The sequence below is a fragment of the Chiloscyllium punctatum genome, chromosome 5, assembly GCF_047496795.1.
Source record: "Chiloscyllium punctatum isolate Juve2018m chromosome 5, sChiPun1.3, whole genome shotgun sequence".
Lineage (NCBI taxonomy): Eukaryota > Metazoa > Chordata > Chondrichthyes > Orectolobiformes > Hemiscylliidae > Chiloscyllium > Chiloscyllium punctatum.
The window spans coordinates 18,036,242-18,177,103 of NC_092743.1; the positions used below are offsets into that span (position 1 = coordinate 18,036,242).

Sequence of the window (140,862 nt, forward strand, 5' to 3'; positions counted from 1 at the left end):
ATGCTGAAAACACTCAGCAGGTCTGGCAGCCTTTGTGAAGGGAGACTCAGGGTTAATGTTTCAGTTCGGGGAGACATTAGAGATGTGTGATAGGTTTTAATCGAGTGGAAGAGGGTTAAGGACGTTGCCGGGACTCAAGGGACTGAATTATAGGGAGAGGTTGGACAAACTGAGACTTTTCTCTTTAAAGTATAGGAGACTGAGGGGGGACCTTACAGAGTATCATCCAGTCACAGAGCTTCAGTCTTACCATCGATTTTAGCACAGACACAAAGCCAGGAAGCTTGTCTTGGTTGTCAGAAGATGAACATGTTGATGTACAGCACAGCACTGTGGTTATCTCAGCCCCAGCACCATGTGCCAGCAGTCTATGTAACAACAGCCTTTGTATATGCTTCAACCACACGGCCAGCTCACAAAAACAGAAAAGTGAGCAGTCCTCGATACCCTTCAGTTTGAGGCTGTCAGATAACCTGGATGTGAGGTACTGGAGAAATATTGGTGACAATTACCCTGACAGTGCCGGAAAGGTGATTGACCACCTTCCTATAGTGCTAGGCGTTCCTCCAGATGGCTGAGACCACACCAGGGTGGTAACCTCAGGCAAGCTCCTGTGCTGGTCCTGGGAAGATTGATAACCATCCTCTGGACCATCCAGGTCCCTCCCTGTAAAGTGGCGGGCCAGTTTTCCCTTCTCCACATGCCTAGGGAAAATATCAGGAACCGTGTCGGTAAGCTGTGGACTGGCAGTGATTGACCAGGTGCACAAAGACCTTTTAAAGATGGTGCCAGTGCCAAGGAGATGGCCCATCCCAGCTGTGCAAGTGGGAGAATCCAGCTGGATTCAGAGAGAGCCAGGCTGGTAGTCAATGAAGTGGGTGTGACGTGAGAAAACTCATCAGGCCTGACCTTTCCTGACAGCCTTTCTTTAGTAATGGCGCCACACTAACCAACCTCCAGTCTTCTGGCACCTCATCCATGGCTGTCATGGCAGAATGCAGGAATTGGCAAGTCATATTATCCCATCGTAGTCATATTACAGCTTTATAGAATTTTACTTGGGCTACGTTTGGCATTGTGTGTACAGTTCTGGTGATCACACTACCAGAAGGATGTGGAGGCTTTGGGGAGAGTACAGAAATGGTTTACCAAGATGTTTTCAGGTCTGGAAGGTATTAGGTATGAAGAGAGATTGAACAAACACGGTTTATTTTCACTTGAACGTCAGAGGCTGAGAGGCTACTCATTGGAAGTTTACAAAACAATGAGAGGCGTGGATAGAATGGATAGTCAGAGTCTTTATCCCAGGGTAGAAATGTCAATTACTTGGGGACATAGGTTTAAGGTAAAAGGGAAAAGGTTTAAAGGAGATATGAGAGCAAGTTTTTTTTTTACACAGAGGCTGGTAAGTGCCTGAAATGCACTGCCAACAGTGGTGGTGAAAGTGGATGCAATAACAACACTTAAGAAGCATCTTTAGTGGTGTATGAACAGGCAGGGAATAGAGAGATACAGACTGTGCAGAGGCAGAAGGCTTTTAGTTTCGCAAAGCATCATGAATCAGCATAGACTTGGTGGGCCGAAGGGCCTGTTCCTTTGCTGTACTGTTCTTTGCTTTTTATTATAAAATTATGAGAGGCATGGATTGGGTAAATAGTCATTTGATGGTGGAAATGTCAAATACAAGGGGAATAGGTCGAAAGGAAATGTGCGAGGCAAGCTTGTTTTGACGCAGAGGGTGGTAAGTGCTTGGGGTTGGTAGAAGCAGAAACAACAGCAAAGTTTGACAGACATTCACACAGACACACCAACAGGCAGAGACTAGAGGTTTGCAGACATGTTCCTATGCTGCTCCATTCTATCTTACAGAAACTTGTGCAAATCTAGGGAATTTTGGAAAATTAAAACATAAACATCAACTATCTCACTTTTTAAAGCCACTTTGTGAGGATCTGAGGATGAAATCCATTAGAACCTTGGATCTTGTCAGTCTACAGCGCCAATGATTTGTTCAGTATTAGTCTCAGACCCTGCCTCCCCCCCACCCCCTCACTCTAGCTGGATGTAAAGTCAATCATTTTATGATCACTGATACCTAGGGTACCTTTGCTATGTGGTCATTAATTAAACCTTTCTCACTGCATAATACCTGGTGATACTACTGCAAGGTAAGTAATCCAGAAGCGAAGGCTAGTGTTTTCTGGATCTGGGTTTGAATCCCACAATAGTAGATTGGAGTTCACTAGAAATCTGGAATAGAAAGATGTAATCCTTACCTAGTCTGGGCTCCATGTGACTTCAGGCCCACAGCAATATGGTTGACTCTTAACTATCGTCTGGGCAGTTAGTGATGGTCAATAAATGCTCGCCGAACCCATGATGCCCACATCCTATAAATCAATTTTAAGACAAGATCTAGTCTTTTTTCCAGAATGGACCCCCAGAAACTGTTCCAAAAACATTTGCTAAACTCTTTATTTGGACTCTCTTTGCCCTTCGTGTTTTTCCCAGGTAAGGAAGGCTGCACTTCCCAAATAAATGCAACAGAGACCAAAAATCTGAGGAATGAAATATAGTCCTTACAGGAAGCAGAATCTGAGGAGTGTCATCAAGGTACAAAGAACAAAGACCAAAGAAAATTTCCAGCCCAGGAACAGGCCCTCCAGCCCTCCAAGCCTGAGCCGATCCAAATCCATTGTCTAAACCTGTCACCCAATTCCTAAGCATCTGTATCCCTCTGCTCCTCACTTACTCATGCATCTGTCCAGACACACCTTAACTGAATCTACCGGGCCTGCCTCTACTACCTCTGTTGACAATGCAAACTAGGCACCTACCACCCTCTCTGTAAAGTACTTTCCATGTGTATCCCCCTTAAACTTTTCACCTCTCACCTTGAACGTGCAACCTCTTGTTACTGAATCCCTCACCCTGGGGAAAAGCTTATCTCTATCTACCCTGTCTTTACCCTTCATGATTTTGTAAACCTCAATCAGGTTCCCCCTCAATCTCCTTTTTTCTAATGAAAACAATCCTAACCTACTCAACTTCTCGTCATAGGTAGCAGACTTATGGCGAAGATTAATTGATTGCTTATACCTCATCCACCACCACCTCCCCCCTCAAACAAAAAGTGACAGAAAAGTCAAGGAATACGTTGGAAGAACTGGAGATACATTCTGTGAAGTCAAGAAGTTTGAAAGGAAAATCCATGATATTGTCCAGCTCACAGTGAGAGTGGGAAATGGCAGTAATACAGTCATCGAAGAGATGAGGGAGGAAACTTGGACCCTGTATCTTATATCTTTCCTTCAGGCTTTTGTTTAAATCAACCTGTGCAGAGATATTATTACACACCTCAGGAGCAGGTGGGAAGTGAAACTGGGCCTCCCAGTTCTGGGGTAAGGATACTACACTGCATCACAAGAAAGCCCTTCCTTGCATCTTATTCAAGGAAAGAATATCCAGGGCCTAGGCGCTACCCAATATGGCAATACCTTTTCTTTGGGAGAAGGCATATACTTTCCCCTCAGCTTTCTCAGTCTTTAGAACATAGAACATAGAACAATACAGCACAGAACAGGCCCTTCGGCCCACGATGTTGTGCCGAACTTCTAACCTAGATTAAGCACCCATCCATGTAACTATCCAAATGCCGCTTAAAGGTCGCCAATGATTCTGACTCTACCACTCCCACGGGCAGCGCATTCCATGCCCCCATCACTCTCTGGGTAAAGAACCCACCCCTGACATCTCCCCTATACCTTCCACCCTTCACCTTAAATTTATGTCCCCTTGTAACACTCTGTTGTACCCGGGGAAAAAGTTTCTGACTGTCTACTCTATCTATTCCTCTGATCATCTTATAAACCTCTATCAAGTCACCCCTCATCCTTCGCCGTTCCAACGAGAAAAGGCCGAGAACTCTCAACCTATCCTCGTACGACCTACTCTCCATTCCAGGCAACATCCTGGTAAATCTTCTCTGCACCCTCTCCAAAGCTTCCACATCTTTCCTAAAGTGAGGCGACCAGAACTGCACACAGTACTCCAAATGTGGCCTAACCAAAGTCCTGTACAGCTGCAACATCACTTCACGACTCTTGAATTCAATCCCTCTGCTAATGAAAATACACAAGCTGATATAGATTCCTTTGAGTTACCCTGAATGAATCTGACTTTGTAAGATCACAGCCTGCCTTCATGCTGAAGCGAAGGGAAAACAATCATGTGGTTGAAATGCTGCTAGGATAATGGAATTCCTTTTCTTTGGACTAAAAACAAAGCAAACAAATTCTGATTACTGTACGGAATGTACGTTTAGAATAAAGCAAAGTACAGATGATGAAGCCTAAGACTATTGTTAAAAATTACACAACATCAGCTTATAGTCCAACAGGTTTATTTGGAAGCACTAGCTTTTGTAGCGCTGCTCCTTCATCAGATGGTTCATCACAACTACCTGATGAAGGAGCAGCGCTCCGAAAGCTAGTGCTTCCAAATAAACCTGTTGGACTATAACCTGGTGTTGTGTGATTTTTAAACTGTGTACACCCCAATCCAAAACCAGCACCTCCAAATTAAGACTACTGTGGTCTTGGCCCTGTTAACACTGAGGACTGCTACCCTGGAATAAGTTTACAGAACTAAACAATGTTAACTTCATGTTTGGCATTTTATGATCAATTACCTTTACAAAGCAAAAGAAACAACATTGTTTTTCTTCTTGGAATATTGTTTGGAAGCATTGCATTGCCTAGTATCAGATCTTGTAGTGGGAGAGCATTTTGGAGATAGTGACCACAACTGCCTCACATTCTACATAGCTATGGAGAAGGAGAGGATTAGGCAAAATGGGAGGATATTTAATTGGGGAAGAGGAAAATATGATGCGATTAGACATGAGTTAGGAAGCACGGATTGGGAGCAATTGTTCCATGATAAAGGCACTATAGACATGTGGAGACTGTTTAAGGAACAGTTGTTGCAAGTGATGAATAAATATGTCCCTCTGAGACAGGCAAGAAGTGGTAAGATAAAGGAACCTTGGATGACGAGAGCGGTGGAGCATCTCGTCAAAAGGAAAAAGGTAGCTTACATAAGGTGGAGGAAGGTAGGGTCAAGCTCAGCTCTACAGGATTACAGCACCTTCATATCCTCCCCCACTCACCCATTGTACTCTATGCTACTTTCTCCCCACCCCCACCCTCCTCTAGCTTATCTCTCCACGCTTCAGGCTCACTGCCTTTATTCCTGATGAAGGGCTTTTGCCCGAAACGTCGATTTCGCTGCTCGTTGGATGCTGCCTGAACTGCTGTGCTCTTCCAGCACCACTAATCCAGTCTACAAGATTACAGGCAGGCGAGGAAGGAGTTCAAAAATGGTCTGAGGAGAGCCAGGAGGGGGCATGAGAAAGGCTTGGCAGAACGGATTAGGGAGAACACAAAGGCATTTTACACTTATGTGAGGAATAAGAGAATGGTCAAAGAAAGAGTAGGGCCGATCAGGGATAGCATAGGGAATTTGTGTGTGGAATCTGAGGAGGTAGGGGAAGCCCTAAATGAGTTTTTTGCTTCTGTCTTTACGAAAGAAACAAACTTTGTAGTGAATGAAACCTTTGAAGAGCAGGTGCGCATGCTGAAATGGATAGAGATAGAGGAAGCTGACGTGCTGAAAGTTTTATCAAACATTAAGATTGACAAGTCGCCAGGCCCGGACCAGATTTGTCCTTGGCTGCTTTGGGAAACGAGAAATGCAATTGCTTCGCCACTTGTGAAGATCTTTTCATCCTCGTTCTCCACTGGAGTCGTACCTGAGGACTGGAGAGAGGCAAATGTAATTCCTCTCTTCAAGAAAGGAAATAGGGAAATCCCCGGCAATTACAGACCAGTAAGTCTCACGTCTGTCATCTGCAAGGTGTTAGAAAGGATTCTGAGGGATCGGATTGATGACCATCTGGAAGAGCATGGCTTGATTAAATGCAGTCAACACGGCTTTGTGAGGGGCAGGTCATGCCTCACAAACCTTATTGAGTTCTTTGAGGATGTGACTAGAAAGGTTGATGAGGGTCGAGCTGTGGATGTGGTGTATATGGACTTCAGCAAGGCATTTGATAAAGTTCCCCATGGTAGGCTCATTCAGAAGGTCAGGAGGAATGGGATACAGGGCAACTTAGCTGTCTGGATCCAGAATTGGCTGGCCAACAGAAGACAGCGAGTGGTAGTAGAAGGAAAATATTCTGCCTGGAAGTCTGTGGTGAGTGGTGTTCCACAGGGCTCTGTCCTTGGGCCTCTACTGTTTGTAATTTTTATTAATGACTTGCATGAGGTCAGCAAGTTTGCAGACGACACAAAGGTTGGAGGTGTCGTTGACGGTACAGATGGATGTTGTAGGCTGCAGCGGGACATTGACAGGATGCAGAGATGGGCTGAGAGGTGGCAGATGGAGTTCAACCCGGATAAATGTGAGGCGATGCATTTTGGAAGGTCGAATTTGAAAGCTGAGTACAGGATTAAGGATAGGATTCTTGGCAGTGTGGAGGAACAGAGGGATCTTGGGGTGCAGGTACATAGATCCCTTAAAATGGCCACCCAAGTGGACAGGGTTGTTAAGAAAGCATATGGTGTTTTGGCTTTCATTAACAGGGGGATTGAGTTTAAGAGTCGTGAGATCTTGTTGCAGCTCTATAAAACTTTGGTTAGACCGCACTTGCAATACTGTGTCCAGTTCTGGTCGCCCTATTATAGAAAAGATGTGGATGCTTTGGAGAGGGTTCAGAGGAGGTTTACCAGGATGCTGCCCGGACTGGAGGGCTTATCTTATGAGGAGAGGTTGACTGAGCTCGGACTTTTTTCATTGGAGAAAAGGAGGAGGAGAGGGGACCTAATTGAGGTATACAAGATAATGAGAGGCATAGATCGAGTCGATAGCCAGAGACTATTTCCCAGGGCAGAAATGACTAACACGAAGGGTCATAGTTTTAAGCTGGTTGGAGGAAAATATAGAGGGGATGTCAGAGGTGGGTTCTTTACAGAGAAAGTTGAGAGAGCATGGAATGCGTTGCCAGCAGCAGTTGTAGAAGCAAGGTCATTGGGGACATTTAAGAGACTGCTGGACATGCATATGGTCACAGAAATTTGAGGGCGCATACATGAGGATCAGTGGTCAGCACAACATCGTGGGCTGAAGGGCCTATTCTGTGCTGTACTGTTCTATGTTCTAGTGGTTTGAAGAAAACTGGGACAGTGGAAAAGACATGATATTTTTTGTAAATATTTATATGTCCATGTAAACCGCCCCACCCCACACATACGGTGGATTGACCAATATATCATAGTTAAATTTCACCATCTGCACAAAGCAGGGGAGGTAACTTTGTGAGGTAGTGTAAAATAGGGGAAACAAATATACTCAACATCTGTCCTGATTTTTATTTCTGTTAACTATCATGCAAATAAAAGTTGGAAGCATATAGAGAGTCTAGCTGGTCACTATTGTCCATTTTTCACAAGCTCATCAGAGGAGCATCAAGCAGACAGGGGCTAACTGATCTGTGATGAGCAAATTCAATTCCGTCCCCACTTTGTGTCCATACAGGATATCTTTACATTTGTATTAATAGTCAGATTAATAAATCTGATAGAAACTGCCAATGTAATGGTCAGATCAGATCCTCCTGTGCAGTTCAGAAGACAAGGAACAATCCAATTAAAAAGAACGAACTTTTAATTATATAACACCTTTTATGACTGAGAAAATCTCAAAGCACTTTGAAGACAGTGAATTACTTTTGCAGTGCAGTCACTGTTATAGTAGAATTAGTAAGCAAATTGTAAGCAGCAAACTGCTCAGGTCAGATAATCTATGATGATATTGTTGGTGGAATCGTCAATATTGACCAAGAAACAAGGAGACCAAGACACTCTTGTTCCAAAATAATGCTACAGAACCTTTACATCCATCCAGGAGGGAAGGTGAAACTTTGGTTTTCAGTCGTAATTGACAGGCAGCACCTCTGTCAGTGCAATACTCCCCTCGAACTGCAGTGAGGTGATCAAGTACAGGAAGCGGGGCTTGACTCAGGTGAAAGTCTCACTTATTGAACAAAGACTGATAACTTAAACACAGCCTGAGAAGATTGACTTTAACAGTCTCCACTTCAAACAAGGTCACAGGAGTTTATCCTGGAAAAATGTAACAGGAGACGTACATAGAGCTAAGATTGATTAATTCAGTAATCACAATCACCTACAGCATGGATCAAGAGCAAATGCAGTCTCTAGGTTTCAGATGCCAGAGAACACTGAGACTAGACACAATCCAGCCCCTATTTTAAAGTCATTCATTTGCACTTACCTTTTCATTTTCATTGTAAATTCTTCTCGCGAAGATTTTTAATGGAAAAATGCCCATGAAAACATATTACACTATAATTATACTTGTCTAGCAGTTTAATTGCATCATTTAACTACATTTTAGAATTATTCGTTAGTGGTTTGAGGGGGACTAAGGAAAAGCATTGAGCAAAGGCAGTTACAAATGGGGAATAAATGAGCAGGATATCAAAGCAGGGTGGTGCTGTACACTTGCTGGTTTTCTGACAATTCCATGATGGATCAAACAGGTTAGTTGGGAAAACTCTAAGACAAGGTACGTTGGGATACAAAATCAGACTGAAAGTTCAAATAATCACATCTATTAAAAAATCATGACGCCCCCCAATTGCTTCCAATAAGAATTTCATTTCTGACAGAATGAGACAGGAATGAACAGGAATGATTTCAATTTTAACTAATTTCAAAATAAGTAACATTAGCCTTACAGCCTTTCATAATACAAGTCAAACAAATTACTTATTTTAAAAAGTTCTCTTGGGTATACATCATCAGTAGAGGGCACAGTGAGTCACATTATAAAGCTGTAGCAGTCAACCTAATAAAGTATAATGCAGTTAGGTAGAAATCCATGCATCACCAAGAAAAATTACAAACAAACTAACTTGCAATATGAAAATTCTTGACTTGCTATTTATTTTAAACTGGAACAATCCACTCTCAATATAAACCTGCTAAAGTACATTAGACTGAGAACCAGAGCCCACATGGGTAATAAAACTCTCCTGTAATTTATCTTGTGTAGTGAGCATCTGTTAAAAATGTTCACCCATCCCCAGGTTTCCCACTCTCCTGACTTGGTAATATATCACCGTACATTCATTATCACTGGATCAAACACCTGGAGCACTGTCCCTAATGTCATTGTGAGCTTACCCATAGCACAAGATCTGCAGAAGTTCAAGATGATTGCTCACCACCACTTTCACAAGAGGAACTCAGGATAGCCAATAAATGCTGGTCCAAGCAGGGGGGAGATTCCTTTTCCCATTTAAAAAATTCATTAGACACCACTGCTTAAACAGTCATAAATCTTAATCAATCGTCTTTCACACAAGATTTGTTTCCTTATTTGAGCTAATTTTGCAGCAAATCCACAATTAAAACAGTCACTGGAATGGCAACCACTGGTGATTCAGCCAGTGACACCCACCTCCCATGAGGGAATAAAAAAAGGTCAGAGGTCAATGATGCTCCTGGAACCCAATAACCAGCTGGAATGTAAATTAGAATCTAGACTTTGACCTATTAACTTCCCCCTGTCTACACACCAAAAAGGGAAAGGGCAGGGGTGATGGTGGTGTAGGGGTAATATCACTGAGTTAGTAATCCAGAAACCTAGCTTAATCTTCTGGGGAGTGAGGTTCAAGTCCCACCATGACAGCTACTGGAATGCAAATATAATTAATAAAATTGTGTATTAGGTTCATTACATTAAGTCTAACATCAGTTGCCATAAAGGGAAAACCTATGTGTTTCATTCAAGTCCTTTAGGGAAAGAAATCCAGTCTGGCCAGCAGGTGACTCCAGGTGCACAATAGTGATTAACTCTGAACTAACTTCTGAAATGACTTTAAAAGCCTTTCAGTTCAGGGGCAATTAGAGATGGGCAGAAAATGCTGGTTTTGCCAGGAAACTCATGTCCCGTGAAGGTTTAAGACAAAAATAACCTGGTTCTTTGAAAAGAATCTCATTCTTTTATTTTAAATATCCCCTTCCGCTGCCCTCCACCCCAAATCCTTCGGTTCCCTACCCTTCTCCTGATGTCCAAGGGCCCTTAAACTCGGTATCAGAATAAAGCTTAGCATGGGAGGTGGCAATTTGACATCCACTGCCCGTGGTAGCTCACTAATAGACCTATCCAATTAAACTCTGGTCCTTCCCCATCGCCCTGTTCTGTTAACAAACAAAACGGGTGTTGTCTTCTGAAAATATTTTTCAGGCCCTCTGACCCCTTCTACCTGAAGAGATCAAAATTCAACACAATATTCTCGACACTGTCAAAACAAAGCCTAACACGACAAGGAAATGTACTTTCAGTTTTACCTAAGCCTCCCGTTCCACACCCCATTCACTGCAGCGTCATGACAGCTGGTTAGGAAGTGCTAGTGGCTCATGAGCAAACACTTCAGCTCTTTTGGCCACTCAGAAGACTGATACCACACACTGTGGACATCTAGAATGGGTTCAACCCAGTTCCATGTTTTCTGTAAGGCTTCTTTTACTGAACTGGCTACAAGATGGCAGTCACCCAATCATAGAGTCATACAGCATGGAAACAGACCCTTCAGTCCAATTCATCTGTGTAAACCAGGTATCCTAAACTGATCTAGTCCCATTTGCTAACATTTAGCCCATATCCGTCTAAACCCTTCTTACTCATATACTCATTCAGATAGCTTTTTTAAATGTTATGATGTAGAGGTGCTGCTGTTGGAGTAGGGTGTACAGAGTTAAAAATCACACAACACACAGGTTATAGTCCAACAGGTTTATTTGGAAGCACTAGCTCTCGGATCGCTGTTCCTTCATCAGGTGGTTGATGAAGAATCACCTGATGAAGGAGCAGTGCTCCAAAAGCTAGTGCTTCCAAATAAACCTGTTGGACTATAACCTGGTGTTGTGAGATTTTAACTTTTAAATGTTGTAATTGTACCAGTCTCCATCACTTCCTCTGGTAGCTCATTCCATACACACACCACCATCTGTGTGATAAAATTGCCCCTCAGGTCCTTTTTAAACCTTTCCCCTCTCACCTTAAACCTATGCCCTCTAGTTTTGGACTCCCCCACCCCGAGAAAAAGATCTTGCCTATTTACCTTATTTATGCATCTCATGATTTTATAAAGCTCTGAAAAGGTCACCCCCTCAGCTTCTGATGCCCCGGGGAAGAAAAACTCCCAGTTTAATCTGACCTCCCTATACCTCAAACCTTCCAATCAAAGTAGACGGCACGTGTGCGGTGATGCTGCTCCTTTAACAAGGTTATGTTGTCCTTGCTTTTTTTTTTCAGGAGGCTGTAAAAACACAGGCTCCGTAAAGTCTTCGGTTTGATGGGTTTTACTTTGATTACTTTACTTACTTAGAGTGTGGAAACAGGCCCTTCGGCCCAACAAGTCCACACCGACCCTCCCAAGAGCAACCCACCCAGACCCATTCCCCTACATTTACCCCTTCACCTATTACTACAGGCAATTTAGCATGGCCAATTTACCTAACTTGCACATTTTTTTGGTCTGTGGGAGGAAACCAGAGCACCCAGAGGAAACCCATGCAGACACGGGGAGAATGTGCAGACTCCACACAGACAGTTGTCTGAGGTGGGAATTGAACCCAGGTCTCTGGCGCTGTGAGGCAGCAGTGCTAACCACTGTGCCACCCACTGTTTTAGAGCCAGTTGGATTATAGCTAACAAATGCTGCCTCAGACAATAGGCTTTCAAGTTTAAAAAAACGTGTTCAATGAAAGGAGAGAGGCGAGCTCCCCAGCTCAGCTTTTCTCTGGTTTGGTTTGTTTTTTGGCAATCTGGCTGTTCACTGAAAGCAGTCAGTCAGTTTTGAGGCTGCTAATCAAAGAAACAGCTACATGGAAGGGGATAGTCCATGCTGCCTTCTCTCGCCTGTAAAACCTTGTGTTTAAGTTTCCTTTTTTTGCCAAGGGGTGCTAATGGGGGGTTGTTGCAGGAATTTGGATCAGCGTCATTAGGTTGGGATAATCTGTTGGGTTTTCGGATAGTTTATTATTCGGTATTCTGTTCTCTTTTGTCCGTGTTTCATTCGTTAATCTTGTAAGTAAATTCTGTTTTGTTTGAAACTAAGTGGTTTGACCAGCTGCATCTCTCCTAGAATATCCACCATAATGCCTGCTTAAAACAACTAGCAAAATTAGGCTCTGGGCTACTTTATTGAAATGTTTTGAGGGGGTCTGGCTTGGTCCAAAACATGTGACTATGCCAAACCTCCAACAGGTTGCCATGGTTTCCCAGTCAGGAAATTAGTCACCTTTCTCAGCCACCAGTTAATTGGGAGGTGCTGAGTTAAGGCCCTCAAATGACCATTAATGGACCACTTGTCTTCCTGTTGACAAGTCCGCAATGTACCTATTCCCCCACTAGCACTTACTTGCTGGGCTGGTGAGGAGAACAGTTTTAGTCCCTCCATTATTTCCCCTTCTCACCATCTCCAGTGTAGGGTAAATCATGCCCACAAAGCAGTTCATTGTACACATTGTTTATACAGTGCCTCACCGGCAATTAACCAGTTTTCAATCTCACTGCTGAGCCACCCTCACAACAAACCATTGATTTGGAAAAACAATCAATAAGTAATTTAACCATGAATAATTAATAGTGTAACAATTTTTTTTTAGTTTTTATGGCATTAAGAATCAAAGTAAAATACAACTTCAAAAAATTTTAATTTGAACTTTAATTTTTCAGAATTTTATTTGATGTTTTCAGAGGTCAGTGCATACACTTGATTTCTCGTCTTCAGTGTTTTACTCTTAGTCATTCACTTCGAATCGTTTCAGGAATGTTAGGTAAATTACCACGTCGCATTTCAAGTTTTAGGAATCCATTATTTTATGTGTGTGTGTCTCTCTCTCTCTCCTCCTGCTGCCTCCCTCTACAATCAGCGATCCAGCTGAGGCAGAGCCTATTAGACTAATAGAAGATTGCAGCCACTTACATGTAAAAGTCCAAGTAGATACTGTCAAATAAATCCAGGCCTCTGAGCTATAGAGATCTGTAATTCTTATCTTAATTAAATCATTTTCATCATCTTCATGTCTGCTGTTAATAGTATTTCAAGCTTGGACTATGGGTTATTAAATGGCAATGGTTTAAAAAAAAAACAGAGCTGAATTCCTTGGTGATGAAGTCATGGTTCAGATGAGGAAAATTGCTGTAGTTATCAGCTAAGACAGCTGTAGAGCAGTGTCGGTAATCTGTAATGAATATAAAACTGACTCGGATGGTCGAGATTTGTTACTTTTGTGCAAATGGCTATTGGCGTTAGGTCAATTGATGGATTAATTTATTTTTGTCACATGTACCAAGATACAGTGAAAAATGTTGTTTTGCATGCTCTACAGTCAGATTGCACCATGCAAGGTGCGTCAGAATAACAGAACACAATACAGCATTACAGCTGCAGAGAAGATGCTGAGACAGAGACAAATGAGTTAGCATTTGAGAGGTCCATTCTAAAGTCTGATTACAGCAGGGATGAAGCAATTCTGGAATCTGTTCATATGCATATTCAAATTTTTATATCTTCTGTTCAACAGAAGAGAGCATAAGCAGGGTGGGAGGGGTCTTTGATTATGTTGGCTGTTTTCCCAAGGCAGTGGGAAGTATAGATGGAGTCAATGGATGGAAGGCTGGGTTGCGTTATGGACTGGGCTGTGTTCATGACTCTGTAGTTTCTTGCTGTCTTTGGTATAGCAGTAGCCATACCATGCTGTGATGCATCCCGATAGGATGTTTTCTATGGTACATCTGTAAAGGTTGGTAAGAGTCCTTATGGATGTGCTAAATTTCCTTAGCCTGCTACAGATGTAGAGCTGCAGAGTAAAGTTGTCCTTTCTTGACCATCGCATCGATCTGCGTGGACCATGACAGATTGTTGGTGATCATCACGCCCAGGAACTTGAGACTCTCGACCATCTCCAGCTCAGCCCAAGTGATGCAGACAGGGGCATGGCCTCCACTCCACTTCCTGAAGTCAATGACCAGCTCCTTCAATTTGCTGATGTCAAGAGAAAGATTGTTGTCTTTACACCATGCTGCTAAGTACACAATCTCTTTCCTGTATTCTGTCTCATTATTGAGATCTGCCCTACAGCGGCGGTGCCATCAGCAAACCTGTAACTGGAGTTGGGATGGAATTTGGCCACACATGTATGAGTGTATAAGGACTGTAGTGGGAGGCTGAGTACGCAGGCTTATGGGGCACCAGTGTTGAGAATTATGGTGACGGAGATACTGTTACTTATTCTTACTGAGTCTATGAGTCAGCATGTCAAGGGTCCAGTTACAGAGGGGGAGCTGAAACCTGGAGATGAGTTTAGTGATAAGTATTGAAGGCAGAATGTAGTCAATAACATGGAAGAACTGAAACCAACATTAGTCATTCTAAAAAACAAGAGACTTAACAAATAATCCAGGTCTTTTTCAATATATAAATTTCAGTCACATCAGACTGTAAACTTTTGCTATAAATTCTGTGTCTTACAATCTTATACTCCATAACCACCTGGAGGAGCAGCGCTCCAAAAGCTAATGCTTCCAAATAAACCTGTTGGACTATAACCTGCCGATGTGTGCTTTTTAACTTTGTAGTCAATAAGCAGGAGTCTGCCATGGTATCCTTATTATCCAGATATTCCAAGGATGAGTGTAATGCCAGAGAGATGGCATCTACTGTGGACCTGTTGCACCATTTGGCAAATTGCAAAGGATCAACACAATTTGGGAGACTGGAGTTAATGTGAGCCATGACTAACATCTCGAGTATACTTCCAAATAAACCTGTTGGACTATAATCTGGTATTGTGTGATTTTTAACTAACTTCTCGAAGGTCAAGGAACATAAGGTCAGAGTCACCAGTGGTAGTCACTGAAGCAGGGTACATGATTTTCTTTGGTACCAGGATGATGGTAGTTTTCTTCAGATCTTCGTAAGGAGAGGTTAAAGATGTGAGTGAATACTCCCACCCGCTGATCCACACAGGATCTGAGCGCACAGCTGGGGTCCCCATACGGGCTGGTCACTTTCTCAAGAAGCCAATCTGACACTGCAGCAGTGACCGTGAGTACAGGTGCAACCGAGGCTCTTGGGATAGGTGACATCATTTCACTGACCTTCTGCTCAAAGTGAGTGTAGAATACATTCAGCTCACTGGGTCAAGATGCACTGTTGCCCACGATTCATTTTGACTTAGCTTCGTAGCTCATTATATTGTGTAAGCCTTGCCACAAACAACAGGTGTCTGCATGGTTGGTCTGAGTCTCAAGCTTAGTTTGGTATTGCGTCTTAGCATCTCTGATGGCATTTTAAAGATCTTACCTGGATTTCCTGTATAGGTCAGGGTTAACTGACTTGTACGTCTCAGACCTAGACACCAGTAGGAAGTGGATCTCCCGCTTTATCCATGGGTAATTTTAATTGCTAATTTTAAGCCGGAGATTGCTGGATTTTTCTTAACCAAACAGGTGAAATAATAAGACCACAGATCAACATCTTCAGGAAAGTCTTGAGAGGCTAAATTGCATTAATTAATATACCCATTCTTTGCTGTCAATATTTTTAGATCAGCCAATACCCATTTTTTATCCCTCATGTCACCATTTCTTCAGATTTAGAAATGCTAATTTGTTAATTGCTTCAGCTAAATGAAGAACATTTGGAAGATTTTATCATTTTAACTGAGAGGGCCAAATCAATGTTTAGGAAAACTACAATACTGTGTTGTCATGCATAAACAATTGGGAAGTATTCATGAGAAGCAAGGAACTTATTAGTACATCAAAAGATAGCTCAGAAAAGACCAGAACCAGTAAGACAACCTTTCTACTCTTCATGTCACGTCACTTCAGTTCAGCTCTGACAAAGAGTCATTTAGACTCAAAACATTTGCTTGTTCTCTCTCCGTGGTTGCTGCCTGACCTACTGACATTTCCATCATTTGTTGTTTTCAGCAGAGATCCCAGCATTGGTCGTAATTGGCTCCTAAACCTTTGTACGCAGACAGTTTGTGCCATTTTGCTTCCCGTGACCACCCATTGGAATTTCTTTCTTGAATATAAAAGTATCAACTGAACAATATATTACTCAGGAATGTGCAATTCCTAACTACAAACATTTAGTCATTTAAGAAAAACAGATGATTAACTATTGAAAATTTCTCAAGTATGCCAAAGTATTTACTTTAATAAAAAAATGGCAAAACCAATCTCACTAGTTCACCAACAATGAATCAACACCATTTAATTTAGTCTTAAGCATATAATGTGCTGAGTTAAGCATATTTTTGGTGCAAAAGATTAGCTGTTTACAGTTTATAATTACACTCAATAATTTTAGACATGAAAGATAAATTATCTGTGTCAATCTTCTCAATAATTTACCATCACTGTAAACCAATGAGATAGGAAATAAAGCAAAGAACTGCAAATGCTAGAAATCTGGGCAAAAAAAAATCAGAAATTGTTAGAGAAACTCTAGGTCAGGTAGCATCTATGGAGAGAAAGCAGAGTTAACGTCAAGTTCAGAGATTCTTCATCAGATAGAAAAGATAGAAAGAGCATGTCACGCTGTTTCTGAACTGGCCACAAGATGGCACCTAAGAGCAAATCAGCTTGTGACTTTGGGACTTCCCTGTCTCTGAGCAGCACCTTCAGATATGTTTGAACCTCTAGCTTGTTGCAAGAACTAAAACTGCTGCAGTTTACTACGTACACATCAGCATCTCAAATTTGAAATCATGTCTTAGCTCAGAGCGAAAATTGCTGTTGTAAATCTTTTCATGCACTTAAGTAATCTCACAAGATCACCAAGGCTGAGTACAGGAAGGTAGTTATTCACTGGAACCATCAGTTGGATTTCCATTATGGCAATTGGCAAACCTAAATTCTTTGAACATATAAAAATTGCGACTAAAAAGCTTGTTTCCATACAAAAGAATCGGATTGTTCAGAAAACTCACTTTGTTCACAGAAGTCCTTTAGCTGCAGAAACCTACTGACCCGATTTTCCAGTCCGGCCTCGACTGTCCCTGAAATGACTTGAGTCTGTGGTGCTGGAAAAGCACAGCAAGTCAGGCAATACCCGAGGAGCAGGAGAATCGATGGTTCGGGCATAAGCTCTTCATCAGGAATGAAGCCCTGAAATAACCCAGTTCTATCAAGTTACAACCCTCCCGACAGGCAGTTGTTTGTGATCTTCGTTTACTCAGGAGCAATTAGGGATGGGTGATAAATACTAACTTTGACTGTACCTCCAACATCCTGAGAATGGCAGCAAAGATATGGGTTGGAGATTGTTGGAAGTGAGCATGATCCTAACAGGTACAATCAGAGCAGACTGGGTTGTCAATAGATTAATCTTGCAATATTATATACTTTCCCAAATTTAAACTGCTGCTCTCCAATTTGGATACAGAAGTTTGATACTGAGTAAATCTTCCTACCATCTGGAAAACAATTCAACAATTTTCTGGGAAGACCAAATGTCATCAGTAAATAGCTTGTGGATGCAGATGTTATTCAACTGTGTTGTTATAGGCAAAGTTGAAAAAGAAAACACAGAATAACAACTACCTGCAAATTGCAACTTAATTCATATCTACATTGCATTGCAAATAAATGTGGACTGAGGTCTTATTGGGGTATGTGGGTAATCTGGTTTGTTTATTCTATTTTGGACGCACATTTCAAAGAGTCTAATATCTAGATGCCTTGTCCAGGTCCTGCAAGATTTTGGTCTTTTTAGTCACCTTAACATTTTTAGACAAATTCTACAGGACTGAAGCAAGGAAACATAAGACAGTTATCTCAAACATACTAGTTATAAGTTCATATTTTTAATCCATCAAGAGCTTTCCCAAAGTATATAACATAGAACTTTGGCACCAATCAGGCCATTCAGCCTGATCAGCCACTCATGATAATCATGGCTGCTCTTCTTGTGCCTATCTTCTTTTCTACCTATCCACTCCACCACCCTATCCCCTCTGACCTATCACCTTCATCCCCTTCCCCACTCACCTATTGTACTTTCTTCCCGCCCCCACCCTCCTCTCATGTATCTCACCACCCTTCAGGCTTTCTGCCTGTATTCCTGATGAAGGGCTTTTGCCAGAAACGTCGATTTTACTGCTCCTTGGATGCTGCCTGAAGTGCTGTGCTTTTCCAGCACCACTCTAATCTAGACTCTGGTTTCCAGCATCTGCAGTCATTGTTTTCACCTAGCTCTCCTTGTGACCTCAAGTCCACTTTCCCGTCTTTCGCCATGGCTCTCGACTCACTTGTCAATCAAAAATCTAACTCAGCCTTGAACAGATACAAAGGCCCTGCCTCTATATAATTCCATATACTGAAAAACCACTCACAAAAGACAAATTCTGGAGACCTCTTGTTCAGAAACAGTGTCCCACCAGAGGAAACACCTTCCCAATGTCTGCCTGATCAAGTTCCCTCAGGATCCTTTAAATTTCAATAAAATCACTTCTCATTCTTCTCAGTTGAAACCCATATACCTACAATTTGTTCAACTTTGCTTCCAAAAATAAACCTTCGTAGATAGCACTGTGGCTCAGTGGTTAGCACTGCTGCCTCACAGTGCCAGGGACCTGGATTCAATTCCTGCCTCAGGCAACTGTGTGTGGAGTTTGCACATTCTCCCTGTGTCTGCGTGGGTTTCCTCCCACAACCCAAAGATGTGCAGGTCAGGTGAATTGGCCATGCTAAATTGTCCCATAGTGCTAGGTGCATTAGTCAGGGGTAAGTGTAGGTTAAGGGAATGGGTCTGGGTGGGTTACTCTTCGGAGGGTCAGTGTGGACCTGATGGGCCAAAGGGCCTGCTCACATACTGTAAGTAATCCCAGAAATGAATTGAGTGACCCTCACTCTGAACTGTTCCTAATTAGAATCAGAAACTGTTTTTGATCCCTGATGAAGGGTTCCTGCCCAAAATTAATGTGTTGTGGCAGTAACAATACTATTTTATTTACAACATAGTCAAGAATGGCAGCCTCAATTTCAGTTGAATGGCATCTCCTCACCTTCTAAAACATCCAGCTACCTCTAAATACAGCAAAATACTCCTGTACATATTTTGTCTATTCCTGGATTTTATTAAACCTATGCATTATATTCAGTCCAGAATTATGAGAATTTGATAAAAGCCATATAATGAAAAATAATAAATCACCTGTGTAATTGAGTAAAAAAATCAAAATTTCAAATCATATAAAGACCATGTCAATAATATGCAATCAGGCTACACTGAAGAGTAAAAGATTTGTAACATTTAATCTGCAAATAATCCAAAAATGCCACTGAAATGGCTCAAATAGGATTTGAATAGTTGTGAGGTTATTTTTGACTGGCACAGACTCAATGGGCCGAGTGGCCTTTTAAACACTCTATGACTATTGTCTTAAAAAAAAGACAAACATGCTCCATTCATTTGCTAAAATGTACATCATGGAATCCATCGTTATGACCCTCCCTAAAGTTGGCACATTTTATCCACATCTTACCACATCCTTGCTGAGGATGAGGGCAGTATCATGTCCAAATGCAGTGGCAAAGAGAAAAGTGATGCAAGCACTTTGACTAGTGACCAGTTGTGGAGGGTATGTGTCCAGGAGCTCAACAGTAGACCAACTGAAGAGATATTACCGGGACACTCCACTCCCTGAGGAAACTTAATCAAATAAGGTCCTTGCAGAATAAAAAAATCTTTCAATACGATGTGCATTTATATTTGAACTTACAATCTTTTTTAAGTTTGAGAAAACAAAATGTTTTTGCACTGTTCAGTAACTTGTTATACAGTAGACCCTGAGGTGAATGCTGCCAGGATTGTGGAACAATCAAGCTCCAATATTTCTGGCTACAACACTACAGCTTTGGTTCTCAATTTCTATGAACCAGATATCAATTACAGGAGCATCTGTTGCCTCGTTTACTGCAGCTATTTTTTCCACTCTTATTGGGCTCGAAGCCAAGATTTGCGCCTCTACACTGATAAGGTTTACACTGCATTAACAATGAAACACTGCAATGCTCTCTTTTAATCTAAAGAAGCATTCTATTAAGACTATTCAAAATTTATTGGTAATTTAAAACAAAAATGGTATTCAGTGCAATATTACAAATTGATGAGAATCAAATGCAAGGTATTTATATATTCCCTTAAAATTTGGACTTTCAGGCCACTTGATATGGTAACTTGACAGAGTAGACGATGAAAGGATATTTCCTCTTGGGAGAGAGACGCGAAATAGGATTTTTTTTTTAAAAAGGGGCCATTTAAGATGGAGATAGATATTTGTTCTCTCTCAGAAGGGTTGTGTGTTTGTGGAACTCTTCATCCAAGAGCAATGGAGGGGAAGTCATTGAATACTTTAAAAGTCCAAGGTAGATGGATTCTTAGTGAACAAGGGAGTCTAAGGTTATCAGGACGAGGTGGGAGTATGGAGTTGAGGCCACAATCAGATCAGCCATGATCCCATTGAATGGTGGTGCAAGCTCAAGCAGCTAAACTGCTGCTCCTGCTCTTAATTTGTACGTTCATGCTTAAGAACATGTGAAACAGCCAATAATAATTGTGTAAGTCTGCAAAAAGAGGTATCTTATAACTAGAACAATTATTTCAAAAACACATATAATGCAATTTTTGCTTTTCTTTTTTAAAAAAAGGAAACTCAGTCTCCACAACTACATATATTGCCTTCACTCCTGTGGTCACTGCATCTTTAAGAAACTTTGTGGATGAACATATAAATTAGCTCCTGAAGTCTGCTCCAACATTCAAATAAAATGATGGCTGATCAGATGGCTGCGCAGTCCCACTTATACCTTTAACCTCCTTGCTTCTCAAGCATCTATCTACAACCTGCTTAAAAATAGTCAAAAACCCTTCTCCAACAATCTTTGAAGACGTGACTTTTCTGATGCAATTAGATGTCTTTTCCTTTACAATTTACAAATCAGAATCAAAGAACAGCTAAAACACAGGAGGAAGCCATTCAGCTCATTGTATTCACAATTGTCCCTGGCTGGTCTGACGTGCACTCACTAACCCTTTCTTTGTAACTCTGCACCCATCTGATCCTTCCAATGTAAGTTGGTGATGAAGTGGCAAGGCTACGTACAGGAATTTGTCTGGGCCCATCCGCTCCCATCTACTTTCCTCCTTTGTTTTACTTTTGCTTCTACTCTTCCCTTTTGCTTCATTTTCTTTTCCTTTTGGGTCTTTTTTTTTTCTTCTTTTCTGTGGCGGGTTGGTTGGCAGCACAGGGGCAGCAGCAACAGCAGCCACATGCAGAGTGACCGATGTGGTTTCTCCCACTGATAGGAGGCCAGCAGCAGTGAGGTCACTCTCCCACCATTCAGGGCCATTAGCAGTGAGGTCATTCTCCCGGGTTAGGGTTAGAAACTGACTGGACTAGTCATAAATATTGTGGCTACAAAAGCAGGTTTAGAGGCTGGGAATTCTGTGGCAAGTAACTGACCTTCCATCTTTCCAAAACAGTCTTCATCTGCAAAGTCAGAGCTGTAATGGAATACTCCCCACTTGCCTGGATAGATGCAGCTCCAACTACACAAGCAGCTTGATACCATCCAAGGATGACACCATCCACAGCAATTTGGTTGACTCTTAACTGTTTTCTCAAAAGGACTAACAAATCATTGAATTCAAGGGCAGTTACGGGTGGAAAACATAGGACCATAAAGATACAGGAGCAGAACTAGGCCGTTCAGTCCATCACGTGTGTTCCACCATCCAATCATGGCTGATAGGTTTCTCAATCCCATTCTCCGGTCTCCTCCCTCCAGCCTTTTCCTCCCCCTACCAATCAAGAACTAACTACCTCTGTCTTCAATCCAGTCAACAACTTGTCCTCTGCAGATTTCTTTGGCAATGAATTCAATAGCTTTACCATCCTCTGACTAGCAATGCCCGCATTCCACAAAACAATTCTTTAAAAGAAGCCCAACAAGCCTACAACTTCCAAATGTGCTTTTTTAAAAAAAATATATATATATATATATTTGAGCAATTCCAAAGCAGGTGAAGAAACCTTGCTTCTTTAATATACCAAATCACAAAGTACAGAAGCCAAGAGGTGCTCTCCAGTTCGCCAGACTAATTGAAGACATTCATCAGAATGGATTTCCTATTGTAACCTCACTTGCCCCAGGTATCTTCCTGCTATACATAGGAAATGACCACAGAGATTATTTTGAGTAGTGTTCGAACTGCCTCAGGAACCAATTTATCTTTCAGCAGTGCTTCCCAACATATCTTTCAATACAACCCCAGTTTAAAACTTGAAAATTAATGCAAATCCATAGCAACAAAAACAAATAAAGCAACACGGTTGTGGGCGGCACGGTGGTTAGCACTGCTGCCTCACAGCGCCAGAGACCCGGGTTCAATTCCCGACTCAGGCAACTGACTGTGTGGAGTTTGCACATTCTCCCAGTGTCTGCGTGGGTTTCCTCCGGGTGCTCCGGTTTCCTTCCACAGTCCAAAGATGTGCAATTCAGGTGAATTGGCCATGCTAAATTGCCCGTAGTGTTAGGTAAGGGGTAAATGTAGGGGTATGGGTGGGTTGTGCGTCAGTGTGGACTTGTTGGGCTGAAGGGCCTGTTTCCACACTGTAAGTAATCTAACCTAATCTAATCTAACCCTGTAACATTTAGCATATAATTAGAATTTACATATTATGGATCAACATATACCTCAAATATGAAAATCCCAGGCTCCAAGAAAGCTTTGACACATTGACAAAGTTTCATTACATCAAAACACACCTGATCAGAGTCACCACAGCCAAAGTGTATAACAGTGGGATTCCTTGTCATTTGTCTCAGAGTACCCAGACCATGGCAATACTAGGGGGCAGGAGAGCAAAAGGATTTCATTTCTTGTTCAACCCACAGTTGGGAACAGCTCCCTTACAAATATCTGACACATGGCTGCAACAGATACTTTGCTACTACCTTTGTGGAACATTACAATCAGTAATTATTCTCCAATGATATCTACATATTCAAGTGCACATGAAAAAAGGAAACCCATCAGTTTAACCAAGAGACAGGTTAAAATCGAAGGTGATTGCATTCAGATGGTCATTCATCAGTAAGACACCTGGTCAGACCCGAACTGCACCTCCATGGTTCCTGTGGGTTAAAAATAATCATGAGAGTCCACACACATAAGACTACCTTCTGTTTGCATTGAGGATCAGCTGTCATCCTCTCTCTTTGCACGTCCCATTGTACCCATATAGTTTAAAATCACTCTCGATTATTGACTCAGTATTACTGTCCTTTCTTGGCCTAGATACGCAGTCAACTTTGTCCTTCAGCTAGCTGCTTTCATTTATGAAAATTTTCTATAATGAATAGTTTTGCTTAATATGGGCAAGGGGAAAGAAAGCTGAAGAAACGTCACAATTTATGCGTTCGTAACTGTAGGAGACATTCAGAAACAGGCATTCCCTTGACAAAAATTTAGTTTTACAAAGAATCAAATTTAAATGATTAAATTCACTCTTGCGTGAGATGTGAGCACTGCAATCCTAGATTGTCCTTTAACTGAGCACCTTGCTAGACCATTTCAGAGGGCAGTTAAAAGTCAAACTTACGACCGTGAATGTGGAGTCACACCGGCCAGACCAGGTAAGGATGGTAGATTTCCTGCACTAAATAGTGACTGAACAATTATTTTGTTTTAAAATGATAAGTGGAAATAGCTTCATAGCCGCGAGACAAGCTTTCAAATCCAGAATGTATTTCTTACTTGAAAAGAAGGAGACAGAGTGACAATGTCATAGGACTAGCTATCCAGTTGTCCAGGCTAATGCATTGGGACAATGGAAAGAACTGCGGATGCTGTAAATCAGAAACTAAAGCAGAGATTACCAGAAATGCTCAGCAGGTCTGGCAGCATCTGTGAACAGAAATCAAGAGTTAATGTTTCCGGTCCGGTGACCCCTCCTCAGAACTCAGAGGTGTTCTGAGAAAGGGTCACAGGACCCTAAACATTAACTTTGATTTCTCTTCATAGGTGCTGCCCGACTTGCTGATCTTTCCAACAATTTCTGTTTTTATTTCTAATACTCTGGGAACATGGGTTCAAATCCCTCCATAGCAAGTAGTGGAATTTGAATTAAAATCAATGAAACTGGAATATAAACCAGATTGTAAAGCACACTACTAATCTATAACTACGGCTTAGCAGTATTTTCTGTTACCAACATACAAATAAATGGACAGGTTTTGATTTAAATTAAAATTAATTTGATTGCAGTTGGCGATATGGTTAAAAAACACGAAATCCTACCTAATTTTATAAATTGTTCACTACAAACCTAATAAAACTCTAATGATACGTGGAGGTTATTTGGTTTTAAATCTTATCTCCACCTTCAATAGCTTGAGATTTTAAACTCAAAACTAGAGTGATATGATGTTATCAGCAAATGCAATATTAATTGCCCATTTCTCGACAGAAATTGTCATAATTTCACATCCGTGGCATAAATGCCACTTGTCAATTCAAACATGGATGCCATCTGGGTGCGAACAGCTATGCACTACTTACATGTCTCAGGAGATTCAAAGAGAACTGAACATTTTGCAATCACCACCAAAATCCCCATTCCGCACATTATTGTGGGGGGATAGTCATTGATGATGCAGCTGAAGATGGCAGGACAAGGGTACTGCCCTGAGAAAGGTTAGAGAGGAAAGATTTAAAAGGGACCTTACAGCAACTTTTTTCACAGAGGGTGGAGTGCATATGGAACAAGCTGCCAGAGGAAGTAGAAGAGGTCGGTACAATCACAGCATTTAAAAGACATTGACAAGAACATGGATAGGAAAGGTTTAGAGTATTATGGCTGAAAATGTGTTGCTGGAAAAGCGCAGGTCAGGGAGGGGCATTGGAAATGTGATAGGTGGAAGGAGGTTAAGGTTCTTATCACCCTCACCTTAACCTCCTTCCACCTATCACATTTCCAATGCCCCTCCCCAAGTCTCTCCTCCCTACCTTTTATCTTAGCTTGCTTGGCAACCTTCCTCATTCCTGAAGAAGGGCTCATGCCCAAAACGTCGATTCTCCTGCTCCTTGGATGCTGCCTGACTTGCTGCGCTTTTCCAGCACCACATTTTCAGCTCTGATCTCCAGCATCTGCAGTCCTCACTTTCTCCTTAGAATATTATGGGCCAAACGTAGAAAAATGGGATTAATTCAGTTTAGGAAACCTGGTCAGCATGGACAAGTTGGGCTGAAGGGTCTGTTTCTGTGCTGTATACCTGTACGAATTTAAATTCCTACATTTAGGCCCTAGGTCTGAGATGATGGACTTCCATCAACAAGCAATCATATTTATTCATTTAAAAATCACACACCACCAGGTTAGAGTCCAACAGGTTTAATTGGAAGCACACTAGTTTTCAGAGCGACGCTGATGAAGGAGCGTCGCTCCGAAAACTAGTGTGCTTCCAATTAAACCTGTTGGACTATAACCTGGTGTTGTGTGATTTTTAACTTTGTACACCCCAGTCCAACACTGGCATCCCCAAATCATATTTATTCATATTCTCTAACACTTCAACCAGGATTCCCCAGCTTCCAATGACTTCAGTCTTAAAAGGATTCTGGGATGCCACAATCTGCCAAGTGTTAATTTGATATCAAAAGCAATAATGACAGAGATGACCATAGCAAAACAAAAGTTATTTCAAAACTAGAAAGGGAATTTCTGCAAATAAAACAGGAGCCAGTGTTCAACTAAAGTTCAGTTGCAATGCCAGCTCTCTGCCACATGATATATGGCTACACCAAAAATTTTAAATAGCAAACACTCAGTGATAACATATACAGGGTAGTTAAACATACTGGAATGTCAAAAGGTTGTCATGAATGTGTAAAAAGCCTAGATACAATATAGCTCTGCTATTGGAAATTATGTCAACCAGCACATTTCACAGACTACCACAGGCAAGAGCTTTCCTTAAAAAAAATTTTTTAATAAGAACAGGAACAAAATTTTTCATGCTTCTGGTGGGCAAAGTTCTTTTAAAGCTCTGTACAAATGGATTGGTTTATAAAACTCTTCATGCAAACAACTGAATATTTTCTAGTGTTAAATAGGGTGGCAACATTCTGAAGAATTGGTTGTGTACAGATTCAAATATGGTCATTTTTGCTTAAATACAAGGGAAAACTGATATTAAAGTACCAAACTGAGAAAAATCTATCACGTAAATACACGTCAAGAAATTGTTTTGTGCACTTTTTGCGAGCATCTCCTCGAATACTGGTTTACACACATTGTAGCTTGAATATAGTAAATTTCTTCTGAACAAATTATGACACATTGAAATTTAAACCATTGCGCATAATCTAAATCCATGTTCAATAGTATTGAACAGAAGCTGTCAAAATATCTATCAGATTACAGGCAGTAATCAATATTTCCCATCTCGCACTGTATGGCATAAAACTGTATGCATGTATCACTCATGTATTAGCATGTCACCTAACACCAAATACTCGAATAAACTGCTTGCTTTCTGCAAATGGATACAATGTATAAACATTAGAAGGAAAAAAATGCTGAATTTGGGTCATGTTGACTTTTTATTGGTGTCTTTAAAGCCAAACTTAAACCACAAACCTTTTAAAATAATTAACTACTTTTGAATGTGTAGTACATTTAATTGCCTGCAACTGGACAGCAGTTGGTTACTGCTGGAGGTTACATAGTAATAACAAGAAACTAATACATAACAAGTTTACTATACTTACATGGGCAAAATTTAATGAAACACAAAACAACTACAATTTTGTGTCTTAAAATGTACAGAGGCTGAAACAGAATAAATCAAATTTATGGGACATTTTATAGTATATCACTCAAACACATCAATTATTGCACATGGAAATTGATTTAACAACACGAAAATCAAAGTTATTACTGTCTTACAAAGTAAAAACAGTACTACACAATATACTGTATGCATTGGAACTTAAAAATAGCATTTAGTTGGTTCCAAGCACATTATTTTGAATTATTCAGTAACTGAGTTTTACTTTAGAAGCTAGCAACACATTCAAGACGTGATTGATTACAGAATAGGAACGAGACTACCCAAAGTTGAAGTAGTTACTGTTAGATGATGTTATATTCCACATAATATATTATATATATATATATCGTAGTTTATGAAACATAGGACCTTCAACATCATGTTATCACCTACCATTTCTAGATCACTTTCTGGAATTAAGTCTAATCCAATGTCATTTCCTCTTAAAGTCAGCAAAACTGTGCAAAGGTCTGATCACTGGGGCTGAAGCACAGCTTTCAACTTTCTTTTCAAATAAGTTTTCACTTCTTCCATCGTTGATCTCCATGCAGTTGACTATAGTCTGACAATATCTGATCTTCACCAGTGTGAGCGCCCAAGTGTGTGGGGGGTGAGGTGGGGAAGGCCTTAAACTTCCAATTATTGAATATGTGAACTTGTAAAGCACTGCTCTAAAGATCACTACTATTCAAGAGAATGACTGTTCAGAGTCCTTATCCACAGCAAATCAAATTCAAATCATCACTCAAATTTCTTCACTTTAGATGGTCTCTGAAGTGACTGATTTAGGTAATCATCTTGATTGCCAGTTAGGAAGTCAATAACAACCACATCATTATGTTTTAGAAAAGTAATGCTCTCAAGAGGTTTTCATCTTTATTTTTAATAAGGTAATGAAGGGTTATGGAGAAGACAGGAAAATTGAGTTAATGATAATCATATCATCCATGATTTCATTGAATGGTAGAGCAGACTTGATGGGCTGAATGACCTACTTCTGCTTCTTAGCCTTACAGTCTTAATAACCCCTCCTGAACTTTTTCTAAGAATTACACTTATTCATATTTATTCAAAAACCATCATTAGAGAAAAAACATTAGAAAGGGACTATCTGACTCTGTCCTCATCTGATTCAACTCTTGATAACAGGTATATAAAGATAGCTAGAACCCTGTTTGACTTTTCAATCTGAAGGAGAGGTTTATCAGTCTCCTACTGTTGCCTTGCCCACCAGCTATATAGACAAAAGATCAAATGTCAAACAGCTTTTACGTGGATGATGCAAGCGGTAAGATGATAAACCGTTAGCCATTTAATGATGTATTGTGTCATACAAATTAAAAGTAAGTACAGTCCACTTCTGATGTGCATTGAGCTTGCTGAGCTGTAACTGCAATTGGTACAATTAGCCCCAATGTGAGTGTGATGGGGAAAAAGGGGAAAAGAGAGAAAACATTCGCCAAAATTTCTGCTCCCAATTAGTGTCCAGTAGTCTCTCTGTGGTAAAGTGTATGTGCAACCAAAGAACAAGACTGGACTCAACTGCGACGCCAGTTAAATACCATGCTGAGCCTATATTTGAACTCTCAAAATTGTTACTTGCTCCAGGTAGCAAAGGGATACTGGCAGCCAGAGTACCAAGGATGGAATTGGAAAGGAGAGAGAGAGAGAAATTTTGAACAAGAAAAGCAAACAGATTTATGGCAGCTCTACCAATAATCCATAAATTATCTCTGACTACACAGTTAGGATAGGTGCCTAGAGCAGACAGTGAATTCAATCGAAAGGGAGAGAAGAAACTCTTACTTCTGCACCCAAAATTAGTTGGACTACCAGTCACGTTGTCGGAGACAATTCAAGTAAATGAAACCAGAGAAACTCCCAAATGCTTATGTAGTCATACTAGTCACAACATGACAGAAATCCGATAATCATACAGGTCAGACTTCAGGCTTTTGAACCCACTGGGCCAATTGAACCCACCGTGCAATGCATGGATTTCCTCCAGGTGCTCTGGTTTACTCCTAAAGATGTACAGGTTATGTGAACTGGCTATGCTAAATTGCCTATAGTGTCCAGGGATTTGTAGGTTAGGTGCATTAGTCAGGGGTAGGGAGAAATAGGTGAGGATAGGTTACTCTTCTGAGGGCTGGTGTCTACTTGTTGGGCCAAAGGGCCTGTAGGGATTCTATAATTCAGTAGGGATTCTAAATTATAGCTAAACTTGAAGAATAAATGTGACTGTCATTTCAGAAAAGCAGCAGTAATAATGTACCTGAGCAGCTGGGATAATATAACTGGAATAGATACAACAAAATGCAAAAGTTTCAATATTAAATGGTTGCTAAAATTGCATAGCAAAAGGTTAAAAACTTGTCCAGAAATCACCAGAAACTGAGTTTGCAACCTTAATTTCTCAATGACATGTTTGTTAATTTTTACATTTGTGAATCTTGCAAGGCATGGCACAGTTTCTTCAATTTATGTTAGTTATCTCTAATTTTCGCTCAAAGTACAGAATTTTAAAAAATATGGTAAGAAAGAGAGCCAGATTAGAAGTAGATACCTGGCTATTAGATGTTTGCAAAAGATCTTGTGGCTCAGTATCATAAATAATATTTAACCAAGTGGTCTTGGGAGTATAACAGAACGAAAATATAACCTTCAGCAGTCCTGGGAGATTTCAGAGTTGAACGGGCAGGGAAGAAATATCACTATGGTCTCAGTGCTGAAACATGATTATGGAAGATCAGCACTAGGAAAATGTTCAGTAGTGCAGGAAGAGAGGGATACCGAAACAGAAATGAGGTGAAGACCTGGATTTGGTGTAACTGGCTAGTAGATTGGAGGATGTGAGACTGTTGCAAAGGGCAATGATTGCACACAGTATGTCAGCATGGGGAGTTTCCAAATCAACAGGATGGTGTCAAACAGCAGTGTGGGAGTCAGGCAGTAAATCATAATTCTTTTCGTTATCAGACACATATGCCAGCAATATCCCTTCACAATTCGCCACAGCTGTATTCTTAATACCCTTCCTTCATGTTGTTCAACATATTGTACCACAACTCTTGCTTGTTCAAGGGCAATAGGCACTTTATTGAGTGCATTCTGTTTGTTATATAGTAACTGTACATGAATAGGAGATGTACCACAATGGTTATCCAAATTTAACATGACAGATGATGATGAAAATATAAAACTTAATTCACAGACAAGTAGAATTATCAAATAATAATTCTACAATCTACATCATAAAACATAATTATTTCAAATAAAGAAAACCACTGTCTTATACATTATAAGTCAGTACCAGACTTTGTGAACACAAGGGTTTGAAAGGATGGCAATGGCCTTAATTTGGATTATGTCATGTGGTACAACACAGACTCTTCCCAATACAGTGGGACATAATTTCTCTGGGAGAGACAAAGAAATATAACTACAGGGCAAGTCAACTCATGCCACTTGGGCCAGCTGATCAAACAGCAGCACCAGTAGCAGGTCACCTTTTACTAGGAATAGTTTCCGGAATGAAGACTTGCCAGGGAGAGGAGAAAATGAGAGAGAGAGAGCAATAACAAAGCAATATTTTAACAAAGGTATTTAAATCCATAAATTCTACATACTCAATGACAAGAAACTGAGGTACACTTGCCGAAATAAGAGAGACAGAAAAAATGCACAATAGTTTAACATGTTAAAGATTTTATTTTTGTTAAATACCATGGGACAGGATTGGTAAGAATGGAGATCTTTCAAATCAACATTTGCCTCACATGGGGGATGTTTCTGTAGCTAGGGAGAAACTTCGCATTTTTAAACTCGTCAGCCTTCAGCAGCAAGGAATGGAGGGGGGAGGGGCATTGTAATTTACAAGGAGGCACCTTTTCTTCAGCACATCTTTCATCACTGGTAAACAAGTGGCATGAGCAACCTGACTATAAAATGAATTTCAAGAGGTAATCCAGCAACAGGTAACAAAATTTAAAAGGATTAAAATAACATTTACAAGACACTTAACATTTCATTCAACTCTTATTAAACCACAGAGAGAACAACTCATTATTTCCAAGGACCTTTATGTAAAACTTTGAGACAGCTGCTATTGATGTATTTGACAATGTACAACTCCAATTATCCAAGAACTGAAAGTAATTTGTGTTCTAACCGTGAGATCATTAAAGGCAAGGCCTGTAAGATGCTGTACACAAACATGGTCACTGTGAGCCATACTACCAATGATATGGCAGATCAACAGAACATTTCAGGCCTCAATAACTCGCATGCTTCCTCTACAAGACGAATTTTCCTAGAAAGAATCCAATGAAAATGGCTGCAATTACAACAAGGAGGGAAGGAAGAGCAGTGGAACCGTTGTCTCTGAGTGTAACACTAGATGTGGAAGACACTGGGTTGCCTGACTGAGCTGCCTTCCTCAGCCTCAGTCCATCATCCTAAAAAGAACAAAATAAGAGAATTACAATAGAAAAATCACAGCAATAATCAGCACTTCAAACTTTTATAATTAATGCAATTAGTGATAATTTAATTTTACCTTAATAGCCATTTAGATGTTAGCATTAAGTTGTGGCCCACTAATTTACAACTGCAACAGCACAGTAAATCTTACTTTCATTCTTTTAAAATAAGTGTTATACATTTCATTAAAGCCATCCTCCAAGCTGGTCAACTACAAACACTAATTGGAAGCTGTGTACTTCTCTATGCAAGAGGCTATCACTGGCCTGTCTGTGCACCAAGTAACCAGGTCTTGAGTATATTTGACATTAAAAAAAAAATCAGATGCGCTTTTGGCACATGATTTCAAAAGGCCAGACAGTAGAGATTAAGACTACAGTCCAAAAAAATTAAACACACGCATATTAGGACAAAGATTTGAATTGTCTAATTATAAAGGCTGATGAGTCATTTATTAGTCAAATCCTTTCCAATATTTTTGTTCCTTAAATTTGTGCAGCAGTAACCAAAGGCAATAAGGTGTATAAGTGTAAGCTCAGGGAAAGCACACTCCAATGATACGATTCAGTCCCCTTTTTATCATTAGTTCAAATGGAACACAAACTGAATATGTAGGGATCAGTTAATCTTTGAGGAGTTCCCAAGTTAAAGATTTCCCATAATGAAAAGGGAAAACTATCATATTTGAATATTCTAGTTAAAAAAACCTTTTTGACCATGCTATGCATCCAACAAATACAATACAATGCAACATGAACAGGTAAGGCTTAGCCTAAGTGCGAGCTACTTTGAATTCTTCGGTAGTAACTAAAAGATTCGATCGGGATTTTAAAAACAACTCATGGAATGACAAAATTTATTATTTAATTTAAACCTAGATGTGGAAACGGAAAACAATGATTCAAATTAGAAAATTCTGTGTTTCAGCTTAGAAGAGTTACAAATGGAAGAACAGATCTTAATATGAAGGAAACACCACCCTATTAGTTCATGCGAGGAATATTTATTTCACCCTAAGAGATCTGGATCCATCAGACAGACTTTAGTTGTTGATAAACAGAAGGTAACATTTGCTGAACTGAAAAGTAGGTAATGTTAACAAAAATTGTGAACTTGAACAGAAAAACCATTAGGCCACAACTACTCACCTCTTACAGTGACCAGTCAAGATGAAACCAAACTAAGCGTTAATTCAGGATATTTGAATAATTGAGCACTGAATGGAGATGCAATTGTAATGTACTATTTTTATATGCTAAACTGTATTTTATTTTCTGTATTTCAGAAAATTACAAAATTTACACAAAACACAGAAGAAGTGCAACTTTAACTAAATAGTCAAGCATGCAAATTTAAACAAAAAAATTTTGGTAAGAAACTTGGTCATTTGGAAGTCAAAATAAAGCCCAAATAACAAAAACATAGACTGTCTTGGTACCAAAGGACAGGAAAGAGAAAAGCATAAATCTAATCTTTAGAAGGGATGAGAACAATTATACCAGAACTCCACACAGTAAAAAATATATTGATCCATGTTTTCAGGGAAAAAAAACTAAAGTATTTTCGAGGTAAAATTTGTTGTTGCATCAATCTTACCTCACTTCGGATGCAAGTATCAAAATGGTTACTTGTACAGTAAAGGTTTGAAATGTGAGAGATATGGTTCTCAAGAGTATGGAGACAAGAACAAAACAGTATGGGAACCGGTATGAATACTGCAAATTTGGCTGACAACTATCAATGGTAGCAATTAAAAATTATTTGTATTAGAAACTGAGGTAACAGATAATTTTGATATTTTTAAAAGAATTACATAACATGGTGAAAATGGTAAACTATCACAATGGGAGGAGCTCACCGACACGTATACAACAATATTAAGTCTAACAGCCAGCTATTTCACACCAGGATACCACTTGGCGAATGAAAGTCTTGAAAGTTTAAAAAAAATACACAATATACCTGATTCAGCAGCAAGTCAGTTTTCAAATCAAGATTAATAGCTGTTGACTTCTTTTGTTTTGGCACAGGTTAGAGAAAATTCGTGACTAGATTTAAATTTGAATCACAATGCTCTACATCATGCCAACAAAACCCAAACAGGAATTCTAGACAACTTTCAGTAAAAAGAATACCATTGACATTGACATTTCAGGCATAAAAAAAGGACAAAGTTTTTGAATTTTCATGGTAAACAGCAGGGATGCAGATAAATCAAGCCATCCATTAATCCAGATTCCGTTGCTTCAGTAAGGTGTGTTTGAAATCAAAACTTGGAGACAGTGAGATCTGCAGATGCTGGAGATCAGAACTGAGACTGTGTTGCTGGAAAAGCACAGGTCAGGCAACATCAGAGGAGCAGGAAAATTGACATTTCAGGCCAGAGCCCCTCATCAAGAATCCTGATGAAAGGCTCTGGCCTGAAACGTTGATTTTCCTGCTCCTCGGATGCTGCCTGACCTGCTGTGCTTTTCCAGCAACACACACGACAATGAAATCAAAGCTTGTTGAGTGCGGTCTTGGACCTGATGGACATACGAACCCCAAAAGAAAATCGAAACTAGGAATTAGGAGATGGAAGGAAACATCTCAATTAGTTCCTAAGGGCACCAAAGAATACACTGCCACAGAAGACTATGAAAACTGGGTCACTGAATATACTCAAGTAAAAGATTGATAAATTGAGATATCATTTGTACCAAAGGGTATGGTGAGAAAGCCAGAATATGGCACTTGGAGAGGATCAGACTGAATGGCAGAGCAGACTCAAAGAGCCGAACAACCGATCCCTGCCTTGAGTTTCTGTATTTTTAACAAATATTTTGACATTCAGATTTAAGCAAAGAACTTGCTACTTATATGAAAAAAAAGATTGAATGCAAGATCATTAAGTCACAGTCTTCTGTACTTACTCTATAGTGCCTCCTCAACGTTTTTTGTAATGTTCGGTTGAAGGATAAAGAGTCGGTAGAAATCTTTTACAGGAATGCTAGAATAGGAGTAGGCCATTCAGCCCATCAACCTGCTCTGCCATTTAAAATGATCCTGGCTGATCAAATACTTCAATACCTTTTACCCATACAATTCTCCATGTTTTCTACCAATAATAATCAAAACTTTATCAACCTCTATTTTAAAACTACTCAAAAAATGAGCTGCTACAGCCCTCTGGGGTAGAGAATGCCAGAGATTTTTCATCTTCTGACTTGAAAAAAAATTCTAATCTCAGTCCTAAATGCCATCTCCTGTTGTTTTTCAATAGCTCCCCCTGGTTGTACACTTCCTAGCTAGAGAAAGATTTCAATGAGATCACCTCTCATTCTTTGAAACTGTAGAGAATGCAAACCCAGCTTTCCTACTCTGTCCTTAAAGGACAGTCCCACCTTCTCCAGGAACAGGTCTTCATTGCACACCGTCTCAGGAAATATCTTTCCTGAGGTAAGGAGACCATAACTATGTGCAGTACTTTAGATGTGGTCCAAACAAGCTTCTATGCAAAGGCTTCACTAACCTTGCACTCAGTTGTCCTTGCAATAAAGGCCAGCATTCCTGGAGCTTCCTAATAGCTCGCTGCACCTAAATGTTAGTCTTCTGTGACTTATTGACAAGGATGCCCAAGTCCCTTTGTACAACTACACTTGCCAACACTGGTATTTCAGAAATACTTTGCACATCTGTTCTTCCTACTAAGAGGATAACCTCATTATTTTCTAACTGTCACATTTTGCCCAGTCACTAAGTCTGTCCAAATTTTCCTGCAAGCATTTTACACCTCCTTCACTGTATACATTCTTGCTTAGCTTTTTATCATCTGCAATTTTGGAAGTATTGCATTTGAACAACTGGCCCCAAATACTGTTCCTTGTAATAGCCAACCAGTCAGGCTGTCAAATTATTCCTATACTGTTTCTGTTTGTTAGCCAGTCCTTAGACCATGCCAATATGTTACCTCCTATCCCATGTCCTTAAATTTTGCTAACCAACTTCACTTGGAGGACCTTATCAAAAGCCTTCTGAATATCTGTGGGTGGCACGGTGGCACAGTGGTTAGCACTGCAGCCTCACAGCGCCAGAGACCCGGGTGCTCCGGTTTCCTCCCACATTCCAAAAATGTGCAGGTTAGGTGAATTGGCCATGGTAAATTGCCCCTAGTGTTAGGTGAAGGGGTAAATGTGGGGGAATGGGTCTGGGTGGGTTGTGCTTCGGCAGGTCGGTGTGGACTTGTTGGGGCCCAAGGGCCTGTTTCCACACTGTAATCTAATCTAATCTAATCATTCCAAGTCAATAGCTATTAAAAGTTTAAGAACATAAAGTTTAAATTACAAAGTAAATTTCAATCATCCTGGCATTATGCAACATTGCTACTTAACAATTTGCATAGTACAAACATGCCACTCAGCCCAATATACATAACATGAATTAGGCGAAGTAGATCCTCCTACCCTTTCAGCCAGCTCTGCCATTCCAAATCATAGTTAAAAATCACACAACACCAGGTTGTTGTGGCTCTGTTCGCCGAGCTGGGAATTCGTGTTGCAGACTTGTGTTGTTGTCCCCTGTCTAGGTGACATCCTCAGTGCTTGGGAGCCTCCTGTGAAGCGCTTCTGAGATGTTTCCTCGGCATTTATAGTGATTCGTACCTGCCGTTTCCGGTTGTTGGTCCCAGCTGTCCGCTGCAGTGGCCAGTATATTGGGTCCAGGTCGATGTGCTTATTGATTGAATCTGTGGATGAGTGCCATGCTTCTAGGAATTCCCTGGCTGTTCTCTGTTTGGCTTGTCCTATAATAGTAGTGTTGTCCCAGTCGAATTCATGTTGCTTGTCATCTGAGTGTGTGGCTACTAAGGATAGCTGGTCATGTCGTTTCGTGGCTAGTTGGTGTTCATGGATACAGACCGTTAGCTGTCTTCCTGTTTGTCCTATGTAGCGTTTTGTGCAGTCCTTGCATGGGATTTTGTAGACTACATTAGTTTTGCTCCTGCTGGATATCGGGTCCTTCATCCTAGTGAGTTGTCGTCTGAGAGTGGCAGTTGGTTTGTGTGCTGTTATGAGTCCAAGTGGTCGCAGTAGTCTGGCTGTCAGTTCAGAAATGCTCTTGATGTATGGTGGTGTGGCTAGTCCTTTGGGTTGTGGCATGTCCTCATTCCATTGTCTTTCCCTTAGGCATCTGTTGATGAAATTGCTGGGGTATCCATTTTTGGCGAATACATTGTATAGGTGATCTTCTTCCTCTTTTTGCAGTTCTGGTGTACTGCAGTGTGTTGTGGCCCTTTTGAACAGTGTCTTGATGCAACTTCTTTGGTGTGTGTTGGGGTGGTTGCTTTCATAGTTTAGGACTTGGTTATAAACCAGGTTATAGTCCAACGGGTTTATTTGGAAGCACCAGCTTTCACAGCACTGCTCCAAATCATGGCTAACCTGTTTGTATTTTGAATTCCACATTCCCATCTATCCCAATAAACCTTGATCTCCTTGCTGTCAAGAATACATCTAGTACCATCTTAAAAAAAATTAAATGATCCCACTCCTACCATCATGAGGCAGAGTTCCAAAATTGCACAACTCTCAAACAAAAACTGTTATTGATCCTAAAGGGTGGTCTCTAATTTTTGAACAGTACCCCCAAGTTCCAACCAATCTCAAGAATATTTACACTCCGCTCAACATTTCTCACATTATTTCCCCACTTAACTCTAAGTGTGAACAATCTTCTGCCTTGTATGTTGGATAGCTCCTCTTCAATGAGTTTCTTACTCATTGCTTCAACCATCCCAGTGATGGGTTCCACATCATCACCACTTTTTGCGTAAAGAAAATCATTCTGAACTCCATATTAGATTTCTTACATTGACAGCCTTTTGTTATGCTCTTTTGCATGAGTGCAGCCCTGCATCTATTCAAGCAAAATCTTCTGTAATTTACCAAACTTTTATTTAGTCACCCCCTGCCTTTTTCAAAAGATTCTAGCCTCTCAAAGCGTTATCTATGTGCATGTTTACACATTTTTGGTACCATCCTTATAAATCTACTCTACACCCGCATGTGTACACTTTTTTCCCCAAAATATGACAATGAGAAACGAACCAAGGTTTTGTTAACTTGCCTACTTTTCAATTCTAATCCTCTAAGTAAAGCTAACTGCATAACCTTGCCAACCTCTGACATAACCTTTAGTGATCGATATATTTAAACTCAAACATTCTTTGTTCTCTATTCCACCTGGACTAGCACCGTCCAAGTAATAGACAATAGACAATAGATGCAGGAGTAGGCCATTCTGCCCTTCGAGCCTGCACCGCCATTCAATATGATCATGGCTGATCATTCCTAATCAGTATCCTGTTCCAGCCTTATCTCCATACCCCTTGACTCCACTATCTTTAAGAGCTCTATCCAATTCTTTCTTAAAAGAATCCAGAGACTGGGCCTCCACTGCCCTCTGGGGCAGAGCATTCCACACAGCCACCACTCTCTGGGTGAAGTAGTTTCTCCTCATCTCTGTCCTAAATGGTCTACCCCGTATTTTTAAGTTGTGTCCTCTGGTTCGGCACTCCCCCATCAACGGAAATATGTTCCCTCCTGCCAGAGTGTCTAGTCCTTTCATAATCCTATACAGACGACCTCCCTGTTCTTCCGACCAAAATGCACTAACAACACTTATCAATGCTGAGCTTCATTTCAATTACTTGACCTTTCTCCAAGTTTATTAATGAACTTCTGTCATTTGTTGTAGCCCTTGCTCAAAACTGGCAATGACCACCCATTTCCCAACCTCAATTTACAGTCAGATGCAAATTTAAACTTTGATGCTTTGTTTCCAAAATCATTTGAACAAGAAATCATCCCAGCACCGATCCTTAAGAATTACCACTTCCCATCCACCTATCACTCTGAATAACAATTTTTTTTATTCACATCTGCCACTCGGTCTTGAAGTCAGCTAGCAACATATTCTCAGAAGTTTAAACGAGATTCATACTGGATTCAAAACACGATCTCAGTTTTTCCTCTCTCCACAAATGTTACCAGGATCCATGGGGTTTCTCCAACATTTTATGTTTGTTTCAGATTTTCAGCATCTGTTGTAATTTGCTTTTATCATAGCACTATATTCTGTCACTATTTCTCTAACCTTATTCATCAATCTATTATGCTGTGCTGGAAAAGCACAGCAGGTCAGGCAGCATCCAAGGAGCAGGAGAATCGACATATCAGGCATAGGCCTGATGAAAGGTTCATGCCTGAACGTTGATTCTCCTGCTCTTCAGATGCTGCCTGACCTGCTGTGCTTTTCCAGCACCACACTCTTCGACTCTGATCTCCAGCATCTGCAGTCCTCACTTTCTCCTATTGTACTGTATCTATTTTAGATTATCAAAAACCTTTGCAAATCTGGACAAATCACATCTACTGCATCACAATAGTCTCCTTTCCCTGTTAACTCCAAAAAATTCAATAAGGCACTTTAAGCAAGATTTTAAAAGCAAGATGCAGAATAAAAGGAATCATAATTTGTCAGCTAAGGCTTGCAAACTGGTCAGTAGCATGTATCTCACAATTGTTAAATTCAGTGTCAAATAAATTTCAAAAAATATATTTCAGAAAACATCACAATGTCAGATCAATATAAAGTATTACTGCATCAAAGCAATATTCCACTAGGTTTACTTGCAAATGGTTTCACTCCAGATAGAGATTGAAGGTGCATTTCCTACTGTAAAATTGAGATAAAGGTCACGTGTAGAAATGGTACATTTTCAACCACATGTATTCTCATCTTCCTCACACTGAAAGCAATTTGATGGTGGAGTAGCAGATAGCAAATGGGGCTGAGAGAGAATATAGAAAAATTGGAAAGCTGGATGGAGAAATGGCAGATGGATTTCAATCCAGACAAATGCAAGGTGATGCATTTTGGAAGATCCAATTCAAGAGCGAACTATACAGTAAATGGAAAAGCCCTGGGGAAAATTGATGTACAAAGAGATCTGGGTGCTCAGGTCCATTGTTCCCTGAAGGTAGCCACACAGGTCAGTAAAGTGGTCAAGGAGGCAAAGGGCATGCTTTCCTTCAATGGACAGGGTATTGAGTACAAGAGTTGGCAGGTCACGTTACAGATGCATAACACCGGTTCAGCCACATTTGGAATAATGCGCACAGTTCTGGTTGCCACAAAAGAATGCTGTGGAGAGGATGCAGACGAGGTTCACTAGGATGGTGCCTGGTATGGAGGGTGCTAGCTATGAGGAGAGTTTCAGTAGATTTGGACTACTTTCATTGCAAAGACAGAGCTTTATTGGGGACCTGATTGAGGGCTACAAAATCATGATGGGTGTAGACAGGGTGGATAGCAAGAAACAACCCCTCCCCTTCCCCCAACCACCACAGAATGGAGGACTAAATTACTAGGAGTCACGAGTTCAAAGTAAGGGGGAAAAGTTTCGGGGATATATGCATAGAAAGTTCTTCACGCAGAGGCTGGTGGGTGCCTGGATCACGTTGCCAGCGGAGGTGGGAGGGGTGGGAACGATAGAGTCATTTAAGATTTATTTAGACAGATACATAAATGGGCAGGGAGCAAAGGGATACAGAACCTTAGAAAATAGGTGGCAGGTTTAGATAGAGGATCTGGACCGGTGCAGGCTTGGAGAGCCGAAGGGCCTGTTCCTGTGCTGGAATTTTCTTTGTTGTTTTCGAGCTTATTAAATCAGAGGGGCTTTACCTGTGCTTTGTTTTAAAATTGGACAGAATCCGATGTCACAGCTTAGCTTGGTATGAATATCAATGTCAATCTCTGCTGTAATGACATCAAATAGCTTCATTCACTTACTTTGTGAAAAAAATGGTTTGTTCCTTGATTTATAGCATTGCACTGCTTTGATTTGAATAAGTCTTTTACATTTTTTTTCACTGAATGGATTTCAAATGTTTGTTAAAATGTTCGTATTGATTAACACATGACTCCCTCCTTCTCTAGTGTCAACTATAAACATATGAATGAAATACTGCAAAAGAAAACTTGCAAAGAAAGCACATCAAAGTACTTGGTTTCACACAAATGAATTGACAGATCAATTTTTCTTCCCCAAATTGTAGTGCCTGATCCAACACAAATCTACATTTCTCACCCTGCTGCACTACAAAGGCGCTTTTAGATGGACAGATACAAGCACATTTCCAAGAAAACATGAGCAGTTAAATCTGCTATGTATATCTAAGGGGACCCAATTAATGCTGCAGTGAAAATCTTATCATTTATTGACTATCACAATGCTTCATGTAACCAGATTTATCTCTATGACCATTTTCCTACAACAGTATACACAGCTCAATGACTAACTTTCTGTATTGCAAGTCTAAATTAAGTCAATTATAGCAAGTGCATGCTGTTAATCCTATGCTTACAGGACATCAAAATAATCAGGTAAACTCTGCTAAACCAGATCATAAAAATGTAAAATATAGCAGTTGAATTTGTTGACCGACATTAGGTTGCAACAAAAATGTTAACCATTAACAGTGCAAATGAAAAGGAAACCGCAAGAATACCTGCTCCTGACATTACTCAATAACTTCTGAAAGTGCACGCGTGAACCTAAATTGACAAAAAAAATTTGAGCTCAGCTGAAAGGAATCCCATTCTAATAAACCTGCAGGCACTCAATCAAGGCTCGTGAATATTTGTTTCACTGAAGTGCTGGAGCATGACTATAAAGTCAAAGCCATGACAAGGAGAATGCACAGCATCTCAGAAAAAAAACCAAAGCTCATTATTAAGCAGAATTAGAATAGCCCTCTAATGTTAACCCAATTCTGTATTATAATGCATATTGTGTATAGTCTTCACGAAATAATATTTCTATACTTTGTCTGAGGGTATATTCATGATGAATCAACAAATTAACATGCTGGTGCAATGTGACAGTAGAAGACAAGCTCACACTTGTAAACGCGTGGCATACTACGTTGGTATGTCAACTTACTCAACCGGCTTTGTACACGTCCTAATAATATACCCAAGTTCCATAGTCACCCAGATCAGCCGATTACACAGATTCTTGGGGTAGGAGAGGAAAGTGCATTACAATCATGCACCCTTCAGCTAATGAATCTTGTGGAACAATGGAAGCAAGTGATCTATTTGTCAGACGAATATGCACCGCAAATGTAAAACACAACAGGAAACAAAAGCAAGTGACAAAACTGAATTTTTAAAGGGAACATTACTCCACAAAATGCTTGATGACATCAGTCCATTCTGTATATAGAGAAGAAGCCACTCTTTGATCAATTTGAAATGGGGTACATTAGCACAATGCAGAAGGAATCCTTTCCCTTTCAACCGCCAATCACCTCGCACACTGCACCAGTTTGAATGGTTCCAGTATTTGGTATTAACTGCTCAGATTAAGAGCAACATCCTTCTGCCAACATATCTTGACATACCTCCAGGAATGAATGTGTTATACCATGCAAAGCTTTTTGTATGGTTCATAAAAGCTTACTTTCAGTTGTCGATTCTCCTCTGTCATTTTTGCCAACTCAACTTGAAGCCTCTTGCATTCTTCAACTAGTTTCCGCACTTCAGTGTCATCCATTGAAATACTGGCAGATTTTGGCATTGCCGGTCCATCAGATTTAGGTGCATTCGTTACTGTAGCAGCTTTATTCACTTCAATATCATTCTGCAAACATTTTTAAAAGGGAGTATTATTTATACTTAAAAGTATTTTTAAAAACTTGTTTAGACATAAATGAAGTACAGTAGTGTAAAGCATAACAAATATCTTAAAACAATACTCCAGACATTTACAAAAAATAGAGAACATGGGCATAGGCTGATCGACCCTTTTAGCTGCTCTGCCATTCAATATGATCATAGCTGATCAGCCAACTCAATATCCTCTTCCCACTTTCTCCCCATAATCTTGGATATCTATTGCCCTATGCACCATATTTAACCTCTCATTGTAAACATTAAATGTTTCAGCCTCACTTGCTTTTGTACCATAGAATTCCACAGGTTCTCCTCATCTCAGTCCTAAGTGGCGTACTCCTTTATCCTTAAACTCTGACCCTGCTTTTTGGACTACCTGGTCATCAGGAACATCCTTCCTACATTCATCTTGTTTAGTCCTGTTACAATTTTATAGATTTCTAAGATATTCTACCCCTGACATCTTCTAAACTCTACTGTAAATAGCCCTAACCAATCTAGTCTCTCTTCATTTGCCAGTCCTCCTGTACCAAGAATCAGCCTGACCCCTTACATAAGGAAACCAAAACTGCACACAGTACTCAAGGTGCGGTCTCACCAAGGTCCTGTACAATTGCAACAAGACATATCTACATCTATACTCCAGTAATCTTGCTATAAAGGCCAACATATTATTGGTTTTGTTCAAGAAGCACTACACTCGCATGCTTACTTTCAATAACTAATGTACAAGGATACCCAGGAGAAAGTGAGGACTGCAGATGCTGGAGATCAGAGTCAAAGAGTGTGGCAGTGGAACAGCACAGCCAGTCAGGCAGCATCCGAGGAGCAGGACAGTTGACATTTTGAGCATAAGCTCTTCATACAACAATACCCAATCTCGTAGCACCTCTCCTTTTCCAATCTATCGTAATTTAGATAACCCATGTTCATGTTTTTACAAAAATGGATAACCTTACATTTATCCATATTACATTTCATTTGCCATGCATTTGCCCACTTGTCCAAATCACATCAAAGCATCTCTGCATCCTCCTCATAGTTCACCCTCCCACCCAGCTTTGTGTTGGCTGCAAACTGCCTCAGCTAAATCATTAACATATATTGCAAATATCAGGGTCTGGAACTGATCCCTGCAGTACCATACTAGCCACTGCTTCCCATTTGAAAATGACTACCTGCCGATCAGCTCTCTATCCATGTCAGTCGAGAAACCCCAGTCCCATGCACTTTAATTTCACATGTTAATCTATTTCAGACCTTACTGAAGGCCTTCAGAAAGTCCAAGTAAACCACATCCGCTGTCTCCCCCTTACCAACTCTACTACCAACACTTTTTTTAAAATTTGAGTAGATTTGTCAAATATGACTTCCCTTTCATAAACCTTTGTCGACTATCTGATCTTGTCACTGTTTTCTCAGTGCTCTATTACTAAACATTTTATCATGGACTGCAGCATTTTCCCCACAACCAATGTCAAGCTATCCAGTCTATAATTTCCTGTTTTCTCTACACCTTTTTATTTCCAGTAGTATCAGAGTCATACAGCATGGAATCAGACCCTTCGGTCCAGCCAGTCCATGCAGAATACAATCCCAAAGTAAACTAGTCCAACCTGCCTATTCTTGGCCCATCTCCCTCCAAACCCTTCCTATTCATGTATCTATCCAAAATGTCTTTTAAATATTGTAATCGTACCCGCATGCAGCACTTCCTGAGGAAGTTCATTCCACAAGCAAACCACCCTCTGTATAAAAAATTTGCCCTTTGTATCTTTTTTAAAATCCCTCTTCTCTGACTAAAAATATGCCTTTTAGTCTTGAAATCTTCCTTCCTAGAGTTAATGGTAGGTGTCTTTTCCCTTATCTATACCTCTCATTATTTTATGAACTTCTATAAGGTTGCCTCTAAAACTCCTATGCTCCACTGAAAAATGTCCTAGCTTATCCTGCCTTTCTTTCTAACTCAAACCTTCCATACCCAGCAACATCCTAGTAAATCTCTTCTGAACCCTCTCCAGCTTGATAATATGCAACCTAAAATTGGTTAACCAGAAGTGCACACAATATTCCAGAACAGGCCTCACCAATGTGCTTTACAACCTCAACCTGACTTCCCAACTCCTATGCTCTAAGGACTGAGCAATAAAGGCAAACATGTCATACACCCTTTTAACCACCCTGTCCATATGTGACACAAACTTCAAAGAATTATGTACATGCACCCCAAGTTCCCTCTGTTCTATCACACTATTGCTTTCTTTGTTGATAAATACTTTGCATTTATCCTTATTGAATGCCATCTGCCATTTTTCAGCCCATTGACCCATTTAATCAAGATCCCTTTGTAATCTTAGAAGACCTTCTCCACTGTGTACTATGCCACCAATATCCACAAACTTACTAACCATACCTTCTCTATTCTTATCCAAATCATTTATATAAATGACAAACAATAGAGAACCCAGAACCAAACACCACTAGTCACAGGTCTCTAGACCAAAAAGCAACCCTCCACCATTACTGTCTCAAGCCGTTAAGCCAATTATGCATCCAACAGCAAGCTCACCTTGAATTCCATGTGGCCTAACTTTACTAATTGGGTAAAAACAAGGACTGCAGATGCTGGAAACCAGAGTTTAGATTAGAGTGGTGCTGGAAAAGCACAGCAGGTCAGGCAGCATCTGAGAAGCAGGAAAATCGATGTTTTGGGCAAAAGCCCTTCATCAGGAATAAAGATTCCTGATGAAGGGCTTTTGCCTGAAACGTTGATTTTCCTGCTCCTCGGATGCTGCCTGACCTGCTGTGCTTTTCCAGCACCACTCTAACCCTAACTTTACGAATTGGTCCACCATATGGAACCTTGTCAAAGGCTCAAGATTAGATTGCCTACCCTCCAATTCACACAAACTGTTCTAGAGTCCAAATAATTTTAAAAGATAGCCATTGCATCCAACTATTTCTAGGGTCACTTCATTAACTACTCTAAGATGACTCAGGATTATGCATATTTAATTTAGTCCCATCAACCTCTCAATCACTATTTCCCCACTAATACTGGGATTCTTCTGTTTCTTCCTCTCATTAGACCCTGTATTTCTCATTAAAGATTGTTTCTATCCTCATTTGTGAAGACAGAACTAAAGTATGTACTTAATTTGTCTGCCATCTCTTTGCTCCCCATTGTTACTTACCCTGTTTCTGGTTGTAAGGAACATACAATTGTCTTCAGAAAACTTCTCTTCACATATGTACAGTAGCTTTTACAATCAATTTTTATGCTCCCCTCTAACCTGCTCAAGTACTCTATTTTCCTCCTCTTAGTCAATCCCTGCGTCTTCCTTTGCTGAAATCTAAAAACTGTTCCAATCCTCAGATTTTTTTTTGTAGCTAATATCCCTCGTTTGGATCTAACCCTCTCTCTAATTTCTCTTGTTGGTAATTCTAAGGCCAACTTTCCCATTTTATTTTGTGCCAGACATCAATGAACAATTGGTGCAGTTCCTCCACGCACTCTAAACGTTTACCATTGCCTATCTATCCATCATCCCTTTAAATATTCCTCAATCATAACCAACTCAACCCTCACACCATTTTGGTTTCCATTATTTAGATTCAGGACCTAGTCTAAGAAATAACACGGTCATCCTCCATCTTAGTGAAGAATTCATTACTTCATTGCACTGTTGCAAAATACTCTTCCTAGAACCTTTAGATCAACTATTTTAACGTGACTCCCAGTGTACAGAGTAGGCACTTTAAATATTTTGACTATTTTGGCTCACACATCACAACTTAAAGAAAAACCTATTCCCAAAAATCAATATTGTATTTATAGTTCATACACATGCCCTCCCATATCAAATTGACTTAGCTATAGTTATTTAATTAACTTTGAATTTTTTTCATCACTGCAATATTTAAATAGTGATTAAAATAAATTGACTGCTACATCTTTCTCAGCTAGCATACTATGAATTATTTTAGTTTTTTATTAAGAGGAATATAGCAATGTTTGGAAATACCAAATAATTATTAAATATTTGGATTATAAATATTCCCTTGTTATTACTTAAAACACTAAGAGTAGAATTGTCAAACAAGACATTGCACCTCTAAATGCTGTTTAACATTTTCTGCTGAACATTGTTCAACTGTAAATGTGCAGGTTCAAATGATAAAATAGAAATTTCACATTGAATATATATTATTTAATTTTATTTAACCCATTATTTATACATACCTATAGGCCTATGATTCAGAATTTGTAAAACCCTATCACCTTCTGCAAAAATGTCAAAAATATATGCAACCAGAAGAACAGTGGACTCCTCTTATTGTCTTTGCCAATTTTCAAAACTGTCAATTCAATGTTTGTCACACCAGTCAGATGAGTGCTCACTGCTCCCTTAAAATGGGAGAAGAAAATAATATGCCTTTTGTACTGCAGTAGCAGCCATCTGAGAAAAGGCCGTCTCATTTTAATTAGATTGCAGAATGATTAAACTCGAATTGTTTCCTCCAAAGAAACTACATACAGAGCGAGCATCATTTTATCCTCATTAGTCGCAAACGTGACAACAGGAATCCACTGTACGATTCTTGCTGCAATACTTGCATTAATCCTAAACTGAACTAGTTGCTAACTAGAACAGACCTGGACCTTTTGTACTCTGGTGTCACTGGCTGGGGCAGATACAAATCCCTGCAGGTCACTTCTATGGCTACCACTGATTGGAGTCTGACGAATGCCACCACGGATTGGAGTGTGAAACCTGAGACCATTTCCTGATGTGGGTACAGCACGTGGAGGCAGTCGGCCACTGTCATAATAGTGCACAAAGCTATGCAGATCCATCTTTGCTGCACCTAATGGGGTGTCTAAACCACTGTCTAATGGGTCGCATTCTACAATCTCGTTCTGCTATATAGAAAACAAAAACTTCAGGTAGATACATGCAATAATAACTAGCTTCTCTTATGACTCTTATAAGCAGAGCTTGCATTTCTTTCTTTGTGAGGCCTTTTAGTATTTTATTTTATCAGATGAATTGCACACTCCTCTGCTGGTCTTGATTCAAATAATCCAATAAGTTGACATAAGTTTTGTCCACTGTTACCAATGGCATATTTACAGAAGGGGAGGGAAAAGATTTTAAACAAATATAAACAATCACATTTGCCCAATATAATAAAATGCATGCCCTTCTTATAAGCCAAGCTATTCGTTAATCTTGAAAGCTTCATATCTGCACTCGTTGAATCAATTATATAAAAGTTTTCATTTTAGTAATGTCATCAGGATTTCAAATAAAGCACAATGGTGATCAAATGAAAGTTTAATATAGTGCCCATTTAAAGTGGTATAAAATCAAAAGGTACCACGGTTATCTTTTCGCTCTCCCACATTTGGGATTCCAACTTGCACTAAGATAAACCGAGAAACAATACTAGATTAATATCTAGTATATGAGGTAATAGACTCAATCTTCAATTTAGTATGCTTGCATGAGCTAGCAGCAATTCTGTTAAATAAATCATAGGAAATACCTGCTTTACCTCAAAGTAATCTGAAAAAACTAGTACTAGTACATAAGACATGAGTATATCAGCTAATTTAGGATAGCACAGGAAATAATGGAATTAATAATGATTGGAAAATGTGGCCCTTCGCTGTTTGAGATTTTTTTCTTTATCAACAAAAGTCTGGGGCAAAAATGTTGAAGTCTGCAAAATTTGTATTACTAATCGAATATTTTAAGGGTATATGATAACAACAGTAATTCAAAGCAATACACATCAAAAAGTGAACACTTTGAAAAACTGAATACCTCTTTAAAGTAGTTAACTGGACACATTAATAACTGGTAGAACAGTAGAAAATAACTCGAGAATGATTTTGATCACATTTGCACGTTTTATCAATTCAAAGGAATAAAGGAGTTGGAAGTCCTTTAAGGAGTTGAATAGTCACTTCAGCTTCAAGCCAGGCAATAGAAATGTGCAGGATACTCCCAACCAGACATTTTGGAACCAATGCTAATTTAATACAAAAAAAATAAGAACAGGAAATGCAACAGTTGAAAAATTAATTAGATTTTAAAATACACTATATGCACATGCAACTACTTTAAAGAAATATGCACATTCAATAATTAACCAATTTCTCAAAAACAACATTTTCAGATTATTCAGGGAGCAAAAGCAAAACATGATCTGGAGTTATTTACATCTGTGTTAAATAAAATACTAGAGGGCATAGGTTTAAATTGAAAGGGGGAAAGTTTAAAGGAGATGTGCAAGGCAACGTTGTTTTACACAGATGTTGTCAGGTGCCTGGAACAGGTTGCCAGGGAAGGTGGTAGAAACAAACACAATAGCAATGTCTAAGAGACTGTTAGATAGAAACATGAACAGGCAGGGAATGGAGGGATATGGACCATGTGTGGACACAAGGTTTTAGTTCAGTATAGTATAGACCACGGTGGACTGATGGAACTAGCTCCTGTGCAATACTGTTTGATGTTCTTTGTAAAGCAACGAGAACTCAACAGTCACATGTTTTGTGCTGTGTAATCAGATAGCAATAAATGTACAAAGAGAAAAGTTTACATCAATTCAACATGGAAAATAAATGAAAAGTAATCTTGCAAAATCAAGTGAAAATAGGTTTTGACTCTCAAATTTCTTCTTACCGATTTCTCATTCTCTGCAGGCAACTCAAAGACACATCTGAGTTTAGAATCCATAAGATCTTCAGGTTTTGCATCTTTCCACTAAAGAAAACAAATAAGTCTATGTAAATAATACTTGGGCACAGGCATCATAATGTGAAATGTATTACCACAGATTGTATAACTGAAAGTGAGGGTCTCTGACCAAACTATTTAACAGTGCACTCCTGTTGTATATCCTAATGGTGTTTCAATAGTGTATTTCATGAGCTTTTAATTAAAAAAAAGGGCAACTCTAAAGTTAAAGTGGAAATTTGCCAAAGATCTGAAGAATCTCATCCCAAAAGTACTACATTGAATGTAAAATGGAAGACTTACAGGTGAATTAAAAATTTTAAGTTTTTAATTAAAAAATAAAAGATGCCTATCAGTCACATTCTTTCCATTTCAACTTCAGAAGTAGGGCGTTTTGCTGATGACTGCCCAATATTCAGTACCATTCATGACTCCTTTCCTAATGAAGCAGTCCATTTCCAAATGCAGCAAAGCTTGAACATTCAGGATATACTGATGGTAAGTAACATGCACCTCAGACAAGCACGAGGAAGTGACCATCCCCAACAAGGGGTATGTTCTAACAGTAAAACCACAATAAAATGCCCAACCATCAACACCCTGGGGTTTACCACTGACCAGAAACAAATGCAGCCACAGGGGAAAGTCAGATGCTGAGAATACTGCAGGAAGCAACTCATTACCAGACTCATCAAAGTCTGACAATCACTAACATAGTACAAGTCAAGAGCATGACAGAGTACTTGTCAGGATGAGTGCAGCTCCAATAACACAAACAGCTCAACATCATCCAGGAGTAAAAGCACCCCATTCACCATCTGGCACAGTGGTTAGCACTGCTGCCTCACAGCGCCAGAGACCTGGGTTCAATTCCCGCCTCAAGCGACTGACTGTGTGGAGTTTGCACGTTCTCCCGGTGTCTGCGTGGGTTTCCTCCGGGTGCTCCGGTTTCCTCCCACAGTCCAAAGATGTGCAGGTCAGGTGAATGGGCCATGCTAAATTGTCCATAGTGTTAGGTAAGGGGTAAATGTAGGGGTACGGGTGGGTTGCGCTTCGGCGGGGCGGTGTGGACTTGTTGGGCCGAAGGGCCTGTTTCCACACTGTAAGTAATCTAATCTAATCTAATCTAATATTCACTCCTTCCATCCACTATAATAGTAATAAACAAAATGCACTGCAGTGATGTGCAAAGACTGCTTTGATAACAGTTTCCAAATCAGTGACCTCTACTGTCTGGAAAAACAAGGGCAGTTGGCACTGAAAGCACCACCACTTCGAAGTAACTCAAACGTTGATCATCCTGTTCTGGAAATGTATCAGTCCTTCACTGTTGCTCATGAAAATCCTTTACCACCTTATGTTGTGGAGTTGATTTTGGACACCAGGTTATAATCCAACAGTTTTACTTGAAAATCACAAGCTTTCAGAGTTGCACCTCTTCGTCAAGTGAAGAATTCAAAATCTCATGATTTTAAAGAAACCTGTTGGACAATAACCCTCCTTATCTAACAGTACAGTTGATGAGCCTAAACTGCAAAGATTACAGCAGGTCAAGGTGACTCACCAACACCTTCAAGGGCAATGAAGGAATGAACAATAAATGATGGTACAGGCCGTGCTCACATCTCATAAATGTGTCAACTAAGGCCTGCTGTGTTTTTATTCACTGTTACAGAGTCATAGAGACGCACAGCACTGAAACAGATCCTTTGTCCAACCCGTCCATGGCGACCAGTTATCCCAACCCAATCTGATCCCACCTGCCAGCACTTAGCCCATATCTCTCCAAACCCTTCATATTCACATACCCATCCAAACGCCTCTTAAATGTTGCAATTGTACCAGCCTCCACCACTTCCTCTGGCAGCTCATTCCATACACGTACCACCCTCTGCGTGAAAAGGTTGCCCCTTAGGCCCTTTTTACATCTTTCCCCTCTCACCCTAAACCTATGCCCTCTAGTTCTGGACTCCCCCCAACCCAGGGAAAAGACTTTGTCTATTTATCCTATTCATGCCCCTCATAATTTTGTAAACCTCTATAAGGTCACCCCTCAGCCTCCGATGCTGTAGGGAAAACAGTCCCAGCCTGTTCAGCCTCTCTCTATAACTCAAATCCTCCAACCGTGGCAACATCCTTGTAAATCTTTTCTGAATACTTTCAAGTTTCACAACATCTTTCTGATAGGAAGGAGACCAGAATTGCCCGCAATATTCCAACAGTGGCCTAACCAATGTCTTGTACAGCCAGAACATAACCTCCCAACTCCTGTACTCAATACTCTGACCAATAAAGGAAAGCATACCAAACGCCTTCTTCACTATCCCATCTACCTGCGACTCCACTTTCAAGGAGCTATGAACCTGCACTCCAAGGTCTCTTTGTTCAGCAACACTTCCTAGGACCTTACCATTAAGTGCACTGCTAAGATTTGCTTTCCCAAAATGCAGCACATCACATTTATCTGAATTAAACTCCATCTGCCACTTCTCAGCCCATTGACCCATCTGATAAAGATCCTGTTGTAGTCTGAGGTAATCTTCTTCGCTGTCCACTACACCTCCAATTTTGGTGTCATCTGCAAACTTACTAACGCTACCTCTTATGCTCACCTCCAAATCATTTATATAAATGAAGAAAAATAGAGGACCCAGCACCGAACCTTGTGGCAATCCACTGGTCACTGAAAAACAACCCTCCACCACCATCCTCGGTCTTCTACATTTGAGCTAGTTCTGTATCCAATTGGCTCGTTCTCCCTGTATTCCATGAGATCTAACCTTGCTAATCAGTCTCCCATGGGGGACCTTGTCAAATGCCTTACTGAAGTCCACATATGTCATATCTATCGCTCTGCCCTCTTTGTTACTTCTTCAAAAAATTCAATCAAGTTTGAGACACATAATTTCCCACAAAGCCAGGTTGACTATCCTTAATCGGTCCTTGCCTTTCCAAATACATGTACATCCTGTCCCTCAGGACTCCCTCCAACAACTTGCCCACCACTGACATCAGGCTCACTGGTCTATAGTTCCCTGGCTTGTCCTTACCACCCTTCTTAAACAGTGGTACCACGTTAGCCAACCTGCAGTATTCTAACACCTCATCTGTGACTATAGATGACACAAATATCTCAGCAAGAGACCCAGCAATCACTTCCCTAGCTTCCCACAGAGTTCGAGGGTACACTTGATCAGGTCCTGGGGATTTATCCACCATTATCTGTTTGAGACATCCAGCACTTCCTCCTCTGTAATATGGACATTTTTCAAGGTGTCACCATCTATTTCCTTACATTCTTTATCTTCCATATACTTTTCCACAGTAAATACTGAGCAAAATACTCGTTTAGTATCTCTCCCATTTTCTCTGGTTCCATACAAAGGCCACCTTGGTAATCTTTGAGGGGCCCGATTCTCTCCCTGGTTACCCTTTTGTCCTTAATATATTTGTAAAAACCCTTTGGATTCTCCTTAATTGTATCTGCCAAAGCTATCTCATGTCCCCTTTTTGCCCTCCTGATTTCCCTCGTAAGTATACTCCTACTGCCTTTATTATCTTCTCAGGATTCACTCGATCTATCCAGTCTTTACCTGACATATGTTTCCTTCTTTTTATTAAGCAAACCCTCAATTTCTTTAGTCATCCAGCATTCTCTATACCTACCAGCCTTTTCTTTCACACTAACAGGAATATACTTTCTCTGGATTCTCGTTATCTCATTTCTGAAGGCTTCCCATTTTCCAGCCTTCCCTTTACCTCCAAACATCTGCCCCCAATCAGCTTTTGAAAGTTCTTGCCTCATATCGTCAAAATTAGCCTTTCTCCAATTTAGATCTTCAACTTTTAGATCTGGTCGATCATTTTCCATCACTATTTTAAATCTAATAGAATTATGGTCACTGGCCCCAAAGTGCTCCCCCACTGACACCCCAGTCACCTGTCCTGCCTTATTTCCCAAGAGTAGGTCAAGTTTTGCACCTTCTCTAGTAGGTACATCTACATACTGAATCAGAAAATTTTCTTGTATACACTTAAATTCCTCTCCATCTAAACCCTTCACAATATGTCTGTCCCAGTCTATGTTTGAAAAGTTAAAATCCGCTCCCATAACCACCCTATTATTCTTACAGATAGCTGAGGTCTCCTTACAAATTTGTTTCTCAATTTCCCTCTGGCTATTCGAGGGCCTATTTTACAATCCCAGTAAAGTGATCATTCCTTTCTTATTTCTCAGTTCCACTCAAATAACTTCCCTGGATATATTTCCAGATATATCCTCCCTCAGTATAGCCGTAATGCTATCCCTTATCAAAAACCACACTCCCTCCTCTCTTGCCTCCCTTCTATCCTTCTAAACTTTTGTTTAGAAGAATGAGAAGAGACCTCATTGAAACATTTAAAAGTCTGACACAGCTGGGCAGACTGGATGCAGGGGTGATGTTTCCTCTGGTTAGGGTGCCCGGTACAAGTTACAGTTTCAGGATATTGAGTAGGCCATTTAGAACAAGACGAGCAGAAATTTCTTCACTCAAGGGTAATGAACCATTGAAATTTACTAGCACAAAAGGCTGAGGAAGTCAAATCACTGAACATGTTAAAGAAATTTCTCAAGGCTATTCATAAGGGGAAACAGTTGGAGTATGGAGTTGGGATAGATGATCAACCATGATCATGTTGAATAACAGTAGTTTAATGGGTGAAGTGACCGACTCCTGCTCCTATTTTCTATATTTCCATAACAAAAGCAGTATACACACAGAGAAGTGAATACTCTTGTCAAAATTGTTCCTGGGTACAGCATCTTATAAATCTCAGATGAGTATTAACTCTCTATCATTCTCAGGACAACTGCTACAACCCTAACCCTAACCGTCCAATGTCAAGGTGATATGTAGCGTATCCATGAAACAAAATTATATTTTTCACTTATTTCATAGCCTCACATGGCCATTTATGACTTTGGAAACAGTAAATACTTCGCTGAAACATGCTCAGACTTTAACACAACAGATGGATGAAATAGCAAATTGAAAACAGAAGCATAACAATCAAGATTTACAGACCATACTGGTTAACTATTCATCTTCAGGATTTCCTTACTTAACCTTATTTGTACAGTAAGGCTGGGCCTTTTTTCACAGCAGCAGAGAAGGTTGAGGGGTGGCCTTATAGAGCTTTGTAAAATCATGAGAAGCATAGACAAGGTGTGAAGCAAATGGTCTCTTCCCATGGATTTGGGGGAGGGCCCAAAAACTAAGAGAATTTGAGATGAGAAAGTTTTAATAAGGACATAATAATAAGGTGCAACCTTTTCACAGAGAGTAGTTCATACATGGAATGAACTGCCAGAGGTAGTAGTAGATGCAGATGCAGTTACAACATTCAAGACATTTGAATTGGTACATGAATAGGAAAGGTTTAGAGGGATATGGGTCAAACGCAGGCAAGACTAATTTAGTATGGAAAACCTGGTCAGCATGGATAAATTGGACTGAAGGGTCTGCTTCTGTGATATATGACTTGTTAGCATCGGGAAGTATTAGTAACAATTTCCATAACCACATGGCTTCACCAAAGTCCTGAGCAACTGTTCGTCTGGCTCTGACTGACTCCCTCCACAAATCTTGAGATCATTTGCACCAACTTCAATCAGAACAAACATCATTGCAATGTGCCAAAACCCACTTAAAATAGTCCCTGACAAAAACTGAAAGAACTGCAGATGCTGTAAATCAAACAAAAACAGAAATTACTGGAGAAGCTCAGCGGATCTGACAACATCTGTAGAGAGAAAGCAAAGTTAATGTTTTGGGTCAAGTACTGAGAAAGGGTCACTCAACCCCAAACATTAAATCTGATTCTATCCATAGATGCTGGCAGAGTTATTGAGCTTTTCTAAATATTTATTTTTGTTTAGAATAGTCTGTGTTACATTCTAAGTACATCCGTGATTGTGCATCATCCGTTTTCCCTCATGCTGAATTCTTGTCTGCACTTTCAATTGACCCACATTTGATTAACATTATCTCAGAATACAGAGGTCATATACACAACTGAAATTTGCCATTAATTCTACTGAGAGTACCCACAACCTATTAGATGGTTAAATTAGAATTATTTCACCAATGTCATTTAATGACAGAGTGTAGTTTTGCTATCAATTAGTTTCCTGAAAAGGACCAGAGCTAATCAGAAGTAAAAAAAAAGTCCAGTATTTTATGCTCACAGTCCCTCAACACCATCCACTGAAGTAGTGATTTGAGTGTAACAGACAAAACAAACCTTTCAGTCATAATCATGTTGATGCATTGGCAATGTATTGAAAATTACAAGGGGACAAACACACAAGGCCAGGAAAACATACAAAAGTGACTAATTAGAAGATTGGAGAGTAGGTATCATCAATAGAAATCTAAAACTCATCCTGGCTATGGAGATGATAGTAAACAAATGTGCATAGTAACATTTTTTCGAGACTAAGCAATTCTCTTAAAAACATTCTTTAAATCAGTTTTCATGTGAAGAAGTTACTAAAGCTGTTAGCATCTTCCTTTGGTTCAGGCATTTGTGACATTTACAAAATAGTAAGAACCTTAAAATTCAAATCTTTGTAGAGCACCTAAACAAAATTGAAGAAAACATAAATAACAAAGTTATGATTTATATTTTGCGGCCATAATATATTCCTATCCAAAGATAGGAATATTGTACTTGCCGTCCTTCACCTTAAAATGAGATGACCTCACATTTCAAATTGCTAAGTCCAAATATCCAATTTGCGAAAACATTTGCACTTTATCATATTTAGGAATGTTATCAAATAAAATTCAAAAAGAGACGATCTCAGTAAGAATATGAATCTATTCGAATTAGTCAAGCTACCTAAAATTAATTGATAATTATCAAGTTAATTGGATTGTCAGAAGCTTCTACAAAAATTTTACCACGGTCTCTTTTAAAAGAACTTAAGCCTGATGATAAATTAATTAGCTAGATTGAAAAGTAGCTGATCAATAGAAGCAAATAAAAGATCTTCTGAAAAATAACTATCGTAGCTATAAACAGCTCCAGCTTTCTCTCTAGAATTAATCTTCCCTCCACGTGAGCAAGTGCGAGGTCTTGCACTTTGGCAAAAAGAATATAGGAATGGACTACTTTCTAAATGGTGAGAAACTTAATAAAGCCAAAGCACAAAGGGATCTGGGAGTGCTAGTCGAGGATTCTCTAAAGGTAAACATGCAGGTTGAGTCTGTGATTAAGAAAGCGAATGCAATGTTCTCTCTTATCTCAAGAGGGTTGGAATATAAAAGCAGAGATGTACTACTAAGACTTTATAAAGCTCTGGTTAGGCCCCATTTGGAGTACTGTGTCCAGTTTTGGTCCCCACACCTCAGGAAGGACATACTGGCACTGGAACGTGTCCAGCGGAGATTCACACGGATGATCCCTGGAATGACAGGTCTAGCATATGAGGAACGGCTGAGGATACTGGGATTGTATTCGTTGGAGTTTAGAAGATTAAGGGGAGATCTAATAGAGACGTACAAAATAATACATGGCTTTGAAAAGGTGGATGCTAGAAAATTGTTTCTGTTAGGCGAGGAGACTAGGACCCGTGGACACAGCCTTAGAATTAGAGGGGGTCATTTCAGAACGGAAATGCGGAGACATTTCTTCAGCCAGAGAGTGGTGGGCCTGTGGAATTCATTGCCACGGAGTGCAGTGGAAGCCGGGACGCTAAATGTCTTCAAGGCCGAGATTGATAGGTTCTTGTTGTCTAGAGGAATTAAGGGCTACGGGGAGAACGCTGGCAAGTGGAGCTGAAATGCGCATCAGCCATGATTGAATGGCGGAGTGGACTCGATGGGCCGAATGGCCTTACTTCCACTCCTATGTCTTATGGTCTTATTAGGTTATTAGCATTCAAAGTGATATTGACCAATTAAATTAGATATGCTAATTAAATTAGGGATGACAAATTTGAATAAGAATACAAATATAAGATAATTATGCTGAAACACTTCATCTGGGAGGTTGGGAAAGGACATAGCCATCAGTTTTTTTAAAAATACTCTATCAAGTGAGCCAGCAGGAAGACAACAAAAACTTTGAGGACTATGATTTACATTTAGGAATTGGGAAGAATTTGTAAATTTAAAATAAATCAAAATGTCATTAAAACTTTATGAAGCACACAGAAATAGCTATTTTTAGATGAAACAACTTTTATAAATTACAGAATTACAAAGTACTGACTGTTAGTGATTACAGTCAATATTTGTCCCTTTTGAGTCTTTTCAATAAAATGTAATACTTACTACTGCTTCCATGTCTGTGATGCCAGGAGGAGCGTAGACTGTCTGTACCATGAATTTGTGCTTGCTTTTCTCATTGGGATCATAGTCAAATGGCTGTAACATTACTGGGGAGGGAAAACAGAAGTGTTAGTTTTGAGAAAGTGCAGGGTTGGTTCTTAAATTCAACATTTAAAAATCATAACTGCATGGAGTGCAGTCCTGCCCAGTTACTTTAAAATATTATTCAGGATAATTTCATGATAACTAAACTAGCTGCTGGTCCCGATGTTGCCAGGAAGTCACCAGTCCAGATTCTTGTATTGATTTCCTAAGTCTATTCAAAAATGTGCCTCCATTAGTGCTGAGTCCACAATTAGCAAGCAGTCGACATGAACTGAAGCTTTGTGGGCAACTATAACCACTCATAGTTTGAATTTTCATTTTTTTGACTTGCTTTAGATCATAGGGCCACAACATGTAAGTCATTCAGCCCATCAAGTTTGTTCCATTACTCAACAAGATCATGACAGATCTGACAATCCTCAGCTCCAAATCTTTGTCTTTATCCCCACTATCCTGGAGTCCCTGCCCAATTAAAAATCTAACTCAGCCTTCAACACACACTTCTCTGATTACCCTTTGAGAGAAGAAATTCCTCCTCATCTCAATGTTAAATGTGTAACCCCTAAGTTAATACCCTCTGGTCCTAGATTTTTCCCCCAATGGGAAACAATCGCTCCACATCTATCTTCTCCAGTCCCCTACAAATCTTACACATTTTAATAAGGTCACCTCTTACTCTTCTAAATTCCATTGAGATCAGGCCAACCTACTCAAGCTCTGCTCATAAAGCAGTTCCTCCATATCGGGTATCAGCCTTGTGAACCTTCAGTGCATTGCTTCCAACGCATCGTTCCATTAATAAGGGGCCCAAAATTGTTAACAGTGTTGCAGCTGTGGTCTGACTACAGCCTTATGTTGTTGTAGTAAAATCTCCTTATGTTTACACCCCATTCCTCTGAAATAAAGATCAACATTCTATTGGTCTTCCCCGTTACCTGAATTTGAACTTTGTTATTCATGCATGAATGAGAACTCCCAAATCTCTTTGCAGCAGCTTTCTCCAATTAAATAATATTCTACCCTTTGCTTCCTGCCAAAGTGCATAATCTCATATTTTCCAACATTTCCAACAATCAATTGGCCAAGTATTTGTCCATCTGCTTAAATTGTCTATATCTTTATGCAGACACTGTGTACTGTAATCAAGTAAACATTCCTGAAATTCAGTATTTGGGCTGGTTACACAGTGCCATCCAGTGGCAAGAATCAACTTTAAGACTAAAATATACAAGAAACTGTTTTCTCGATCAAAACAAATGGTAAATATCTTAAAACATATATAGATGAGAAGGTCAGGTGAAGGTTTGCATATATACACAAATGCAACTTGATTATTTGGGTGAGTAACTGAAAATGTTTGAACAGACATCAAATCTCTTAGCAACTCTAATTGAAAAAGGCACATTTATCCAGTTGTGCCTTTGGTAGTAGCAAATAGAAAATAATGAAATCTGCCATTTCTCCATAAAGCAGTGATTGATGCCATATATTCCAGCATTTTTCAGTTTCACTTAAGATCTCCACTTTCTTCCCATCAAGCTAGTAACTGCTATTTTCTCAATCACACATTTATTGCTAGGAAAGTTTAATTACAATTCTGCATTCAGAAAGAACAATTTTAGCTTCTGCCAGATGGAATACTTGATATTTACACAAAAATTAAAAGTGAACTAATACGAATATCCCAAGTATTGGAGAGGTGAGAGTTTAACTTAGCAAACCAAAAGATTGGCCACAAAATATGAGGGCTGTTCAGTATAAGTATCATATAGACAAAATTTCAACTTGAGTTAATACCAATGAGAGGATGGAGAAAGAGGGGAATTTGGGAAGTTCACGTGCTTTTATACAGATCTAAAGGAGATTATAAAATCACATGATCATAAACCACCAAATAACTATACTTGTCTTGCAATCATTGCTTTGAAGAGTGCTATCTAAAAGCCTTCAAATATCATAAAAGCTTCAGCACTGTCTATTGCTACTACCAATGTTTGTTATAATAATGATAGTTTAAAGTGTAAACCAACAGAGTTTGTGAGAATGGATCACAAGAATACTTGGATCATATTCAGAAAGCTAACAAGTGAGAAAATAATGCTTTTTGTATTGTGACATTGAGACATTGTTTATGTTAAATCACATTGATTCAATAACATTCACTGGAAAAAGTGGTCTTTGGCACAGAGCATAGGCCAAATATCTATGGAAAACAGTCTGTCTTATGAAAATAATTAAAGGCCATAATAATAATAAAACGATTTTACTGACGGTGGTCTGCTGTAATCTGCATGGATTGAGCTATGAAATAAGGAAGTTTTTATAAAATTATAAGCACTCAACAGACCAATAAAAACAGGGGTGTTTGGGGATGACATCTGTTCCTAATTTCGGGCAATACATAATGTTTAATCAGGGCTTTGACTATTACAAAATAGACTGAGATAACAAAGCTTTGTAGCCAACAAAAGAATGAAAGGTAAGGTACGTTTTAGAATAGCATCCAGGAAATTAAAGAAATATGAAAATACAAGAAAAGTTGTGAAATAATGTCTGCAAATCATTCTGCAAGTTCTCAATTTGAGCAACATTCAGCTGCTGTGTTCTTTGCCTAAGTATATAATCTCACATTTTCCCTCAATATACTCTATCTGCCAAATTTCTGTCTACTCCCTTAATCTGTCTATATCACTCTTAAGACTCGATATCATCGTCACCACTTGCCTTCCCACCTATTTTTGTTACCTGCAAATTTGGCAAAAATATATTCACTTTCTATATCCAAGTTCTTAATACATATTGTAATCAATTGTAGCCCCAGCACTCCACTAGTTACAGTTTGCCATCTTAAATTTACCTTTTATGCCAACTCACTCTGTCTTCTATTACTTAGTGAATCCTGCATCCATGCTAATATACTACCTCAAAACCATGGATTCAATTCGGTTCAATGGAGTCAAAGACACATGTGTTAACATTAAAATGCTAAATGTCTCCTAAATGATCACAAATTAACAGAAAGATCAACCCCTGGTGCCTTGCAGAACGCACCATCCTCTAGTCACCTCTCATGGCTTTTGAAGGTTAACCCAACATGAGACTGGTGAGAAAATTATTCGTTTCAAGTCAAGGAACTGCCCAAAATACAAATATACATCTTAAGTGTGATCACAATCTCTCTCATGGGAAAAAGAAAATGCCTCAAGGCCAAATAAAGAATGAGAGATTGAGGTTATTGATATTGATAGGAATGCTGCTACAGTAGGTTTGCTGTATTTGTACGTGCAAAAGACACTCAACAAAAAAGTTAAATTGTAAGATAAGAAACAATGCTGTGGGAGGCAGTATATCAGCACAGGTACAGAATTGGCTAATGAGCAGCAAACAGCAAGTGGGGCTTAGGGGTTGTTTTCGAGTTGGTGACCTGTGCCCAGTGGGGTCCCACAGGGTTCAGTGCTGGGTCTGCAACGGTTTTCAATATTTATTCATGCCTTGGAGAAAGGAAGCATATGTAGCCTAATTTGCAGACGACTCAATAATAGTTTACAAAAGGATACTGATAGATTAAGCAACTAGAAGAAAAGTTGACAAAAATGGAGCATAACGTGGAAAGATGTCAAGATGCTCATTTTGGAAGGGAGAATAAAAGAACAGAGTATTATTTAAATGGAGAAAAACTGAAGAAAGCTGCAACAGAAGGGACACGCTGGCACACAAGTCCAGCAGGTAATCAGGAATGCCACTGGAATATTGGCCCTTGTTTCAAGGCAGTTGAAGTATAAAAATATCAGTCTTACTGCAACTCTGATGAGACGTCTGGAGGACTATGAGCAGTCTGGCTCCCTTTATTTAAGGAAAGGTATCGTTTCATGGACGTAATTCAGAGAAGGTTCAATAGGTTCATCCTTGGTACATGCAAAAGTCAAACAAAGGTTACAAGCAATGCTTAAACATGTTAGAATTTAGAAGAATGAGAGAGAATCTCATTGAAACATACAGGATTCTTAAAGAGCTTGACAGCTTAATGGCTTAAAGGATGTTTCCGCTCAAGGGAGAGCCTAGGGTATAGTCTCAGAATGAAGAGAAGCTAATTTAAGAGTGAGAAGATGAATTTCTTCTCACAGTGTTAAGTGTCTTTGGAACTCCTTGCCACAGAGAGCTGTGGGGGCAGAATCCTTGTGCATATTTAAGCCTGAGATAGATATATTCTTGATTAGTAGGGGGAATCCAGGGTTACGAGGAAAGGACAGAAAAGTGAACATGAGGACTGCTGGATCAGCCATGGTCACATTGACTAGTGGAGCAGGAACAAACAGCCAAATGGCTCACTCCTATTTCTAGTTCCTATGGCCCTATGAGTTGGTACTAAGCACAGTACTAATAAATAGATGTGTTGCAGCTGTCGAGATTCCCAAGATAACTACATCCAAAAGTATACTCCAGATGCCCTAAACACAGCAACAATTTCCAATTCTTTTAGCCATCCACTCGATCCAAGAATTCTTATTTGACATCATAAGCTAGGGAAGTGATTGTTGGGCCTCTTGCTGAGATATTTGTATCATCGATAATCACAGGCGAGGTGCCTGAAGACTGGAGGTTGGCTAATGTGGTGCCAGTATTTAAGAAAGGTAGCAAGGGTATAGATCTCAACTCCCAGGAGGGGTGTCTCAGTTCCGCGATCTGTCAAATAATCAAAAGGAATGCGATCTGTTTCAGCAAGGTTCACCAGTTTATTTCGACGCCGGGCACAGATTTGTCCAGCAATACAGAGGTTAACAGTTTCTGTGTTCCTTGGAGAAACTGCACGATTTCACTTAAAACATAGGCAATTTTTAAAATAGGTTTCTTAAGAAACAGCCTTAATTACAGAATAAATTCAATAAAATGTAATGAATGATATAATGGACAGCAAGTTAACCCAATGATATTTTCTGAAAAATAAAAGTTGTTTACTACACATTTATCTGTTCCCACCTACATTTCAAGGTTAACTAAAATAGTTAGTAATGTCCTATCTAGCTTATTTAATCCATGCTGTGAAGGGTCCATTGTTCTACTTTATCTTTAATTCAGGCTCAGCAATGCAGGAATGCAACCTGAAGCCATTTTGTGATGTTACTTTGTACTAAGAAGCCATTTTGTGGTTAATAAAAACATGCATTAAGTGGTTGCTCCTGACAATAGCCTAAATCCAGGTTTTAGATCCTCAAGGAGAAGCCAGGGAACTATAGACCATTGAGCCTGACATCAGTGGTGGGCAAGTTTTGGAGGGAATCCTGAGGGACAGGATGTACATGTATTTGGAAAGGCAATAACTGATTAGGGATAGTCAACATGGCTTTGTCCATGGGAAATCATCTCTCACAAACTTGATTGAGTTTTTTGAAGTAGTAACAAAGAGGATTGATGAGGGCAGAGCGGTGACGTGATCTATATGAACTTCAGTAAGGCATTTGACAAGGTTCCCATGGGAAACTGGTTAGCAAGGTTAGACCTCACTGAATACAGGGAGAACTAGCCATTTGGATACAGAACTGGCTCAAAGGTAGAAGACAGAGGGTGGTGTTGGAGGGTTGTTTTTCAGCCTGGAGGCCTGTGACCAGTGGAGTGCCACAAGGATCGGTGCTGGGTCCACTACTTTTCGTCATTTATATAAATGACTTGGATGTGAACATAAGGGGTATAGTTAGTAAGTTTGCAGATGATACGGAAAATTGGAGGTGTAGTGGACAGCAAAAAGGTTACCTCAGATTACAACGGGGTCTTGATCAGATGGGCCAATGGGCTGAGGAATGGCAGATGGAATTTAATTTAGATAAATGTGAGGTGCTGCATTTTGGGAAAGCAAATCTTGGCAGGACTTATATACTTAATGGTAAAGTCCTAGGGAGTGTCACTGAACAAAGTAACCTTGGAGTGCAGGTTCATAGCTCCTTGAAAGTGGAGTCGCAGGTAGTGAAGGCGGCGTTTGGTATGCTTTCCTTTATTGGTCAGAGCATGGAGTACAGGAGTTGGGAGGTTATGTTGCAGCAGTACAAGACATTGGTTAGGCCACTGTTGGAATATTGCGTGCAATTCTGGTCTCCTTCCTATTGGAAAGATGTTGTGAAACTTGAAAGGGTTCAGAAAAGATTTAAAAGGATGTTGCCACGGTTGGAGGATTTGGGCTATAGGGAGAGATGGAATAGGCTAGGACTGTTTTCCCTGGAGTTTCACAGGTTGAGGGGTGACCTTGCAGAGGTTTATAAAATCATGAGGGACATGGACAGGATAAATAGACAAAGTCTCTTCCCTAGGATGGGGGAGTCCAGAACTAGAGGGCATAGATTTAGGGTGAGAGGGGAAAGATATGAAAGAGACCCAAGGAGCAATTGTTTTCATGCAGAAGGTGGTACGTGCACGGAATGAGCTGTTAGAGGAAGTGGTGAACGCTAGTACTATTGCAACATTTAAAAGGCATCTGGATGGGTATATAAATCGGAAGGGTTTGGAGGGAGATGGGCCACATGCTGGTAGGTGGGACTAGATTGGGTTGGGCTATCTGGTCAGCATGGACGAGTTGGACAAAAGGGTCTGATGCCATGCTGTATGAATTTACCACGTTGATAAGCTGAAACAGTAATTATCTGCTTTTGCTCATAATTTGCATTAGTGATCAGCCTCAACTCCACTTCGGATTACTTCTATTGCTTAAATTAAACATTTGTTTCTTGGCAATAAGAAACAGTACATGACCAAAGTTTGGTCAATGCCACCTCTAATTTGTTACAGTTGAGACTTTCAGCATTCTCTGCTTTACTCAACATCACTCTTTTTTAATAGCAATTCTGCCAACAGAAATGTAAGTCACAAATATAGGACAGGTAATACAGCTCCAGAATCTGAAATATTCCAAATCTTTTCCTTTATTATTTAATGGGATGCAAAAGTTGCTGGCTCAACTAGTGAGTATTACCCATCACTCATGACCTCAGGAGGTGGTGGCACCTCCTCAAATGTTGGAGGTAGACCCACAATGCTCTTAAAGAGGAGAAATCCAGAAATTTGACCCATTATCAAAATCCAATATAAGTCCAAGTCCAGATTGGAGGGTTATCAGCGGGTTTGCCCACACTTTTGTTGCCCTTGTCCTTATAGGTGATAGAGATCACAGTTTGGATAGTACTGTTGCAGAAGGTTTCGTGAGTTTCAGCAGTGCATTTTGTTGATGGTGCATACTGCTTCTACTGTTTGTCGAAAGTGGAAGGAGTGAATGTTAAATTAGGAGAGACAATTTAAACAGCCTACATAGCCTGGATGGTTTGAGCTCAAGTATTGCTGATTTGCATTCATCTAAACAAATGCAGAATGTTCCACCATACTCTTACCTTGTAAATCATTAAAAGTCTGGAATAAAAAGCTAACTTACTGGTGACCAGTTGTCATAAAAACCCCATCAGGTTCACTGAGGTTCTTTTGAGATAGAAATCAAGTCTGGCCTTAATGTGAATCCAACACCCCTGCAATTTGTTTGATGGCCATATCCCATGGAAGAAAAAAAATACAGAATCCGCCTCAAGAACATCATACTAAGGATTATAAATTGCAACATCAACATTGCTGATGTTTGAGACAGGGTGCTACCACTTATCCTTCTATCTACTCTGAGATAATGGATCTCACAGCTCCTGGAGTAGTGTAACAAAACAAAATCAAGAGGTCAACAAAAATTTATTAAAATATCAATACCAGAGATGACGTACCCCAGCACAAAGCTTTGCTCCAACATGCAATGACACCTTCCAGCAGGTGGGATTTGAACCCAACCCTCCTTGCTTAAAAGGTGGGGGCATTACTGTAATACCACAAGAACACCCAGAACCCTCCTTTGTATAGTAAGTAAAGTAGCCTACTTAAATAGTAATGGGTGAGGAGAAACCACTGTTGATTCGGAAAGACAACAGGGCACTTGCCTTATCAACATAATGTAAGTTATTACATGATAGCAATAGGTACAAGTTATCAAAGTTTTCACTGAGATCTGTGCAGGTTGATTGTTTTGCTGTGCACAGCATCTGCTTCCAGGAACATGAAAAACACAAATATGCATTTTCCTATAGGTGGATGCCTTTTGGGGCGGCACAGTGGCTCAGAGGTTAACAATGATGTGTCTCACAGCACCAGGGTTCCAGGTTTGATTCCAGCCACAGGCAACTGTCTGTGTGGAGTTTGCACGTACTCCCAGCGTCTGCATGGGTTTCCTCCTGGTGCTCTGGTTTCCTCCCACAGTCCAAAGATGTGCAGGTCAGGTGAATTAGCCATGCTAAAACTGTCCATGGTGTTAGGTGCATTAGTCAGAGGGAAATCGGTCTGGGTGGGTTACTCTTTGGAGGGTTGGTGTGGACTTGTTGGGCCGAAGGGCCTGTTTACACACCGTAGGGAATCTAATCTAATCTTCCAGAAGTTGCTGCTGCACACAGATCTCGAAGTTCATAGAGCAACAGGAAAAATTACAGTCATGGAGTCATACAGCTCAGAAACAGACCAGTTGGTCCCACATGTCCATGCCAACCAAACATCCCAATGTGATCTAGTCCCACTTGCCAGCATTTGTCTCATACCCCTCTAAATCCTTCCTATTCATATATCCATCCAAATGCCTTTCAAATGTTGTAAATGTCCCCACCTCCACCACTACTTCTAGCAGCTTGTTCCATACTCTGCATGATAAAGTAACTGCTCAGGTTTTTTTCAACATTTCTCTCACCTTCAACCTCTAGTTTTGGGATCCCCCACCCGAGGAAAGAGAACTTGGCTATTTACCCTGTCCATGCTCCTCATGATTTTATAAACCTGTGTAAGGTCACAGCTCAGTCTCTGTGGCTCCAGGGAATAAAACCCCTGCCTATTCAGCCTCTCCTTATAATTCTCCAGTCCCGACAACATCCTTGTGATCTTTTCTGCACCCTTTTAAGTTAAACAACATCTTTCCAACACAACAGCAATCAGAAATGTATGCAGTATTCTAAAAGAGATCTCACCCATGCCCTGTACAGCCTCAACAGAACATGCCAAATCCTATACTCAACATTCCAAGAATGTTGGTAACAATGACTGTATAGGTATAACTACATAAAGTTGAAGATGATAGGCGTGCCTCCACTGAGACATCATGCTCAAGTTGTCTTCCATGCACAGGCTGTGCAATACCATTGTATGTCCAGATATGAATGAGCTTAATGCACTTTGAAAAATAAATTTTACAGAACCATTATCTTATTGTACAATAGTGAGTTGTCCTCGGGTGAGTTAAAATTGGGGGTTCATGCTGGGGGTAAGACAAAGGTCCGAAAACAAACTTGGAATCATATCATGCCAAAATATTTCCAAAGTCTCAATTGTAATGTTATCAAAAAATACAAATGCTGCAGCTGTTTAGGAAAAAGCACTAAGTTCACTTGCCGATGATTACTTCCCGAAAAAATGTTATAAATCATATTCCAGAGCACAATTAAGTGAATTTTCAGTTTATTAGGAGCATTCTAACTACTTCAATTAGGTCTTATTGAGTGTTACTTTCATGTACAGCTGTCAATATACACAGAATAAACAAACAACTGACTCATTCATATCTTTCTATAGCTTTGCAAATCTGCATGCAAGATTACTTTTACACACCCAGCTGAAATGATGGGCTATGGATTTCCTGAGTAAGCATTAATCATAACAGCCAATCCCAAGAGATTTCATGTATCAGTCATCTCTAAGAGATTGTGTGCAGTTGAAGAAATCTCACTCATCTGTAGTAACCACATTAGTGTTAAGTATTTATCATATGATTACATCTGCCAAGCTAATGCAAAAAACCAAAGTAACTGCACCAAATTAACCAGTTCAATCCTAGAGATCCATTCTTCTTGCAGTATTAGGTTCTATACACTGTGGCTAAATGTACAAGTCTCATTTGTTTCAGCCTTCTATACAAGTCGTTCTGCTCTACATGCGTTTTGTTAATGCGAATTCACTATAATGCAATTGACGAATTGGGGACACGGTTTCCAAACCGCGAACTTCAAAAGTGTGTGTGGATTATAATGCGATCTCAGCCCCAGTGGTTTTAATGATGCTGCTATTGCATCATTTTCTGAAAACATGGGATTGCATGAGAACAGAACTTCCGCATTATGGCGGAACCGACTGTATCTTCAATAGTCCAATACACAAAATGAGAGAAAAGAAAACCACAAATCTAAAATTACCAGAAGGATGTATGAAACTCAGATAGAACAAAAAATATAGTGTGTGGGAGACAAGGTGAGAGTTACAAAAGATTTAAACTTCCATCAGCGATGCCACAGTAAATCAATTTATTTACAATAAACTAACGGAAAGCACAGCCTAAGGGAAGTGTTGGAGACTAGCAGGCTGCAAATGTATGGGTTCCAAGGAAAACATTGCCAAGACTCTTAGATATAAAACAAGAACTTGCTGTGAGAGACAGACAGAACAGATCAGACAGCCACAAGTTAAAAAAAAACTGATTCACAGAAAAGAGAAAGTGTTGAGAGAACTAATATACGCAAAAAAGAATAACCAGGTGACCTCACAGGCCAGCAAGTTATTTAGTAGAGCCAAGGTAGGGAAAGAGTTGCTGATGAGGTTTGGGGAGAGAGCAACAGAGCCAGCACGAACCTCAGGGAGCAAGATGAAAACAAAGCATCATTGGTCCAAACAAAGATAAGTAAATTATTAATAACAATATTAGCATAGAGGTTCAAAAGCATTAACTCAAATTAAAAGTTTAAATTTAATTACGGCTTTGATGAAAATAAGGGCCTAGAGATTTTCTTTTGCTCGTGGACTGGCAGTTCAGACCTACTACTTGTACTTCCTATATCATGTGGTAACCTCAGGGTACCAAACATTGCTGGGAACTCCACAAGTGGAAAGTTTCTCTTGCTCCAGCTCAGGAATTTTGAGCTCAAGGTTTGTTCAAATCATTGTGCTTCAGGGATGCACAATGAATACCATCCTTTGATGGTATTCCAAGAGGCAGCCAGCCACCTCACAGATTGCGAGATGAATAGCACTCCAAAAAGTGCTCCAGAAAGAAGAAAGCACAGTCATCAGAGTGTGGACGACTCTCAGACAGACATTCAGCATTGACGATTTCCTTTTAAATTTGTTTGTGGAATGTGACTGTCACTGACTAGCCAACATTTATGGTAAATCCCTGACTGTCCTGGAGACAGCGATGGTGAGCTACATTTGAGGGAAGGGGCACCCACGATGCTGCTAAAGAAGGGTATTACAGGATTGTCAGGCATGTCAACACCTTCAAGGGTTGCAACCTGTACTTTGGCGCCAACGAGCAAGGAAAGAACAGCAGTCGGGCAGACAGACAAATAAAAACCGAAAGAATGCAGATGCTGTAAATCAGAAACAAAAACAGAAAGTCCTGGAAAGGCTCAGCAGGTCTGACAGCATCTGTGAAGAGAAATCAGAGTTAACGGTTCAGTGACCCTTTTTTAGAACTCAAAATAGGCAGATATTTCTGTAACCACCTCAGAGTATCTCACAATGTGTTGTTGCCCTGGTGCTGGGCAAAGAACATCACAGAGAGGCTCCATAATATTCAGCAGGGGAAAGGGAGTGGATCAGAAATTACAGCATGCATCAGCATCAACAACACAAGGTTGAGGGCAAGCATTTAAGTAATAGTAACAATTGCGAAGGGACAAACTCCACACTCTACCCTCCCATCCACACCATGTGGACCAAAATATCTGTGGGAGAAGAGGAGAGTGATCATTGCAAGAAGGTTTAGGCTAGCAATAGAGAAGACCAAGGAACATTTAATACATAGCTAAAAATTGGAAGGTGAACTTTAATGGGAGAGAAGGTACCTAGCTAGAGTAAACGGATACCAGACACTGACAGGAAAGATTAAACAGAAGAATGAGAGATTTTTGGAAAAGGCACAGATGGGATACATTCCAATAAGAGTGAAATGGAACCAAAGCCAGAGTTCCAAAGATGACATGCAGAAATAGAGACTATGGTGAAATGAAAATAGAGACTTTGTAAGAGGCATGTTGGGTAAATTCTTTAAGTGAGAGTCAGGCCAAATACAATGTGGGGAGAGGAAAAATAGAAGTGGAAAATAAGACTGGCAAAGATTGAAAATAAGAACAGTTTGGCAGGAAACCCAACAAAGTTTTTTTAGGGAGACAGTTGGGCTTATGAGCAAAAAAGGTGACATATGCTTCACTGCAGAGCAGGATTATTATACTTGATTAATAATTTTTAATATTGTTTCGAAAGGAAGAGGATGCTGACAAAATCTCTCAAGTGGGAATACTAAGATCATGGATGGGAGTGCAAATCAATAGGTGGGACAGATGGACCTTAACAGTAAATTGATACAGGCTTAAGAGAAACTATTCTTATTTGGGAGATGGTGCAGTGAACTATTACTGTGGGTATATAGTTGCAAATTTCAGGAATGCAACTGGTGGAATTTAAATTTGGTTAATTAAAGATCTGGAATTGAAAGCAAGTGGCGGCACAGTGGCTCAATGGTTAGCACTGCTTGCAACAGCACCAGGGTCCCAGGCTTGATTCCAGCCTTGGGTGACTGCCTGTGTGGAATTTGCACATTCTCCCCATGTCTGTGTGGGTTTCCTCCGGGTGCTCCGGTTTCCTCTCACAGTCCAAAGATGTGCAGGTCAGGTGAATTGGCCATGCTAAATTGCCCAGTGTTAGGTGCATCATTCAGAGGGAAATGGGTCTGGATGGGTTACTCTTCGGACAGTCGGTGTGGACTGAGTGGGCTGAAGGGCCTGCTTCCACACTGTAGGGAACCGAATCTAATCAAGCCTCAGTAATACTCACCATGAAAATATCATCAATTGTCATAAAATCCTATTTGATCCACTTATGTCTTTTGGGAAGCAAATCTGCCATACTTGCTTGGTCTGGCTATACAGCAATGTAACTGACACTTAAACGGTCTCTGAAATGGTTTAGCAAGGCACTCAGTTCAAGAGCAATTAAAAATGGGAAAAATATGCTGGCCTTGATAATAACACCCATATCCCAAGAAAGGGCAAAGAGATACAGCATTATTGCTTTGGGGCATATGCTGGAGAGGAAATGAGGAATAATGACATAGGAAATGAAAATGACCTGCAAGGCACTGCCTTCAAAGGTGATGGAAGTGTCACCCTGTTTCCCTCCTCAGTCAAAGCAAAACACTCAGAGACACAGTAGTGCTTTACCTCCTTCACCTTTATTCCGTGCCCTGGAGGGAGAGACGATTGCCCATGTGCACAGAGACAGGAGTTCACTGTCTTCTCTGGAACAGCGGTTTCTTCATGAATTATATAGTCATTTTACAGGGAGGAGCATCCAGATAAGACAACATACATATTGATTGGGTGATTGTAACAATCAGCAAGTGTCAATAGTAAAGATTAAGCCATCTGCTATTACACAATGAATAACTGACTTCACACAATGAATACTTTTCACCTTGTTAAACTACCCTCTCATACTGAATACTTTCAATATTGTTAAATGGCTCTACATAATGACTACTTTTCTACCTTGTTAACCCATTTTCCTTGCCTTCACCACCCTATTGTTAACTGCAAGTCCTTATCTGATCTGAGTCATGCTCAGCTGAACATCTTGGTTCACAAACCTCAGAACTTAACTCTTTCCCTGCTTGCTTACATCCTATGCACATTCTCAGAAGCAGAATGATTGATTTCACAAGGAAACTGGATGGATATTTGAGGAAAACAAACCAAAGGTGATAAGAATTGGGAGAGGCTATGGAACTGACTGCTCTTCTTAAGAGCCAGCACAGACCTGGTTCACTAAATGACTTCCTGAATGCCACAATGACCTCAGACTCTATGCTGGATCATTTCACTTGAATTGCCAAACCTCCCATTATGAAAATCTTCAGTTCTCAAATTTTGTCGGATGGAAGTTAACAATTTCAAGCTGGATGGCATGGAAACTTTCATCACAAACTTGCGATTTCAGCAAGAAACCTGAATAACTAAAATTTATCACCTGGTTGATTTTAGCACAGTTAAATTAACTTTTAGCTCTGTCAGACAGCAAAATATTTTAATATAAATCTAAAGAGCCACCAATTTTATTAAGTAAGTGAAAAATGAAGTCAAAAGATAATCTTCCTGTGAACAAAGAAACATGGGAAAAGGTACAGGTAATCCTCAAGCCTGTCCCACCATTCAATTATAGCACAGTTGATCAACATTCTAACACCATCCAGATGTCTTGGTTTCATACTTCAATGATTGCTACATTTTTGTTTCAATCTCAGTTTTGACATGTCTGATAAAAGATCAATAGACAATACACGATAGGTGCAGGAGTAGGCCATTCAGCCCTTCGAGCCTGCACCGCCATTCAATATGATCATGGCTGATCATTCCTAATCAGTATCCTCTTCCTGCCTTATCTCCATAACCCTTGATTCCACTCTGTTTGAGAGCTCTATCCAACTCTTGCTTAAATGAATCCAGAGACTGGGCCTCCACTGCCCTCTGGGGCAGAGCATTCTACACAGGCACCACTCTCTGGGTGAAAAAGTTTCTCCTCATCTCCGTCCTAAACGGTCTACCCTGTATTTTTAAGCTGTGTCCTCTGATTTGGCACTCACCCATCAGCGGAAACATGTTTCCTGCTGCCAGAGTGTCCAATCCTTTCATAATCTTATATGTCTCAATCAGATCCCCTCTCAGTCTTCTAAACTCAAGGGTATATAAGCCCAGTCGCTTCAGTCTTTCAGTGTAAGGTAATCCCGCCATTCCAGGAATTGACCTCGAGAAACTACGCTGCACTCCCTCAATAGCCAGAATGTCTTTCCTCAAATTTGGAGACCAGAACTGCACACAGTACTCCAGGTGTGGTCTCGCCAGGGCCCTGTACAGCTGCAGAAGCACCTCTTTGCTTCTATACTCAATTCCTCTTGTTATGAAGGCCAGCAGGCTATTAGCCTTCTTCATTAACTGCTGTACCTGACACAGGAAGTCAACTCTGTCTTTCTCTGACATAAATGATCAGATATGCTGAGTACTTGCAGCAATGTTGTTTCTTCTATTAGATATTTAATGCTTTCCACTATTAAACTCTTAGCGATAGTGCTCCGTTTTCATGCATATTTCAATTCAAATTATGGTAAAAGCAACAGTTATCATTCCAAGTGCACACTTTTGAAAAACTCAAAGGCAAACTGAATGTGTTGTTCCATTAATGGGATGTGGGCACCTGTCACAGGCTGGGCCAACATTTATAATGCATTGCGGAATACAGGGTTAATGGTAGGGTTCCTACCAAGTCAGGTGGAGGAACAGAGGGATCTTAGGGTCTATGTACATAGATCTTTGAAAGTTGCCACTCAGGTGGATAGAGTTTGTAAGAAGGCCTATGGTGTATTATCGTTCATTAGCAGAGGGATTGAATTCAAGAGTCGTGAAGTGATGTTGCAGCTGTACAGGACTTTGGTTAGGCCACAGTTGGAGTACTGTGTGCAGTTCTGGTCGCCTCGCTTTAGGAAAGATGTGGAAGCTTTGGAGAGGGTGCAGAGAAGATTTACCAGGATGTTGCCTGGAATGGAGAATAGGTCGTACGAGGATAGGTTGAGAGTTCTCGGCCTTTTCTCGTTGGAACGGCGAAGGATGAGGGGTGACTTGATAGAGGTTTATAAGATGATCAGAGGAATAGGTAGAGTAGACAGTCAGAAACTTTTTCCCCGGGTACAACAGAGTGTTACAAGGGGACATAAATTTAAGGTGAAGGGTGGAAGGTATAGGGGAGATGTCAGGGGTGGGTTCTTTACCCAGAGAGTGGTGGGGGCATGGAATGCGCTGCCCGTGGGAGTGGTAGAGTCAGAATCATTGGTGACCTTTAAGCGGCATTTGGATAGGTACACGGATGGGTACTTAATCTAGGATAGAAGTTCGGCACAACATCGTGGGCCGAAGGGCCTGTTCTGTGCTGTATTGTTCTATTTTCTATTTTCTATGTTCTATGATGCTCAAGAGGTGGTAGTGAGAAACCTCTTGAACTGATGTGCAAGAGGTACTCCTATGGAGCTGCTAAAGAGAGATTTCCTAGAAACTGACAGGGTGATGAATGCAGTTCAGATAGTCAGGATGGTATACAACTCGCAGGGAAATTTGTAGGAGGTGCTACTCCCATGCATCTGTCACCATTGATCTTCTGAAGTACGAGGTTTAGAAGAAGCTTTTACAAAATGGTGCAGGCAAACTGTAGGTGATCCATACATAGCCAGGGTACAGCAATGGTAGAGGGAGCCCATGTTTAAGATAGTGGATGGGTACCAATCAAGTGGGCTGCTTTGCCTTGCATGGAGCTAAACGTCAATGGTGCTGGAACCGAAAACATATGGACCAATGGCGAGAAATCCACGATTCTCCTGACTTATGCCTTGCAGATGGAGGATAGGTATTGATAAATACTGAAAGTTTCCAACTGCAGAACATTCAGCCTCTGACCTCCATTTACAGCCACAGTTTCTCTGACTGAAACCAGATAAGTTCGCCCCAAATGAACTATTCTTCAGGCAATGTGTGGGAGCTATTCCCACAGCTGCTCAGGAGAGATTGCCATGTCACGATGGCACACAACTTGGAGGTGAACTTCCCAGTGGTGTGTTAGTCGTTTTAAGTAAATCAAGGACACACTAAAAACGGTGGTATCTGCTTGTTTAAAATGTTTAAGCATAATGATTATGCAACAGGAATGCATTGGCAGTGATGTTACCCATTTGTAAAAGATGTGTTGAGTTATATGTCAATTATTTTGAAAAGCCTGTGCTAATTTGAATACAGTGACATTGAGGAAAATTTTTGCATTTATTCTGTTGAAGGATGTTACGGACTAAGCCAGACCACTCGAAACATTAAGTAGGTAGCCCAGACTATAACTATAGGTGTATAGTGGATATTCCTGGAGTAAATTAGCTGGGTCGACTGCCAAGTTTTAAACAAACAAAACAACGTACTCCTGTTTCTTGTTTCTTATGGTATTACCATTGTGATTGACTGCTAACTGCATTCTGAAATGGATGAACAAGTCATTCAGTTGGACAAAATTTTAGAAAGGGGGAAAAGGAATTAAAATAGGTGGATAACCTGGCATCAACAGAGGCACTGGAAATGAAAACAGCAAAAAATAACTGCCAGCCCTGCAAATTCTCCTTAACAATATTTGAGGGTTAGTATCAAAATTGGAAGAGCTGCCTGTCTCATCAAGCAAAACCCCTGGGGTCCTCAAAATTGGCTCCAGACACCATGAAATCGCACATCAAATCACACCACCTGCTGATTACCAAGCACCACCACTCCTTCAGCTGATATATCAATGCTCCTTTCCTCCACATTGACCAACACTTGAAAGGACATTATGCATGGCACTGTGGAGAATGTACTCTAAGTAGGAGACTGCAGTGTCCAGCACCAAGAAAGGGACCCAGCAGCATGACTGATCAAGTCCTAAAAGACACTCTTGCTAGACTGGGTTTGTGAGAAGTAGTGAGGGAACAAAAAGTCAAAAACATATTTAACCTTATCCTTACCAACTTGCTTGCCGTACCTGCACCTATTCATGACTGTACTGGTAAGAGTGACCATCACTCAGCCCCTGCAAAGACAAAGCTCCATCTTCACAATGAGAATACTTTACATCATGTAATGTGGCACAATTACCATGCTAAATGGGACAGAGTTCAAAGAGAGCTAGCAACTCAAGTCGAGACACAGAGAAACACTGTGGGCCTTCACAGTAGCAGAATCGTACTCTGCTACAATCTTCACCCAAGTCCTCCCTGTGTCTGCGTGGGTTTCCTCTGGGTGCTCCGGTTTCCTCCCACAGTCCAAAGATGTGGTTAGGTGAATTGGCCATGCTAAATTGCCCCTGGTATTAGGTAAGGGGTAAATGTAAGGGTATGGGTGGGTTGCGCTTCGGCGGGGCGGTGTGGACTTGTTGGGCCGAAGGGCTTGTTTCCACACTGTAAGTAATCTAATCTAAAGTAATCTAATCTAAACCTTATGGCCCAGCACATCCCCACTATACCATTACCAACAAGCCAGAGAATCAATCCTGGTTCAATTATGTATGAGCGGCATGCCAGGAACAGCACCAAGCATACTGAAAATTAGGTGTTAGGTTGATGAAGACACAAAGCAGGACTACCTATGTGTCAAACAGCATAAACAGCAAGTGATAGACAGAGCTAAATAATCCCACATGAACACATCAGATCTAAGCTCTGTAGTCTTGCCGTCATGAATGGTGGTGGATAATTAAACAACTCACTGGAGAAGGTAGTTCCAGAAATATCTTCAATCTCAATGATGGAAGAGCCCAACACATCAGTGGAAAAGAGGAGGCTGAAGCACTTGCAGCAATCTTCAGCCACAAGTGCTGAGCGGATGATCCATCTTGGCCTCCTCCAGTGATCCCCAACATCACAGACACCAGTCTTCAGTCAATTCGATTCACTCTACTTGATATCAAGAAATGGTTGGAGACACTGGATACTGCAAAGGCTATGGGCCCTGACAACATTTCAGCAATAGTACTGAAGGACTTGCGCTCAGAACTTATCATACCCCTAAGAGAAGCTGTTCCAGTACAAATGCTTGGCAACGACCATCTCCAATAAAAGATGATTGAATCACTACCTTTGACATTCAGTAATATTGCCATCACTAGATCTCCCACTAACTACATGTCAGGATTACCATCTACCCATGTAAATACTGTAGCTATGATGGCAGGTCATAGGCTAGAAATCCTGCAGAAAATAACTCACCTCCTGGCTCCTCTCTCCATTAGCAATAAGGCACAAACCAGGAATGTAATGGAATACCCACTTGCCTGGATGAGTTCAATTTCAACACCACTCAATAAGTTTGACATTATCCAGCACAAAATGATTGGCACCAAATCCACTCCCTCTAGTGCAGCAGCCTGTACCATCTGTGCTACAGATATTAAATAGAATCTTACAAAAGCATAAACACTACTATCCAGAAGGACAAGGGCAACAGATACTTGGGTACACCACTAAGGCTGAAATTACTTAGTCACATTAAAAATATCCAAGTCAAACCCCTTGCAAAAAGTTAGATGATCTCCAGCAACTCTGCCTGCAAAATTATTAAAAGCCAGATACTTGCTATTTTAGTACAGTACTCATTACTATTTACAGTTTAAGTCATAGGAACATAATCATACATTTATGAACACTGCCACACTCAGCACATAGATATGAATCTCAAGTTACAAACACTTGGTTGCATGCATGCAATATTAATCAACAAATGCACTCATTGTATTGTGTACACTAAACCAACACATTTCCAACTAATTCTAATGAGAAATAGTTTTCAGTGAAACATTTGTTAAAACTAATAAAGTTGATCTTAGATTTAGTTGAATCCCACCTAACTTTCCCATTATTCTTACCAGAAACAGTAACCGTTGTTCCAGGATCAATAATCCCACTGTTAGGTCGTACACAGTACCGGCGTGGTGCTGTGGTCTTCACTTTGAAGCATACTTTCCTATCTGCTGGATTTTTCAATTTGAGGTTTGTAGTCACAACATCTGTAAATGGACCTGCATAGAGAGATTTTTAAAAATCCATTTAAAAAGGACAAACTTCTCTATTCAAACGTTTGTAAACAAGCAATTTCAATTCTGTATAACTACAGATACGTCTTAAACAAATTCACACTTTCAACTCAAGCCAATATATCAGAAAGACAGGGCAGAGTTTTAATTTTAGAATTGGAGAATCTCAGAATCGTCCAATTGGTACAGCTTAAGAATCAGCCATTTTGCTCATCCTGGAGGAACAATTGCCTTCTCTCAATGCTTCTTCCCTTCCTTTACAGATAATAATCCAATTGCTTCTTAATGCCTTAACTGAATATGCCCCAACTGCACTCAGGCTATTCAATCCAGATCCCAACCACCCACGGCACTGAAAAAGATTTTCGTCAAGTCTCCATTGCTTCTTGTGTCAAATATCTTAAATCATAGACCTGTGAAACATAGACCTGTATCATTTCTGAAAAGAAGCATGTTCATGAAGCTTTTCACCTTGCACTATCAGACAAACCCAAGAATGGTAAATTTCAAACGATAACAATCTAAACTACAGGAGATAATGCCGATTGGTTTGCAAATTGACTGTAATTGGCCAAGACATTGCCATGGATTAAGCAATAGAGAATTATTGACTCTCAAACTCTTAGCAATTCAGAAGTACACAGGTTTGAATATATCTCTTTGGTTTGCAGAGAACAGGCATCTGTAAATGAATGTATGCCACTACAACAGATGTAACTAAGTCACCACATGCTCAACAAATTAGTGTTACTGTGACTGTTAGTTCACAGCATTTTTCAATAAGTGCTATTTAATTACACAAATCAGATCTAACACCAGATATTTTAAAAAATTCCAGGCACGTGCACATTGCTGGTTAGGCCAGCAGTTTGTGTCCATCCCAATTGCACTGGAGATGACTACTGTGAGCTGCTATCTTAAATTGCTGCAGTGCTTGGGGTATAGGGTCTCCTTCAGTACAGTCCAATGCTACCATTGTAACCAACCAAAGGAATACGCTGCTCAATTCAACAAGATAATCATTGCAACACAAGACTTACATAGCTATCACTGTACCAACACCAACATTTGTAGATATTATTCAATTTTGTGGTAAATTGACTTATACCAGGGGAACATGCTACTGGTGGAAAATACCACTCACAAAGCCAAATGCCTCACTGCATCACAAAACACCCTACTTCACCTGATTTTGAGACAGTTTTTGCTATTCCACAATAACTAGAGTTTGACCAAACACTTTTCAAAAATAGTCGCCTCAGGCCCATGTGAGAATTTGTACAACAGACAACCAACAATGATGTGATCAAGATAGTTTTTTCCTTACAATATAGCCATGTCACTTAAGGACCAAATACTAGAATTACTGTTGTTAGGAGCAATGTAAGTTGATAACTTAAATAAATGTAGATAACACATCAGCTCAAGATGAAAATCAAGTTAATTTCCATAAAGTGTACAGATGGTAATAATAATAGGAGGATCAACATTTTAATTATTGATTAGTTGGTAACTGGAATTTAGCACCTGGCTTGTTAGAATCTAGATTTAAAATAGCTGGGTAAAAATCTGAAATTGAACCACAACCATCATAAAGATGCATATATTGGTCAACTACTGAGGTCAGACTGGGTGATAGTGGGCAATTTTCCCCATCATTGTATGAAACAAAAACCCCAAATTACATTAATACAAGTAGCTGGAAAAATTCAACAGGTCTGGCAGCATCTGTGGAAAGAAAGCAGAATTAATATTTCAGGTCCAATGACACTTCAGAACTATTCATCCTAAATTAAATTGCTTAAATACCGTAATATATAATTTCCATTTTCCAGCAAACATTGAATTATCAGCAGATTTATGTTCCTAACAGATTTTACTAACAGATGAGGAAAGATTAATAAGGAACTCAGAACCCCAAATGCAAAAACAATAGAGAAACTGCAGCTCCTGCATGCCAACCAAGCATACATTCAATAATTCGATGATGTTACTTGAATTCAAGAACATGAGCTCTTCTCTTAATTTGGGAATATGAACTACAGTGTTCGAAATAAACTTTCCTTTAACATAATAAAACATCCTAAGGCTCTTCTCAAGAGCATTAAAATTTGAAACCAAAATATCCAACAACTTACTACAGCAGATGACCAAAATCTTAGACAACAGGTTCAATTTTAAGATATATTTGTGAGGAGAAAAGACAGGTTGAGAGCCAGACAGCTTTCAGGAGGAAATGCCAAAGCTTATGACCCCTCCATGACAACTGAAGAGCAGGAACGGTTTTGTTCAGAATGGAGGTCTAAGTGTCAAACTTCCACAGTGATCACTGTTGAATCATAGCTCACAACTGCACCTTGGGCTCTAATCACAACCCTGGGAAGCCCTGTTGTAATGCGTGAGGAAGAATTTGAAGGGATTTAAAAACAAAGTTAAGAATTTTGAAATACAGGCATTGTTCAAATGGGAAAAAACGTAGGTCAGTGGAAATAGGGATAATAAGTGAATTTGACTTAGAAGTCAAGTTTCAACAGGAGTGGTCAAGTGTGTTAGTGTCAAATTTATGGATAGAGCAAGGTAGGAGTCCAGTTGGGAGTGTGCAGGAATATTCAACCCCAGAGGTAGCAGCATGGACGAGAACTTGAGCAGACCAGCAAAAGTAAGTTACAGTTAGGCAATGTGAAGTATAGTCTGAATGTGGCACAAATGTGGCAGACGCTCAGAGACAAGGAGCAGGAATAGGGATTACAGTGGTGCTGGAAAGGCACAGCAGGCCAGGCAGCATCCGAGGAGCAGGAAAATAGATGTTTCAGGCAAAAGCTCTTGATCAGGAATGAGTGAATTCCTGATGAAGAACTTTTGCCCGAAACATCGATTTCCCTGCTCCCTGGGTGATGCCTGACCTGCTGTGCTTTTCCAGCACCACTCTAATCTTGACTCTGATCTCCAGCATCTGCAGTCCTCACTTTTGCTAAGGGGCAGGAGGAGGCCATTTAGCCATCCCAATGAAACATAACATACATGTCATATCCCAAATGCAGCTCAAATTTGCAATAATCCAATGAACAGAAACAAAGACATAAGCAGAAATGTACTATTTTGGAGTTTGCACAGCACACTTGAAAAAAACCTGCATCTCTATTATGGCATTAAGGTAAATTTTTATAGTCTCCGAGAACCAGAGGGCTGCTTTCTGATTAGAAAAAGATGAATGGTGAGGAGTTTAATCAGAAGGTCGCCAAGCCTCAGGCATGTGGAGTGTTGAGAAGGTGGGACCTTTCACGGTAACCTCAGACAGTGCATGCATTGAATCCACACTATCAGCATCATTCTGCATTACAAACATCACCCAGCCAACTAAGAGGACCTATACAAAAGCAGTTAAAAATTCAATCTGGGAGTAACATATTTACACTTGCTTCACACATCTCACACACCCACCCCAACCAGTCAGCCTCCAAGCCAAAAATAACTTCTTAAAAAATGTAAAACGCACCTTTTAGATGGCAGCCCCAAGCAGTCCAAACTTGTGCAGGTCAGGTGAACTGACCATGCTACATTGCCCATAGTGTCAGGTGCATTAGTCAGAGGGAAATGGGTCTGGGTGGGTTACTCTTCAGAGGGTTGGTATGGACTGGTTGGGCTGAAGGGCCTGTTTCCACACTGTAGGGAATCTAATCTAATCTAGTCAGTTTAAAGGTAACTTGTTTAAATATTAAAAATCAGAAGTAAGTGGCTATCGCTTATCCTGTAAATTCCAAAGGGTCTTGTGATAGTGATGTCCTTGCCTCTGGACAAGAAAGCCCAGGTTCAAGGGCCACCTGCTCAGGAGTCTCAAACATTCCTGGGCAGCTTGATCAAGAACACCTATAACGTGAATTCAATGGAATTCAATTTACAATACAACTGGCATTTCTGAGTGTGAAACGCTCCCATGAATCATGGGGCACAAGAAGCCACTTAGGTTATCATGGCCCGGCCAGCTCCTTGGAAAAGCTATCCAAATAGTACCCCTTCACTTACCTTTACCCATGGCCGAGCAATTTGTTATTTTACAAATATATATAATTTACTGTTTGAAGATACTACTGAATATGCTTTTGTCAGCATTTCATACAGTGCACTTCAAATCAGAACCAAGTGTCAACTAAATTCTCACCAGCTCCCTCTCTTTTTATATCAATTATCTAAATCTGTACTATGTTACAGAATTACAGACATCCAGGCTCCACATTCAACACTATTAAATCTCTGTGACCTTGTAAACATCCAAACAGCTCTGTCACCTCAGCACTGTTGTAGTCCATCTCCTTTTTACCTAAGGTCTTTACTTCCGCACACAGGTGTGCTGCCAAGAATTGGTTACAATTCTACAATTAAAGCAATTAAAAACTTAAATATATAACACTTTTCACGTCAACAGTCATCTAAGCATTTTACAGCCAAGTACGTGTAGTCACTGTTATAATGCAAGAAACACAACAACTAATTTGCACTCAGCAAACTTCCACAAATGTGATAAGTCATATCATCTGTTTGCTGGCCCTGTTGATTGAGATATATTGGCCAAGACACCACGAATAATGCAGCTGCTCTTCTTCAAAGTAGTGCTTGGGATCTTTTACACCCATGCACGCAGACTCCTGCCCTAACAGCATTCCAGATGTACCTACACCAAATGGGCTCCTGCATTTCAACAGGGCAGCTCACCTCTCCTTTCAAGGGCAATTAGGAATAGGCAATGAATGCTGGCTCAATCAATAACCCACATCCCCTAATACACTTGGTCCAAAAACTGGCATTTCTGAGAGTGAAACGCTTCCTCAATACGACACTGGTGTCAGCCCTAAACATTATGTTTAAGCCCTAGAATCAGACTTGAACCTGTAATCCTTTCATTCAAAGCCAAAGCTTTTCATTCAGCTGGAACACAACTGACAAGTGACTTACGAGGGTTTACAAAATCTTTACTTTTGTATTTGCATATTAGGCTGTACATCAAGGATTCCATCAATTTATTAGGCAATATCCTATCTTGAGCAACAACATTTTACGTCACCATACTTAATGCCTTCTGGAAATTCAACTGTGCTACAAACTACCAGATACTCTTCTCTCATCTCTGCTTGTTACCAAATAAATTAGACAAACAGGACTTTCCTTGCATCATAATGACTCAGCTCTTCTAAACGTCCTGTTATCTCTTCCTCAATAATACCCTGTAGCATTTTCCCAAAGGCTAATGTTAGGCTAACTGGATTCCTGCATTCTGCCTCCCGATCCACTGGAATCCTTCATAAATCCAATAAATCCTGAGCTATTTTGATCAACGCCTCCACGAACTCTGCATCCACTTTCTTCAAAATCCTTGGAAGCCGACCAACAAGTCCTGCTGATTTGCCTGCCTTCAGTTCCAACAATTTGCCAAATACTGTGTGCCTCGTGGTAAAGCATGTTTTAAGATTTTCTCTCTCATTATCACCTGTATAAAACTCTAGTTAGGCCACAACTGGAACAATATGCAGTTCTGGTTGCCACACAAGGGATGTGACTGCACAGGAGACAGTACAGACAGGATTCACCAGTATGTCATCTGGGTTGTAACATTATAACTATGAAGACAATTTGGAGACTCAGTTTGTTTTCTTTACAGTTGATAAGGCTGAGGGAGGGACCTGAATGAGGTGTACAAGATGTTGAGGGTCATGGTCAGGGTGGATAGGGAACAACTGTTCCCTTTAATTGTGGAGTCTATAAAAGTAGGTCTTACAATTTTAAGATGAAAGGCAAGGGGTTTAGAGTGGCCATGAAGAAAACATTTTTCACCCAAAGGGTGATGGGACTGACTTGTGCTGGTAAATGAAAATACAGGTTAATGAGGAGTATTGTACTCAAAGGACGAGTGGAATTACCAGTTGCTTGTTGGGTTCAGTAGTAACTATCACTTCACTCCAGGTTACAACTATCTCTATGAAGAGGTGATCTAACCACACACCTTGACATTCAATGGCGTTACCACTACAGAATTCTCCACTACCAACATCCTGGGGATTACTATTGACCAGAAATTCTACTGGACACGCCATATAATACTGTGGTTACAATAGCAAGTCAGACATACAACAAATAACTCCTTTCCTGATTTCCAAAACTTGCCCATTATCCTCAAAGCACAAGTTAGGAATGTGACAGAATACTCCCCACTTGCTTGGATGAGTGCAGCCCCAACACTCAAAAAGCCTGACACCAATCTTAGCCAAAGCTGCCTGTTGATTGGCAACACATGCACAAACATTGTCCCCTCCATTGTGTCCCAGCTCCTGGGAATGATCAAAAGGCCTCACACAGCAGTCACAATGAAGGAAACATGCTAGAAACATTGGGTGCTTGTGATAAAGGAATGCCAATAATCTTGTGAATTCTAATTTATTTTTAAACTGAAGTCACAACTGGAACAATTGTGTCTTATTGCAATGAGAACACAGAACGGAGAACATTACAGCGCAATACAGTCCCTTCGGCCCTCGATATTGCGCCAATCCGTAGAACCAAACGGAAGCCCATCTAACCTACACTATTCCATTCACATCCATATGCCGATTCAATGCCCTTAAATGCATTTAAATGCCCTTAAAGTTGGCAAGTCTACTACTGTTGCAGACAGTGCATTCCAGGCCCGTACTACTCTCTGAATAAAGAAACTACCTCTGACATCTGTCCTTTAACTATCACCACTCAATTTAAGGCTATGTCCCCTTGTGCTAGCCAACGTCGTCCTCAGAAATAGGCTCTCACTGTCCAACCTACCTGACCCTCTAATTATCTTGTATGTCTCAACTAAGTCACCTCTCAACCTTCCTCTCTCTAATGAAAACAGTCTCAAGTCCCTCAGACTTTTCTCATAAGGCCTTCCCTCCATACCAGGCAACATCCTAGTAAATCTCCTCCGAACCCTTTTCAAAACTTCCTCATCCTTCCGATAATGCGGTGACCAGAACTGTACGCAATACTCCAAATGTGGCTGCACCAGAGTTTTGTACAGCTGCAGCATGATCTCATGGTTCCCATCTCAATCCCTCTACCAATAAAATGTATGCCTTCTCAACAACCCTATTAATCTGGGTGGCAACATTCAAGGATCTGTGTAGCTGGACACAGATCTCTCTGCTCATCTACATTACCAAGAATCTTACAATGAGCCCAGTACTCTGCATTTTTGTTACTCTTTTCCAAAGTGAATCACCTCACACTTTTCCACATTGAACTCCAATTATTAGTCTAATTCAGGAATCTAAAGAATGCTTGAGATAGTTTCTTGAGCAGCACATTCTGGAAGCAACCAAGGAACAATCTATACCAGATTTATTATGTCATATGACAGGATTAGTGAATGGTTTCAAAGTAAAGAAACCTGCTTGGGAGCAGTAACTTCAGTTGGTTCTGCTATAACGTGGTACTTCCGTTCTCATGCAATCCCGTGTGCAATAGCAGCACCGTTTAAACTAATGGGGCCAGAACATGTTATGACCAATACATGCTTTAAAAGTTTGCACTTTACGAACAGTGTCTCCAATTCATCAATCGCATTATAGCAAATTTGTCTTAACGAAATGCATGTTATAGCAGAACATGTACAATTAAAATTTATGTCCAGTTTGAAAGAGACAAGAGTAAGTTTCAAAGCCAACCTAAATAAGGGCAACTATGCAGGCATAAAAACTGTGTAAGATAACATGAACTGGGGCATTAGGATACGTGATAGATCATTAGAGCAGCAGCAGGCACTTAAAGAGAGTGTTGCAAATACTCAAAGTGCATTCGTAGTATATCTAGGAATATACTAGATAAAAATTCTATCTAGTTAACTAAAGTAGTTTATGAAAGTCTCAAATATCAGGAAAAAGCACACAGTTGAGCAAAAATGAATATAACGTCATATGACTGGTCAGAATATAAAGAACACCATACAATGACAAATAGGTTAATTAAGATTACTAAATTAGAGGAGAGAAAGTTGGTAGAAAGACACAAATGACAGCAAGCATTTCTCCAGTATTCTAAAACGTAAAACACAAGTAAAGTGAACAATGATCTGCAAGAGAGAGAGAATGGAGAGTTGACAATAAATAAATCGAGGATGAAATTTATAAATAATTTGATTCAGTATTCATTGTAGATAATGCAAATAAAAAATGTCTGTCACATATTTATGAGATTGAAATTATACTGATAAGGGAAACAGTTCTGAGCAAACTGGCTGAACTGCAGGCTAGTAAGGCTCCTGGTGAAGGGCTTATGCCCGAAACGTCGATTCTCCTGCTTCTCTGATGCTGCCTGAGTGACTGCGCTTTTCCAGCACCACACTCTCAACTCTGATCTCCAGCATCTGCGGTCCTCACTTTTTCCTAGTAAGGCTCCCAGTCCTAACTAATTTACCCTAAGGACTTAAGAGATAGCGAATGATGCAGTGGATGAACAGATGTTAATTTTCCAAAGTTCATTTAGTTATGGAAAGGTTCAATCTGATTGGCAAGTAGCTAAATTTTACTATCATCCACGTGCTTATCCAAGAGTTGTTTAAAATGTCCCTAATGTATCATGCAGAGGAGATTTACCAGAATGCTGCCTGGACTGGAGGGCATGTCTTATGACGTAAGATTGAGGGGTCTAAGGTTTGTCTTGTTGGAGCAAAGAAGAATGAAAGATGATTTGATGGAGGTGTTTAGAGTTCAGATCAAAACATTAAGTCTGTTTCTTTCTCCATAAAAGCCATCAGACCTGACGAGCTTCTCTAGTATTTTCTATTTCTCCGTCCACCATATCTTGCTTTTAAAAGAAAAAGCAGAGTATTGCTTTAAAGAACAAGTATGAAATTCTGAAGTGCAATTTAAGTATTTCAATTCATGAATCAGACAGCATTAGCAGGCACGTACAGCATTCAATACGGTGAAAGCGAGTTAGTCAGGGCGTTGATGAGACCACATCTCAAATACTGTGTCCAGGTTCAGTCGTCTAATTTAAGGAAGGATGCTGAGATATTAAAGGGTTAATTTGTTCTGTTGACCTGCAGGAAATTGGATGTCCTGAGGCTAGAGTGGGACATCCCCATCTTACAGGTAAGGAATGTAAGGAATTTACATTCCCATCCCACGACCATTTCCTAGTTATTCAGAATAAAAGAATTACATTATCACCCGCTATTCAGAAGACAGTGCAGTCGGAATTCTGACCACACCCTGTCGCTAAGAAAAATGATTATCAACAGACCTGGCCCTTAAGGGATAATTTACATTACATTGTTTCTGGAGATGATCAGGTCACAGTATTGCGTCTTGAGTGGCATGTGACCATGAGGGAGTGGATGAGGGCTGTCTTGTGGGCATTACTGACTGTGATGTAAAGATTCTATATAAAGGAAGGACTGTTTCCTTTGTTCAGGGAGATCTTTGACATGGCTTCACAAGCATTGTGAAGAGTGTTAAGGGTTCCTCCACAGCTTGTACTTGCTTAATAAATTTTGGCTGGTCACTTAAGTTGGCATATTGTAGTTGCATCAGGTGTATAAGAATCTTAGGGGGAAAAAACCTAACAACGTAAATGCACTAGAGATGGTTCAGAAGTTTATTCAGTTGTGATCTAGAATGAATTCCTGTCTTATGAGGATAGCTTGGACAGGCTAGGCCTCTTTCCACTGGAGTTTTAAAGAATGAGAGGTGATTTGATTGAAGTCTAAAAGATCGTGACAACATGAATGTGGAAAGAATGTTTTGTAGATGAGTCCAGAAGTAGGGGAAATTGTTTTAAAATTAGGAGTCATCTTTTTTGACAAACATAAAGAGAAACTTTTCCATAAGATAATAGTGCGACTTTGGAATTCTGCCTCAAAACTTGATGGAGCCTGTAACTGAATATTATTCAGGTGCAAGTAGATAGGTTTTTGTTCAAAAAGGAAACCAAAGGAACCCGGGAAGGTAATAAAAATGCGGAATTCAGAATACAAGCTCATTAGCAACAACGAAAGTTCTTTGTTTGGGAGCAGGTAAGACACTACTGTGATGTGTAGATCCGAGGGGCATTGATTGAGTAGACAGGAAGGAGCTTTTCCCAATGATGGAGGGATCAATGTATAAGGAGCATAAATTTAAGCTAAGGGGTAAGAGGGTTATAGGAATTGTAAAGAAAAAAAAATTCACCCAGAAGGTAGTGTATATCAAGAATTCACTGCCTGTAATAGTGGCAGATGCAGAAATATAATGTTAAAAGATTAAATTGGAATACCTCTCTGCATCAATGTAACATTCAAGAGTTAAACTGCACAGTGAACATTCTGAAAGTGGGTGGGGGTCGACATTCATGCAAGAATGCAAATCACCCACACCCCAATTAGACAGTCATTTGCTACTACTCCCCTTATGATTATCAAATTAAACTATCAATCAGTCTCTTCCATTCAGAAATGCTTGAGCCATTCCCCCAAAGCTAAGACACCTCACACCTGCATCGTCTTGGGGAATCACGGAGTCAGGAAATCATCTGTGTAACAATTCCCCAGGATTAGGACATTAGCATTATCTCAGAGAATCATCTTATCCTACCATTGTACCTGGGGTAACATGTGACTGTGAGTGAGAGGGTTGTCTTCAGTGGGATGTGACTGTAGGGGGAGTGGCCAGAGGATCTATAAGCATTGCCAACTGACCTATACAAAGGGATGTATTTTCTTTATTCAGGGCCTCACTATGACTCAACTTTGCGTGCCTGCAAAGGAGATCATCTAGTTTGTACAAGTTTAATAAACTTCAACCGTTTTCAGAAGTTGGTGTGTGTGAATTCCATCTCATGTGCGAAATCTCGGGAAAAGAACCTAACAGAAACACTCAACATTTAAGACATATTTAGCTATTCACTTGCAAAGTCAGGGCAGGTGGCCATTTTCTGTTTACAAATTCTGTTGTAAAGTTGGATTAGAACGGTTAGGTGGCTGTTTTTGACCATGACCAACTCAATGGGCCAAAGAGTCCTTTCTTATGTTGTAGATCTCTATGATCTTATGGAATGGGGGATGCCAAAGCAGCGTAAAGGGTCAGTTTAGCTACTTTTATATGCTCAACCGATCTGTTCTCCACAAACACAATTAATATGCTCAAGCTTTTTGCCTTTTCTAAGGCATCTAAGAACTTGCAGAGGCATGTCATGCCCAGTTCCATGGACATGCCATAGCCAGAGTCAACTTGCCAAGTGGAAAAGGGCATTGAAGATATAGAATGTAGGGAAATAGATGGAGTCATCTTGAAAAATGTCCATATTACAGAGAAGGAAGTGCTGGATGTCTTGAAATGCATAAAGGTGGATAAATCCCCAGGAACTGATACGGTGTACCCTAAAACTCTGTGAGAAGCTAGAGAAGTGATTAATGGGCCTCTTGCTAAGATATTTGTATCATCGATAGTCACAGGTGAGGTGTCAGAAGACTGGAGGTTGGCTAACGTGGTGCCATTGCTTAAGAAAGGTGGTAAGAACAAGCCAGGAAACAATAGACCAGTGAGCCTGACGTCAGTGGTGGGCAAATTGTGGTGGAGGGAATCCTGAGGGACAGGATGTACATGTATTTGGAAAGGCAAGGACTGATTCAGGATAGTCAACATGGCTTAGTGCGTGAGAAATCATATCTCACAAACTTGATTGAGTTTTTTTAAAAAGTCACAAAGAGGATTGATAAGGGCAGAGCGGTAGATAAATTTTTTTTGGACTTCAGTAAGGCGTTCAACAAGGTTCCCCATGGGAGACTGATTAGCAAGATTAGATCTCACGGAATACAGGGAGAACTAGCCATTTAGATAAGGAACTGGATCAAAGGTAGAAGACAGAGGGTGGTGTTGGAGGGTTGTTTTTCAGACTGGAGGCCTGTGACCAGTGGAGTGCCACAAGGATCAGTGCTGGGTCCACTACTTTTGTCATTTACAATCAATGATTTGAAATCATGATGATCATTTGAAAAGCTGTGGCAACATGTCTCCCTTTGCAGACATGTTGAAATTTTGCTGTCCAACTATCTTGTAAGAACTCTGCTCTGCAATTCTGGACTCTGATCATTAGCTTCTAACAAGGACCCTCTACCCGGTTAGTAAATAGTCCAGAACGTCTATTATAGGAGGTGCTTAGTTAGGAACTTAGCAGCAGGGAGTAGGCCATTCAGCCCCTTGAGCATGCTCTACCATTCAATAAGATCATGCTGATCTGTGGCCAATTCTGTAAGGCTGCCTTAGACCCATATTCTTTGATACACTGTTTAATAAAAACTTGTTACAGACTTTAATAATTGAATCCGCACCAACTGCCACTTTAGGAAGCTCCAAGTCATAGAGATGTACAAGCTTGGAAACATACCCTTCGATCTAATGCTCTCTCATTCTGCACCCCCACATCCCAGGGAAAAGACCTTGCCCATTTACCCTATCCATGCCCCTCATGATTTTATATACCTCGATAAGGTCACCACTCAGCCTCCGATGGTCCAGGGAAAACAGCCCGAAAGAAAAGTTTCCTTCGGATATTCAAGGTTCCTCTGTATTGCTTAAAATACTACTCTTGTATAATTTTAAGCACACAGGCTGGTCTAATAGTTAACTGTGTTATATGCTACTCAGTTAACTATTAGACTAGCCTGTGTGATTGCAATCGTTAGTCAACAACAGCAAAACTGAACCACATTGTCTTCTGGCTAAAGATTTGCCAAGAAAGTTACTTTCAGTGCATCAATGCTCAATGGCCAAAAGTGGTCATAGATTGCCCAACAATTGGACTCAGAAGCACTGCAAGCAACAAAATTTTTAGTCACTTATTGCAATATCAAAAACAGGTAAATTATGACAAATTGAGGTTTTGGATGAAGCGAGAAGTACAACTCTGATGATTTATTGCCAAAGTTTCCTGAAGCATGATCTAGATTCAGGGATAAGATTTTGGATGAACATTTATTTTCAAAAAGTAGGTGAATTATCGTAAATAGCCATAAACAACTTAAAAATGAAAAGGCAATTGTTTTGGATGCAAGTTACAAAGATCGTCATTGATAAATATTGGATTTAATATAAACATAATATTTGAACAGGTCTACATTTCTTTAATGATATCTAAAGGGGAGACTGTGGTATAATGGTAATATCACTGGATTAGTAATCCAGAGGTCCAGGTTAGTGCTCTGGGGACATTGACTGAAATCACACTCTGGCAGCTGGTGAATTTAAAATTCTGCTGCAGTCATGCAAAACCTTTGTTAGACCCCACTCAGAACACTGTGAAGAGATCTAGGCAGCACTTCTTCGGAAGGATGTTTTGGTCCTGGTAGAACTTAGTGAAGGTTTACAAGGTTGATACCTGGACTTCAGGGATTATATTGTGAGGAGAGTTTAGATAAATTAAGCCTTTACTCTACAGAATTTAGAATGTTAATGTTAATCCAATCAAGATTTTCAGGATATTAACAGGAAAGACAGGGTAGGTACAAATAAACTATTTCTATTAGTTAAAAAATATCTAGAAACTGGGTATATTTTAAGAATAGGCCCAGGCCATCCAGGAGAGATGTTAGAATGCACTTATATACCAGAACTAGAGGGCATAGGTTTAGGGGGGGGGGGGCAGCTTTTTCCACAGAGGATGGTGCATGAATGGAATGGGCTGCCAGAGGAAATGGTGGAGGCTTGTACAATTGCATCATTTAAAAGGCATCTGGATGGGTACATGAATAGGAAGGATTTGGAGGGGTAATGGGCTGGGTGCTGGCAGGTGGGACTACATTGGGTTGGGCTCTCTGGTCAGCATGGACGAGTTGGACCGAAGGATCTGTTTCCAAGCTGTACGTTTCTATGACTCTATGACACGGGCGGGAGTATTTCGTTCGGTTAATTAAATCCTGGGTAACACAGTTAGCTAAGCTTTGTGACCTTGCGATCTTGTTCGGATAATCCGAAATTCAGTTAGTTGAATGCCAGATAATTGAAGTTCCTCTGTATATATTTTGTCAATGTCAACCAAAACCTGATTACTTAACAGTAGAAGTTAAATTGATATAAAGCTCCCATTTCTCTAAATTAGGTTATACAGAAGGTTATACAGCAGATTGCTTTTAGCAGTACTGCAACTGATTTCACCATTTGTGTTCTCAAATTAGTCACCTAGAAAAATGTCCAGCAACTAAAGTCTGTGCTAACCAGAGCTAAATTACTGAACATACATGAAAACTTTTCCACCTCGGATTTTGTTTTGATATAGCCTATCAGTGGCATAGAAATAATGGTACCAAACTGGTAACCCAGATGACCAAACTAATGCTCTGGGTACAAGGGTCAAACCCCACTGTAACAACTGATAAAATTATGCTGAGGGGAGGAAAGCTACCATCCTATCCATTCTGACCTATGAGCAAATACTGATTTTTAGTAATCTGTCTTAAACAGGCCAAGCAAAGACAACAAATGCTGACTTTGCCTGCAATACCCATATCGCATGAAAAAGAGAAAAGTATGGCAACCAGAACCCCACACACTATACTCTTAAATTTGGACTTGAATGGTCCAATAAACTTTGATATAACGTCCTTATACTTAATTTCCATCCATATGGAATTATGGTTGAGTGCTTGTTTGGTTTTTGTTAAAAATTGTCTTATTAACTTGTAACATTACTTTTAGAGATTTCTGTTTTTGCTGAGTCTCCTTCCATTCTTGATTCAATTAATTTTCTCATTTTATAATGTGATTTTCTTTCTTTTTAGTAAAAGCTAATATCTCATACTTATATTTCATGCTCAATCTACAAATTAGTAATACCTTCTGGTAACTCCCCAATCATTCTCTAATGTGGCATCAAATTTATGCAGTTTTTTTTTAACAAATGAAGAACATAAATGCCGAATAACTGTGATATCAGCACTGAACATTTTTGGGACCGTACTTTGCTTCTTCTGTCACTTTGAAGAACTATTCTTTAAACACACTTTCAGCTCTCTTGAAGTTCAGCTATCCATTCTGCTACATGTCGAAGCTAAATGATCATTGTTATATTTTTACTTCCTGGACGTTTTTTTGCTTTACCCTTCAGTCAGAATTCCATTATTTTTCCCACATCAATATTGAACTGACAAGTCTATACCTCCCTGGACACATTTTATCACTTTTTCTCAAGTACAGATGTCATATGGAACAGTCCAGATAACCAGTCATCTGGAACATCTTTCTATCCAATGGGATGGATTACAGAATATCTATAGTGTCTGTAATCTCCCCCTTCAATTATTTTAAAATACATCAGGACACAGCATTTTTCCTCTGGTTAGATTAATCATTACTTTATATTTTAATGAGATTTGTACAATTTAAAATCTAACCTTCTGATATCATGTCTACCTAATATATCTTCCTAATAAATATAGAATTATTTCATTTTCCTACGAATTCACTATTGCTGTCTATTGTTTTGTTTTCTCCAACCTTAGAGGTCCATTTTTTTTTTAAGAATACTACAGTGTGGAAACAGACCCTTTGGCCCAACAAGTCCACACAGACCCTCTGAAGAGTAATCCACCCAGACCCATTCCTCTACCCTGCATTTACTCCAGACTAATGCACCTAACCTATATATCCCTGTACACTGGGCAATTTAGCATGACCAATTCACCTAACCTGCACATCTTTGGACTGTGGGAGGAAACCAGAGCACCCATAGGAAACCCATGCAGACACAGGAAGAATTTGCAAACTCCGCACAGAGGCGGGAATTGAACTACGGTCCCTGGCGCTGTGAGGCAACAGTGCTGACCACTGAACCACCATTCTGCCCCATGACCTGCTTCATTATTGAATTCATGTAAAGTATTCAAGTAATAGTCAACATACTCCTAGATATTTTGATGTAGAGATATCAATAGAACCACAGAAGCATTTAATTATGGACTCAGTTTCCTCAAGCATGAACCAGCTTCTACTCAAACTAGTGAAACATTTCAATACTGATATAACCAATAGTGTTCAAGAAGAGCCAAACAATGCTGAAGTTCATTCTCCAAATCCTGTTGCAGTGCTTTGCACCCTTTATCTTCATAAACTCCTGAATGATTTCCCACTGTGCTACTGGCCATCTCTTCTCATTCTCTGACAGCTTGGATCTAACTGTGAAATGTTTTGAACATTTTGCTGTGATAAAGGCCTGAAAATAATAATGCAAGTTGTGTTATAAAGCATTACTGACCCTTCTATGATCCTTTCTTCTGTGAATTTTCGTGGATTTGCTGATGATACAAAGCACTGTAGATGATAGTCTAACAATATCCCTTTGTAATTTTATGTTAAGTGAATGTCCAAAACTGGCTGATGGAGTTTATGTAAGTCAAGTGTGAGGTATCCATTTTGGACTTAAAAAAATATACATCAGGGTACGAAATACTGCGGATTTCAAAAGAGATTTGGTAGTTCAGGTGCAGAGATTTTTAAAATTACGAACAGGTGCAGAAAATAATCAAGAATGTTAATGGAATGCTTTGGCTTTATATCTAGAGCACTGGAGTATAAGAATGCAGAGGTTATGCTGCAGTTGTACTAAACTCTAATTAAACCCCACTTGGAATACTGTGAGCACATCTAGACACCATACTTTAGGAAGGATATATTAGCCTTAGAGGAAGTACAAAGTAGGTTTACAAGAATGATATTCAGACATTATGTAACAAGGAGAGATTATGCAAATTGGTTTTCTTTCTCTAGAGTTTAGAATGTTAAACAGTAATTTTGATCGAAGTCTTCAAGATATTAACAGGAGAAGACAGGTTAGATAAAGAATAAACTACTTCCAGTGGTTGGGGATTCTAGAATTAGGGGTCATAATCTGAGAATTAGAGCCAGGCAGTACAGGAGAGATGTCAGGAAACACAAAAGGTGGTAGATGTTTGGCACTCTGTTTCACAAATGGCAGTAGATGCTGGATCAGTTCTTAATTTTAAATCTAAGATTGATAAAGAAAACTATTAAGCAAAGATATGCAGAGAGAATTGGGCCACAGATCAGCCATGGTAGAGTGTGCTCAAAGGGGTGAATGGCCTACTCCTGTTCCAAAACAGAAGAGGCGGAAATTAAAATTAGTTGTAGTTTGTCTCAAACACTAATACCATCAGTGCCTCCATACATCCAATACTAAGGCTAATATACAAAAAAAAATTCAACGATCATGGGAACAGAAGCTCCAGAATTAAAATGGAGCTTAGACAAAGAGTACAAGCAGAGGACTGGGTATGACAGAATATCACATCTGGGAGAAAGTGAGGACTGCAGATGCAGGAGATCAGAATCGAAGAGTGTGGTGCTGGAAAAGCACAGCCAGTCAGGCAGCATCTGAGGAGCAGGAGGGTCGACATCCCGAGCACAAGCTCTTCACCAGGAATGAGGGGTTTGTTAAAGGAGGCTGAGTGACAAATGGGAGGGGAAGTAGCGTGGAATGTCATAGGTAGACGAAGGCAGGGCCAAAGGTGATTGGATTGAGCAGATAGACGGGAAGGAAGACGGACAGGCAGGACAGCCCAAGAGTGCAACGCCGAGCCGGAAGGCTGGACCCGGGACAAGGTGGGGGGGGGGAACAAATGAGGAAACTTGAACTTCACACTGAGCCAGTGTAGCCCAAAGGCAGAAGATAAGGCCCTCCTCCACCAGGCACTAGGCAGCCAGAGCCCGGCAGTGGAGGCAGCCCAGGACCCGCACACAGTCTAAATTTCTTTTTTTATTTATGGGCCTGCAGAATATTGTACTTTTTGTATTATGTACCTCAACAACTTAATCTAAATCTCACCAGGTTTTGTTTTAAATCATTGTGAACATAATAGTCGCAACAGTAAACTACACAGCCATCAAGCCTCCACCACTAGTGAACATAATCATGCATAATCTTGGGTTTCAATTCACTTTCTCATGTGTCTCTAAATCCTTTTATTCAGAGGCACCTATCTCAGCTTTAAATATATTGAATGGTGGAGTATGCAAAAGCCTCTGGGCTAAGCTCACAACTCAGGGTGAAGATATTTCTCATCTTAGTCCAAAAGGATATTCCCATCATCCTAAGATGGTGCTCCCACGTTCTAAATTGTCACCAAGGGAACAACCAGTTAACCCCTCAAAACCAACTTTGTTGCTTTGTACTGCCATTCAGCCATCTTAAGTGACTACACATCCTCTTTTTTCTCCACAATTTAAATCTATTCTACCATGAAATTGTTAATTCCCCATTGATTCTCAATGACATATCGTCGATGTCTCCTGTTCTACAGCATATTATGCATTGTAACACAAAGTTTAACTTTTTTTCATAGCAGTCCCTCTCATGACATACAGTCCCATTCTATAATTATCCTCTTTACCCCTGGCTATTACATTGTTTTCGTTCAGTCTACCAGTGCTCTCCTCCTCTGATTAATGAATATTTAAGGCTTGTGTTTCGCTCTCTCTGCCCCAAACCTTCCCCAAACCCCAGAAAATAACTTGTAGATGGATGGCAAACAAGCTACGAAACATTCAAAACTCAATGGCAAACTGTGGCAAATATACACAGGGACTGGTGCTAAAAATTCAAGTATAATTTCAAAATTTGTCAACTTAAAGGAAGAGGACAAATCATTGGACTGAAAAAACAAACTGTTGCTCTCTTCACAGATGCTGCCAGACCTGTTAGGCGTCTCCAGCACTTTGCACTTAAAACAAAATTGAGAGAGTGTGTAGCATTCAAAACAGAGGACTGCAAAAAAGTAATTTAAAACATGAATCCATTTGAAGTATGGATGTGTCATTAAACTTCATCCTCATCATACACAGGTACTTGCTAGGGTGTCCTGAGGCACCATCTTATATTGCTAGGTCCACACAGTACTTTTGGGTCCATCAGGATAGATTGGGAATTGCATTCTAGCACTATTCAGAGTTTCGTGTTACCAAAGAATGACCTGTGTCGCCTACCTTCCACAGTTAATGAAGTCTCGGTGTGATTATTTGGTAGAACAGAACTTAACCACTGCTGAAAAATAAAGTAATAATTGTCAAAGTCTTTCACCTTGCACGCAAAGGAACTATTTCCAAGAATACAACTTAAAGGGGAAACTGATAATTTTGGTCAACACTCCACAGCAGGGATGTGATTACATTGTACAGGAGGTTCACCATGATGCTCCCTGGTATGGAGAACTTCAGCTATGAAGAGTGGCTGGATAAATTCACATTTAACCTTCTTTGTTCCAAAGAAAACAAACGGGACTGGACAGAGGTGCATAAGATTATGAGAGGCACGGATAGGGTGGATGGAAAGCAGCTTTTTCCCTTCATCATAAAATCACAGAATCCCTAAAGTGCCAGAGCTGTCCATCGACCCCACACTAACTCTCCAAAGTGCATTCCACCCAGACTCTATCCCTGTAACCTTGCATTTCCCATGGCTAATCCACCTAGTTTGCACGTGCCCCGACACTATAGGCAATTTATCATGGTCAATCCACCTAACCTGCACATCTTTAGACTGTGGGAGGAAATCTGAGCACCTGGAGGAAACATGGTCGAAAGGGTGAAGAACAATGGGCAAACTTTTAAGGTGAAAGGCAGAAAGTTTACAGGGGATTTGAGGAAACAAATTTTCACCCAAAAAGTGGTGGGGATCTGAAATGCAGAGCGGGAGTTCAGGCAGGTAACTTCAACCTTTAAAATGAGCACTTCAAGTATTTAATATTCAAAGCTATGGGCCATGTCCAGAAACATGGGACTACTGTAGATAGTAATGCATTTTTGGAGATTCAATGAGCCAAAGAGCCTCTTTTGTACCGTACTCTGTATGAGAGGACAGCACTGATAGAATGGTAAGTGGATTTTGATTATAGAAGTGTTACTATTGAGAATGTAGCAGTTATTGACTAATCACTGCATTGCATCGAGAAATTAACCAGCAAACAGCTGCGAGCTACTTTGAATTTGATACTTGTATCAATATTACATGAGCTGCCCCAAGTTGAGCAACAATCCAACAGTCTCATTCACCAAATCATACTCAACAGTTGAAGTCCAAGACCTCCCCATCACTATCAATGAGTACCCTGTCCCAACCAGCAGAACAGACAACAGAAGTCTCACAGTAGTGATAAATGTCACCTGGGAGTGATCAACTTCAGTCGCCATGAAATCTGAACAAATATGCACAAGAAAGATTTGGTGAATGAACGGTTTGATTGTTGCTCAACTTGGGGCAGCTCATGTAATATTGATATAAGTATCAAATTCAAAAGTAGCTAGCAGCTGTTTGCTGGTCAATAACTGCTATATTCTCAATGATCATTAGTTACTACCCTCCTGCAGATGATGAGTCAGTACACATCCATGTTTTTAGATTAGATTAGATTAGATTACTTACAGTGTGGAAACAGGCCCTTCGGCCCAACAAGTCCACACCGCCCCGCCGAAGCGCAACCCACCCAATCCCCTACCCCTACCCCTACATCTACATATACCCCTTACCTAACACTACGGGCAATTTAGCATGGCCAATTCACCTGACCTGCACATCTTTGGACTGTGGGAGGAAACCGGAGACACGGGGAGAATGTGCAAACTCCACACAGAGAGTTGCCTGAGGCGGGAATTGAACCCGGGTCTCTGGCGCTAAGAGGCAGCAGTGCTAACCACTGTGCCACCTTGCCGCCCACGTTGAACACCATTTGGAAAAAACACTGAGGGTGGTAAGGCAGAGAGGGAAATCTTCAATGTTAAACAACTGTAATTTGGTAACATCACAAATAACTAAGTTAGCTACATCTTTAAGATTGCAATTGCCAGACTGGCCTGTCAGAGATCATATGTGTATTATGGTATTCCAAGTACTCATGTCTCAGCCCTTTTGGAGCCAAACTTTTATGTCTGCAGTGATATATTCCTCACTGTATTGTGTGGCACCACGTTAAGAAAGATTCATTCAACATGAACTAGCAGCTCTAAACAAGGCATTCATGAAGCACTGTGAATTAACAACTGTAACATAATTTACAACCTTGTAGCCTGGCATATCACTCTCTTCACCACATCATCAATCCAAACATTCAAACATAGTACGAGGAACATAAAAGAACATGCCAAGAGCAATTAAAACTGAGACATTAACCTGATGACAAAATAGGACTGTCTCTCTATACTGAGCAGCAGAAGCAGCATTCTATACACAACATTAAGTGAAGCGCAAGTCAGGCAGCATCCAAGGAGTAGGAGAATCGACGTTTCGGGCATAAGCCCTTCTTCAAGAATGAGGAAGGTGTGCCAAGCAGGCTAAGATAAAAGGTTGGGATGAGGGACTTTGGGGAGGGGTGTTGGGAATACAATAGGTGGAAGGAGGTTAAGGTGAGGGTGATAAGCCGGAGAGGGGGTGGGGGGTGGAGAGGTCAGGAAGAAGATTGCAGGTCAAGAAGGCGGTGCTGAGTCAGAGGATTGGGGCTGAGACAAGGTGGGGGGAGGGGAAATGAGGAAGCTGGAGAAATGTGCATTCATCCCTTGTGGTTGGAGGGTTCCGAGGTGGAAGATGAGGCGCTCTTCCTCCAGGCGCCGTGTTGCCATGGTCTGGTGATGGAGGAGGCCAAGGACCTGCATGTCCTTGGCAGAGTGGGAGGGGGAGTTAGTGTTCAACCACAGGGCAGTTGGGTTGGTTGGTGCGGGTGTCCCAGAGGTGTTCTCTGAAACGTTCCGGAAGTAGGCGGCCTGTCTCCCCAATGTAGAGGAGGCCACATCGGGTGCAGCGGATGCAGTAAATGATGTATGTGGAGGTGCAGGTGAATTTGTGACGGATATGGAAGGATCCCTTGGGGCCTTGGAGGGAAGTGAGGGGGGGAGGTGTGGGCGCAAGTTTTGCATTTCTTGCGGTTGCAGGGGAAGGTGCCGGGAGTGGAAGTTGGGTTGGTGAGGGGGATGTGGGCCTGACGAGGGAGTTGCGGAGGAAGTGGTCTTTCCAGAACGCTGATATGGGAGGGGAGGGAAAGATATCCAGAAACATCATATCATCCTTCATCATTTCCGCCACCTCCAAACAGACCCCACCACCAAGGATATCTTTCCCTCCCCTCCCCTATCAGCGTTCCAGAAAGACCACCTCCTCCGCGACTCCCTCGTCAGGTCCACACCCCCCACCTACTCAACCTCCATTCCCGGCACTTTCCCCTGCAACCGCGAGAAATGCAAATTTTGCGCCCACACCTCCCCCCCTCACTTCACTCCAAGGCCCCAAGGGATCCTTCCATATCCGTCACAAATTCAACTGCACCTCCACACACATCATTTACTGCATCCGATGTGGCCTCCTCTACATTGGGGAGACAGGCTGCCTACCTGCGGAACGTTTCAGAGAACACCTCTGGGACACCCGCACCAACTAACCCAACTGCCCTGTGGCTGAACACTAACTCCCCCTCCCACTCCGCCAAGGACATGCAGGTCCTTGGCCTCCTCCATCGCCAGACCATGGCAACACGACGCCTGGAGGAAGAGCGCCTCATCTTCCGCCTAGGAACCCTCCAACCACAAGAGATGAATGCACATTTCTCCAGCTTCCTCATTTCCCCTCCCCCCGCCTTATCTCAGCCCCAACCCTCGGAGTCAGCACCGCCTTCTTGACCTGCAATCTTCTTCCCGACCTCTCCACCCTCACCCCCTCTCCGGCCTATCACCCTCACCTTAACCTCCTTCCACCTATCGCATTCCCAACATCCCTCCCCCAAGTTTCTCCTCCCTACCTTTTACCTTAGTCTGCTTGGCACACCTTCTTCATTCCTGAAGAAGGGCTTATGCCCGAAACTGCGATTCTCCTGCTCCTTGGATGCTGCCTGACCTGCTGCGCTTTTCCAGCAACATGTTTTTCAGCTCTGATCTCCAGCATCTGCAGTCCTCAATTTCTCCACAATATTAAGTGATCCAACAATCAATAACTTAAATCAAAGCGAACTAACAAGCAATGGCTCAGATCAAAGCTATCTGTCCTGTTACACCGAGTCAAAACAGGCTGTGAAAAATTAAACACTAATTAGGAGGCTTAACAATGGTAAAGGACATTGAAAAAGCCTCAAGTATTTGAAACTATATTCACCCAACAGTCAAGGTAATCTTTCTCTTCCTGTTCGTCCCCACCAGATGCCAGACCTCAGCCATTTCGATTCACTGAGAGATTAAGAAGCAGATGAATGTATAGGATAAAACAAAGATTATAGGCCTCAACAACATTCTGTTGTAGTCAAGATGTTTTCCAAAACAGTATGCTTATGCAAACTGTTTCAGTTCAACTACTGTTGTAGTTGCAATGGTATCTACCTAATAAGTGGAAAAGTGTCCAGGTATAACCTTTTATTAAAAGCAGGAAGTATTCAAATGCTATGAAATGGTCAACTCCATCAAAGGTATTTTGAAACATCCTATCTCGGTATACATGGCATTACAAATGAGAGGAGCATTGGTCACCAACGATCAGACACTTAACCAGACCAGTCACACAAATATTATGGTTACATGAAAGCTGATTCACCAAAGACTTGCAATTATTTGCAAGGAAGAAGCCAGGAGTGCAACGTAATGTCTTCTATTTTCCTGGACAACTGTAGCTCCAACAATGCTTAAGGGACTTAGAACCATCCGGAGCCAAGTATCCTTCTGGACACAGCATCCTATTAATCATTAGCCTTGTTTAAACACTTGCACAGTGCAGAAACTTGCCCAAGTCTCTCAGGTTCAAGCTTAGCTGTACCAGAGTTGTGTAATAACATCTCTGAACAGATTAATTAGAAGACAGATACAACAGCAAATCCAAAAATAGTGATTTACTGTCGACATGACAAAGAAAAAACTTTGGGGTGTTGATGTCCCACCTGGTCATCAGATGCCCATACAACACAAATTGTTTAGCTATGCGATATTTAGCATAGTTTTTCACCCACTGTCATGTTTACTCAACCACAGTTTTGCAGGTCTAAACATGTGCATTATGCAGAGACTGCATATTGCACATGCACAGATGACCATTTTCACTGTTGACAAAACTCAGCGACTGCAACACTTGCCATGAATGCATCCTCATGAGTGGACTTTATTGCACCACTCAAGATCTATCATATAACAAGTTATGCATACAGATTTAAAAACAATTTTTCATGTTATTCCTCAATGTGTCCAATGCAGTTTATCATTTGGGGCCACTGAAACTTGTGATTCTGTGTTTTTTTTTAAATTCACTCATGGGACTTAGGCGTCACTGGCTAGATCAGAATTTATTGCCCATTCCTAACTTACCAGAATGCAGTGAAGTCAACCTCACTATTATGGATTTACAATAATGACAAGATTTTCTTTCCTGATGTACACTGGTGAACCATTTAGTTTTTGTCACAATCGACAGTGATTACATTGCCACTATTAGGCTCACTTCTTAGGACATTTTTATTGAATTCAAATTTCACTTTGGTGGGATTCAAACCCATGTCCACTGACTGTTAGCCTGGAGCTCTTGATCAAAACAACACCACCTTCCCTCTCAAATCACTCAACTATTCAAATGATGCACAAAGAACAGTGCAACCAGTATCCATCATCAAAAAGGAATCAGCACAAAAATGCACTCACAGCATAAATGAGAAAGCAACGCATACAATGAAAGATGATAACACCTTGAAACTTGCTGTTTATCAATTCTCTCACTTCACTTTGATAAACTATGATGCAAGTTGAATGCAACATTTCTATATTTTTCAATCAGCATGTGTTCTTTGTGAAATGATACATCGGCTCCTAAAACTAAACAGTTGATTGTCCTTCTATCTCCACGCAAGCAATATCACAAATCATTGGTATTGAAATTTTCAAGTCCTTACAAACATGTTGGCATAGATAATTCCAACCATAATCACAAAACATCACATAAATACTCCAATGCTCTGTTTTCCAAGCAGCTAGGTTAGGAGCTGAAAATATTTACATGCCCAAAGACGTTAAACTGACTAGTTATGGGGAAGAATGTACCAATAGAAAAGTAAAACATCACTAAATGTATACTACCTCATGAGAAATTAGTTCTCAGGCATTGCAACCTCAAAATGCAAACTTTCCACTTAAGTATCAGTTGAAAATGATTGCATTCTTGGTTGCGAATCCACAAAACTTTTTAATGCATTATCACATTCAGCCATTAAAATAACTCTTGTATTCTTAATCCTTGCCAGTAGATTTAATCATATCTCATTCATGCAGAAAATCACCTCAAAGATTTTGGCCCCTATGTTTCGGAACAGAGCTGATAAAACAAATTAACCATCTGCTGTTTAAGTCAACAGCCATTTTTTTCTGGCCATTTTCCACACTGCCACAGCAACTGCTAATACTTCTATCCTAATTATACTGTCTCTGACAAAATAGCTAAGTCACCTGTTCAGGATTGTTGTTATCAAATTATGGGACGTGGGCATTGCTGGCTGGCCAGCATTTACTGTCCACCTTAATTGCCCTTGAGAAGGTGGTACTGAGCTGCCTTCTTGAACCACTGCAGGCCATGCGCTGTAGTTTAACCCACAATGCCCTTTGGAAGGGAATTCCAGGATTTTGAAACAGTGGCAGTGAAGGAATGGCAATATATTTCCAAATTAGGATGGTGCGTGGCCTGGAAGGGAAGTAGTATTGCAATATTGATCAAAGAGTCCATTAGTGTCCTAAGTACAGATGGTATCTTGACAGGTTTCTCAAGTGAGGCCATATGGACACAACTTCAACCTTCAAAAAAGAGACTATCACATTTTCGAGATTCAGTATAGGTCCCCTAATAGTCAGTGAGAGATAGGAAGGAATATCTCAGAACTACAAAAATAAGGGATAATAAGAGTAGGGATTTCAACTTGGAGTCAGAGTCATACAGCACGGAAACAGACCTTTTGATCCAATTCATTCATGCCGTCCAGAAATCCCATCTGACCTAGATCCATGTGCCAGCATTTGGCCATACTCCTCTAAACCTTTCCTATTCATAGACCCAAGCTGATGCTTTTTACATGTTGTAGCTGTACCCCTTTGGCAGCTTGTTCCTTATATGCACCACCATCTGCGTAAAAATGCCGCCACTTGGATCCTGGTTAAATCTTTCCCCCCTCACCTTCAACCTATGCCCACTAGTTTTGGAATCTCCCACTCAAGGAAAAGGACATTGACTATTCACCTTACCCATGCCCCTCAAGATTTTATTAAACCTCTGTAAGGACACCCCTCAGTCTAAGCTCCAGGGAAAAAAGCCCCAGCCTATTCAGCCTGTCCCTATTATTCAAACCTTTCATTCCCAGCAACATCCTTTTAAGTCTTTTTGCACCCTCTCAAGTTTAAAACCATCCTCCCTATAGAAGGGTGACCAAAGTTACATACAGTATTCCAAAAGTGGCTTCGCCAATGCAGTGTACAGCCACAGCATGACAACACTACTCCAATATTCAATGTTCTGATCAATGACATTATGCCAAAAGTCTTCTTCATCAGCCTGTCTACTTGCGACTCCACTTCCAAGGAACTATGCACCTGCATCCCTAAGTTGGACGAAAGGGTCAGTTTCCATGCTGTACACCTCTATGACTCTAGGTCTCTTTGCTCGGCAATATTCCCCAGCGCACTACCATTACATGCGTAGATCCTGTCTTGGTTTGCCTTGCCAAAATGCAACACCTCACATTTATCCAAATTAAACTCTATCTGACACTCTCCAGTCCACTGGTCCATCTGATCAAAGTCCCATTGTACTGAGATAACCTTTTTCCACTGTCCATTTCTCTTATTTTGGTGTCAGCCGCAAATTTCTTAACTGTGCATTCTATATTTACATCCAAATCACTTATATAAATGACAAAAAGCAGTGGCACCAACAGATTCTTGTGGGACAAAACTGGTCACAGGCCTTCAGTTCAAAAAGCAATCCTCGACCATCACCTTCTGCCTCCTACCTTCAAGCCAATTTAGTATTGAATTAGCTACTTTCATAGACAAAGTGTAAAATACTTAAAATGTGACCATGAGAACTTCCTAAGCCAGCATGCATAAAGTACTACAAGGGAAGGCGCAGTGGCAAACCTAATTTTATACTCTCAGTATCTGCAATAAGCTTCCAGAAGCCTGGCAAATGGGAGATATGTCAGTGGGGAAGCATTTTGATCTTAGTAATCATAATTGAATAAGATTAAGGTAACATCAACTTTCCTCCCACAATTCAAACATCTGTAGGTTATGTTGATTGGCCATACTAAATTGCTGATAGTGTCCATGGATGTACAGGCTAAGTGGATTAGCCACGTGAAATTCAGGAATGGGGGGGCAAGGGAGGGGGGAGGATCTGGCCAACATGGTCTCAGAACAGATATGAGAAGGAAAATCCATCTCAGAGCAGTGGGAATCATTCAATAGGCTAAGAGTGAAAGTGCAGTCCCAACATAACCCTGTAGAGGTGAAAGATAGATCAACTAAATCAGAGAACCCTGGATGTCAAAGGGCATAGACAATTTGATAAGGAACAGGAGGAAGCTTATGGCAGATGCCAAGGGCAAAAAATTGGTTGTCATAGAGGAGTACAGAAAGTGCAGGGGTTCCTTAAAATATTGTTTCAAGGTCTTTCTGCTGCTGTCCTGCTGCATGGGATTGTAATTGTCTGGTTTCATTTTGATCTATCCTGTCACAGCAGAGAATTCCCCAAAATGGATTTTACGCTCACTCGCGTATCATTACTTCCATGGTACCAAAGATCTATCATCTATTACCTCCATTACAACATCTGCATGCTTCTCTTCATCATCATCCATGAACACAGCATCAGTTTCCATATGTATGTTGATAATAATCAGCTCTATTGCTCTTCCACCTCAGTCTCAACATTGTTTATACAACACTGTTAGGCAAGCAGTCAGATAAACAGTTTCTCCAACATTGGGCAGACAGAAAGCTATTAGCTCTGCTCTTCATCCCAAACATAACTTTCTTGCCACCAACTTGTCCTCTCTTCCTGGCAACTGTCTGTCTCCAAATTCTGGAATTCTCTTTCGAAATATTTCCATTTCCCTTTCCTCCTTTAAGACTTTTTATAAGCTCTCTCTTCGACAAAATTCACAGTTGTCAATCTTAATATTACCATGTGTCCTGTTGAATCCAATTTTGTTTAATAATACTCCTGCAACAGTCAAGAAACAGAGTAGGAAGAAACAGGTCTTTTTCAGAGTGTAAGCAGCAACAAGTGGGGTGCAGCAAGGATGTGGCTGGACCCCAACTATTCACTATGTAACAATTTTGATGAGGGAATCAAATGCAACAATTCCAGGTTTGCTGATTACAAAAAGATAGGTGCAGTGAAGAGGATGTCAAATTGAGTGAGTGGGCAAGTGCATGGCATATGCAGTATAACATGGCAAATATCAAGTCACACACTTCAAACAGGAAAAAACAAGCAAAACATGAGTTAAATGATGATAGATCAGGAAATGTTGAAACCTGGATGTTCACATACACCAGTTACTGAAAGCAAGCATACAGCTACGGTAAGCAGTTTGAAAGGCAAATGGTACATTGACCTTCATTGTAACAGGGTTTGAGTATAGGATTAAAGTAGTACAAGATTTTGTTGAGACTTACTCAAGTACATATATAGTTGCTACAGAGGGAATGCCATAAAGGGTCACCAGATGAAGTTCAGGAATGGCTGGTTTCTTACATAGGAGAGAATGGATTGACTAGGGCAATATTCACTGGCATTTAAAAGAATGAGAAGGGATCTCATTGAAACCAAGAATTCTGACAGGGTTGAACAGATGCCATGCAGGAATGATATTTCCTCTGACCAGTGGGTGGGGAACCAGAACAATGTAAACTTCTAGAATGCCCTTCCAGAATAGTGTGGAGTTCTAATCATGAATATGTTTAAAGAAAACAATATAATTTCTAGAGGCCAAAAGTATCAGAGTGTATGGAGTGTATGGGCAGAGCATGGACATATGGTGTTGCAATAGAGGATCAGTTATGATTATGTTGAGCTGGGCAATTTCCTACAATTGCTCTTATTTGCTGTTTAATTATAAATGCAACGAGCAGTTACAAATTATTGCATGATGTAATTAACGGTAGAATTGGTTTGAAGTGCTGAATGGCTTTTTCCTGTTCCTAAGTTTTCACAAAAGAACATTTAAGCCTGATAGGCTTTTCTTAATGAGTACAAAGACAACAGTGTCCCTTGAGAAAGGCTGTCCACAGAAAAAGGTAACTTTATTTCTTTAAACCTGTTCTTACAGGAAACTAACAGGATCAAAACACACAACTGATGTAATACTTGACCAATTAGTTCCTTGGAAGAAATGAAAAACATAAGAGAATTTCTATGACCAGTTGGAGACTAACTCAAGTTGCTCAGGAAATTAACACAAATATTAACACAGTAACACCAACGATAAAGAATAACTGATATGCAGTTCCTCCCTTTCGGCCTTGATGTATGCAAATTGGCTACTGTGTTTCCAACATCACAAATACTTACTATGCTTTAATTAAAACAGCGTCTATAAAGTGCTTTAGGTCACATCGACATTATGTGACAGCTCAAATAAATAAGCCATATTTACTTTTCAACCTGCTTGAACATGTTCCATGGTTGGACAAATCCCTGAAGCTGACTTGAACCTGGACCTTCTGGAGGGCACTGCCAGTGTTCTACCAGAATCCAAAGTCTGACAACAGTGGAACCGGAATCCATTCCAACAGACTGACACCTAAAGCTGCACCTCTGAGCACACAAATGACACTGCAAGCCAACCATCATACAAATTCTGTACTAGATCTTATTTGGCATTGTTTTGGCAAAGGTGTAATGTTTCAAAGCAAAGATACAGCATGCTTTATGTAGTGTATCAGATTTCTCATATTATGGGATCAAGTCAAATTTCATTTGTTAGATGGCACTTTGTGATTAAACTGTTTTTCTCTGAAAATTCAACTCATTTTATATTGTCATTTCACTGAAGCATAACTCAATTCCTTCTCACAAAAAAGAGCGAAGGATACTCATATAGCAAGATGAAATCAACACACAATTCCCTGCAGCTGACAAAAAACACTTGAACCTGAACTTTAAAAGCATATCAAGCTTTCCTATTGAAGAATGAACAATGCTTTTAAAATTGACTTGTGTTTTGAAAGTTAAGTTATAAGCATTTTATCTGAAACACAATCCTTCATGTTTTTAACCTGAAGTCAGCAGCCACAAGGAGAAAAGAATTGGAAATCTGATTGATGTATCAGACACAGAAGTGCACCTGACAGTCACGCCAAGAGTATAGAGCTATACATATTTATTAACAAGGATCACAAAGCGTCTGCTCTACGTATTTATGACCTGGTCATGTCTAACATATGTTTGCAAGATTCTGGTTTTGATTTTTATGTTCCAGTGTTTAGCGATAGCTTCAGATTATTTGACAGTGAAGATTAAACCAAGTCAGGGTCTAAATCTGTCCAAAGTTTATTTTCTTTCTTCATGTCCAAGAACAGAGATAGCTTAAAAAAAAGCTAAGTAAAAATGCAATAATCAAATTATTACCATCTAAGCTGGATTTAAAAATTACAATCAGGGGCTGAAGACTAATTTCAGACCAAAAGAGGCTGTTCAACCAGTCTATTTCAGTATGTGTACTCCACTCAAAACTCTACCCAATCATATTATATCAAAACATCTACCATTCCATTCCATTGGTATCTCCCTCACATGCTTTTCAAATTTCTCTTTTTTAAAATTCATTCACAGGATGTGACGTTGCTGGCTAGGCCAACATTCATTGCCCATCCATAATTACCCAGAGGATGGATGAGAGTTAACCACATTGCTGTGGGTCTGGAATCAGATGTAGGCCAATCAGGTAAGCAGGTCAGGTTTCCTTCCCTTTGGAGTACCAGGTGGATTTTTAATCAATCAATAATGTCTTCAAGGTCACAGTAGGTTCTTAACTCCAGATTTTTTTTATTGAATTCAAATTCCAACTTCTGCCAAGCAGAATTTGAACCCAAGTCCGCAAAATATTAGTTGTTTCTGGATTAATACTCTACCAATAATACCACAAGGCCACTGTTTCCCCAAGGAATCTATAAATCTGTAGTATTTTCTTCAACCAATCCTGCAGCAGAGAGTTAGCAGAGTTTTTGAAGAGTTTAAATAAACACTGATCTTTATAATCAATTTTTGAATTTTTAAGTTATATTTCATGCAAAAACTACTTCCATAATCAAGTTTCTGGCACTTCCAGAGTATCATAATACCTCTTAATAAAAGGAACAAGTTACATTCTATGTGACTATGACCAATCATCATATTTTACCATCTGTCTGAAGCCCTTTGATACAATTTACCACATTAAATAAATCCTGCAATGCTTCTCAACTTGTTCAGCTAGTTGGGTTTGCTGTTCTGGCTTAAATAATTATAGCTAGTATATTATTTATAATAGCTTCTTGTCCATATTCTATGCCATTATCTCTGGGATACCCCAAGAATCTAACCTTGGTCCTCTGCTATTCGTCATCTCTCTAAGTAACTCTTGGTAACATCATTCAAAAGTGAAGCACTGGTTTTCACATGTATACAGACAATATCCAGCTCCTTTCAACTCTCACACTGTCACTAAATTGGACAGTTTATCAAACATTCATTATTGTCTGAATTTTCTTCAATTAATATTAAGATTGAAGCTATTATTTTCAATCCCACTCTAAACTCTGCTCCCCATTCCTGACAAAGGGCTCATGCCCGGAACATTGGTTCTTCTGTTCTTCGGATGCAGCCTGACCTGCTGTGGTTTTCCAGCACCACACCTTTGACCTTGATCTCCAGTCCTCACTTTCTCCTCAGCAATCAACTCAGTTGGCTGGATTTCTGGTTTAAAATGCAGAGCGATGTCATCAGAATGAGTTCAATCGCCATACCAGGTCAAGTTAACATGAAGGATTTATCTTCTCAACTTCTCCCCTCACCTGAGGTGTGGTGGCCCTCTGGTTAAACGAGCACTAGTCATCTCTCTCTCTCTCTCTCTCTCTCTAATGAGAGAGCAATTCTATGGTCTGGTGGGAAGCTATTTGAATTTGGATTGAATTATACCTTGAATTCTAACACACTCCTGGCTAGTTTCCTACTTTCTAGCCTTCCGCCCAGTCCACAATCCTCCAAGATATTTGCATTGATCTAATTCCAGCAGTTCTTAAGCATCCCCACCTCGAATAGTTCTCCTCACTGCTTTTAATTGCCTAGTACTCAAACAATGACATTTCCATGGCCCCACTTCTGACCTTATGGCAGAAAATCATTTTTTAAAGATTTAATTCATAGGATGTGGACACTGCTGGCTAGGCCAGCATTTATTGCCCATCTCTAATTGCTAAGAGGGCAGTTGAGGGCCAACCACTTCAAGTGCCCATAGTCTGATAAAGATGGCAGCTTTTCTTCCCAAAAGGATATGGTCAATCAGATGGGTCTTTACATTTTTGGATAGATGGTCACAATTAGGCTACAAAGTTAAAAATGACAACACCAGATTATAGTCCAACAGGTTTATTTGGAAGCACTAGCTTACGGAGCGCTGCTCCTTCAACCACCTGATGAAGGAGCAGCACTCTGAAAGCTAGCGCTTCCAAATAAACCTATTGGACTACAACCTGGCGTTGTGAGATTTTTAACTTTGTACACCCCAGTCCAACACCGGCATCGCCACATCACGATTCGGCTAGCCATTAAAATCTAGGTTTTTTTTATTGAATGTAAATGTCACCACTGGGTTGAAACCCAGCGTGACTAATGTCCCAAAACATGAGCCTGAGGTTATGGATTATTAGTTTAGTGACATTATAACTATGCCACCACCTTGCCAGAAGCATTTGAAAATGGTTGGACCTGGACAACACCATGTAATGTCTTTAACACAATGAAATGTCTTGAGGACTTCACCAGAGTTACAAAACAAAATGTACAACTTCACCTATATCCTTCACTGTGAACATCCTGGGGGGAGGGAGCATTTAACGACTAGAAATTGTGCTAGGAATGCAGCAATAACTGACCTCCTGACTCCCCAAAGCCTGTACACTATCTACAATAAACTAGTCAGCAGTGTGACGGAACACTCTCGACTTGCCAGATCTAAAACAAGCTGCTTAACACCACCCAGACAAAGTAGCCCACTTGATCATCACTATATCCACAAATATTCATTTCTTCACACAAATGCACAGTAGCATCCCGGTGTTCCAACAAAAGATGCACTATAGAATTCAAAGAGATCCTTCAGACAGCATCTTTCAAATCCATGATCATTATCATCTAAAAGGACAAGGTCAGCAGATACAAGGGAACACCACTTCAAAGTTCCTCTCAAAGTACTATCATCCTGAGTTGGAAATATATTGCCTTTCTTTTGTTGTCATTGGGTGAAAGTTGTACAACTCACTCCATAATGGCATCATGGGTATATTTATATTGATTAAATCAATTACAGCAGTTCAAGGCACAACTCACTGACAGCTTCTCAAAGGCAACAACGGATGGGAAATAAATCCTGGCCCTGCCAAAGTCCACATCATCTCAATGAATATGATTAGAAATCAGCTACTTTCTGTTTGGACCATGACTACAAGGAATTTTGAAGTTGAAACACATTTGGAGCAACTTAAAACTAAACACAATTATATTATTGCTGGAATTGCTTCCTGATAGGACTGTTAACAGCATCTACCATTACTTAGTTGGCAACTGAGCTAGGAAGTTATTGGTTGAGTTGAATGAGTGTGGACAGGGAATCTCAGTGCAATAAAACATTGTCAGATAAACACCAGTGCTTTAGCTGCATGGGAAAATAATTTGGCTGGAGGGCATGTCTAGCTTTGGAATGCTACATCGGCACAATACTGCTGGGGTACTATATTGCCATTTCTTTATACCACTGATTAATAACTGGAATTTTATCTTCAACAGCACCATGAGTTAACCTACATCACGGACTGCGAACATTCAAGAAAATGGCTAATCAACATGCTCTCAAAGGTAATTAGGAAGGGGCAACAAACGCTGATCATGCCAGAAATATTCACATCCTATGGACAAATAAAAAACAATCCATAACCTTTGTTGCATTTCATTAGTTCAACTGGTATTATAAGGAACAAATGGAATTGAACAGAAGACTAAAGATGTTAAAATGCGAACGCAGGAGGACACTAAGATGGATCACCCGTTCAGCACTGACTGATAATCCTTGCAAATTCTACATCCTGGTCTACTGCAACTGACATCCTAGGTTCTACCATCGATGAGGATGGGGATATTTGTGGAGCCTCTTGGATCATAGTTAACATGGTCAAAGTGCCACACAGATGATGGAAAAGATATTCAAAAACCACAGGACTTTATTTCCACACAATGTCTGTCATTTCTCTCCGTGCTGTCAGAGACAAATGCATCGTGACAGAAACTTGTGAGGATGAGGTCTTTCTAGTCACTTGTTGGTTCCCACAGTTTGCCTATCAGAGTCTTAGCACAGCATTCATGTCCTTAAGAGCTCAGACAGTAGCAGAGCTACCAAGCTCAAATGGTCACTGAATTTGCCCACCAAGAGAACACTTGGTGCCCTTCATATCCTCAACATTACTTCCAGATAGTATTCAACATGAAGTACAGATTTTTCAGTGGAGGAAGAACAGGAGGTGGAAATTCAAAGATGCCCTTGCCTGAGCTGAACTTGATATCATCAGACTTTGCTGTGGCTACAGTCAATAGAGGACTTCCTCAAGTAGAATTTTTACTTACGAAAATTGAGTTTGGTGGGATTCACTCAGTGTAATAAGATATAATTCCAATTAAGTTCCTTTGTTTAAAACTATTTTCTCCTCAATTTATTTAAAATCAGAAATAAAAATCCCAAACCATGGCAAGCTGAATACAACTTCAACATGATCTCACGAACTCCAAAACAAATGCAATAATCCCACCAATGAAGAGGATAAAACATTTCAAAATCATTCCATCTCTTAACAGAACATTTGGAAAGACAAATGTAAGCTTGTCACATCCCTTTTAGCCTTTACCAATCTTTATTGATAGTGACCTTTTCTCCTTATTTAAAATTTGACACATTCAGCAATTTATTTATAACAAAATATTATCTTGCTTTCCAGCAACAGTATATTGGTCTGAAAATTAGTAACAATTTTAAAAGTTCAAACTTAAATGTCATCTGGAATCAGCAATAAGGTAAAGAGCATAAATTACTTATTCGATCTGTTCTTTGGAATGAAGCCGAGCCAAAGAAAGTACAAGATCATGTCATACTAGCGATCTTAAGAAACATAATCTACTTGGTGTCAAAGGGCAGAGATTGCAGCTCAGTCATGTCTCCAACAGCCTCGTTGGCACTTTGGGTGGAGCTAGTTAGTTCTATGATAAGAGACTAGTAAGGCAATATCACATTAAGTTAAACAAACAGGTCAGGGCATACTGAGGTTCTTCTTAATCAGCTGTGGCACAACTTTGGTATCAGGACTTGACACTAAATTTGAGTGAAACTATTTTTATCTCAGCATCACAAAATCTTCAGAATCTAACACACAAGTATCTAGCTATCCTAAACTTAATTACAGTACTTAAACCTTAAGTTTTCTTTTTGTCTGAACACATTTCTTAAAACGTAAAAGAATGAGAAATAGAAATATTTAAAACCAGTATCTCAAATGTCTTGCACTTCCGCCATAATTCAGCTAACTATATCTATAAAAACACACAAGAAGCAAAGCTATTCCATTGCATAGGGAAAGGATTTAATGTATCAATGTAGCAATTTAGAAGGCTAGCTCTTAGTAAAAAAAATGTATTTACTAAACCATTCGGCAATTTTAAAGTATTACCTAATCCTTGTCATCTATGTTTGTCTGAGACATTTCAATAAACTATTTTCCACTATTACAAACGGCAATTTTATGTACGTTTTTGAAATAAGGGTGGATGTCTGTGCACATAGAAATGTTGCTGAAAATAGATCACGGCTACTACACGCCTGAAGGATGCAACTTGGATGAAAAAAATAATCTTGAGTCTCTGAATCCCATGTGCTGTGCGGTGAACACAGCATTCGTGCGGCACCTTTTCCCTACTCTAAAGAACCGGTTCCCGATTCCAGTGTGTCCCAAAGGGCCAGCAAACAAAAAGCTCAGAAAAAGACCGGGGGACGTGGGGCTCACTCTGCATAAACTGATTGATTTCCGCCCCCCGCCCTCTAACAGGCCGCGGAGCAAAGCTTCGAGAAGAGTGAACCGAGCCGAGCCGAGCCGATCCTCCCCCGGGAATCCCGGCACACCGAGCCCGGTACCCGCCGCCACCACCACGAAGAAGTCGAGGCTTCAGGCGCGGCCTAGTCCGCGTTACCAAAATGGCGGCTGCGGCTAGCGACCTGCCGGGGGAGGGGGGATTGGAGTGGAGCCGGCCGGGGATCCCCGACACCCCCGGAGTGGGGAATCGGGTGGGTGGGAGAGGAGAGGAGAGAGATGCTGAGGGGTCAACCCACCCCGCCTCCTAACCCCAAACCACCCAAAGCGGGGAGAGGCAAATAACGGCGGCGGGGCCACAGCCGCACACCGGTGAAGGATGTGAAGAAAACGGAAGAAGAGTGTGAACGTGTAACAGGAGCTCACCCGGTCCGTGTAATGCAGAGTAATATTAATTAATAAATAAATAACATGTCGGTGCGAGCGTCAGTCACCTTTGAATTTGAGCTCGACGGGCGGATCAAGGATCAGTACTTGCTCCAGTCTGGCCATTGTCGTGGGGGAGGGGGGGAAAGGGCTGACACTCAGAGACTTTGCTGCCTGATGGCGCTTATCCGATCCTCTCCTGGAGGAGCAGAGCCGGGGAGGGGGGGGGGGGGGAAGGGTAAAAGGGGCCGGTTTTTTTCTGTCGCTCCCTCCGCCTCACTCAGACTCTGCAGGACGTCGACGTGCTCGCGCCGGGTGCGTGCGTGCGCGCACTCACGCAACGGCGCCGTGAGTCCGCCTGAGCCGCTCATCGGCCGCGCGCGCGCGTGCGCTGTGCCGTTGGAAGGTGATAGTTCATCGTTCGCTGGTGTGGCGCAGCGGTAGCGGTCCCCTCCTCTGAGCCAGGAGGTCCCCCCCCCTCGTTCAAGAATCATCCGCTTCAGCGCCCTCTTGTAACAATTGTGAGCAAGGCGAAGGAGGGAGCATTCCCTGCACGGTTTGCAGTCTCTACCAGGGCTCATATACCACGGTGGCACTGCTGCCTCACAGTGCCAGAGACCTGGGTTCAATTCCCACCTCAGGTGACTGACTGTGTGGAGTTTGCACGTTCTCCCCGTGTCTGCGTGGGTTTCCTCCGGGTGCTCCGGTTTCCTCCCACAGTCCAAAGATGTGCAGGTCAGGTGAATTGGCCATGTTAAATTGCACATAGTGTTAGGTAAGGGGTAAATGTAGGGGTATGGGTGGGTTGCGCTTCGGCGGGGCGGTGTGGACTTGTTGGGCCGAAAGGCCTGTTTCCACTCTGTAAGCAATCTAATCTAATCTACCAGCATAATCAAAACCGAGGGTTAAGCCTTGAGTTATACAATACCCATCAGGTCAACACGGACAAACTCACCTCTGTGCTAATCCCACTTTCCACCACTTGGCCCATTGTTTTAAATGTTGTTGTATTTGACAATTCAAGTGCTCACCAACATGATCATGAGGTTACTCATTCCAGATTTCCACGACTTTTTGAGTGGAAAAATACTATCAAATCCCCTCCAACTCTCCTGCCCTTCGCCTGAAAGTTATACTTCCTCATTATTGAGCCTTTGTGAATGGGCTTTTCTCAGCTAGGAGACTGTGGTGCTGGAAAAGCACAGCAGGTCAGGCAGCGTCTGAGGAATCATAATGATGGACTAATCCCCAAACCGTCGATTCTCCTCCTTAGATGCTGCCTGACCTGCTGTGGATTTCCAGCATCAGACCCTTGACTCTGATCTCCAGCACCTGCAGACCCACTTTCTCTTTTCTCAGGTAGGCAAGATGTAACAAAGAGCGTTAGGCTTTGAGTTATACAATACTGGATTAGTGGTGCTGGAAGAGCACAGCAGTTCAGGCAGCATCCAACGAGCAGCGTTTACCTCTTTGAGTTATACAATACCCATCAGGTCAGCACAGACAAACTCACCTCTGTGCTAATCCCACTTTCCACCACTTGGCCCGTTGTTTTCAATGTTGTTGAAATTGACATTTCAAGTGCTCACCAACATGATCATGATGTCACTCAGTTTAGACTTCCACTACTCTTTGAGTGGAAAAAAACTATCAAATCCCCTCCAACTCTCCTGCCCTTCACCTTAAACTTATACTTCCTCATTATTGAGCCTTTGCGAATGGACTTTTCTCAGCTCGGAGAGTTTGGTGCTGGAAAAGCACAGCAGGCCAGGCGGCCTCCAAGGAATCATGATGACGGGCTAATCCCCAAAACGTCGATTCTCCTGCTCCTTAAATGCTGCCTGACCAGCTGTGGATTTTTAGCATCAGACTTTTGACTCTGATCTCCAGCACCTGCAGTCCCACTTTCTCCTTTTCTCAGGTAGGCAAGATGTAACAAATAGAATGCCCCCATCCTCTCCCTCAGATCAACGCTGGAGGGCCTGACTTCTATTTTTGGTCCCTATCAATGACTTGGTTGAAGGGGCCAAATGCCTAGTAGCTAAATTTGCTTAATACATAGACAGGTAGGGAAGTACGTTATGCCAAAGTCTGCAAAGGAATTGAGGTAGGTTAGCTGAATAGGCAAATGTAGTATAATGTGGGAAAGTGGACTTGTTCACTTTGGCAGGAAAAGCAGTGTATTCGTTAATGGAGAGAGAGTGCGAAGGGATCCAGGTGTCCTGGCATATAATTTATTTTTGCAAAGAGACGTTTTATTTGAAAAAGGTATGGTGAAACCACATCTACAGTACAGTTTTGGGCTCCTTATTTAGGAATGGACACAATTGCATCAAAAACTATAAGGCATAGATGTGCAAAAGAGTGAGGAAAAGCATCTCACACATTGAGTAGTTGAGATAAAGAATGCAATGCCTGGAAATGTGATGGAAGCAGGTTCCATTCAGGCATTCAAGGATATTGGATTATTATTTACATAGAAATAGTAGGCAAGGGCATGAGAAAAAAAGCAAGAGGTTGCCACTAAGTAATAAAGATTTTTGAACTTAAAGAGCATGCACATGTATGATGGGTCAAATGACCTCCTTATGATCCATAACAATTCTGTGATGAGAATAGCTGAAGGATGGGATGAGGGTATTACAAGAAAAATTCAGTCTTTAAACATTACAGTTTAGAAGAATGAGAGGTGATCTTACTGAAGCATCTAAGGTCCTCAGAGGACTTGATAGTGCAGACACAGAAAGGATGTTTCCCCTTGTGGATGAGACTAAAGCTAGAGGATACAGTTTAAAAATAAAGGATTTACCATTTAAGATGAAGATTAAGAGAAATTATTTCCGTCAGAGGGTTGTGTGTCTGTCAAACTATCCTTCCCTGATAGCAGTTGTGACAGGATCATTGAATATTTTTAAAGCAGAGGTGGATCAATCTTGACAAACAAGGGGTAGACAGGAGAATAGGGTTGAGGTTACAATCAGTTCTGCTTTGCTTCTTATTGAATGATAACAGAGACTCACATAGCCAAAGGCTTACCCCTCCTCTTAGTCTGTAAGTTTAGTTAGTATAAGGAAGTGTCAGCTGCTTACATTAAATTAATTCCTAAATTGGTTTAACAGAGGCTAACAATAAAGATCAAAGTTAAAAATCATCCAATACCAGGTTATAGTCCAACAGGTTTAATTGGAATAGAGATCAAGTTATGCATTTTTAATCTGTTCAAATTTATCAAATGATGGAGCAGGCTCAAAAGACAAAATGGCATAATTCTAATTCAGATATTTGTTTTAACCAACTGCAAGTTCTTGTATCACATCAACCTGTCATTCATTAATGGTTCCGTCTGTAAATAACTAGGAAGTACAGACTGACAATTAGGGCCAGACCATTTAAGAGAGGAATGAGAAAGCATTTGCTCACACAAAGGGTGCTAGATGTTTGGAATTCTCTTCCACAAATAGCGGTGGATGCTGGATCATTTGTTAATTTTAAATATGAGATAAATAAGTTTTGTTAAGCAAAGGTATTAAGGGGAAATGGGCCAAAGGCAGGTGTATGGGGTTAGGCCAAAGATCAACCATGACCTCATTGAATGGTGGAACAGACTCAAGGGGATGAATGGCTTACTCTAGTTCCAATGTTCCTATATCAATAAAAATGAAATATAGCTAGTTTGCTGCACGTTTAGTTTACAATGTAGAGTGATGCTAACAGCATGGATTCAACTCCTGTGCTGGCTGAAGTTCCCATGAAAGTTCTGCTTTTCCACCTTCACTTGAGGTGTGGTGACACTCAGGTTAAACTCACTACCAGTTAACTTTCCCTAATGAGAGAGCAGACCGATACTTTGATACTCTCTGATACTTTGACAACTTTACCCATTGTGGTCTAACAAATTTGGAAATGAGTAGCTCAGTAGCTGGATGGTTGGTTTCCAGTACAGAGTGACACCAGCATTGTGAGTTCATTTTCTGGATCAGTTCAGGTTACTTTACCTTCTGAATCTCTCCCCTTGCCTGAGATGTGAAGAATCTCACAAAAAACCGCCATCAGTTATCGCCTTCTTGGAAAAGAGCAGCCTATGATCCTCTAAAACTATGGTGCTTCTACTTATTTTAATTATAAATGCTAAAGATATATAATCATGAGATTTCGGTAAATTAGATTCCTAATATCCAATAAACTCAGGAGAATTAGTTGTCATGTTTAGTTTACGGACACTGAGTGTGTGAATCTTTTATGACAATGAATGGTACCAAGAAATGAAAAAGGCTGAGTTAGGTCATCATCTCTTTCTTACCAAAGTGCTGTATATCATCATAAAAAAAATTTGGTTTTGTGTAGGACCTTTATGAGATTCCAAAGCACTTTAATCAATGATGTACCTTTTGAAAAACTGCTGAATATAGCCAACTGGAGAGGTGACATCTGTGGAGAAGAACAGAGATAATATTTCAAGTCAGTGATAATTGGAACATATTGTATATTCATCTGCCATATAAGGCTTTAGTATGTGTACTTTTTGAAATGTCAGTGTTGAAATTTTGGATACATGGCAGCCAATTTGCACACAGCTAACTCCCATAAGCAACATTGTGCTAATGACCAGGTAATCAATTTTAATGATGTTGATTGAGTATTAAATGTTAGGACATGGGTGATGTGTTGGCTCAACAGTTAGCACTGCTGCCTCACAGCGCCAGGGACCCAGGTTTGATTCCACCCTCAGGCGACTGTCTGTGTGGAGTTTGCACATTCTCCCTGTGTCTGCATGGGTTTCCTCTGGGTGCTCCAGTTTCCTCCCATAATCCAAACATGTGTCGATTAGGTGAATTGACAATGCTAAATTGCCCATAGTGTTCAGGGATGTGCAGTTTAGGTGCATTAGTCAGGGGTAAATATAGGGGAAGTGGTCTGGGTGGGTTACTCTGCAGAGGGTCGTTGTGGACTTGTTGGGCTGAAGGGCCTGTTTCCACTCTGGAGGGATTCTAATTCTGCGTCGGGGTGTCCCTGGAAATGGAAGCATGTAGTATGTGCTTGGGGCTTTCTGTAATCAGCAGTCGCTAATGAATCTGGAATGTATTCTCGGTGAGGGGAATAAAAATGATAATTTCATAAGTTCTTTCTGTTAGTTTATTATAATGTGAAATGTTTTGTTTGTGCTTATTTAAAATGGGACACTTGTGATTTAAACTGATGTTTAGGTAACAGAGTTTTAGCTATCACTTGGAGAAGTTGAGGTGACCAGCATTGAAGGAGTAACAAAATAATTGTCTGAGTGAGGAAGGAGAAGAAGGATGTGTGATAGAGTTAGATAAAGATGTGAAACTACTTTCCATGATAACAGTGGCACAGTGATAACACCACTGAATTAATCATCCAGAGGCCTAAGATCATACCGTAGAAATCCACAGAAGCTGATGGAACTTAAATGCCACCAATAAAATCTAAAATTAAAAGCTGAGTGTAAAAACTCATTGATTCAGTAATATTCTTTCTTTACGGAAGTAACTTTTGTGTCCTTAATTGGTTTGGCCTAGGTATGACTCCAGATATGCAGGAATGCAGTTAACTCTTCACTGACATCTGAGGTGGCTGAGGAAGTTCAATCAGCATTGATCAACAAATGCTGACCTTTCTGGAAGTTTTGCCCACGTTCCATGAAAAAATATAAGATAGGGTGCTTTTTTTGCAGAGTCACTGATTCTCACCTACTCCGAAATAAAAATCAAAAGAACTGTGGATGTTGTAAATCAGAAACAAAAACAGGAAATCCTGGAAAAATTCAGCAGATCTGACAGCATCTGTGGAGAGAAATCAGAGTCAACATTTTGGGTTGAGTGACCCTTCCTCAGAGCTGAGTATTTCCAGCAATTTTTATTTTTATTTCTCGCCTACTCCTTGGCCTATTATCACATTATATGGAGTGTTTTCAGTATAGCTGACCATTCTCTCCTACTCGTAGCTTTTATTATCACTTATTCAGCCATTCTTCTGTCCAGCCTACTATCCATAATCTCCTTGTTTACCTACCCTTTTCATATCTCTCTCTCTCTCTGAGCTCCATCATCCAATCACATCTCAATCCATCACTCCCACCCTAAACCCAACATTGTTTTCAGCATAACTACCAGTTTTTCCAAGCTTCTAACAATTCTGATAAAGAGTTACTGATCTCAAAACATTAACTCAGCTTTCTTCCCACAAGTCATGCCAGACAACTTCCGTTATCTTTGCTGGAATACTGTGAACAGTTTCAGGTTCCTTATCTATAAGCTAACACTGAAATTCTGGAGAAAGTTCACTCGCAAGTTTTGAGAAGATTTGTAGCTCAGGATGAAGTTCTGGATGTAGGTTTGCTCACTGAGCTGCAAGGTTCTTTTTCAGATGTTTCATCACCATACTAAGTAACATCATCACTGAGCCTCTGGATGAAGCACTGGTGGCATGGCCCAGTTTCTATTTATGTGTTTAGGTCTCCCTCGAGTTGGAGATGTCATTTCCTGTGGTGATGTCATTTCCTGTTCTTTTTCTCAGGGGATGGTAAATGGGAATCCCAGTCAGTGTGCTTGTTGATAGAGTTCTGGTTGGAATGCCATGCTTCTAGGAATTCTCGTGCATGTCTCTATTTGGCTTGTCCTAGGATGGATGTGTTGAACCAGCTGAAGTGGTATCCTTCCTCATCTGTACTAGTGAGAGTGGGTCATGTCTTTTTGTGGCTAGCTGATGTTCATGTACCTGGTGGTTAGTTTTCTGCCTATTTGTCCAATGTGGTGTTTGCTATAGTTCTTGTAAGGTACTTTGTGAATGACATTAGTTTTGTTTGTTGTCTGTATAGGGTCTCTCAAGTTCATTAGCTGCTGTTTTAGTGTGTTGGTGTGTTTGTGGACTACCATGATGCCAAGAGGGCTGGGTAGTCTGGCAGTCATTTCTGAGATGTCTTTGATATAAGGAAGAGTGGCTAGGGTTTCTCGATGTGTTTTGTCTGCTTGTTTGGGTTTATTGCTGAGAAATTGGTGGACTGTGTTCATTGGGTACACGTTCTTTTTGAATACACTATATGGGTGATTTTCCTCCACTCTGTGGAGTTCCTCGGTGCTGCGGTGTGTGGTGGTTCATTGAAATAATGTTCTAATGCAGCTTAGTTTGTAGGTGTTGGGATGATTGCTTCTGTAGTTCAGTATTTGGTCAATATGTGTTGTTTTCCTGTAGATGCTGGTTTGAAGTTCCCCATTGGCTGTTCGCTCTACTGCGACATCTAGGAATGGCTTTTGTTGTTGATTTCCTCCTCTTTAGTGAATTTTATGCTAGTAAGGGTATTATTGATGATCTTGAAAGTTTCCTCTAATTTATTTCATTTAGTGATGACCAAGATGTCATCCATGTAGCGGACTCAAACTTTGGTTGAGTCTCTGCATTACTGCCTCTGCTAAGAACCCTGACATCAGAGATCTTGGGTGTTCTGTTGGTTTGTCTGTAAGTTTTGTTGTTGAAGGTGAAGTGGGTGGTAAGGCATAGGTCCACTAGCTTGACGATATTGTCCTTTCTGATGAAGTTGGTGGTATTTGGTGTATGTGTCTTTGGTTCTTCTAATAGTGTAGTCAGTGTTTCCTTGGCCAGGTTGACGTTGATGGATATGTATGGAGCTGTTGTGTCCATTATTTCATCCTCTTCTATCTTGCTGTCTTTGATGGTCTTCAGGAATTCTTAGGTGGAGTGGATGGAGTGTTGTGAGTCTTTTACTCGGTGTTTTAGTCTTTGATGTAGCTCCTTGGCCAATTTGTAAGTTGGTGTTCCAGGTAGCGAGACTATGGGTCTGAGGAGGGCTCCTGGTTTGTGAATTTTGGGTAATCCGTAGAAGCGTGGTGCGTTGGATCAATTTGATTTTTTGTTTGGAGGTCAGTTTTATTTAGTTTTCCAGATGTCTGAAGATTTTTGAGTAAGGTTGTGATTCAGTTCTCCAGTTATGGGGTCCAGTCTATCGCCACTTGTTGCTAAGGTTCACTTGGCTGATATCAGGTATAGTGGAACTGTGTAATGGGGAGCGGTTGAGTAAGTTGGGTCTGAACTCACTCACTTGAATTTAGAAGAATGAGAGGAGACCTTATTGAAACATACACGATTCTTGGGGATTTAATGAACCTGCATGAGGAAAGGCTTCTCCTTTTGGTAGTGTTTAGGATCAGAGGGTATTATCTCGTAAAGAGAAGTCACCCTTTTAAGAAGGGGATGAGGAGGAATTTCTTTTCTCAGAAGGTAGTGGATCCATGGGATTCTTTACAAAAGAGGGCTGTCAAGATGAAGTTATTAAGTATATTAAAGACAGAGATAGACAGGTAGTTTAATCATTGAGGGAGCCAAGGATTACAGTGAATGAGTAAAGGTAAGAGAATGAGTGGCAGAACATCTGATCAGCCTTGGTCTCATTAAGTTGCAGGGCAAACTTGATGGGCTGAAGAGCTACTTCTGCTTCTCCATCTTATGATCTGATTAGATTACATTACTTACAGTGTGGAAACAGGCCCTTCGGCCCAACAAGTCCACACCGACCGTCCAAAGAGCAACCCACCCATACCCATTCATTCCCCTACATTTACCCCTTCACCTAACACTAGGTCAATTTAGCACGGCCAATTCACCTAACCTGCACATTTTTGGACTGTGGGAGGAAACCGGAGCACCCGGAGGAAACCCACACAGACAGGGGGAGAATGTGCAAACTCCTGCCTGAGGCAGGAATTGAACCTAGGTCTCTGGCGCTGTGAGGCAGCAGTGCTAACCACTGTGCTACCGTGCCTTGCCAGAGATACTACATAACCTGCTAATTATTTGCAAACATCATCTGTTTATGTTTGGTCCTTTTTCAACTTTATGCCATTGTCAGATTTTACAAAGTGACTCGAATAGCAATAATTTGCATTCGTATAGTGACTCTAACATGATTAAAATGTCCCAGACTGTTCCACAGAAAATGTAATGAGGTAAAACATCAGCACAAGGAGCAAGAAGGGAGAAAGTTAACCAAAAGCTTGAAAACAGTTGGGTTTGAGGAGTGTTATAAAGGAGGAGAGACATGTCAAGAAGTAGAGAGATTCGGGGAGATTTTTCTAAAGCCAGCTGATAGTACAGTAACTAATAGTGTGGCAAATGAAATGGAAGTATAAACACCAGAATCAGAAGAACCCTGAACTCTTGGAAGATTGCTGGGCTTGAAGAGAATACAGAGATGGGGAGATGCAAGGCCATGGAGAGATTTTAAAAAATAACATTGAGGCATTTTGAGAAATAAAGACATTTTTTAATCTGTACTGAAATAAGACTTTAGATTGCTGTAAAGAAATTGTTATTTAAAAGGAAAATAGAAATGATCCATGAATGTAGAGATTATAAAGTGATTTGCCTAACATCCATTCTGAGGAGAATTTTCAAAACCATCATATTTTTATCTGTCTTCATCTCCCAAGATATTTATACGGATTTGCAGTCAATATCACTTTGCTTCTAATATCCCCTGATGTTGACAGCTCCATATTTTATATATCATTAAACACTTCCTTAAATTTTCTGCAATTTCTCTTCATAAGATCTGTTTAGGATCAGGAAGCAGGGTGCTTTGCAGACGTTAACATAGATCTATGAAATGATGTTAACTTTTTGGTTGAAAACATATCACCAGTTGTTTTGATGTGTTTCAGTCTTGATGGTAATTTCAAATCTGTAGTTTGCCTTTTCCAGTGGTTCAAAGGAAAATTAAATCACTTCAAAAATAAACTTGCACTTATATATCCCCTTATCATGCCCAAAGGATGTCCCAAAGCACACTATATCAATATATGCAATGCTGATCATGTAATTGTTCAGAGAGTACTCAATGCATTGTACCCTGATCACTCACCAACCAACATCTCTATTGACCACTGCTCTTACTGAGCATTCAAAAGATGCTTGCTTCACTCCTAAGTCACACAGCCTGCCTGCACAGCCAGCTACCCAGCTATAACTGCTACATCAGGCAAATACATTACACCACGCTCACGGACACAGTTCCCTCTCTCTTGGAGCACAATACAGCTCATAACCAGAGGCAGCAGGACCTAACTTGTGGAGGTTAGGCCTGGATCCAAGTCTTTCTGTGAATAGTTTTGAGAGGAGTTCCTGCTGAAAAAGAATCAACTGCGAGGCTCTCAATTAAATGGCAAGAACTTGGGGTGATGACCACAGGATTATTTCTCAAATCATGTCAAATTGGCGTAGGAGCAGCACCTTCCGTGGACCCCTTCGCCCGCCTCCAACACACTGCACACCTTCCGAGGACCCCTTCGCCCACCTCCAACACAGTGCATCCACCTGGACACCCCGCGCTGGCCTATTACCTGCCCTCGACCTCTTCATTTCCAACTGCCACCGGGACATTAACCACCTGAACCTGTCGACCCCCCTCCCCCACTCCAACCTTTCACCCTCACAACGCGCAGCCCTCCAATCCCTCTGCTCTAATCCCAACCTCACCATTAAGCCAGCGGATAAAGGGGACGCAGTGGTAGTCTGGCGCACTGACCTCTACACCGCTGAAGCCAAATGCCAACTCGAGGACACCTCTTCCTACTGCCCCCTCGACCATGACCCCACCCCCCATCACCAAACCATCATCTCCCAGACCATACAGAACCTCATCACCTCAGGAGATCTCCCACCCACAGCTTCCAACCTCATAGTCCGGGAACCCCGCACTGCCCGGTTCTACCTCCTTCCCAAGATCCACAAGCCTGACCACCCTGGCCAACTCATTGTCTCAGCATGCTCCTGCCCCACTGAACTCATCTCTACCTACCTCGACACTGTCCTATGCCCCCCAGAAACTCCCCACATACGTTCGAGACACCACCCACGCCCTCCACCTCCTCCAAGACTTCCGTTTCCCCGGCCCCCAACGCCTCATCTTCACCATGGATATCCAATGCCTCTACACCTCCATCCACCATGACCAGGGCCTCCAAGCCCTCCGTTTTTTCCTCTCCAGACGTCCCCAACAGTACCCTTCCACTGACACTCTCATTCATTTGGCTGAACTGGTCCTCACCCTTAACAATTTCTCCTTTGAATCGTCCCACTTCCTCCAGACCAGAGGGGTAGCCATGGGCACACGTATGGGCCCCAGCTATGCCTGTCTCTTTGTTGGCTACGTAGAACAGTTGATCTTCCGTAATTACACCGGCACCACTCCCCACCTCTTCCTCCGTTACATTGATGACTGTATTGGCGCCACCTCGTGCTCCCGCGAGGAGGTTGAGCAATTCATCAACTTCACCAACACATTCCACCCTGACCTTAAATTTACCTGGACCATCTCTGACACCTCCCTCCCCTTCCTGGACCTCTCCATCTCCTTTAGTGACGACCGACTTGACACTGACATTTTTTACAAACCCACCGACTCCCACAGCTACCTGGATTACACTTCTTCCCACCCTACCTCTTGCAAAAATGCCATCCCGTATTCCCAATTTCTCCACCTCCATCGTATCTGCTCCCAGGAGGACCAGTTCCACCATAGAACACACCAGATGGCCTCCTTCTTTAGAGACTGCAATTTCCCTTACCACGTGGTTAAAAATGCCCTCCAACGCATTTCGTCCACATCCCGCACCCCTGCCCTCAGACTACACCCCTCCAACTGTAACAAGGACAGAATGCCCCTGGTGCTCACCTTCCACCGTACAAACCTTCGCATAAACCAAATCATCCGCCGACATTTCTGCCACCTCCAAAAAGACCCCACCACCAGGGATATATTCCCCTCCCCACCCCTTTCCACCTTCCGCAAAGACTGTTCCCTCTGTGACTACCTGGTCAGGTCCACACCCCCCAAGACCCACCCTCTCATTCTGGCAATTTCCCTTGCCACCACAGGAACTGTAAAACCCGTGCCCACACCTCCTCCCTCACCTCTATCCAAGGCCCTAAAGGAGCCTTCCACATCCATCAAAGTTTTACTTGCGCATCCACTAATATCATTTATTGTATCCGTTGCTCCCGATGTGGTCTCCTCTACATTGGGGAGACTGGGCGCCTCCTAGCAGAGCGCTTTAGGGAATATCTCTGAGACACCCGCACCAATCAGCCAAACCGCCCCGTGGCCCAACATTTCAACTCCCCCTCCCACTCTGCCAAGGACATGGAGGTCCTGGGCCTCCTTCACCGCCGCTCCCTCACCACCAGATGCCTGAAGGAAGAACGCCTCATCTTCCGTCTCGGAACACTTCAATCCCAGGGCATCAATGTGGACTTCAACAGCTTCCTCATTTCCCCTTCCCCCACCTCATCCTAGTTTCAAACTTCCAGTTCAGCACTGTCCCCTTGACTTGTCCGGACTTGTCCGACCTGCCTAGCTCCTTTTCCACCTCTCCACTCCACCCTCCCCTCCCTGACCTATCACCTTCATCTCCTCCCCCACTCACCCATTGTACTCTGTGCTACTCTCTCCCCACCCCCACCCTCCTCTGACTTATCTCTCCACGCTTCAGGCTCTCTGCCTTTATTCCTGATGAAGGGCTTTTGCCCGAAACGTCGATTTCGCTGCTCGTTGGATGCTACCTGAACTGCTGTGCTCTTCTAGCACCACTAATCCAGAATTCTCAAGAATTAACAGGTGGCAAGGAAGCTGTAGTAGGAAAGAGAGTTTCCTTTTCATGGGACACTAGCATCAGTTCTGAAATACAAAGGAAATAAAATGATGGGATGATCCACCTGAACTGGTTTAGGACTCATGACCTGGCAAGAAAGGGAAGTATACAATTGGCAAAGCTTTTTAACTCGTAAGATGAAGGAGGGAAGATCTACAAGAAAGACAAGTAGCCAGAATGTAAACAGAGCATCCAGGCGTTTGTTCATAAGTGGCAAGTAATATTCCTATCACACAAGTGCCAGGCAATGACCATTTCCAAAAAGAGATAATCCAACCATCAACCCTTGACATTAAATGGTATTAACATCCCAGAATGCCAAAAGGATTTATCATTGACCAGAAACAGAAATGGAACCAGACATGTCAATGCTGTGGCTAAATGAGCTGGTCAGAGACTGGGAATTTTTATGACATATGACTCACCTCCTGACTCTCCAATGAGGTAAAAACAATGACTGCAGATGCTGGAAACCAGATTCTAGATTAGTGGTGCTGGAAGAGCACAGCAGTTCAGGCAGCATCCAAGTAGCTTCGAAATTGACATTTCAGGCAAAAGCCCTTCAGGGCTTTTGCCCGAAATGTCGATTTCGAAGTTACTTGGATGCTGCCTGAACTGCTGTGCTTTTCTAGCACCACTAATCCAGATCCTGACTCCCCAATGTCTGTCCCATATCTACAAGACACCAGCCAGGAGCATGAATATTCCTTATTTTCCTGGATAAGTGCACCTCCAAAAACACTCAGGAACTCAGCAGATCCAGGACAAAACAGCCTGCTTCATTGGCACCCCATCCCCAACCTTCAATATTGACTCCCTTCACCACCAAAATACAATGGCAGCATTGTGTACCCTCTACAAGATATACTGTAATAGCTCAGCAAGACAGTTGCAACTGCACCTTCCAAACCCATAGACACGTGGGAACACCATCACCTGCAAGTTCCCCTTAATAATAATAATAATAATTAATATACCATCCTGGCTTGAAACTGAATCACTGTTCTTCACTGTCGCTGGGTCAAAATCCTGGAACTGGCTTCCTAACAGCTACCAATACACAGGAGACTCTTAGATATACTTCCAAAGACCAGAGAGGCACTGTTTGTCACCACCTACAGACTGTGTATGAAATCAGTTGGATGGATGTAGTCAACATAACATAATCATTAACTGTTTCAGAACCATGACCGTACACAGCAACTACTGTAGGAATTGAAGCATATAGATACATTTAAGGGGAAACTAGGCAAGCAAATGACAGCAAAGCAAATAAACTTTTAGTGGTGGTATATTTCGATGGGAAAAGGTAGAAGTAAGCTCAAGTGAGGTTTAACTATTAAAATGAAGCTGAATGGCCTGTTGCTGTGTTGTACATTCTACATTTGTAATCCTATGTATGTAATCCAATAATTGTACTTTCATCAAAAGTCTTCCACAAAGAAGAAAATGTTCATCTCTCACGATCCCAAAGCACTGAAACAATGTCCTTTGATGTCTCATTGTTAAAGATTGCATTGTGCACAGTGCCAGTCCTAAATAGCAAACAAAAGTGAATAATGTACCTTTGCATTTGCAGATAATGAGGTTTTGTTCAATAGGTCAGAGAAACTTCTAACAGCCTTATGTTATTGAAAATTTTGGTTTTGTTCATTTATCTTTCAGAATTCAATGAATTGTGAAGAGTCCAAGAACAGGATTAGATCTGTTGCAGAATTGAGTACAAGAAGTATGAGATAGTGTAGAGTTTGAATAGCTCCCAATAAGGATTGTATTGTGGGCCATTAAATAAGTAGCTCTGCTTTGCTCCATCCATTTAATACTCTCGCTCTCATCATATATTGCCTATCTGCCATTTGAGCACACAATTTGATATAATCAACAAACATTATTTAACAAGCAATACCATTTATGTAATATCTGAAAAAACAAATGTAAAGGAAACATTACCACAGAACATAATCACTGACACCTAAGCAGAACTTTATCCATTCAGCAAGAAACAATTTTAATGCAATTGTCATGAATGCAACAATTTCCTTTGTAAATCATGTGCAGATTTATCAAAATACCCAGTTACATTGCTTTTAAATGTATAGTTACATTGAGAATTTTTTTTTAATGAAAGCATATACTGAATGAAACATGTAAAGGCACTGTTTGACCAGTCTCCGTGTAGTATCTTTCTGGATATTAAATCTGTGTACAATTTTAAATTATTTCATTAGTTATTTTAGGAACCTTTTAACCTACCTAGGAATACAAGGGTCTTTGAGAGGATGCAGAAAATTACCAGAATGATTCTAGCAATAGAGATTTTAGGTATACATTTTGATTGAATAATCCAGATTTTTGCCTTTGGAGGGAAGGAGACTGAACAGAGATTTAACTGTACAAAACTTTGGTGCAACATACAAGTTAGGAGCAGGAGTTGGCTATTTGGGCTTTTAATCCTGCTATGTCACTTAGCAAGATCATGGCTTATCTTAATGCAAACTCGCCTCCACCTTCCTACTGACACCCATTTACCTTTCACCCACTAATTTGCCAGGAATCTATTCACATTGATTCCTGATGAAGGGCTCCAGCCCGAAATGTCAATTTTCCTGCACCTCAGGTGCTGCCTGACCTGTTGTGCTTTTCCAGCAACACACTCTCAACTCTGATCTCCAGCATCTGCCTCCTTAGAATCTATCCACCTCTACCTTAAAAATATTCAAGGACTCTGCTTCCAGGATCTCTTCAGAAAGAGAATTCCAAACACTCATAACTTTTCATGAGGAAACAGAATTACCTCAACTCATCTTAAATGAGTGATACTCCACATTTTAAAAAGTGACCCCTACTTCTAATTCTCCCACAAGAAGGAACATCCTTTCTACAACCACCCTAACAAGTACACTCAGGGTCTTATGTTTCAATCTTACGCCTCTTAATTTCCTATTCTCTATTAGACAGCCAGTCTTCTGTCCATGCAAATATGTTACTGCCTATACCATGAGCCTTTGTTTTCCACAATAAACTTTGATGTGGCACTTTATCAAATTCCATCTGGACTTCTAATTACAATATATTAATCAGTTCTCCTTTATTGTCAATTGTTATTTCTTTATAGAGCTTCAATAATTTGGTTAAACAAATGAAGATTAAGGTTTTTGGTTGCAATTGTCACTGAACATCTTTTTCATTAACAACTGCTAGGTCATTAGAACTCACTGCTTAAAAGGGTGGATATTGTCTGAAGTAAACCTGTAAGGTTACAGGGATAGAGTAGGTGCGTGAGACTGACTGGAGAGCTGGACTGCGTGAGCTGAATGGTCCCTTACATGTTGTCAGTAACTCTTATGACTTCCACAAACTATATTTTCTTCCCCAGTTGTGCCATGTAAAATGTATGCATTTCTGTACATTACAGATTTTATTTTCATCCAGAATGCAATCAGAAATGATTTAATACAGATTCTTTTGTTTTAAATTTCACTACAGGATGTGGGCCACATGATTACTACCTGTACCAGTCTTCAATGCCCAATCCCAATTGCTGTTAAGGTGGTGGTAAGCTGCCTTCTTCAACCACTGCCGTCCACTTAGTAGATAGGTAAATAGATATACCCGCATCCTCTTCGGTGGGAGTGTCAAGATTATGACCCCGTCACACTGAAGGAATGGTGATATATTTCCAAGTCAAGATGGTGAAAACATAAATTTCTGCAGTGCGTCTTGTCCATGGTACACACTGCTGATATTGTGCATCGGTAGAAGAGAAAGTGGACGTTGTCAGTCAAGTGACGGTTTTAACTTGGATGGTGCGTCTTGCGTATTGTTGGAGCTTCACTCATCCAGGCAAATGGGGAGCATTCCATAAGATTCTGATGGAATACTCTCCACTTAGTTGGATGAGTGTAGCTCCAAAAGCACCAAAGATGCTTGACATGATTCATTTAACTTCCTAACATATTACTGTTATGTTTGAATTCTTTCTTTTGAGGTTGGTTGGGATTTGAGAAAGTCTCTTCCTTTCTCTCTATTCTTGAGGACAGCGAGTCTGATAATCAATTCTGAAGCTAACTGCAGCCGCATGGCCCTCTCAATGCAAACAGTTCTCTTGCCTGAATAAAACTATCACTGTCAGTGGATATTTTAACTAATAAGAGAGTGTGGCCAGAGCAAGCATAATATGATCAATCCCTCATAGTCCTTACATATCATTTTTTTTCAAACACAGGTCACACATCAGTCAGAGCATTGAGTACAGGAATTGAGTCATCACGTTACAGCTGTACCATGACATTGGTAAGGCCACGTTTGGACTACTGTCTGCAATTCTGGTTGCCCTGCTATAGGAAGGATGTTATGCATCCAGAAAGGTTTCAAAAAAGATTTCCAAGGATGTTACCGAGACTGGGGGATTTTAGTTATTGGGAAAGGCTGGATAGGTTGGAATGTTTTTTCACAGGAATGTAGGAGGCTGAGGGGTGACCATATAGAGGTTCATAAAATCATGAGGGGCATGGATAAAGTGAACAGCCAAGATCTTTTCCCAAGGATGGGGGTGTCCAAAATTAGGGGGTATAGATTTAAGATCAGAAGGGAACGATTTAAAAAAGACCTGACAGGCAATTGTTTCATGCAGAGGGTGGTGCCTATAAGGAACAAGCATATGTGGAAGTAGTAGAGGGAAGTACAATTACAACATTTGAAAGACAGATACATAGATAGGAAAGGTTTAGAGGGAAATGGGCTAAATTCAGGCAATTGGGACCAGTTCAGTTTCGGAAACCTGGTTGGCATGAACGTTGGGCCAAAGGGTCTGTTTCAGTGTTATATGACTCTGACTCGAGGTCACAGGGCTAGGCACACTGAAACTTGTAGCAATCCTACTTAGGCTGCCCTAGCTTGAATCAGAAAACTTAATTACAGTCCAAGCACTGAACCTAGAATTTCCATAGGCTGAGCCTTCACATTCACACTGAGGTCACAGTTACGCACTGATATACTGACTGATTTGAGAATGTACTTCTAAACTCCTTATCTATAATGGAAACTGCGTAATGGAAATGAGAAACAAAAGATGCTTCACAGACATTATTGGACCTTTAATTTACTGTTTAAAAAGATCTGTTGCTCATTTAATCAATAGAGTTTTTAATTGGATTCTGGCAAACATGAATCCTAGAATAACTTTAGCCATTTGTAATTGATCTTGACTTGAGACATGTTTAATGGCTATATTAAGATTTTAGTAAATGTCAAGGTGTGCCAACTTCCCTGGTTGAGGAAGTTTTAAAAATTTCTCATATATTTATCAAGATCTGTATTTGATCTCTCCTAGATCATCATTAAACTTGTCCTCAGGACACTTTGCAGATATTTAACATTCAAACTGGTGGACCAAAATATTGGAAAGAGAAGACAAGGGGGAAGTTTATTGTCTCACAAGATCAAGTTTTGTGAAATGAGTTATAACACTTCTGGGTGCTCCAGCTTCCTCCCACCGACTTCCTTCCACCATGCAGGTTAGGTGAATTGACTATGCTAAATTACCCATGCACTCAGGGTACTCAGGGGAAATGTAGAGTCATAGGGTAGGATAGGGGAATGGGTTTGGGTGGGTTGCTCTTCGGAGGGTCGGTGTGTACCTGTTGGGCCGAATGGCCTGTTTCCACACTGTAAGGATTCTATGATATTCTATAATATAAACACACCCTCAGCACAAGTGAGACTTGAACCAAAGCTTTCTGACCCAAAAGGTGTTTGGGGGGTGGAGGGGCACGGTGGAGGGAGTTATGGGAGGTATGTGGTGCTCCCCCACTGGGCCTCAAGAGCTCCAGATGTTAAGCTGATAAGTACAGGTACTACACTTGATTTTAGCCAAATAGATGAATCATGGGAAAATGTGAATATATGTTTAGAGAGCATTTAAACTATGTTGTGAAGACCGCAAGTATTCTATATCCTCCAACAGCTGCTCTGTGCAAAATGAAGATTTGATTTTCTTTTAAAAATGAAATGCAAGAAAATGCTGTTTGCTTTCTCAAAAAATACTTGGCCTTGGTGTTGTAGTGTAGGTTAATGGTGTTCTAATAGTGCAAAAATACTGTAGGATCTCCATGAATACAGGAAGCATATTTACATTATTATGCCACAGTATGACTTCTAAGGTAATCCACCAACCCCATCAGGAAAGATTAGTTGTCAGAAAGCTGGAGGCACTGGTTTTCCATTCAATTTAATGACTAAAATTTGTCATGAGCTCTGAGTACGGAAGCAGGAGAACTCAATTATCTTCACAAGAGTGATGCTAATTAGTTTGTGTTTTCTGATTTTATAGCAACACAAAGAGAAAGTATGATCACACCATCATCTCTATTTTTTGCAATTTGTTCTTGGGATATTGGTGACACTGGAAACGCAGTGTGATTGTTTATCTCTCGTTGGTCCAGGGCCTTCAGTTTCAGAATATTGTCTGGTACAGGAGCCACATGTGGACTGCTCTGGAGTAGAGGAGGAAGATTTCTTTCTGAAAGACATTAGTGAACTCAATGAATTTTGATGTCATTGTCATTTTCTGGTTACACCACGGATGTTAATTGATTGATTAAATTTAATTTCCCAGACAGCCAGGCTGAGATTTAGTCTCACATAATTTAAAAATCCTAGGCTGAGACTCCAGGCAGGAACAGATTACAGTTGTTTTAGACAAGTTGTGGAGTTTAAAAATTCCTCAACATGTGGAGAAATCCTGAAATGTGGATTCCCCACAGCTTCTTGACATACTTCTCTGTGTGAGGTAACATGCAGGAGCTATTCAGCTCATATAGGCTATTCAGCCCATCACAAATTCTACCTCATTCAGTGAGATCATGACTGATTTGACAACCAACTCATCTGCCTTTTCCCCCACACACTTGATTTCCTCACTGCATAAAAATCTATCGCAGCCTTGAATATACTTTGCGATCTAGCCTTTGACTTGGTTGGTGAGAGATTGCAGAATACTGTGTTAGAAAGAAATTTGGATGATTTCATGCATGGATCTTAAACATCAGCATGTAGGTTCAGCAAGTGATTAGCAAGGCACATGGAATATTGGCCTTTATTGCAAGTGGGATGGAGTATGAAAATAGGGACATCTAGCTAAAACTGTACAGGTCATTGGTGAGACCACACTTAGTGTACTGTGTATTATTTTAGTCACCTTAAATGAGGAAGCTTTTTTTAACTCAAACATGGGATGTGGGTGTCAGGTTGGTTTGCAGGTGCAGCAGGTAATTAAGAAGGCAAGTGGAATATTGTCCTTCATTGTTTGAGGATTTGAGCTGCAGCTGTGTAGGGTTCTGGTGAGACCTTTGTCTCCTTACTTGAGAAAGGATGTATTGGCACTGGGGGTGGGAGGGATGCAGTGGAGGTTCACAAGGTTGATTCCAGAATTGAGAATCTTTGCTTTTGAGGAGAGATTGAGTTGACTGGGACTATATTCATTGGAATTTTGAAGAATGAGGGGGGGATCTTATAGAAACATATAAGGTTATAACAGAAATAGATTAGGTAGAAGCAGGGAAGTTATTTCCTAGAACTAGTGATCATAGCCTCAATATAAGGGGGAGCAGATTTAGGACTGAATTGAGGAAGAACATCTTCACACAAAGAGTTATGAATCTGTGGAATTCCCTGCCCAGTAAAGCATTTGAAGCTACCTCATCAGATGTTTTTAAGGCAAAGATAGATAGATCTTTGAAATTTGTTCAAAGATAGATAGTTCAAAAGCATCTAAGGGTTATGGTGAGCAGGCGAGTAATGGGAGTTGAGTCCACAAAAAGATCAAGCATGATCTTATTGAATGGCAGAGCAGGCTGTATGGGCCAGATGGCCTACTCCTGCTTCTATTTCTTATGTTCTTATGAATACAAGGAAGCAGTCAGCATGTAGCACCCTCGAGACCCTGCAGGAAAAAGAAGGTGGATCCTGTTGGGCTGTTAAAGTTATTTGGCAGAAGGCCTCATCATCAGAATTTTCCAACAAGCAACAAGATATAGCTTGGCTGATGGTGAGAAGGGCACTATCTATGAGATCCTTCATTTGGAAAAGGCCTCAGTGTGCCACCGTACACTGCCCTCGACGTGGCTACTGGGGGTAGAGAAGATTCTGCCTTTGCAAAGGAAATCTGAGGAGAGAGATTCAGGATTTTTGTTGAGATTTATCCCGAACAGCTCAGTGACGCAGGACTCTGCTCTATCTCCCAGGGTGACAACCACAACAAACATTGACTGTGCCTGGGGGACCATCAACTCAGTGAAAGACCATCTTTCCCGAAACTAGTTGGTCTTCCAGGGCAAGGAGTTGATCTTATCTGAGTGTTGCAGACTGGCACATTCCAATGTCCAGGTCGATCTGCTGAGGTACGCAGTAAAACCTGGGGAACCTGTTGCCAAGACGCAGTGGGGAAAGACCACTATCTAAGGTCTTTCTGCTGAAGTTAATTGGAGGCCTGTTCACTTATTGAACTCTTTTGATGCCTCAAATATTTGTAAGTATAATCTTGTAAAAGTAAGAAATTACTTTCATTTGTTTTCTGGTTAGAGTGGAACTCCAATATTTGTTTGTTTCTCTATATGCTTCTGTACAGAACCAAACTGCTTTAGTGACTATAAAAAGATATTTTTATGAGCAAATTATATTTTTGAAACGAAAAATTGCCTCTCGTTACTTGCTCTTGAGAAAGTGGTGAGCTGCCTTCTTGAACTGCTGTAACCCATATCCCACAATGCAATTAGGGAGGGAATTGATTTGGAAGCAAGTCAGAGTAGATTCACAAAGCTGATTCCTGGGATGAGAGATTTGCTGCATAACGACAGGCTGAGCAGGTGGAACTTAACCCATTGGAGTTTGAGAAAAATTAGTTCATTTCTTTTTGTAACTTGTAAGATTCTGATAGCACTTAAGAAGGTAGATGCTGAGAGGATGTTTCACCTCACAGAGGGAGCTGGAACTACAAGGTTCAGTTTCAAAATAAGGGTTAAGTTCCACTTAAGGTAGAGCTGAGGAGATTATTGGGGGCACAGGGGGATGGATAGGGATTTGGAGATCTGGCCACAATCAGCTCAGCTGTGATGGTATTGAGTAGTGGAGCATACTTGGGAAGCCAAATGGCCTACTCTTCTTGATTATTATGTTATGATGATGACAAAGATGTTTAAGGCAGGTAAGAAGAACAATAACATTGCAGTTGATCTTTTTGATTTTGTTGTTTGGACTTTGTTCAGATTATATAATTAAATTCTTTGGTCTGTGAGTTGTCTCCACCTTAAAGAAAGTGCATTTTGGTAGTTCCAATGTCACTCTGAGTATATTAGTGCCACAGTAAAGAGCTGTTGATAATTTCACAGCAAACACATTAAATGAACAGAATAGTTTTCAGAAAAGTACCAAATTGATATGGAAAGTGGTATTGAATACTTAGTTTGCATAGAATGTACTCTTTGCCTGAGGGTTTAATTTTCTTTGTTGGAGTACAGGTTGTGTTATTTTAGAACCGTTGCAAATCTAGTTAAATTAAATTAGCTCATTCATTACAAATAGGAAAGTATTAGTCAATGCACTTTAAAGTAAATTACATCTGATGAACACAAATTGCTTGGTAAAATTATGAAATCTAGTCATGGATCATTGATTTATTGAAATTCTAAGCCACTAAAATATAAAGGACTAAAAAATCTCTAACATCAGGATTGAGACCCACAATTTGCAGTGTGCTCACATCTAGTCCCATTGAGTTAGACAGTATGTGATCTTTTTGTTGCTTTCTCAGTTACATGATTTTAATGTATGGCAGCACATGATCCATGTTGCTGACTACCTAGACCCAAAAGAGTATGGCAATCTGTGTGCTTGGCATGTATTTCACCCTCTTGCAGCTCCTATATGTAGTTGTTTTTATTGGAAGGAAGGTGCTTCTAACTGCTGTTTGCCATTTTCAAAATAAACCTTCATTCCTTGGATTTGGGCATCTCTTGCTGGATCAGTATTTGCTACCGATCCCCAAATGCGTCTTAATCTTAGTGGTTTGGAGTCAGGTTAAGACCATAAGACCATAAGACATAGGAGTGGAAGTAAGGCCATTCGGCCCATTGAGTCCACTCCGCCATTCACTCATGGCTGATGCGCATTTCAGCTCCACTTACCAGCGTTCTCCCCGTAGCCCTTAATTCCTCTAGACAACAAGAATCTATCAATCTCGGCCTTGAAGACATTTAGCGTCCTGGCTTCCACTGCACTCCGTGGCAATGAATTCCACAGGCCCACCACTCTCTGGCTGAAGAAATGTCTCCGCATTTCTGTTCTGAAATGACCCCCTCTAATTCTAAGGCTGTGTCCACGGGTCCTAGTCTCCTCGTCTAACGAAAACAATTTCCTAGCATCCACCTTTTCCAAGCCATGTATTATTTTGTACGTCTCTATTAAGTCTCCCCTTAATCTTCTAAACTCCAACGAATACAATCCCAGTACCCTCAGCCGTTCCTCATATGCTAGACCTGTCATTCCAGGGATCATCCGTGTGAATCTCCGCTGGACACGTTCCAGTGTCAGTATGTCCTTCCTGAGGTGTGGGGACCAAAACTGGACACAGTACTCCAAATGGGGCCTAACCAGAGCTTTATAAAGTCTTAGTAGTACATCTCTGCTTTTATATTCCAACCCTCTTGAGATAAGAGACAACATTGATTAGATTAGACTACTTTTTTAGATTAGATTAGATTACTTACAGTGTGGAAACAGGCCCTTCGGCCCAACAAGTCCACACTGCCCCGCCGAAGCGCAACCCACCCATACCCCTACATTTACCCCTTACGTAACACTACAGGCAATTTAGCATGGCCAATTCACCTGACCTGCACATCTTTGGACTGTGGGAGGAAACCGGAGCACCTGGAGGAAACCCACGCAGACACGGGGAGAACGTGCAAACTCCACACAGTTAGTCGCCTGAGGCGGGAATTGAACCCGGATCTCTGGCGCTGTGAGGCAGCAGTGCTAACCACTATGCCACCGTGCCGCTTTCTTAATCACAGACTCAACCTGCATGTTTACCTTTAGAGAATCCTCGACTAGCACTCCCAGATCCCTTTGTGCTTTGGCTTTATTAATTTTCTCACCATTTAGAAAGTAGTCCATGCTTTTATTCTTTTTGCCAAAGTGCAAGATCTCGCACTTGCTCACGTTAAATTCCATCAGCCATTTCCTGGACCACTCTCCCAACCTGTCTAGATCCTTCTGTAGCCTCCCCACTTCCTCAGTACTACCTGCCTGTCCACCTAACTTCGTATCATCGGCAAACTTCGCTAGAATGCCCCCGGTTCCCTCATCCAAATCATTAATATATAATGCGAACAGCTGTGGCCCCAGCACCGAACCCTGCGGGACACCGCTCGTCACCGGCTGCCATTCTGAAAAAGAACCTTTTATCCCAACTCTCTGCCTTCTGTTAGATAGCCAATCCTCAATCCATCCAGCAGCTTACCTCAAACACCATGGGCCCTCACCTTGCTCAGCAGCCTCCCGTGTGGCACCTTATCAAAGGCCTTTTGAAAGTCTAGATAGACCACATACACTGGGTTTCCCTGGTCTAACCTACTTGTTACCTCTTCAAAAAATTCCAACAGGTTTGTCAGGCATGACCTCCCTTTACTAAATCCATGTTGACTTGTTCTAATCAGACTCTGCTCTTCCAAGAATTTAGAAACCTCATCCTTAATGATGGATTCTAGAATTTTACCAACAACCGAGGTTAAGCTGATTGGCCTATAATTTTCCATCTTTTGCCTTGATCCTTTCTTGAACAAGGGGGTTACAACAGCCATCTTCCAATCATCCGGGACCTTTCCTAGCTCCAGTGACTCTTGAAAGATCTCAACCAATGCCTCTGCTATTTCCTCAGCCACCTCTCTCAGAACTCTAGCGTGTATCCCATCGGGGCCAGGAGATTTATCAATTTTAAGACTTTTTAACTTTTCTAGCACTATCTCTTTCGTAATGGCAACCATACTCAACTCAGCCCTGTGACACCCTTTAATTTTTGGGATATTACTCATGTCTTCCACTGTGAAAACTGACGCAAAGTACTTGTTAAGTTCTCCTGCTATTTCCTTATCTCCCATCACTAGGCTTCCTGCATCAGTTTGAAGTGGCCCAATGTCTACTTTTGCCTGTCGTTTGTTTCTTATGTACTGAAAGAAACTTTTACTATTATTTCTAATATTACTGGCTGGCCTACCTTCATATTTGATCCTCTCATTTCTTATTACACTCTTTGTTATCCTCTGTTTGCTTTTGTATCCTTCCCAATCTTCTGATTTCCCACTTTCTTAGCCACTTTATAGGATCTCTCTTTTTCTTTAATACATTTTCTGACTTCCTTTGTCAGCCAAGGTTGTCTAATCCCTCCCCGGTTAATCTTTCTTTTCTTGGGAATGAACCTCTGTACAGTTTCCTCAATTATACCTACAAACTCCTGTCATTTTTGCTCTACTGTCTTCCCGGTTAGCCTCTGCTTCCAGTCTATTTTAGTCAGTTCCTCTCTCATGCCCTCATAATTACCTTTATTCAACTGTAACACCATTACATCCGATTTTGCCCTCTCCCTTTCAAACTCCAGACTGAACTCTACCATATTATGGTCGCTACTTCCTAAGGGTTCCCTTACTTTAAGATCTTTTATAGAGTCTGGAAACAGTCACCTGAGGCAGGAATTGAACCCGGATCTCTGGCGCTGTGAGGCAGCAGTGCTAACCACTGTGCCACCAGGTTACTAGTGGTGTGCCACAAGGATCTGTTTTGGGACCACTGCTGTTTGTCATTTTTAGAAATGACTTAGATGCAGGCATAGGTGGATGGGTTAGTAAGTTTGCAGATGAAACGAAAGTTGATGGAATAGTAGACAGTGTGGAAGAATGTTGCAGGTTGCAGGAGAACTTGGATAAACTATGGGGCTGAGAGGTGGCAAATGGAGTTCATAGAACAATACAGCGCAGAACAGGCTCTTCAGCCCTCGGTGTTGTGCCGACCTGTGAACTAATCTAAGCCCATCCTCCTACACTACCCCATCATGATCCATGTGCTTATCCAAGGATTGTTCAAATCTCCCTAATGTGGCTGAGTTAACTAAATTGGCAGGCAGGGCATTCCACGCCCATACCACTTGCTGAGTAAAGAACCTGCCTCTGACATCTGTCATAAATCTATCACCCCTCAAATTGTAGCTATGCTCCATTGTACAAGCTGACATCATCATCCTAGGAAAAAGACATTCACCGTCTACCCTATCTAATCCTCTGATCATCTTGTATGTCTGAATCAATTCCCCTCTTCACTGCCTTCTCTCCAATGAGAACAAACCCAAGTCTCTCAGCCTTTCCTCATAACACCTTCCCTTCAGACCAGGCAACATCCTGGTAAATCACCTCAGACTGGGGGCAAGCAAGATATTTTGACTCTGAGATATGAATAATTTCAGCCAAGATTAATTGATGCATAGGAACATAGTAATCGACCATTCAGCCCTTCAAATCTGTTCGGTAAGATCATGACTGACTTGTGGTCTAACTCCAAATACCTGCCTTTGGCCCATATTCCTTCAGACCTTTGCTAAACAAAAATGTATCTATCTCAGATTTAAAATTAACAATTGATCCAGTACCCACTACCATTTGTGGAAGAGTTCCAAATAGCTACTACCCTTTTGTATATATGTCCTTCCCAACATCTCTCCTGGATGGTCTGGCTCTAATCCTCAAAATATGTCCCCAAGTTCCAGAATCCCTAACCAGTGGAAATAGTTTATATTTATCTGCCCTGTATTTTTTCTGTCAATATCCTGAAGAATTTGATCAGATCAGCCCTTAACTTTCTAAATTCTAGAGAACAGGTCGAGATGCTAGTGCCGGCAAGTGCTCACTGGATGCTGTATCTGAAATTAGAACAATGAATTGTTTTAAAATTATAAACTGGAATCAATTATGTTGAATTGCTGATTTGTGATGATGTCTGTGATGGTGCCGATTTGACTGAATCTTGAGTTGAAGTTCTCTAACTCAGTTTTATCATCCTTAAAAATAAAATAAGAATTATACCACAGAAAAACGCATTTCTGTGCCCAGAAATGTTTTCAAATGATAAACTGCAAGTTTGAATTCCATCTAAGGTTTGAAAATGTTAGGGGCATTTTCTTGTTTTGATATACAAACCTCCATTTGATCTTCTTAAAGTTAGTTCTTTTAATGTGGATGTCAGGAACTTCAGGGGAGGCTCTGGCCAATTGGTATTGTCGCTGAATAGTCATCAGCCAGCAGTCAGAGAACTGAGA

General features: G+C 40.7%; 1 protein-coding gene across 1 annotated transcript; it reads right to left on the bottom strand.

Moving 5' to 3' along the window:
- Positions 1-30,703: 30,703 nt before the first annotated feature.
- On the bottom strand, positions 30,704-114,057 carry vapal (VAMP (vesicle-associated membrane protein)-associated protein A, like). The gene is made up of 6 exons (XM_072569846.1): positions 113,889-114,057; positions 76,898-77,050; positions 57,281-57,384; positions 48,906-48,986; positions 41,999-42,178; positions 30,704-31,469 (listed from the first exon to the last, which is right to left on the bottom strand). The coding sequence occupies exons 1-6, from the start codon at positions 113,944-113,946 to the stop codon at positions 31,308-31,310; spliced, it is 738 nt and encodes a 245-aa protein (XP_072425947.1). The 5' UTR covers positions 113,947-114,057; the 3' UTR covers positions 30,704-31,307.
- Between the last annotated feature and the right edge of the window lie 26,805 nt (positions 114,058-140,862).

Coding starts and splice junctions, on each gene's coding strand:
- vapal (XM_072569846.1), bottom strand. CDS start 113,946: ATGGCCAGACTGGAGCAAGTACTGATCCTTGATCCGCCCGTCGAGCTC. Junction 77,051..113,888: donor CGTCGAGCTCAAATTCAAAG/GTGACTGACGCT, acceptor CTCTCTATGCAG/GTCCATTTACAGATGTTGTG. Junction 57,385..76,897: donor AACAACGGTTACTGTTTCTG/GTAAGAATAATG, acceptor TTCCCTCCCCAG/TAATGTTACAGCCATTTGAC.